Source organism: Orcinus orca, chromosome 5, assembly GCF_937001465.1.
Source record: "Orcinus orca chromosome 5, mOrcOrc1.1, whole genome shotgun sequence".
NCBI classification, from domain to species: Eukaryota; Metazoa; Chordata; class Mammalia; order Artiodactyla; family Delphinidae; genus Orcinus; species Orcinus orca.
The window spans coordinates 27,822,943-27,948,184 of NC_064563.1; the positions used below are offsets into that span (position 1 = coordinate 27,822,943).

The 125,242-nt window shown below is 47.9% G+C and overlaps 1 protein-coding gene across 10 annotated transcripts; it reads right to left on the bottom strand.

Moving 5' to 3' along the window:
• Window positions 1-7,640: 7,640 nt before the first annotated feature.
• Window positions 7,641-75,459, bottom strand: PXYLP1 (2-phosphoxylose phosphatase 1). 10 transcript variants are annotated; one of them, XM_049709886.1, is made up of 9 exons: window positions 75,319-75,459; window positions 74,599-74,747; window positions 63,435-66,354; window positions 62,951-63,016; window positions 39,375-39,506; window positions 24,113-24,271; window positions 22,636-22,762; window positions 14,676-14,815; window positions 7,641-10,011 (listed from the first exon to the last, which is right to left on the bottom strand). In XM_049709886.1, the coding sequence occupies exons 5-9, from the start codon at window positions 39,451-39,453 to the stop codon at window positions 9,074-9,076; spliced, it is 1,443 nt and encodes a 480-aa protein (XP_049565843.1). In that variant the 5' UTR covers window positions 39,454-39,506; window positions 62,951-63,016; window positions 63,435-66,354; window positions 74,599-74,747; window positions 75,319-75,459; the 3' UTR covers window positions 7,641-9,073. The 10 variants fall into 10 exon arrangements, with proteins under 10 accessions (XP_049565843.1, XP_049565842.1, XP_033258698.1 ...); XM_049709885.1 differs by having other exon boundaries at window positions 74,497-74,747; XM_033402807.2 differs by lacking the exons at window positions 62,951-63,016; window positions 63,435-66,354.
• Between the last annotated feature and the right edge of the window lie 49,783 nt (window positions 75,460-125,242).

Here is a 125,242-nt window from a genome sequence, read left to right on the forward strand (position 1 = left end):
CACACTGTCCCACATACTCCCTACCCCAGACAAAGGCCCTAGTAAATGTATCCTTTGTCTCAGCTCAAAGAGTCTCTGCCCAGAGCGAAGGGTGCCCAGCATCACAGCTCAGCCTTTATTCTTCCACCCTACTACATCCATGTCCACTATGACTCTCCCAGTCTTCCTAGTTACGTTCTTGCCACCCTGACCCGATGTGAGAGAGAAATGGGGCTTGAATTTAGGTAAGGGCTTTGCCTATCTGAATGTGTTTGCTGAGGATCTTCCCTGAGCAGTAGTTCTGAAGATATCTGTGTATGCTGGATTCTTTTGAGAATCCTGTGAAAGCTGTGAACCTCTTCCAAGATAGCACACATCTTTATAGCCATGCTATTTGGAAAACAGAATTGAAACCCATCTGTGGAGCCCTGGTTAAGAACCTCACTAGAGGTAGATCAGAAGGTCAGTTTCCTGGTTGCCCCCTCTGCAGTCTTCAGGTGGCTCTGGAAGGGAGAAGAGTAGGCCCCCAAGCCCGAAGAGGAATCAAGGTATGAGGAAGGGGCAGCCTCTCCTCCCAACCAAGTGTTAGCCCTAGTTAGAGCCAGGCTGTCAGTCTTGCCAGTCCTCTGCTGGTTAGTGGGTGAGTCATCCAGGCAGGCAGTTCAAGCTTATCAGGTGTAGGGAATTCTCTGGTGGTCCAGTGGTTAGGACTCTGTGCTTCCACTGCAGGGGGCCCGGGTTTGATCCCTGGTCCGGGAACTAAGATCCCACAAGCTGTGTGACCTAAAAAAAAAAAAAGCTTATCAGGTGGTGTTGAGTTATTTAGGCTTAGTAGGTCAGTTAGACTGTAGGTGATTTAGAAACTTAATCAGCCAACCAGCCAGTCAGGATTAATTTTTTAGATGGACAGTTGTCCATCAGGGAGCCAGTTATGAGACTGCTAAACAGCTGGTTCATCAGTTAGACAAAAGGGCAGTTGGGGTGAGACCATATGGAGACAGTGTGTCTCTACTTACATCTTGAAGACTGTGGACACAGGTGGAGAGAAGAGTTGACTCCTAGGCCACCAGAGGGAGCTTCAGTTTGCTGGGAAAGAGGGAAAACTGCAGAACAGGGCCAGACGGAGTTGCCACTAGAGGGCGTTGTGGCGCCCCTTCACGGGCACAGGGTGCCCCTGACCATTTGTGGAAAACCCCGTCTCTGGCCAGCTTCTGAAGAAAGGCTCCTGAACATGTGGGGAGTGCCTAGCCAAGACACACTTGGCTCTATGCTGGGAGGAAGCAGCCAGCTGCCCACCAGGAAAAGGACTTGCCGTTCCTGAGCACTGGGGAGGAGGGAGGATGGAGAAGGAGTGCCTCACAGGTGGGCCCCAGGAGCAGGGACGGGTGCAGCTTCCTACAGCGGAGCCACCCAGGGCAGGATCTGTCTTCTGTCGAGGTGCACGTCACTTCCCGGGCTGCTTCGCCTTCAGTGCCTCGAGGGGCCATGGAGGGGCCAGACCAATGGCCTAAAGCCTCCAGACTGCCATTCCTTTGCTGAACGCTGTGCTCAGCTGCTGCTTCTGCAATGGACGGCCACTCTAACTAAAGCAGGAGGCTGGAGGTTAGACATAGATGATGACAGAAACATGAGGAAAGGACGAGCAGTGAGCTTCCTTTCCCTTGAGAAATAATGGAGATGTTTGTATAAGGTGCCAAGTACGACACTGTCACAAAGGCAGGACTCAGAAGATTCAGGTTCTTTCCTCTCCCAAAGAGAAGCGCATGAGCTCAGGGAGTTGTTGTCTCCCAGTTATGCGTAGAGCGTGATGCTGTGCCTCCAGGCGGGCTTCCTGGCTTTAAAAAATGGGCAGGGACAATATTCTGGTTCTAGCTGGTTTCGGTGACTCTGCACAGTTAAAAGGAAGCGTAAGTGGGGGCAGTAATGGAGGCTCCATTGTGGAGGTGACCCACATGTGCGGGGCTTTACCTGCACTCTCTCGTGGGAGATGCCATCCTGGTTTACAGGTGAGGCGCCTGAGGCCTAGAGAGACTAGATACCTTGCCTGAGCCCTCATAGCTGGGAAGTGATACAGAGCTGGGTTTGAACTCCGTCTGTGTGGTTCCAAAGTGCTTTCCTTTTCTGGGATCTGGGGAAGGGGACACAGGCGGGGAAGGGGAGGACGGTGAAGGACTGGGGGTTGCTAGGTCCTGAGGGAGAGTTGCTGGGGGTGGCTCTGGACAGGACTGTGCCTTTCAGAGACTCTGCAAACCTGACATCCCACATGGTGATACAAAGACCCTTTTTCTCTCTCCCAGGTGTGCAAAAAAACACATCACAACTACCCTCTGTGGACGAGCCCTTCAGTCACGTACTATTGCAAGTAATAAAGCTGAAGTGCTAAGTGGGAGGCAGACCATGAAGGGCCTGGTGAGTCACCCTAGGGAGCTTGGATTTTCTCTACAAGGCAGTGGAGGGTTTTTAACAAGGAGTGGCATGATTTGATTTGCACTGACACAAAGGTACAATCCATATATGGCAGAAATACTGAGTAGGTATTTAGTTCATATTAGTAAGCGCTCACACATACTTCACGTGGGGCTCCAGGAGGCATGTTTAATATAATGGTACAGTGATCCTGAGCGAGGGCTCAGGGGTCAGGCTGGTTTGACTCCCGGTTCTGTCACTTCCTGCCTATGAGGCTTTGGCAAATGACCTCTTCTCTGTTCCTTTCCTCCTCTTACAAATGAGAGATGAGCACGATGATTTCTAAGCCACAGGGTTGCTGTGAGGATAAAACAAGGTTATGCTTGTGAAACACAGCACAGCGCCTCGCACGTTAAAGCGCTCAACGGATGTTGGCTTGTCTCACCCTGTGCATCGCCTGCTCCAGTTCCAATCCTCTCGGCCTCGTGTCTTTTCCCAGCCACTGTGTGACCACCAGGCCCTGCAGGCTTTGATCTGCAGCACTCCTTCTCTTGCTTCCTGCCCGAGGGCTTCTCAGATGCTCAGGTGGACCCACTCATGCATGTTCCACCCAGAAGCGAGGGGGAGACAGCTGTGGACAGAGCTGAGGGATAAATGTACCCCCCTCTCCCCAGGTGACCAGTGAGGAGGTGCATTTCACAGGGCTTCTGGGAGGTCCCTCGGCTGGATGGCCTATCACCACGGTCAGCTCAGTGTGCATCCTCGCGCTGGCTTTCCCCTCCCTTTTCCCCCTCTCTGTCCTTCACCTTTGCTCCTGGGGACCACATTTCCTATTGAATACCTACACTTAAGGTTTTTTTCTCAGACTCTGCTTTTCAAAGGAACCCAGGCTAAGATAACCAGTATAAGATGATCCTAATTTCTTTGAAATGCTGCATTAGAAACTGCTAGAAACATGAACATCTGGAACAGCGATCATTCCCTGGGGTTGGGTAAACTCTTGCCTACACCCCAAGTTCCCAGTTTTACTTATTCACTTGTGTGAGGGTAGAGGAAGGGGTGAGCTAAGGAAGCTGGGAGAGCTCTGTAGTCCAGCCCAGTCCTGAATCTGCTACTCACTAGTGGCTACGCCATCCTAGGCAGGTGTCTGCCTCTGAGCCTCTGTTCGTTTCCTGTAAAACGGAGATCATAGATGCCTACTCATACTCTGAGACAGAGACTCTGTCAGTTGAGTGCTTGGCCCAGTGTCCAGCCCCTAATATGTGCTCAATAAACGGTGAGTTTTCCTGTAACAGCCCTCTGTGTCTCCTGTCGCTTCACGTGTGCTTACTTAGCTTCCGCAATGACATGATAAGCCTCTCATAGGCAGCGATAGAAGAAATTTGTGATCACTAGCTACATTGTCTCTTTCAGATAAATGACTCCAGCTTTACTGCCCAGACTAGCAGAGGCCTTAGTCCCTAGGATTTGCTTACCTTCCACTGCAGCTCTGTTCCCAGGAAGCAGACTCTGAGACAGATGTAGATGTAGGAAGTTTACTGGGGAGTGTTCTTGGGGTCGACACTGTGAAGGAGGGCAAGGAAGCAGGACGGGGCAGAAGAAATGGGCTGCAGTGCAGTCCCAAGGCCTCAACAAACCCCGTGGGGAGCACCAAAGCTGGGATGGCCCTTCAGGGTTGTCCCCAGGTCTTTCAATCCCTGCCCTGCCCAGTCAGTGGGTGTGGCTGCCTGGGAAAGAGGCACTGCCAGCCTGCACACTCCCAGCCACTGGGGAAAGAAGTCCTGAAGTGGGGAATCTGGGTAGGGTATAGCATCCGCCACACTTCAGTTCTAAGGGGTGGCTTTGGAGAATGTGACAGTCACTGCTGGTTCTCTAACCAGTATCCACTTTCCCCCTTCTTCCTTATTAAGAAGGCCTGATTTGCTTGAGACAGCAATGTGCCCAATAAAAATACTCCCTTTCCTAGACTTTTCTGCAGTGGCAGTGGCTTACAGGACCCCATTCTGGCCAGTAAGATGTAGATAGCAGCCTGGGTTCCTGATGACATGGTGGAGCCACTGGAGAAATAAAGCCACTGAAGGCTTTATTTGCTTAATCACTGTAGACAGTTTTCTGTTGCATGTGACCAAACAGTCCTGGATGGTTCAGAGATGCGTAATCATATTCTGCTTAAGAACATGGGCCTTTGGGTTAATGGACGACAACTTTGAGCCTCAGCTCTGCTGCATACAGCTAGCTGTGTGAAACTTCAGAGAATTCACTCCATCACACCTCCCTTTTTCTATAAAAGTGGAAATGACAGTACCACCTAATGCGTGTCTCATGTTAACACTAGGGTAGCCAACTTGTCCCTGTTTGCCTGGAACTTGCCCACTTTTAGCACTGAAACTCCCACATCCTGGGAAACTCCTCAGTCCCAGGCAAACCAGGACAGCTGGTCACCCTATTAAAACATTTCCCGAAATACCTACCTCCTTTACAAATGGAAGACTGGGTCACGAAGTCTAACAATTATATTTGATGCTGCCCCCTAGTGGCTGAGTATAATATAACATCACTGCAAAAATGCGTTTGTAAAATTATTCATGTAAGTAGTTTTTTCTTAACAAAAACTGTAACCAGTTTTTGGTCAGAAGCAGAGTTGGAATATTCTCCTAACCATTTAGATTTAAATTTATAGCTGTTGTAATCCCACTATATTTTAGTACTCACTGATACTCGCCAGCAAATATGGTATATTATAGGGTTATTGGGAGGATTAAATGAGTGTAGGAGAGCCTCTGACACGGTGTGTCACAGTCCATGTGCTGTAAGTTTCACTGATGTCATGTAAACTTGGGTTAGAATCTGCACTTTGACTCTTCCTTCGAAAAGTGACTTCACCCTGATGAGACTGTTTCCTCATTGAATTAGGAGTAATAGGACCTCCCTCGGAGGGTTAGATTGATAGAGAGATGCTTGTGGGGTGGCCCTCCCCGAGGGAAGCAGGACCCCCAAAATATTGCCTTTACTACTGAGTTCTCCAGAAGCCAGGCCTAAGGCCACCCCTCCGTGAGGGGCTCTGCAGCCCTGGGAGGAGCTGTCCCGGGGATACCTTCTCATCAACGCCACTCTCAGCTGGCTGTAGGGCTTCACAGGCCCGGAAGGCCTGGCCGGACGCTCTGATGAAGTGTCAAGCCTGAGCTGGCCACTGGGCAGGCACTGGTCTCCAGGGTGCAACCCAGCGCTCAGTTCAGGGGCCTCGAGCAATGGGAGCTAACTGGTGCCCGGGCCAGAGCTCTGAGCGAGCCCCGATCAACGCGGCCTGCAGCGTGAACCCCAGCTGTCTTCCGCTTTCTACTTATGTTGTGTTTAAACAGGCTTAGACTGCTCCACCTGTCCAGAAGGCATTCTAAAGATTCAGAGAAACGGAAGCATCCCTGCCTATCCCGTGTCAGTCTCTGTGAGTTCTAGAAAAAAGGAATCACTCAAATCTTTCAAACATCTAATTCTGCTATAGCTACAAAGACTCTCAAATAGGCTTAACAGCAATTAAGGATTGCTGTTCTTCAGTTCTTCATTTCAGTTCTTCATTTCTATTTCTAAGTGAATTTAGAGAAAGAATATGTACTCTACTCATATTAATCAACACATACAATTGCTGGTCTCTCTACTTTGTTCCGTGTACCTCAAAAGCCTTGTAGTCCTATGTTAGTACCTTGGTGTTACATTTTAATTTCATGCATTTTTAATGAAAATTTAAAAATATGTCTCATCTATATCATGAAATCATGAATTATGCCTATAGCTATAAAAGAGCTGCCCAGAGCTGCCCACCTTTCTTTCTCCTTCCTTTTCTTCCTTCCTTTCCTTCTTTCTTTTCTCTTTCTTTCTTTTTCTTTCTTTTCCTTTTTCTTTCCCTTTCTTTCTTTCTTCCTTCCTTCTTTCTCTAACTCTCTCCTCTCTTTCTCTCTCCCCACTCCTCTCTTTCTCCCTCTCTCTCCCTCTCGCTCTTTCTCTCTCTCCTGTCTCCCTCTCTCTCTCTCCCTCTCTCTCTCCCCCCCTCCCCCCTCTCCCCCCTCCCCCCCTTTCTCTCCCTCTCTCTCTCTTCCCCCCCCCCCACCGTCTCTCTCTCTCCCTCTCCCTTTCTCTCTCTCTCTCTCTCCTCTGCCCCACCACCCTCTCTCAATGTGGAACTCTCCAAGATACACTGTTATGGGAAGCAGCTTAATGAGAAATATATCTAAAAGACATATTGTTAAAGGAAACCTCAGCTGGGTGCTCAGTGTTTGTTTATGGAAATGAAATGTCTCAGAAGTTGATATTGAGGAGGATACTTTAATGCCATGCATACCCAATGTCTTGGGAGGCAAAACCTCTATCTACACTTTTAATGTTGGCTCTTATGCAAAATATCCACCTTTACCAACAGATGTTGCGAACTGACTTTTAAAACATCTTCTGATTCACCTTTATTTTTAAATCTCAAGCTGTGTGTAGCAGTTCTGATTCAGATAGACTGTGAGTGGGAACAACAACAACAAAAACCTGCTTAGGCTTCAAATACTCGAGAGAGAACACACAATTTTCAGCAATAAAAGCAGCTCTGGGGGGCTTCCCTGGTGGTGCAGTGGTTGGGAGTCCGCCTGCCGATGCAGGGGACACGGGTTCGTGCCCCGGTCCGGGAAGATCCCACATGCCAAGGAGCGGCTAGGCCTGCAGCTCTGGGAATAAATTTTCACCCAGTCCAAGGCCACAGCTGTGACACATCCTCTTGGCCACCGAGCCCTGATGCTGCTGTCAGAGAAGGAAGCTGCAGCCCCTCTGTGGTCCAGTGCAGGACTGCTGTCCCTTCCCATCACCCCTGAGGGCCCAGCTTGGCCTGTGGCTGGCCACACTAGGCTGAGGCCTGGCACTCCCTACCCACATGTACTGTAGAGCAGCGGTCCCCAACCTTTTTAGCACCAGGGACTGGTTTCGTGGAAGACAGTTTTTCCACGGACAGGGTGGGGGGATGGGGGATGGTGCAGGCGGTCATGTGAGCGATGGGGAGCCATGGGGAGTGGCAGGCGAAGCTTCCCTCGCCTTCCCGCAGCTCACCTCCTGCTGTGCGGCCAGTTCCTAACAGGCTGTGGTCCGTGGCCTGGGGGTTGGGGACCCCTGCTGTAGAGCTTTCTAATTTAAAATGCTTTTGTTTATTAAAAAAAAGATAAATTAAAAAAACATATGAACTCACTTGAAAGGAAATAGAGTGACTTACAGGTACAAACCATGAGTTGTGTGTACGAGTAATCTTCAAAAATTTATTAATAGAAACGGATGTATTCAAATGCAACACTGGACAAAAAACAAACAGAAAAGGCTGGAATACCAGCGACATCGGGGAATCTCACTTTATATTTCTTCGCACAGAACTAGCACCGTTTTAGTCAGAAATCACAGATTTAATTATAATTGCTTCTAATATATAAAATACCTTATAAAGATTATTTAACTATCTAGTAACAAACTTCTTCCAAAAACTTATTTAAAACTCAATTCAATGTACCATTTGAAACATGAAAATGGTTTAAAAATCGATCCAATTCTACTGCTCGTCGAAGGCAATGAGCCATAATTAGTTTTACTGGAAGAAAGTGCCTGAATTCAGCTTCTGGCTCCCTTCTAACCCTCAAGCAGATACAGTAAACTGAATATTTCAGAGGAATCAGAACACATCTAAAACTCGTCTTAGAAAATATTTCCCTAGACTATAAAAATACTAAATGGAATACAAAAATTTCAGCATGTACAGCAAATAGACTACAGCAGACAAATATTTAAGACAGAACTATCTTATACCATAATCATCATGAACATCAAGGAATATTCTAATAATTTTTCTATGATTCATTTTGACTCAATGTTTATTTCCCCTCAAGTTGTGTTATAATGTCGGATACAGACCAGATTCTGTGTTTCTAGCAGAAGTTACTGGAGGCACCACTGAATAATTCTGGGTATGCAACTGGTTCTCTCGCAAAGTGCTGCAAGTGCAATTGTAGTAGAGCCTAGCTGTTAGAACAGGGATCAGCAAACTACAGCCCTCGGGCCACACCTGGCCCAGTGCCTGTTCTGTGCGGCCTATGAACACAGCCACGCTTATTCATTCACATGCTGTCTGTCGCTGCTTTCAAGTTACAAGAGCAGAATCGAGTAGCTGTGACAGATGCTATATGTGGCCTTTGGGTCCACAAGGTCTACAATATTTACTATTTGGCCCTTTACAGAAAAAGTTTGCCTACCCCTATTTTAGATAAATCACTTCAGGAAATTGTTCACTGAACAAGGACAAGGTAAGACTGTCCCAGATGAAGAAGCTTCTGGCTGAGGTTTGCTGGTTCCATCATACAGTACCAAGGCAGATCAGAAGAACACGTATGTGGACTGGCAGCTTTGGGTACTGACGCATTGTTCTGGCATCCTAAGCAAACTGGCTATGATAAAGTACCTTCCTTTCTCTGTGAACTGGCCATTGTGTACCAAGTAACTCAAGTACCCAATTACAGCAACATAGTCACTGTTCAACCCTAAATCTGTGTGGCCCCCAAGCATGATTTCCGGCCTTTGAAAATCACCTTGTACCCTTAGCAACCAAAAGAACTAGAAGTGGACCTTTCCCATCCCTCTGTATTGGCATAGATTCTGTTAGCGCCGCACCACGTACCTTTTAGGATCCTTCCCTGTGACACGCATCAAAATAATTAGTGCTACCACTACCCAGGGCCACGAACATGTCCCTTTTGACAAAGCGGACGAAGTTTTCGAGGGGGCACATGGGCTTGGGAGACCGCTTGTGGTGATCCTGGCAGAACGAGGTGTGGAACGTGACATCGACACCGTCGTAGAGAATCCGGACGGAGTGCTCGCCGGGCTTCTCTCTGTCTTGCCAGAGCTCAAAGATCAACCTGGCCGCGAACCTCGGGAACCTGGCTTCTGTAAGGCCCAAGGCACTGAGAATCGGGGCCAGAGTGACGTCATGAGCAGAGGAGAGAGCAAAGAGCTCTTCCTTACGGCCCTCTGCCGCGCGCCGCATGCGGCCCACGGTCTGGTTCAGGATGGGGTGGGCGCCCAGGAGCGCGTACCCCAGATACAGTTTCTTCTCCCGCCTCTCGCTCTCATCCTCTATCTGATGCCTCTTGATCACCTTGAAGTGCTCCATGTTAACACAGCCATTCCTGGTGCAGGGGAAGCTGACGTTGTGGCAGAAGAGGCAGAGCATGGCGTCAATGGGGTTGGCGGCCCGGAGCTGCTTGGTGGAGGTGTCCACGATCCTGGCCATCTCCTCGTAGGTCCTCTCCAGCTGCCTGTTTTTCAAACGCAACAGGTACTGCCGACGCTGCTCCTTTTCTAGGTACTGGTTCCTCAGCGGGCAGTAGCAGTTCCCGGAGCAGAACAGAGCACTGGGCTGGTGCCGGAAATAAATCTTCTTCCAGTCAAAATCTGGGAGAAAGCCATAAAGCAGAGCCAGCCCACTCTGCAGCGTCCGGCTTTTGCCAGTGGTCTCTAAGCGAAGCTGCTCTGTGGACCAGTCACTGGGCAGGAGTCTGTGTTTCTTCAGGTAGACGTCCCTCAGCAGCTGGCCATTCTGCAGATGCTGCACAACCCCTGAAACACAAGAGTGCCACACGCTTGCCTTGCTACCAGCTTAGCAGAAGGAACAGCACGCGGAGTCGAGGCCCGTCCAACTCTGGAATGCTTTAGACGGCGAACGATTACGTCCTCGAGCCTGGCCCCCAGTGCGTGGAAGCCCCGAGAACGGGCTCACGTCAGCGTGCCAAGGGAGCCCCTCAGGGTTATCCACAAAGGGACGAGCAGAGCGGGGCCCGGTCCTCTGGACCCACGCCTTTCCGGGAAGCACAAGGACCCTTTATCTGCCTTGATTCCTCCCTTCTGACTGGTCCCTCCCCTGGAGGAGGGATGTGACTGGCGGGGCTCAGAGGGTAGGAACCATCGCACTGGTGGACGTCTAGGAGGTAACTGGCAGGGGCCTAAGGAGAGCTTTCTCCCTCCTGCGCTGGACAAATCATTCCTCAGTGTGCCTGGGGAGTTCATGGAAATCTGTCAGGCAAGGAGAACAAGTCACTTGCTGGCTGCCTAGTCCCCTCACCCTGGGGACGTTCCCTCCTTCACACCATCCTCCCTACTGTCCCAGCTGAAGGCTCTCTGCTCACCTTCTGGGTACATTCTGCCCAATCCTGCTAGGGCTTTACCTGCTCATCAGCAAGGATACTATCTCTGTATGGATCTGGAATGATCTCCCAGATACTCAGAATATTTGGGGGAAAAAAAAAAAGCAAACTGCAGAACAGTATGTTTATTATGCTGCTTTTAAATAAAAATGAGGGGAAAATAAGAACGTGTATTGGCAGCTGTCTGTGTTTTGCATAGAAAAATTTTGCGAGGATGCACAATGGTTACCTGGGGATGATGGGGGCACAGAAATGGGGGGGGGGAGGTGGAACATGGGTAGGAGCGTGAATTTTAAGTTTACCCTTTAGTTGTCATAGTTTCGAACTACACACAGGAACTATACCACAGTATAGTATCTTGAAAAAAAAAAGGAAAAAACTGCAAAAGTCTTATCTTCGAGCAGGAGAAGGTGGTCCAAGATGAAAGCAAGCTCGCCCTGCAGCCAACAGGATGTTGGGATGGAATTTCAGTGCAAGGTCTGCATTCTCCGAGAGTGTCAATCACAGGCAGGCCCTATGACCAGTAATGCCACTTATTCAGATGCCCCACCACAAAGATGAGAAGACTTCAGGCTGAAATGCGTGAGACAGAGGGAACGGTGTTGGCCCAGGAAGGGGAATAGCTCAGGAAAAAAAAAAAAAGAAGGATGTGTAGGTCCGACTTTGAATGAAGAGTATTGACAGCAGAATCCCCTGAGAGATCTGGGCTGGGGTAGGTCTTCGCATTTCCAAATGACCCGCATAAAGGGACCAGCCATGAGTGACAAACATCCAGAATGTGTGTCTGTCCCCGTTCCCCTCTGGGCCTACCCTGTATTCTGAGGCTATGTACGTTAAGGCTGGCGCGCTTACTGTGTGCCAACCTTTCTCCTTTAATCCTCACGAAAACCCAGCAAAGAAGGTATATTATCATTATCCCCCTTTTCCTTATTTTACAGATGAGGAAACTGAGGCCCAAGCCATTCACAGTTAAGACGTGGCCGAGCAGAACTCCAGCCCCTGCCCCGGCCCAACCTTGTGCTCACGTCCCCTCCTCCCTACATGTTCCTGCAGAAACACTACCCATTCAGGGCTTCTCCTTCTCTCCAAACACGGCCAGCATCTTCATGCCTCTGTTCACGCCCTTCCCTTTCTCTTCCCAGTGAAATCCTCATCCTGGCTCCAATACTACCTTCTCTTCTCCCTCCTCCTCCCCCGCTCCCCAGAGGTCCAATTAATCATTCCCTCCTGTTTGCACAGGCCGCTGGACCGCTAAGGCAACAGCTGCATACATTGAGCCTAGCATATGCTAGCACTGTGCTGGGCACTTTACACATGCTGTCTACTGCAGCTTGCCACCAGCGCTGTCGGGAAGATGTTATGAGCTCCGTTTCACAGGTCTGTCTACTCCAAAACCCGTGTTTACTCTGTAAGAGCCTGCGACTTGCAGCAACACCCTCAGGGGTCTCCATGCGCTGTACCACCGCAGCTGCAGGTTCCTTTAGGACAGCACCTCAGTCATCCAGCCACCGCCCCTCCCCTACATGCGGCAGCTGCCAAAGCATCTGGGACAGAGTAGGCACTTATGATCAGTCGCATCTTACACAGCTCCTGTGCGGTGCCCAAAGTGTGCCACTTACATGATGATTCTAACAGCGATGTGAAATTTCAAATAGCAGATAAAAGTGACCACTAAAAGAGAACGCGGGAATAGGAGCAAACAACCGCAAAAATGATTTCTAGGGTAACACTAATTTAGAAAACGATGATGATCACAGGTCAATGGGGAAGAAAGGTTAGCATGAATAGCTGCTCGATGCAGTTACCCTGACTTCCTAGCCAGCTGACGGACACAGACCCTCAAGGACCCCGTCAGGTTCCCTCAGGAACTTGAACGTGTAAATTCATCTCTACACGTGGCTAGGACTGTGTTGACAGACACACAGCAAAACCACAGAGGTAGGGACAGACAGCTTCTTTATTGCTGGTACCAGTCTCTGGAGGTCTGGTCATATTCTTGCCCTTAAGAGTCTGTGAGTCACCCTGAATCTTTATAATAAATGTCCTTTTTCCGCTTGAGTTGGTTTCTATTACTCGCAATCAGTGGTTCTAGACAAGCACGGTTCTGCCCTCAGGGAGGGTTTGGGTTGTCATGATAATATGCGGAAGTACGTTCCCCGATCCCTCGTGGGTGGGGTCCAAGGGCCAGACAGTCTTCACAAGGAACTGTTTTCTGTTCCACGTAACTTTTGAATGTATAAGACATTCCCTCATGTGAAAACCCTGTTTAAATACTTCAATCTCAAATCTGGTTGTTTGTGTCTATAAACACAAAACCATTTTGCATAACATTAACGTCCACTGAATTTTCCAGAAATGCAATATAAATTAAGGGACACGTGTCTTTTGTTCTGATCACAACTTGTCAAAAAAATCATGTCCTGACACGTAGTAGCAGAGTCACCAATACACATCCCTTGATCAGTCTGCATTTGTAGCTGTGACACACTTCAATCTACACTGAAGTGCAAGCAATTGATTATTTCATCCTATTTTCTAACAAAGGTGCGCTCAGGCGTTTATACTGAGATATACAGAATTATATAATAAATTAGTTTCCTGTTGTTTCTACTTCGTATTACAATTAGGGTGCCTGATATAACTGTTTTTTAAAATTATGTATATAGAAAAGTAATACTCGAATTTCACTTCAGGATAGTTCAGGGAGCACCACAAAACACTTGTTAATAAAAGGGGGTGCTGGATCTGGTAGGAGGAGAACTCCTGTTTTAAACTAATGCAGAGCTTGTGCACGTGAACTAATTAGCAAAAGCTTTTGACAAAACTCCTTATTCAAGGCTAGTCCTCCAGAGACTTAAGCTCGCCCCACTCTGTCACTCTGTATCCCCAATAATAATGGCTTTCAAAACATGGCGAAACCAACAGGGCCAAGTACAGGACAGAGACCTTCCTTCCATCAAAGCTGAGGTCCTAAGATGCTGGTGGATCAAGAAACAGAACGTGGCCAATCGGTCGCCTTGATTCCTCCAGAAAGGCTGGTGGCCACACAAAAGTCCTTTAAGGTCCCAGACTGAGGAAGTAGGAAGCTGGAACCTCTTAGGGGACCACCAGTTCCTTCTCGTACCGACAAAGGTGACCCCACTGTTAATCACCAACCTGTGCTGACAGTGAACTGGCAGCACAACCGTATGAACAGGGCTGCGGAGGGAGAGATGGGTTTCTGTGAGGCACACACAAGCCAGACAAACGCCATGCTCAGTGGGGCTCTGCCATTTGCGTGTCTCCCTGAGATCTGCTGCATTGAAACCTTTCAGCTGTTCTGTCTGAAGTAGCTAAGAACATGGGACTGGTTACATGAGTCATGGCCCATTCATAGTGGAATAATATGAAGCTGTCAGAAATGACGTTGTTGATGAACATTTATTGATAGGGAAAGATGATCTCAACATATTGTTAAGTGAAAAAGTAGGTTACAAAACAGTGTTTAGGAAGATACCACCTGTGAGAATGAGTGTGTGTGTGTGTGTGTGCACGCCCACGAGTGCATGCAGATATAAACACAGGAAGAAAGATTATTCATTTCTTTGGTGGGATTATGAGTGCTTTAAATTTTCTTCCTTTTGCTTAATTGTCTTTCCTGCTTTCTCTTCCATGAACATATATAGCTTTTGTAATAAGAAAAAAGGTTGTTTTTTTTTTTGCGGTACGTGGGCCTCTCACTGTTGTGGCCAGAGCGTTGCGGAGCACAGGCTCTGGACACGCAGGCTCAGCGGCCATAGCTCACGGGCCCAGCCGCTCCGCGGCATGTGGGATCTTCCCGGACCGGGGCACGAACCCGTGTTCCCTGCATCGGCAGGCGGACTTTTAACCACTGCACCACCAGGGAAGCCCAAGAGGTTATTTTTAATATTTAGAAATCACATGTTGAATCAGATACCTTGGTGGGCACACAGTTGCTTGAGGTGCTGGCCCTACTCACCCCTGCACCCACAGCGTCTTTCCCAGGAGGCCCCGATACACGAGTCCGCCAAATACAAGAGCGGGTGGGAGACTGAGTCGGGGAGGGGCAGCCCCACATACCTGTCTGTGTGAGCTCTCCCATCTCACACAGCTGGTGGCTGGGATAAAGAGGCAGGGAGTGCAGGGGGCTTTCGAAAGAGGCTCCAGATCCTTTGGACATGTGACTCACGAAAGCCTCCAGTTTAGGGTGATACGGTTTCCTAAAGAGGCAACACAGAGAGAGTTGGTGGTTAGCGTGCTCCAAAGCCGTCCGTGACGATTTCAGCCTCAGCAAGCAGGACCCCAAGTGAGCCAAGACCTTTTTCACCCACGATAATAGTACAGTCCAGTTTCAAGATTACCTGCCCGCTGCCACCTACACATAAAATCCCCACTCCGAAAGGCCAGCCCGAGACCCCGCCCTCCAGCGAAGGGCCCATCATCCTCAGCACCGTGGGAGTCAGCATTGACCTCACCCACCCGGTTCCCCAGGCCGCCCCACTCCTGTCTCCCCCTCCAGGAGGCCACCAACCCCCGGACCCGAGGCAGCCAAGCGGAGGCTGCGGGTCCTCCTCAATTTCTCCCTCCCCTGCGCCCTGCACATGTGTCCTCCTGGGCTTCTCTGCCCCCCTCTCCTGTATCCCTGCATCCCTGAGCAGGGTCTGCCTCAGTCAGCCTCTGTCTGGATGGCATGGGCCCCTCCTTGGCCTGCCTGCAGTCACATCTTGCCTCCTCCACAGCCAGTGAGGTCGACGTAGAAGGCAACCCCGACTGTCACTGCTCTTCCACGGTGCCACCTTCCCAAGAAGCCACGCACAGCCATCAGTCTACTCGGGCCCTGCCTCACGTTGAGGCCCAGGGCTCCCTAATGCCGTGCTCTGGCCACGCACAGCATCTGCCTTCTGTGGGCCCTGCACACCTGTTCTTTCATGCTTCCAAAACTTTCCACATGCTGCCTCTTCCTCCTAGAAAATGCATCCCGACCTTCACTGGGGTAACCCTTAATCCTTAACTTATGTGACCTCTGGAAAATCTCCTGTGAAGAAAATTAACTGATTAAGATAACCCAGATCTCCACAGCTCACTACGCAATTTGCACATATCGTATCTCATTGCATGTGGGGTGGGGACGAATAGTGAAAAAAGAAGACAACACACCAGGTTATTCATGAGATCTGACATTACTTACATTTCTGCCATGAAGTACACATGGTAAATCAAGATTTATTGTTCTAGTCACTCAGACACAATTTCCCTGAATAATGAAATGACCCATGAGTATATACACATTTTCTCTGAATAATGAGATGACCTATGAGTACACACACCTTTTCTTTAAATAATGAAATGGCCTGTGAACGTTTATACATTTCCAGCTGAACAGAGGTGGACAGATAGAGTAGTTCCCGACTAAACTAAATCAGCACGAAAAGAAGCAAAGATAAATTGTTTAACGGCAGACCCCCGCTGTCTGAAAGCCTAATTAACTCTGGCAGTGTTTTACAATGGCTGCCAAAATGGGTTTATCTTTCAAAAACATAAAGCTAAAAAAAAAAATCCATTCCAGAAGTATGTTTTAAAATTAGAGGATGCTAATTCTGACATACAGTATATAGTCTAATAAATCACCCTGGATTGCTATAGGGCATTATGGCTTTCCATAAAAACAGAGAATGTGTTATTCTCCCTGAGGCTAAAACACATAAATATTGGCAAACTGTGAAATAAAACGTCCAGACTGATGATGAGGCCACATAAACAAAGGCTATCCATCAACAGGAGTCAAATGTTCTGCTCCAGGCCATTATTTCAGGTTGGTGATGTTTGAGGAGCTAAGAAAAGCTTTGCTACCAGTTTTAGAAATGAAATTTCACTACTGAAAGTTTTCAGGGAATCTGACTCCTTAATGGTGCATTAGTATCTAACTGTATCCATGGAAACTCGTTTTTGATATGGAAAAATGACGATTCGTGGAAGAAAAACTTCACTTACGGAAGAGAATAACAAAAGACTTTTAATCAGGAAGAGGACCAGGTAACCTGAGTCCCTCGGCCTGTCCTGGATCTGAATGACCAGACCCTGAGGCAGGAGACAGACGGGCCCCAGGCTGAGCAGCTGAAGTCTATCCCCTGTGGACAGATACTCCAAGATAAAGACAATGGCGGGAGCCAGGAGGAGCTGAGTCCTGCCGAGATCAAAGATAAAGAGACCACATATTTCTCATTCTGGAGGTCAAGGAGACCCCCAAGCTACGCATGTGCAGAAAGGATCCTCAGGGGAGGGGGTGCTAGACCATAATGTGTTCTGTCAACTTCTCAGGGAACCTAGCGCCCGAGTCCATCTTGGCTAAAAGATGCACGTGCACCCAGGGTAGGGCCCTGAGCCCGACGAGATATGGACTCAAAGCCAGACAAAGCAAGATGATTGGAAATGCAGAACTGCCTCCATATAAGTGATTTAACCCACCCCAAAAGCCCACGGTTCTCTTTCTCTCTCTCTGAGCCCGCCCGTGCTTTCTCCGCGCGTATCTTCTCTCCTAATAAACACTTTACTTGCCTCACTACTTTTTGTCTCTTTGCTGAATTCTTTCTTCAAAGCAGGCCAGGGCAGCACTGTGGCCTGGGTTCGATCCCCGGTCAGGCAACTGAGATTCCCACTTCAAGCTGACACAGCCAAAACCACCCGAGATTAGTCCCGCCTACTGCATCTACTGCTCCATCCCTGCAGTGGAGAGGGTACCCAGCGCGTGGTAAATACCTCAGAAGCACACGGAAATGATTTCAGCTGGGAAGTGCCCCAACCTTCGATGCTTCAAGAGAAGTCCAAGCCTTCTTAATCTGTAGCAACGAATATGGCAAGTTCCCATAGTGTTTATTAAAGTATCCAGATTTTGATGGAAATATTAAAAATAAAGGCTGTTGTGAGTGAGACTGTTACTGGTAACAGACTCTCTTTGACCAAATTTTCGTCTCCTCTGAACCCTCTTCCCATCCAAGCCTTGACCTCTGGGCTTGCATTTTCTTTGGATTTATATCTGTCTTTGCATTGCCCATTTTCAGCAAAAATCCTGCTAAGTCTGTTTAGCCAGACTCTCCCACTTTTGATATCTGATCACCCTTGATACGTGATCAAACTCCTCACCCCCGGTGGTATCTGATCACCCTGGTCTGCCTTCAGCAAGAGTCCCGTGGAGTGAGTTTAGCCAGAACCCCCTGACCCCTGATGTCTCCTCATAGTAATTCCCCATCCACTGACCCACACCCTGCTCCTGGGCTATAAAACCCCACTTGTCCATGCTGTATTTGGAACTGAGTCCAGTTCTACCCTTCTGCATTAACTCCTGAATGAGATCTGTTTTTACCACTTTATCTGTTCTCTGGCTCTGTTTTTTCTTTAACAGCTATATACTAAAATCTATCCTCCTCTTCTTGGGAACTTGGTTAGAGCCCATTTCTGAAGTCCTAGTGGTCAGGCAGAGCCACGTGACTAAGTATTCTCCAGTGGAATGGAAGGATGTATGCCAGTCTGTGTTTAGGCTTTCAGATCACGGGCGTGCCCCCTTCACACTCTCTCCCTTCCTTCTGGCCACTATTCAGGCACTGCAGCAACCCAGGTTCAGTCACGTAGACATGCCTAGGGCACGGTGGGAGCAATATCCTGGAAGGAACCTGGGGCCCTGAATGACCAGGCAAAGCCAAGTTATACAACCTGGAACACTCATCTCAGACCTTCCTGCAAGAGATAAACTTCTATTATCTAAGGCAATGCATTCTTGGTTCTCTTTTTTATTTTTTGGGCGCACCACGCAGCTTATGGTTCACGGACCAGGGATTGAATCCAGGCCCACAGCAGTGAAAATGCCGAGTCCTAACCACTGGACCACCAGGGAATTCCTCCTTGGTTGTCTTTATTATAACAGCATGCAGCCTAGCCTTACCCTGACCAACACAGAAATGATTATATCTGTGATGATGAATTTTTCTTCAGGAAAAACCCACGTTACTGTATTCTCATTGGAAATCTATTTTCATATTGAAAATGGAAAGAACCAGCAGTGCTACCATCTTAAGCCTTCAAACCATTCACTTCAGAGGTCTTGTTTACATTTTTATATGCATTTTTCACACCTATTTATGCCACAAAGCATACGTGGAACCCCAAGGCTCATCTACACACCTGTAAGAAAACTTATTGTGCTTTAGCCATAATCTGAGCAACTACTGAGTTCTGTACAGATCATTAAGACAAGCAGAGAAGAGGTATAAGACCAGTGACACTGTTACCAGGAAACACAATTCAAAAAAGCTTATATGGCTAGAAACCATAACAAGTTCATAGCATGGATTTTTACAATTTATGCTAATTAAAGAATTTACTATTTTATATTATTAATAAAACGAAATTCTAAAAAGATAAACTTAGTATACCTTTCTCAGTCTTTAGCTTTCTGGACCTTTTCGCTCTGTTTGAGGTGATTACCCACCCCCTCCCCCTTCCTGAAACTCTGTTTCCTCAGCTCTCATAACATCACTCTCCTGCCTCCTTCCTGTTGCAACTTCTCCATCTCCTCCTGGGACCCTCCTTTCTCTCTGTGCTGTCATTGGCTGGTGCTCGTATAGGGCTCTGTTTTTGGCCCTTACCTCACTCCAGAGGCTCTGTATGTGATACCGTTCAAGTCCACAGCTCCGGCTGCCATCTACATGCTAAACTCTCAAGTCAACCTCTACCTCCCGGCCAGACAACGTTCCTGAGCCCCACGACTACTCACGAGGAGGCAGCTTCCACTACAAAGACTCTGAGAGTCGTGGAAGGTGTCCTTAGGAAGGGAAACACTGGGGTGTCCGGCTCCTGCTGGTTCAGCTCACTGCACGCCCGCCGCCAGCCCAGACAGTGTCCTTCACCAGACGGGAGTAATGGGCACAATTCAGGACGCTCCGCCTTTGAGGAGGCCATAAAAATTAATAATTCGTGAAGCCGAACTGGCACCTGGGAAGGCAGCAGGCACAGCTGGTGACCCAGATCCCACAGTCCCAGGGGGTTCAGAGGCCCAGAGTGGGTCCCCTTAGCTGGGGGTCCTGCTCACTCTTACACTAAATGTGCGTTTATAATGACAAGTCAACTTCTATTGTTATAAAAGATGGAATTCATTAAATGCCATTAATTAATTAAACATGCATACTCCACCCACTTTCTATAAACGATTCAAAGTAGCTCCTAAAAATACAGAATGTATTTGTATGAAATAGAACTAGACCAAAAGACCAAGGCCAGGGGGAAATGAGGCAGAGGCAGCGGGGGCAGCTGGTCCCCAGGAACTGCACCTCTCAGCCGGGAGCTCCAGAAGTGGCCCCGTCAGGGCTGTGGCAGAACGAGGGACCCCGGGACCCGACCTGGCCCTGTGACCACGACCACTCAGAGAGGAAAAGAGGCCGGGCCTGGGAGATTCCAGGCTGCTTTGGTAAATGAAACACCATTTCTCAAGCTCTCAGTGGGAACCAGGCTCTCAGCGCTTTACTCCATCACCTTAGTAGACTTCACGAGGATGTTTTAGGGGAGGTACGGTAAGTCCCCTACAGACGAACCTCCGAAGTTTTCAAAGATGCGAACGTACGTTCGCATGTCCGATCACGTAAGTTAGTTCACGTGTCTGGTGTCATCTGTAAAACTTGGGTACCTCGGCTAACTCTGTTGGACTTACGAACAAACTGGACTTACAAACGCGTTCTCAGAATGGAACTTGTTTGTATGCAGGGGACTTACCGTATTACTAGCCACATGCTCTCAGACAGAATTCTGAGGCTCAGAGAGGTGAAGGGATTTGCCCTACATCAAACCGGTGACAACGGCCTCAGAGGATTTCATGGTCAAGACTCAAATCTCCTATGATAGATACACGATAGGCAGTGATGACCTGTGATTCTCACTGGGCTCCTGAATTCATTCTGCAACCAACCCAGTCCAACAACTATTACATGCCAGGCTCGGGCTGGGCACCAGTGATATGGAAGGTATAAGACTCAGTGCCCTGAGGGGCCGGTGGTGCAGGCAGAGCACAGACAACGATGCTGAGAGGACAAGTCATAGAGCACCAAGCAGGCCCACTGGAGGCCTGCACGCCGCCCGGCGGCCCTGCCCACTGGGCCCTTCCCTGGGAAGAGCCAGGTGGCCCTCGAGGCCTCGCGGGGCTCAGGGACCTCTCCAGCAACAGCAGACTGGCCTCGGGGGGCAGACCCATTCTCACGCCTGGGTACCTGAAGCGCAGCCAGAGAAAGGGGAGTAGAAGCTGCGAGCTGCCGGCTGAAGCGTGGTACCTCCCACAAAGCCCTTGAGGCTGCCCTGGGTCCGGCCAGCTCAGCGGCCTAGTGGCCCGCCTGTCCCCGGGCTGTTCAAAGTCCTGTACAACGGCAGGACTGTGCCAGTTGTTAACACGCTGACACTCTGCTGCGCCCGAAGGAGCAAAGCCACTCCCCCCAGCTGCCCTCCCTGTGTCCTCCCGCCACCCTGGATGCTCCAGCCCAGAAACTAAAGGGCTAATACCCAGCACAGCAAGTGGCCTCCACCCTTGCCTAGTCCTAAGCCAGTTAAGGTCTGGTCGTTACGTATTCTGTTCTGAGATTCTTCCCTACGTCCCCCTTTCTCAGGTTGACTGAGGCAGTGGCGGTGCCTGATACAAGCAGAGAATCCCTGCTGACGCACTGGGAGAGGTCTCCTAGAAGGCGTACCATCTCAGGGGGCCTCGAAGGAGCTTTGGAAGGGGGCCAGCAAGCCAAACGGCAGGTGCAAAGGCCTGAAGGGTGAGGGGCTGGCAGGCAGTGGTCGGCAGGGGCCGAGGGTCCCAGCAGAAAGGCCAGCACAGAGGGCTAGAGACGAGGAAGAAAGCCAGGGACTGCCCGGTGCTCTGACACGGGCTGGACTCCATCCAGGGTGTTTCCCAGCCCATGGGACACAAGGACATGCATCCGTATTTGCTGAACACAGAAAAGAAGACGTAAATCCCCAGGCTGCGAGGCTCGTGGCCTCCAGCAGGAAATGAAAGCCTAGAGTCACATGGTATTTCGTGATGTTTTTACATAAAGTGGTTCACTTCATCTTCCCCTTGATATTAGACAGTAAGAAGGCTGAGATGCAAAGGGTTAACCTGGAATTCCCGGGTCCACAGTGCAGTCCACTGTGAAGGGACAGCCTGGCTGCAGGGAGGCAATCCATGGTTCCCCCAGGCTGGCGCTGCCCGGGGCGGGCTGGCACCCAAGGCATTCCATCAAAAGAACGTCATCCCCACAGAGCACTTCCTCCGCCTCCGCTCCTCATTCAGTAAACTCTGCTTGGGAGGTTATGCGTCCCCTGACACATTTGCTGAGGCCTGGCCCATCACTTTATTGCTAACTGTGCCTCTCATTGTAGAGCCATGCCATGTCCACATGTACAATTTCTACTCTCTTTTCAAGTATTTTTCATCGTAAGGGCTCTCAACCAGGGGCAGGCTGTCTCTACTCCTGTGAAGAATGAAAAGGTTGAAATAAATGTCTTCCGGTTGTGGCTTTGCAACTGGTAATGTGCATCTCCTTATCAACCCACTTATTCCTCACCCCATCCCTGTGCGGTCAGCAGCGTCATCCCCATTTTAGAGACACAAGGCTGAGGCTCAGAGAGCCTAAGGGACATACCTGCTCCCCTCAATGGAACGGCCACGCCAGGGTCCGAGGACTCCTAACCCAGTGCTCACTGCACCCCGTCCCAGTTGTTTCTCAAACTGAAGAATAGCAGGGTGGGAGACTGCAGATAGCAGGCTGGCCTGGGCTGAAATCTCAGTTTATCTGCTGTGTGGCCTTAGGCAGGTGTTCTCACCTCTCTGGGCCTCTATCCTCTCAACTGTGAAATGGGATTCCCCTGCAGGAGTGTTCTGACGATCAGACTCCTGGCAAGCAGTACTCACTGGACAAGTGTAGGCCACTCCCCGATTCTGTAATTCTCCGGTCAGCCTTTTAATTTCAACAGAGGCAACAGATTCTTGAAAATGCCTTTTAGGAAAACTGCAATTTACCTGTTAGCCACCAGAGTGCAGTCAATTTCTGGGCGCTTCGTTTTGGGAATGACATACAGTGGGTACCTGTCCCCGTGTCGAATGAACACATGCACTGAGACCAGCTTAAAATGATGCGGAGCGTGACCTGCGAGAGAGAAGCACACTGTCTGGTTATCACCCAGGAGATGTCCATCCCTTTGACCTCGCAGAGGAGGGGAGGGGTGACCGTGGTGGAAGGGTGCTGTGCTGGGTGGGAGGCCTCTGACCAGCCTCACAGGGCAGGGCACAGGAACGTGAGAGGGCTGCTTATGCCCCAGCCCCCTGGAAGTCATGGGGAGGCTCTGGGGTGTGGTGGGGGTCACCTGACCTCCAGTGAAACGTGGGCAAGACTATTCATGTAATCGATAAAGAAGATGTGGCACATATATACAATGGAATACTACTCAGCCATAAAAAGGAACGAAATTGAGCTATTTGTAGTGAGGTGGATGAACCTGGAGTCTGTCATATAGAGTGAAGTAAGTCAGAAAGAGAAAAACAAATACCGTATGCTAACACATATATATGGAATCTAAAAAAAGGTCATGAAGAATGTAGGGGCAGGACAGGAATAAAGATGCAGACATAGAGAATGGACTTGAGGACACGGGGACGGGAAAGGGTAAGCTGGGACGAAGTGAGAGAGTGGCATGGACATATATACACTACCAAATGTAAAATAGATAGCTAGTGGGAAGCAGCCGCATAGCACAGGGAGACCAGCTCGGTGCTTTGTGTCCACCTAGAGGGGTGGGATAGGGAGGGTGGGAGGGAGACACAAGAGGGAGGGGATATGGGGATATATGTATACGTATAGCTGATTCACTTTGTTATGCAGCAGAAACTAACACAACATTGTAAAGCAAAAAAAAGACTATTCATGTAGTCTCACACACATCCACAGACTAGGGGAGGCCCACAGAAGTACTGGAAACAATGACTTCTGCTTTAAATCTCCCTCTCGTGAAACACAGCAGGGCACAAACAGATAAATATTCACCATCATTCTTTGATACACTTTCAACAAAGCAAAACTCAACATAGAAATCATATTTTCCTACACCTTCACTTCAAGACACCAGCAGGGCATGCTGTGGAGGTCCTAAGCCTAGAGAGAGCCCGCCCGGGAAAGGAGTTAGCTGAGGATGACACCCTAGGGCCAGCCAAGGCCACCTTTCCATCCCACTGCTGTCTCACTGATAATCAGGATGATGGCAAACATTTGTGGAGGGCTCATCATGAGCCTCGTGCTGCTCAAAGAGGTCACTTAATCCTCCCAGCAGCCCTGTGAGGAGGGACGGCAAGTTATGCCCATTTTACAGACAAGGAAACTAAGACCTGGAAACTCATTCAAGGACACAGCCTGGTGGCAACTGCAAGCTTTGGGCCCTAGCCGTCTAGCTCCTTAGATGCTGGTTGAAGATGGTACCACGCTGGGCAGCGCAGCCAGGCCTACCTTCCATGCTGCGCTCGGCCACACGTGGAATGTTGCAGTACAAAAGGGCTTCGTAAACGGGGTCCGTCACGGGGGGCTCCGTCACCGGGTCAGGCATGATCCTCTTTCGATTCTTGCTAGTGACTCCATTCTTAGCTGCCGACACTGGGATCAGGTGGACTGCAGAGAAAGCAAAGCAGGTCACGACACACATGGTCCTGGGCGGGGGGCGGGGATAGGGTGCACAGGCCAGCTAGACAGGCCCAGAGGGCAGCTGGATTTTCACCGTAACTATCGACTCCCTCAGAATTAGGCTGGACTTCAATGTAGCAAAAAGTCAGCTTCAACTGTTTCTTGAGCCCCCTCCAAGCTCTGCCTCTTTCTCTCAATGCCATTATCCTTTCCTTATCAGTAATTATCTACGCAACACCAGGTGGGCCCCCCAGAGAGAGGGGGCCTCACCCATGGTGGTAAAGGAAGAACTTACACACTAACTTCATGCAACCCGATTACTTCGTTCTGAACAGCCTCTGAATTTTGGTAAATACTAAGGAGGAAAACCATCACCTATTGAGTGCCTACAAAGTGCTGGACAGGTGTCTGACGTATCTCATTTAATATCATCTGCTTTGCACTTTGTGGGCCCCTGAGCCCAAGCACAGGCATCCGCTCATTAATCCTCAAGAGACCACTTTACAGAGCAGAGAGCCAGGGATCCAAGGGGAGGCTGAGACAGCTGCCCAAGGTGTACACGGTGGATGGAAAGCCATCTCAAGCTCACCCCTCTGCCTCCAGACCAGGTTCTCCCCCACCGTCTGCTGGACCTGCAGTCTGTTCTGTTTGTCCATCTACTGCTCTTTCTGTTGGTGAACCACTCCTTCCCTCGCATGTGGTTCGGGTGAACTGTCAATCACATCGTCCTGCCTCCTTGAGAGAGGTACACTACAGACACGGGGAAAGGGGCTCCTTTTCTCCCGGACGCTGATCTCTAAGAATGGAAACCTGGGGCTGCCCCAGCCATCTGTCGCTCATGGGCAGCCTCTGCAGTGGAAGAAAATGAGGCTAAGTAGAGATAAGCCAGACCAACAAATGAAGAGAGTTATCAGAAAGAGGAAGGAAGACCTGAGGACATCCACCCTTCGAGCCCCTGGGTCCAGAGGTGGTCAAAGTGTCCATTAGATGTTCCAGTTCTGTAAGTCGAGAAAGTTGTCTCATTTCAGCTAGTTTGAGTTGGGTTTCTGTTACTTTCAACGAAATGAGTCCTGGTTCATACACTTTATCAATTATTTATAAGCAGATGTAAGTCCATCTTCTGGGTCAGTGGTCCCCAGTCTTTCTAAGAGTTCCCAATTTGGAACTCCCTACAAAATAACAGTTGGACTTTTAGCATCGCCAACTGAGGAAATACACAGAAATAGGTGTGCCCATGAATCATTTAACTTCTAAAAGGCTTATTAATCATCATATAATATATATGCATACATTTGAATGACAGCTAAAAGAGGGCCCAATCCCCAGTCTAAGTCCACTTAAATTCCTTAGCTACTCCTACAAATTCTTATGTAAATATTTAAAACTTCCCTTTGGCAAACAGATGTCATAAACAAAAGTAAAAGATAAGCAATCCACTGAGAGGGAAATGTTTGCAACATATATTACAAGTTATTAGTATCCAAAGTGCACAGATCTACGACTGAAAAATCAATGAAGGATATAAGCAGGCTAATTAAAGAAAAATAAATACCAATGGCGATAAACACATGAAAAACTGTTCAACATTATACCTACTTAAAGAAATACAAAATAAAACAATAGGATATGATTCACCCCCACCTCACCAGACTAAAAATTCACATTTTAACAATAATGTCAGTACTGGCAAGGGTGTGAAACCTACATTTCCATATACTGCAAGTGAGAGAGGAAACTGGAAGGACTTTTCGGAAGAAGTATCTGGCAGTCGCCACTAAAATGTTACACGTGCTTTATCCATGACCCCATTATTCTACCTCTTGGAATCTATTCGACAAAGATATCAATTCCCATCACCAAGACGTATGGCCAGAGAGATTCACTGCGGCGCTGTTTATAACAACAACAAAAAAAGGGAAATGACCTAAATATCTTTCATCAGCAGAATAGAATGTTACATCCACAGTGGAATATTCTGCCACAGTTAAAAAGAATGGAAAAGCATCAAAGATAAATGCAGTGAATAAGCCAAGTCACTGGATATCTATACAAGCCTTTTTGTGGAAAGAAAAAATTAACCATAAACGTATGAATATACAGGCACTCTTATTATGTAAATGAACAGAAAAATGTCTACAAGGACATCTATCACAATGCCTTTGGGGAATGGGTAGAATGGGGTGTGAAGAAGTATTTTCACTTGTTTTTCTATAACTGTCTATATTGTTTTACAAATCCACGCACGTACATATGTAGATATGGGTTAACAATAAGCATATGTTACATATATTCTATAGGTATAGAAATATATGCATATTTCTATAATGTCTCAATATACTTTTTTTTTCAATAAGCATATTTTCGTTCATTACTTATGATAAAACAACAACCACAGAGCTAGAGTTGGCCCCTCAACAACTCAAATTAGCCCTTTGACTGGTCCTAGAGGCACTTTCTTCCTAACAGCTAGAAGGCCCCAGAACTGCTAATACTAGCTCTGGTGTCCAGAGGTCATTTACCATGGGAGGATTTGTGCCAGATCAAGAGAATGATGAGAAGTAGATGTCCTAAGGCAGTATGTCAATGACCCAGCCCTTCCGGCTGTGCGGCACCCCTCAATCCTTTACTCTGCTCTGTTATAAAGTGGTACCAGGTTCTGACCCCTTGGCCATGCCTGTGGGCAGACTCCCTTTGAGTCTGGGCCAGGGAAAAGCGAAGCTAAGGAGACATGATAATAATATGAGTGACACAGGGACAGAGGGGCATGGGTCCCTGCACATCCCAGAGTCCCCACAGTTTGCTGGCTTATCTGAGAGCACATGGGGTTAGGCTTGTTGGGGCTGCCGCCTGGGAACTGCTATAAGCTGAATGTTTATGTCCCCCCAGATTCACATGTTGAATCCTAACTACCAAGGTGATGGTATTTGGAGGTGAGGCCTTTGGGAGTGATATGGTCAAGAGGGTGGAGCCCTCATGAATGGGATTAGTGCCCTTATAAAAGAGACCCCAAAGATCTCCCCCACCCCCATTTCTGCCATGTGAGGTTACAGCAAAAAGATGCCTTCTAGGAAGTGGGTTCTCACTAGACACCAAATCTGCCAGTGCTTTGATCTTAGACTACCCAGCATCGAGAACTGTGAGAAATAAACTTCTGTTGTTTATAAGCCAGCCAGTTTACGGTATTTTTATTTAGCAGCCCAACAGACTAAGATAGGAACCACCCGCAACTCAAGGAAGCAATGGTTTGAAAGCCACAGGTAAAGAAACCTTCCATCCAGAAAGTTTTTATCTGCTGCTTCCTCTGGCATCTGGGCCTGTCAACCTCGCCCACTAGCTGTTGAAATTACCTTCCACTGTTTCGCACCTTCCTGAGTCACCAGGACACAGCGTCAGTCCATGTGGGGTCCTCTGAAGGGTCCTCGAGATGCCAGACAATCAGGGGAAGTTCTGATGCATAGAGGCCATGGGGTGAGACGTCTCCCCAGTTCCATCTCCCTACGTCCCCTCCCCTACCTTGGTTCTCATTGTCCTGAACTGCTCAGAGCTGCCCCCATTCCCACAGGATGCTTTTCAGGATGTTTCCCTCCTCTTGCTTATGCCTCTAACCTCACCCCAACCTCTGTTTCCCAGATCTGGCCAACTCCATAACTCATCCCAGGGGTCACCTCCTCCAGGAAGCCCACCCCGAATCCCCAAGTAGTTTGGACATCCCCCTTCTATGAGCCCACCTGGTTCTTGCTGCCCTCCTAGCTCACACTATAGTACATGTAAGCAGAGGTGTCCACAGTTTATCAACTCACCAACCCAAATGTCCAGAGGGCCAGAACTATGCCTCTTTCAAGTTTATACTCCCCCAGCAACCAGCACAGGGAAGGCCCTCCATAAGTACTTGTTGAATTAAAGGTCTGCCCTGAGCCAGGCACTGTGCTCCATGCTTCTGGTGAAATACCTTCTTGAATCCTCATGTGGGAACACTAAGGGAAAGCAGTCACCTGACCAGCCCGGGGGCTGGGGATCATCCAAGCAGGTTTCCTCGAGAAGACACCCAAGCTGGGACTGAAAGGCCGAAATGAAGCTGGCAACACGGGGAAGAGGAGAGGAGGAGGAGGGAGAACAAACACAGCAGATAAGAGGCAGCAGGCAGGATCGAGATACCTCTGAAGCCCGGTCCAGTTGGTCCCACTGGGGCTGACGCGCAGGGATCCGGGGAGAGGTCGGCTGCAAAGGAGCAGACCTGGGCTGGAGGCACCTCTGCCCCAGCTGCTGCCTGACTTGCCCATTAGGAGTCCTGGGCTTGCCTTGTTCATCTCAGAGCGGGCTGTGGGGCAGACTCGGGGGCTGGGGAGCAGATTCCACGCCTGGGGCCTGGCGCTGCAGGATACTGCTTCTCCTGGCAGGCCTCCCCAGCTCCTCCGATGCCCTCAGGACAATTAGGAGCTCTGCTGATCCCACGCAGATGACAGCAGCTCAGAAGGAAAAAGGACTGTGGGAGCGTCAGAAGAACAGCGGGCAGGCAAACAGACGGAAGGATAACAAGTTTCATCATGTAGGTGTAAAAAACCCCATGAACCTAGATGAGTGCCCTGGGACCCCAGTATCACTGTGGCCAACATGAATTACAGAATAGGAGACGCCTTTAATTGATAATTAACTCAGCACCAATGGGCACGCAATTGCTTTGTGGTGCGATTTCCCAGCAGAAGAGAACACTTCATAAGCTACCCCGTGGATACGAGTCTCTCCCATTTACGTCTGCTTTACCTGCTCATCTCACCTACTGTCATTTTCATCCTGTCCTCACATCCATAAACCTTCTTGTATACGAAGATGCCAGCGAGGTCTCGATGTCAAATAATGGCCGAGAACATGACCTCTAAAGCGGTTCCCTGGGCCCCCTCACTCGTAAAGGCAACTAGCAAACTTCTTAGGAGCACAGAGTAAAACCATCAGGTGCTGTTTCACGCAGGCCCTCCCCGTCTCACCCACACCCTCCCCAACGTGCAGAGGACGGGTCCATGTGCCTCATTAGCAGACATCCCTGTAGCTGTGACTAGAATTCGAGCCAACTGGCCCACGCTGCTTTTTCCAGCCTTGGACTTCATCAAGGAAGAGCAACCATCCACCAGGCAATGGACCTCAGGCAGAGGCAGGTCAAGGGACTGGCCTGGGGTTCCACAGCCTGTAAGCCAGGCCTGCTGACCTGCCAGGCCGGGCGTTTATGCATCTCCCATCCAGCATCCAGCATTTATGGAGCACCTGCTGGGACGTCTTCAGAGAATAAAAGGCTACAGTCTCTGCGCTTCTGCAGGAGCTTACAGTCCAGTTGGGGAGGGTGTTAAGAGTGCTCGAGAAGAGCGTCAGGTGAAATACGGCCTACCAGCAAGTCTCTGCCCAGCAGCCAATGCTATGAACGTGTCTGGAGAGAGATGTTTCATCCAATGATGATTTGCTTCTTTTAATTTTTATTTATTCTATTGACGGCCCCACGGAAGAGAGGAAAGGAGAGAAACAAAGAGTTCAGGGTCAGGGTCAGATCATGACTTAATTAGCACAGGCCGCTAGGCAGAGGGCTCCTTCCTGTCTGGCCTCGGGCCTCGGGCCCCCTTAGTTACTTCCAGATGCCCAGCGATGCACACAGTCAGCGGGTCATGTTACAGCCAGGTGTGTGCAGCCAGTTCATTCCCTGGGACTCACTCTGACTTGCACGAAGACAGGCCAGTGCCTCTCCTCCAGGGCACTAAGCCGGTGCCCACGGCCTCCAGCTCTTCACTCCATATGGGGGCTCTGGCCCAGGGCAGAGGACAAGAATCCACCTGCTTCCTGGCCTTCTCCCAGCAGCTCTAGCCTGAATAACCCGCTGTATGCAGGCCTTTACAGGAAGATTTTGACGGAGCACCGTGGGCCCACGCCTGGATCAGGGCACCACCCCTCCTTCCCTTCAGTGGGTGGCTCCTCTCCCATGCCAATCCTGTGCTGTGGTGGGCGTGGTCATGCCCCTCCTCCAGGACCCTCCCCTTGCTATCCTGATGGCCCCAGGGATGGGACCTGGCAACTAGCCCACTGTGCCAATAAAGGCCCTTTCCAGGAGAGAGAACTTCCCCATGTGGAAGAGTCAGTTTTACAGGGAGTCAGGTGACCTCGGAACCCGCACCTCCTGCCATCCCTGCCTTAGTTGTTTAGTTATCCTGCTGTTGTTTAGTTGTCATCTCTTCCTCTGATTACACAGACACCCTGGCAGGTTGCAGACAGGTGTCAGGGATCCACAGGTGTCCCAGGGCAGGTGGGCAAGTGTTGGCTGACTTCTGTCTCCACGGCTGTGCGCTCAGCTGCCCCAGAGGTCTCACCACTGACTGCGCCGGCAAAGAACCTTGTGGGGCCGACGTGTGGCCCCAGCACCTGCTTTTCACCTTCCTAGCTCCACAGCTTGCCTCATGCCTGCTGGGACCTCAGCCCCGGGCTGGTCACCTGCCTAGGTGACTAGAGTCACCTCTTCCTTGTGCCATTCAAGTCTGTCCTCAGTCAGCCCTGGGGCCACAACTCCCTTAAATAATTCTGCTTATCCAAGATGGTGCCTTCTCATAAGTTAAACACCCCTAGTCCTGTCACCTGATGTCTCTGATTTCTTCCTCCCAATAGTCCAAAAGGCTCTTGAATTCTCTCCTTCACTGGCCTGCCAAAGAAGAATGATTTGCTCTGACAGGTAATTCCCACAATTCCCTTTGTGTTCCTCAATCCACTAAGGCGTCTTTAATGCCCTTTCTGTCTCCAGCCTGCACTGAATATAAAAATGTGTGTAATTCTCAAATAAAAACCAGAACTACACCACCAGAGCCCACAACAGGGTGGGGCCTCATGCGGCTGAGGACTCAGTTCCTGTCCTAGGCTGTTTGCAAGCTCTCATCTCCTCCCTGCCTGACCTCCTTCTGACAACTGAGACCCAAGTCCACAGGACGGCCAGACTGCAGGGGCAGGAGACCCACTGCGACCTCAGCCTGAGCCCAGCTGCGGACTCCTGGAGGAGCCAGGAAACCTCACACTCCTATGGGACCACTGGTAACTGGCCTTGACCTAACCGGGTCCCCTGGGGTAGATGCTGTGAGCACCAAGGACAAATCATGACAGAGACTAGAAATCAGAGAGATTGTTCAAGACAGGTCCCCAAACAGAGCTACGAAAAGAACCTCAGACATGCTTACCCAACTCAGGGCCTGGATCCCCTCTACCTTACCTTTGAGAATCTGATAAGAGCTACCGATGATCTTCACCCTTGAAAAAGGACTGCATACACTTACTTTTAAATTTGATTTCTGGGGGTTCACAGCACCCCTGAAGCCATGTGAGACAATGCAGATATCCATGAACTCAGGCTAAGAACTCAGTGTACCTGGAAGTAGGTTTCCAACGTCAACGCCCTCGAGAAGAGATTTTTCTCTTTTTACAAAATGAAAAGGGATCTTTACAATTCATATAAACCCGTGTTCATCCTAAAATAGCCATCGATACTAAGGTATAAAAAGAAGTGAGTCACATATATTCTTCCCACCCAGAGAACCCACAGTGAATGGTGCAGTGTGCGTGTGGCTGGATGTCCTGCCAGAGGTGAAACTGTGCTCCTGTCCCTGCTCCGGTGGGAATGGTGACAGGGTCACTATGGCCCAAGGACACTGTTCCCCCTTCCCCAAGAGCAAAAAGTTTTCTGTGTCTCAAAGGTCTGCATCCCACTGAGGCCACCAAACCACCTGCTCAGAAAGGTGGGTCAAGGCTGGTCATTTGCTTCTGTGAAAAGGGTCAAAGGGAAGAGCCATCAGGTGGGTGGGAGAGCCTTGGGGAGGCCACCTCAGTGAGAGACCACGCACTGCGGGGGGCAAGGGGGCCTCAGGTATCTGGACGCTGTGGAGACTGGCCATCTCACTCTCTGCTAAATACCTGAGACCGGGGAGAAGCAGAGCGGGGTTCCAGGTTCCCCAAGAGGCAAAACCCCTGGCCAGTGGGGTCCAGCCCCTCAGATGATACAGAAAAAAGAGGGAGGGAGACAGGGAGGGCAAGAGGTGATGCCGGAGCCCAAAACAGTTAATTCAGAGAGGGCCCTGCATTGTGGCGAACTCCCTGTCCCTCCCACTCTGGGCGGCCTGGCTCTGCCGGGCCCCAGTGAGGCGTCGTGTGCCGGGGCCACGCTGGCAGGAAGGATGGTGAGACTGTTCCAGAGCTCTCTCTGTGTGCATTCCTGACTTCACCTTCTTATTTGGGGTTCAGATTCTGTCCCCCAAGACCTCACTGCTGATCAGTCTCAAAAATCTCCCCCTCCAACCCCTTCCCCCTGGTGGGATGCTACCAAGACCACAAGGCTCTGCCTCTGATTACCACTTACCTCACTTCAAGTTTCTTTTTGTTTAATGTCATCAGCTTGGAGCCCTGTTGCCAAGACAACAGGAGTGGGGCCCAAGCTGATCAGTGCAAACTCTACCTGGGCAGACTCCCACTGCATCCCTGGCTCAGCTCCACTCAGTGGGTACTCCAGTGTCAACATCCTGCAGCTTCCTTTCCTACTTTGTCTCTCTCCTCATACAGTCTTGGCGATTGGCACATGTTCTCCTGAATTCACTGACTCATTTTACTAACACTTTCTAGTTTTACTAACTAGCCTGGATAGTTTCCTCTCCTCTAAAATGGGAGATTCCCCTTCTTATCAATATTGCTGACTACACACACACACACACACACACACACACACACAAATACCACATGTCCTTTTAGTAGATATATTATGGACAACCTTCCAAGTCAATATATACAGGTCTATGTAAACATGGTATAATGGATGCAGCAGTATTTCCTGTTGGACACTTTGGTTGTCTACCCCTTTTTCCTATTATAAGCAGTGATGCAATAAACATCTTTGAGCATACATCTCTGTCCTCTGTCTATTCTTAGGAGAAATTCTCTAAGATGAGAAACAAGGAAGGAGGGAAGGAAAGAAGGAAGAAAGGAAGGGAGGGAGAGAGGGGGAAGCAGTAGGGGAGAAAGAAAAAGAGAGAGAGAGAGACAGAGACAGAAACAATGTTCCCACCCCAGAAGAAAACTAGAAAGAACCCACGGACATAAATGTGTCCCATTTTTAGTTCGTGGAAGGGCCTGCGTGGTACATGATACTCTCACCTCCTCCAGTAATAACCATGACATGAGCTTAAGATGTTATGATAAAAGCTGATTTGTCAGACTTAATTTTGTCATTTACCTACAGAATTTTTCCTACCCAAAGATATTTAACTCTATGTGGTAGCTGGGCATGAAACATTCAAAGAAAAAGCAACATTAAAACTCTCAGAAATCAAAGAAAATAAATCTCCAAGAAAAGGATCAAGATTAATTAAAAAATACTAAATAAAGAATTTATTTAGATCCTATGAACCCTTAGGTTAAAAATGCAAGCCCTCATTTTAAATTTCTCGTTTTTTGGACTTCGACTCACCAAAATAAAAACCCAGCAGGACCCTTCTTGTGTTTTTTAAATACACAGTACATTAGAGCCTTGGCATCCTAAGGGCTGCATCCCCAAACCTTTGCCACCAAAACATATCAAGATCTTCATGGATCCCCCAATTTACACACATCACCCGGACACACGCTTTCCTCCATAAAATGTACACGGGACAGAGAAGAGAGAATGACAAGGCCCCGCAGCTCTGCAGGGTGGGACACAGCCCAAGGTGCCCACTCACAGCTGTGATCATGTGCATTTGTGCCTCAGCAAAATCCCCGCCACCACACGCCACGGACCTTCGGGGGGGCCCACGAAGAGCTGGAGCCGCAAATGCCAGCAGCCGAGCTCGAAGGGCAGCAGGCGGAGGCCCCAGCTCTGCGCCCTGCTCCGCTCCCACCCGGCTGCCTGGGCTTGCCCTGCTTCTCCGCTTGCTCAGACTGCTCTCCCCGGGCCTCCTCACCCACCGCCAACAGCTCCCCACGGGCGACCTCCCAGAATGTGCGCTGGGCACCGCCTTCGGCCTTCGGCACACTTAAGCCAGGTGGAGGGGCCGTCTGTGTGAGCGGCTGCGTGGATGCGCGAATGAAGGCAGCGCCCGCTGCACCACCTGAGCCCTACACGGCGTGGCAGAGCCCTCCCTTCTCTTTCTTCACCCTGGGGCTGCTGCACCGCCCGACCGTCTAGCTCGAAGTCCACAGAATCACCTGATGCTCTCAGCTTTGCTCCTTCCTTTCGGGGCCAACACCTTCCTCGGAGCCACTCCCAGCCTTTAACTGGAGGAGGAAAGTGGCCCCGAGTTGTCTCTCAGTATCAGCCTCCCACCGGCCTCTGAACGGGCAGCACCCAAATTCTGTGTACATTAGAAGCCCCAGGGAGTTCTCCTCCCACAGTTCTGATTCTCTGGGGAGGGACACAGATGTGCTCTCTTTCTGGTTTTGGAACACGCGTTTTAACAGACGCCCGGGGCTACTGTAATCAAGGGGCCCAGGAGACGGCTCTTCTGCAAACACTGTACCAGACTGTGGTCTTTCCCAGACAAATCTAATGATATGCTGTCTCCCCTGCTTCAGTGGCTCCCCATACGTTCAGGATATAACACGGTGATGGAGGTGGCCTAGGCCTTTGTCCACCTTCACAGCTACCCACCGGTGACTAACCTGGTCCTGCTCTCTCCTGCCCTGCCTTTGCACACCCACCTCCATCTGCCAGGAATGCCCTTCCCAGCTTCCTTTTTGGACGACTCCAACTCATCCCTCAAGGCTGAAGCTCGGATGTCACCTCCTCCGGGAATGAGTCTTCCCTGACCTCCTACGCTGGATCGGCTTCTTGTCCCTCCTCCGCCCGTGTCACCCTGTCACGAGTCATCTCTCCTTCATGTTATCTAACAAACGTGCATAGAGGGATTATTATGTGCCAGGAACTGTTCTAGGTGTGTTATAAATATCCTTTACCAACCCAATGCAATAGGAACTCTCATTATCCCCATTTTACAGATGAGGAAACCGAGGCACGGAGAGGGTAGGTAACGTGCCTGACCTCACATAACTGGTAGGTGGCAGGACAGGGACTCGACCCAGGCAGTCTGGCTCTGGAGTCCACGTTCTTTCCCACTTCCTCGTGGGGCCGCCTCTTTCCTGTCCTAGCATATTGTACACTGTGTTCCAAGTATCTGCTCAGGATTCTCCTCCACCAGACAGAGAGCTCCTGTGGCTCCCAGGAGATGAAACGCCCAGCCCTGGCCCAGCACACAGTGGAATGTTTGCTGAAGGACAAAGCTATGCAAACTCGTGGCACTGGATCAACAAGGAAAGATAAAATTCCCAAAACCTCAGAGTCTGAAGAGGTTTTCAATGGGATCAGGTCCAGTGACCTGCCTACTGTCCTATTCTTCATAGAGCGATGCTCCAGGGTATGCACACAGCCCGCTCCACCTCCGCCGGGATGACATTCAGGAAGCTTCGCTTGATGCTTAACTAAAATGTGTCTCCCTGGCCACCAGGCCACACAGAGCTGGTCTCACTCCTCTTGCAGATACTAGATAGAGATAGGGCTCTTCAGATACTGAAGACAGCCTTCACTCTGGCTTTCACTTTGGCAGGTTAACCCTCCCCTCTTCTACCTGGGGATCTGCGTTTCCAGTCCACCTTGGACATCTCCCTTAGAAACGTGCTCTGGTCAACCAGGGCCCTGCCCAAGATACACGTGCCCAGTGTAGACTGACTCCTATCACGGCCAACGAACTCTGATCAAAAAGAAAGAAATGCATGATACTGTTTCAAAAGCTCTCTCCACAAGTGGCTGAAGCAGTCTTTGGGACACCAAGAGCCCTGGATTCTGGTGATGATAGATATATCATGACAGGACTCTACTGTTTACACTGACTGTGCTTCCCCGAGCCAAGGGTTTTCCCACAAAATCTCCGTTCTCACGCCAAGGTTTCAAAGTAGCAACAATGAACTCCATTTTACAGAAGAAGGAACAGAGGCTCCAGGAGGCCACACCTGCCGAGGGCACACAGCTGCTAAGTGGCAGAGCAGCATTCAAACCCAAGGCTGTGGTTCCAGGGTCTGCGAGCTGAGCTCCTGCCACGCTGCCATTTGGGGAATGGTGGTTGGAACGTGGTGAAATGAGCACAGGATAAGCATGAAGGAAAGGGTGGGTCGCGGCAGGAAAATGGACGATTACAGACGAGCAGAAAAAGCAGCAAAATAACGAATCATCCACAGGTTTTCATAACCCAGTGGTCTTTTCCTGTCGCACTGAAGGAGTCCCTCAATTTGAGAAGACATTTTTCCACTTGCACACATTTTAACTAGAATAACTAATGATGTATATACCTTACTTGTTCCCTTCTTCGATTTGAATATCAGGAATTTCAGAATCCCTCTATTTCCAAAGTCAAAAACATCAAGGACTTGAAAACACAAAATGAATGATTTTCATTAGTGTCTACTACCATACAAGGAGTCATCACTACCATTTAAAATAAACGTAGTTTGAGAAACTATGAACTGTATTTTAATCTTTTTTGTATCCTTTCCCTACCACCTCTACCCCGACAGTGTAGAAAAATATCTAACACACATAAGCACTTAATAAATATATGTGGGTTCACATACACACTTTCTGTACCGAGAGGAAGAAATGCTTTTTTTTAAACAACCTGATTTTTTTCATTGTAACCTGGGTCATAACTTTCTCATATTCAAAACATCAGAAAAAGAAAACTATCAACAAGACAAAATAAAATATACAATCATTTCAGAAAACAAATAAAACAATATTGTTCATTTAAAACATGAGAAAACCAAGTTCTATTTGATTGTCTCAAATATATCACCTAAGACAATTATATGAGCTAATCCGGTATTCAAAAATAAGTCAAAAGAAACGGTAAAGAAAAAAGTCCATATATTTCAGGGTAAGGATGAAAATATAAGTGTTACTTAAGCAGACACCTTTGTATTACGAATTAGTCCAGTTTCTTACACCATAATAATTAGCAACCAATAAAGCAACTAAAAAATAAAGCAATGTAACTCAATTTTCACATGGAAATAAATTCCAAAGTTACAGTTTACCTAGAAGCAGAAGAGCAGAAAGAATGTTCATATCTTAACGTCTTCCCGAACTCCAATGTATTCAAGAATAAAGACCTCAGACCCAGGCAGGCCAATTTACCCTGCAAAATTTTCCCGAAAAACAGTACAGCTGAAAAGCGGCTCTCCTAAAACAGAAGGTACTTTCAGAAGAGTTATATAAGCGAAACACACAGGCCAATTGAGTGATGCGGAAACCACCTCATGCAAGAGAAAGCCAGCAAACACAAGTAACCCACGTTCACGTCTCAGAACCTGTCAGGGTCTCAGAATAACAATCAAGGTTGATGGTAACATCCTACCTCTCCAGTGACAGGATGGAAAGTTTTTAATGAAAAGTTATAAACAACTAAATGAATGACAGTCCTAACTTTCTGGAAAAGATTCTTTTTTTTTAAAAAAAAACAGTTTATTAACCATCTGGAGAACCTTTAAACTTTACACAAGTATCTTCTCTTGACCTCTTTCCCTATTCTGGAAGGACAAAGTGAGTATTTTTAATTCTCTTTACTGTTAGAAGTGCCTGTCATATGCACTAGATGTGTGCATGGAATATGTCACAGATTGGAGGTGAAACGGAGAAACTTGCTCAAAGCCTCTTGCCTTCAAACCACTTATTCCAAATGCCAAGTCTTTCCCACGTACCCCAGCACACTCAGAACATCCTGCTCTCGCAGCCACCTGCCCTTCCTTCCATCAGGCAGACAGTGACGGCAACGCCACCTCCTCACAGAGATGCCCCAGGCGGTGATGGAGGCCAAGCCCTTGTTTCCCACCCATCGGGGTGAGGGGGGAAGTGGAGGGCAGGTAGGTGGCAGCAAAAACACAATTGCCAGCATTGCCCAGGTATTTTCTCGGCTTCAAGTACACAGCACCAGAAGGACAGGGAATTAGGGTCAGCCTGCTTTCCAGAGCAGGTGTAGGTTCATTCATTCACGTAAACATTCCTGAGACACCTCCTGTGTGGTTGGCAATGCTGGTTCCCGTGATAAAGAGGGAAACAGACGTGAGTCCTGCTCTCAAAGAGCAGACAGTCTTGTAGATGGAAAAGACACAAGAACTGAAAAGTATGATGCCGCAAGGCTAGTGCAGGAGGGGAGCAGGTTCGGGGCACCCCAGAAGTAGAGCCAAGAAGCCCAGACCCAGTTAGGGAGTCACGGGACGTTCCTGAAAAAGAAAGGGCTGAGTGAACCATGTGGAGGAGAAGATGGAAGGGAGGTGAGGAGGACAGTCCAGGCGGAGGGGCCGGCAGGATCTGGGCACAGAGCACAACCTGGATGTGCAGAGAATGCCAAGCCACTCGACAAGCCTATGGCGTAAAGTTCAAGGTGAGAGAGGGGCCCCAGGTAGGCAAGTGGCCTCCCGGGGACCCACCACTGAAGGGTTACAACCAACAAGGTACCAGACCAGATCTGTTATTTGAGGACAAATTCCCTCAGGGAGCAGTGGGGCACATAGATTTGGGGCCCAGCCTGAGCACAGGCTCCCAGTGAAGAGCAGAGTGCAGGCGGTGAGGCCCATGGCCTGGCTTCCTCAGCTGTGCTTGCCATGTGGGGTTTCCCATGCACGGTCCCTGCTGCCCAGGGGCTGCATTTGGTACTGGGACCTAATCCCCCTACCCTCCCTAATAATGGACACCCAACCCCCAAAGAACCAACTGGTGGGCCAGGCACCTCTGCTGTGCGACCTGGCACGAGGACACGAGCTGACCACTCACTGTCTTCACCTTGGGAACCTGAACTAAAGATCCAGGAATAACCAGGAAGTTTAGGAATCCAGGGAGAAGCCAAAAACGCGTCACGAGGCTTAGCGATTGCTCTTGTTCCTCACAGGCACAGAATCACAGCCTCCCACCACTAGGGCCAACGATAAAAAGACTGGGTTGTTTGAAACCTCACTGTTCACTGAAAGAACAAAGGCTTTGGGACCTACGTGCTTCCTCCCCATGGGGCCTTCTATTTCAGAGAGAAGCACTCCCCCAGCCGGGACCCGCCAGCCCAGCCACACTCACAGAACTGAAGGCTGAGGCTCACGAAGGCCAGCAGCGCAGCCAGGGCCAGCAGCAGCACGAAGCGATTGCGGAAAAGCATTATTATTTGTTTTATCTTCTCTTCATGGTTTCACCTCGAATCAGGAACACATCCTGTGAAGAGAGGAGAGGCAAGAAACATGTGTTCCAAGGTGGAAAACCAAGTTTGTCAACCGGAAATAATCTAATTAGCCCCATCCTCCGGCAGGGAAGCGTGAATCCCCTTCGGAGAACATTCCTGCGCTGTTGCTGATGTCTTCGCCCCCAAACTAGCCCAGCTGAGAAGGTGCCCTTCAAATTAACAAGTGGGAACAGTCTGTGAATGCTTCGTTTATCTGACCTCAAGAGAGAAGGAGATTTTACAGCATGGCCTTTCCAAAGAAAAACCGGACAGGATGTTTATTGAGCACTTACAGTGTGCCAGACTCAGGAAGTCTTTACAAGGACCAGCAAATGCTCGCCCCATTCTGACCCCCGACTTCTAAATCTTCAACCGTTTCTGATGAACACTTCGCTACAATGACCCTGCTTCTTTAACTTCGATCGTTACCCTGAATGTCAATCACTGCCTCATGCCCCACTTTAATGCCTTTAGGGACAGCTGGGCTGTGTCGAGGATCTGTTCCTACGCCAAGCAGGAACATCTGCTAATTAGAGACCTCCCCCGATCCTGGACCACTGGGCCTATTTCAGCTGCATCCATGGGTCTTCCTGCAGCCCCACTCACCATTCTAATTTTCTCTGACCATGTTAGAACTGTGCAAAAGGACTTAAAAAAACGCTGAACGAGGCTCTAAATGTCCCTCCTGTGAAAAACGTGAATGGTTGCTATGGGTTTCACCCCATCAGTCTTAGATACCAAATTTATTTCCTGATTCTCATTGGGGTTTAAAATAGAACTTGAAAAGCACAGCCTCTTCACAAAAGGTTCTTAACCACAGCAAGATTATAACAGTTATTTCAAACCTGATTTTAGTGGCAGAATCTTTTTCTCCTTCAAATACAATAGAAAAGCAATCAGATAAAAGCTCACCTGCTAATGCGGTGAGGGCTGCACAACTCTATGAATATATTAAAAGCTACTGAATTATACCCTTCAGGTGAGTTGTTTGGTATGTGAATTATACCTCAACAAAGCTGTTAAAAAAAAAAAGAGCACATGTGCAGGGAACGACACAGGAGCCAGAGCCCTGGGGTCTCTTGCTTCCCAGCTGCCCTCCCCCAACTCACCCACCTCCACACCCAGAGCCCTACAAGGGAGTCTGAGAAACCACTCCTTTAAAAGACCTGTCAGACTTTCCATCACAAGAGAACAGTGGCTAAAAGACTGACGAAAATACACTTGCACCTCACAGTTGAGCCTGTACGTCCAGCGTCCGGCAACTCTGTTAACAAATGGATCCCAATTTATACCTTCAGATGAGCACTGCTTCTGTCCCTTTAGTCACCGCTCCTATCCAGGGGCCAGTACTTCATGTCCCAAGGTGATCTATCCTCCTGGGGACACTCACCTCCCTGCCCTGGTGGGGACTCACCAGCCTCACAAGCTCTCTGGTGTTTCTGGCTAAAACCACACACAACCCTGGTTGATCCCACCCAGGATTTAATATATTTAGGACCCCAAATAAATGTTTTCTGTTTCCAAAACTCAAACTCCCCATGGCCTCCCCCTGGGGGTGTTTGCAAGGACACCCACAGACCCTGAAAGCAGCTCACCAGAATCTACACTTGGTGAGAGGCCAAGGCCAGGACTTCTGCACTGAACCCCCAAGGTGGCTGAGGTCACAGTGAGAGACAGGATGTGGGTCCATCTGACTGTGGCCCTGTAGCTGTTCCCTCTTGAGGCAACAAAGACGGTGAAGCCTTCATGTGGACAAACCCCAATCCCAGACGTAAAGCATCAAGGCTGGGTGGCTCTGGGCCGCTGATCCAGGCTGGCGAGTTCCTTGCCTGGGGTGTCTGGGAGGCGTCACAGTCTACTCTCTCATATTCTCGACCTTGGGGGTGTCCTTGGCAATGCTCATCTGATGGTTCAACAGCAACCGTCCCCCTCCCCGACCAAAGGAAAACAACCTAAGTCAAATCAAAGTCACAGTCTCTCTACCCCTCACCCTGGACAGGTTCTGCTGCCTGGCCAAGCTCCGCAGGGATGAGCATGGAAGGCACCGACATTCAGCTGCAAACACTGGCCAGTATTTCCAAAATATACCCCACCCGGGTGGAATGTCAGCGTTCCCCCGGAGCAGCCTCCGCTGGGCAGCTTCCAACCTTTGCTCCACTCCTCCGGGAACCAGGAACTTCTAACTTCTCAAAACCATCCATTCCCTTAGGATTCCCGTGACATGCCCTGAGGACAGGCTTGGTAATTTCTAACAGGCAAGCAGAAAATCGAAGCTCAAGGGCACGAGGTTATTAAGTGGTGATGACGAGATACGAAATGAGATCCGTGCCTCTAAAGCTCTTTCTTATGCCTTACAGTGTCATCCCCACGTGTCCACATACTGATTCTAGTTGCAACCCGTGTATCTACGCAGAACAAGTTAACTCTTGGCGTGCGCCAGCTTCTTTGCTACCTGAGGACGGCTGGCTGCTTCTGGCTCACCAGCCTGTGGATTTCAGAACCCTCTCACTGACGCAGTCGTTCCCGATTGGATTTATTCTACTTGACCTTCTTATGAGGGGATCCTTTTAATTTGGGGAAGGTGAGTGGGGTGTGTGGGTGGAGATGAGATCACAGAATGTGGAGAAGGTTCAGAGCAATGTCTCCTTTTGGGTGTCCCTGTTCCCCCCAAAATAAATATCCTGGGGCTTTCCTTCATGCCTTCCTGTCCCTTCTGTTATGCTACCACCTTCTTTTGAGGCTAATACCACCTTTGGAAGGGCTCCATTTCCTTTACACGAACATCTTCAAGTGCTCCTGCCCGGCAGGTGGCCTTTGGGGCCTTTCAGAGTTCTGTTAGGAGGGTTCTGCTTTTCTTGCTGCCTGAAGATGCTTCTCTGTGGGACCACATCGGCAGCACGTGCAGAGAAAGGGCACACGGCACTCTGGAGGCAGACAGAGCCGGGTCAGAACCTCGAGCTCGGCGACCATGGGCCAAGGTACTTAATCTCTCTGAGACTCAGTTTCCTCATCTGTAAACTGGGACTAATTACCCGGGGATGTTGTGAGGCTAAGTACAATCCTCAGCGTATGGTAGATGCTCAAAAGAAAATGATGGTCAGGAACTTCCCTGGTGGTCCAGTGGTAGAGAATCCTCCTTGCAATGCAGGGGTTGCGGGTTCGATCCCTGGTTGGGGAACTAGGATCCCACATGCCGCAGGGCAACTAAGCCTGTGCACCGCAACCACTGAGCTCGCGCACCTCAACGAAAGAGCCCGCGTGCCACCAACTACAGAGCCCATGCGCTCTGGAGCCCGTGGCCATGACTAGAGAGAGAAAAACACGCACGACACAGCTAGAGAGAAACCTGAGCAGACCGCGCACCGTAACGAAAAGATCCCTCCTGCCTCAACAAAGATCCCGTGTGCCACAACTAAGACCCAACGCAGCCAAAAAACATAAGGAAAATAAATAAATAAATAAAATAAATATTAAAAGAAAATGTGGGCTTCCCTGGTGGGACAGTGGTTAGGAATCTGCCTGCCAATGCAGGGGACATGGGTTCGAGCCCTGGTCTGGGAAGATCCCACATGCCACAGAGCAACTAAGCCCATGCGCCACAACTACTGAGGCTGCGAGCCACAACTACTGAAGCCCGCGCGCCTAGAGCCTGTGCTCTGCAACAAGAGAAGCCACCGCAATGAGAAGCCTGCGCACCGCAAGGAAGAGTAGCCCCCGCTCGCCACAACTAGAGAAAGCCTGCGTGCAGCAACAAAGCAGCCAAAAATAAATAAATAAAATAAATAAATTTTTTAAAAAATGAAAATGGCTTCATTACCTACTCATCTTCTGTCAGTTCACTCTGCTGCTTCCTCCCTCCTCCTGGGAAAGAGGAAGAGTTTCTCAACCTGTTTGCTGGTTCCTCCAGCTATGTGAGTGCTAAAATGGTCACCTGTTCTCATCCCCACCCGTCCCTCTGTCACTCTGGCTCAGATGCCATCTTCAGCCTCTCACTGTGGGCCTGGGATGCAGCCTTGCTGCCCGGGGGAAACCACCCACCACTGATTTCTGAGGCTGGTGGTGTCTCTTGCTTTAGCAGCTCGGAAACCAGACTTGCCTCTTGGTTGTCCTGCATTTGGGTGTGGGTGGTGAGAACTTTCTTCTGGTGCTGGGCTGGGTCTGACCTTTAAGCACTTCCTGCCTCCAGGCTCTCGAGAGATTTTCCACCGCACTTACTGACAGATGAGGCCACTAGAACTGCCTCTTTCCACGAGGGTGAGTCACAGCCTGGTTCAGAGTCGTCTTCAGGTGGGCATCAGGTGGAAACAACTGTTTTTGCTAAGTTAAATCTCAGGCTCATAGACAGGTTTGATTTGTTGCGGTGACGGCCCCCAGTCTGTTCATGCCTTTCTGTGTCCACGGCCTTGTGTAGATGCCTCCCAAACCGACTCTAAGCTTGGACAAGGTATATATGCTTTGGCCAATGGGACGACAGCAAATGAGCTGCAGACAGAGGCATGAAAAGTACTTATGCATTAGGGCTCGTCCTCCTTGGCTGCTTTTAGAACACCAAGACCACCGTGTGAAGACGCCCAGGCGAGCTGTTGGACGATGAGAGACCACATGGGGCCAAGGCAAGCAGTCCTGGCTGAGGCTCTCTTCAGACCACCAGCCTGCCAATCACCCCACACGTGAGCAAGGCCATCCGAGACCATCCAGCCCAGCCTTACCACCTGTAGATGCAGATCGGGAGAGTCAGCCCAGACTAAAAGAACTGCACAGCCAACCCCCAGATCACAGCAAATATGTAAAGGTTTTAAGCCACTAAGTTTGGGGAGCTTGAGATCTGTAAAGCAAAAGCTAACTGATCCAATAAAGAGAAAATACCTTGGGTTTTTACCAGGAAACTCTAAGCCAGGGTCCAGATCCCTATATCCTCATCTTATACAAAAGCTTCATCTCATCTACAGTCTTCAATATGCTGAGGGCTTTTGGGGAAAGGAGCTATATTTAGTTCCAGATTTAAAATACCGAGGATATGCTGGGTTAACCAGATGGCTGGGATCATATGACTGCCGTAGTGCTTTTAGTTTTTGGGCTACTGACGTCTCCACGTTATCTGTGGCTTTTCATTTGATGACACAGGCCTCCATCAGAGGACACGCACCGTTCCCCCTTGATATGTTCTGGGTTTCTGGTGCCCCTACCTTCTGACTCTCCCTTGGCAGACTGCAAATGGCAAATAATGGTCAGAATCTCATTACTGCCACTGTGCTAGGACCAGCCTGGTGGCACAAAGCCTAGGGGCCGGGGGGAGGGGGAAGGGGGCAGCACATTAACACCGAACCTGGGATAAACCCATACATGCCTTCTCCTGGAGCTAATTTTCCTAGAATACTTGGAAAGGAAGGTCACGCTCTGTTCTTTTTTTTTTTAAACGTCTAAAGAATAACGCTATAATTACATGGCTTTGAAGTTTGCATTTGCAGCTGGAGCCAGGACCCCAATGTGAGAACCTGGTGCATGGCTCCGCCCTGGGGTGTTTCTTTACTTCTTCAGTGGAAGAGATCCGGGGAGCCCTGATATAGTGGAAAACATGAGGCTTCAGAGACCAGCATATCTGTGTCAATTCCCTGCTCTGCCGCTATTTTCTTCTGTGTCCTCCTGACAACTTCACTTTGCCAAGTTTCAGGATCCTGATCTTTAAATAAGATTAGGGATAAGAGCGTAAAAGAGCAGGAGTAGGACTTCCCTGGTGGCGCAGTGGTTGAGAATCCATCTGCCAACGCAGGAGACACGGGTTTGAGCCCTGGTCTGGGAAGATCCCACATGACGCAGAGCAACTAAGCCCATGCACCACAACTACCGAGCCTGCGCTCTAGAGCCCGCGAGCCACAACTACTGAGCCCGTGAGCCACAACTACTGAGCCCGTGAGCCACAACTACTGAAGCCCGTGCGCCTAGAGCCCGTGCTCCACAATAAGAGAAGCCACCGCCATGAGAAGCCCGCGCACCGCAACGAAGAGTAGCTCCCACTCGCCACAACTAGAGAAAGCCCAGGTGCAGCAACGAAGACCCAATGCAGCCAAAAATAAATAAATAAATAAATTTATTAAAAAAATAAAATAAAATAAAGAGCAGGAGTAAATATCCTACGCAGAGCACCTGGCACACAGCAGGGATGTGCTGTGTGTGACCCCCAGCTCTGGAGGAGTCACACAGACCTCTGCCCACCAACCAAACACAAAGAGTCAACCTTTCCCGGAGCTGCTGTTCTGCCCCAGGCTGCGGCTCCCCTTCCAAACCCTGGCCACGGGCCACTGCCTTATTCACGAGCCCAGCCCCATCCGTCAGGGCGGGCGGCCACGTTTGCAGCCCGTTCCTGGCCCGCCCCACCATGCCGGCCTTCCTTGGGGCTGACTCAGCTGTGGTGTCCCGCCCTGCCACAGGTTTTCCAGCCTGGAACATCTGTCTCAGCTTCTGTTGGGCCCCATCCTAAGAAGACAGGATTACCAGCCAACGGGCTCTCTCCGTCTCTCTGGCCCAAGCTCCAGCCCCATTCTCCAGAGACCCCTTCTCCTTTCCCATCCCTAGCGAGGAGGCTCTCAGCCATTCAAGACATCAAGCATTCCTTGGGTCTCCTTCCGGTCATATTCCTGCATTTTCCCTCCACAGGAGTTCGGAGCGCGCACACCCCTGGGATCTACTGCAGCTCCTCCAGATAACCCATTGAACTTGTCCAAGTCATGCCAAGAGACAGCCAGGACCGGGCCCACAGCAGAAACCCCACAGCCTGCTCACAGCCCAGAAAGCCAAGTCCACAGGAAGAGTCACTGCCACATCGGCAGGGTGAGATGCTGCGGGATGGCGACCTACTTCAGTACAGCTCCCACCTCTCCTAACCGTCAAACATCTCTCAGGTCCCATCACCTTCCATGCAAGATGCTCTTGACTCAATATGACATCATGAGCAAATCCAATCCCTGTAAATACTTCCGTGGAAACCACTGTTTCATGTTGCAGGCTGAACACATTAACAGTTACCAATCATCAAATGTCTACGGGGCCCAGCCTTAGTTCCCACTGCTAAACCCACATGGTGAAAATATCTGATATCCAGAAATAGAATTATTACTCTGAATCCCTGATGAAGCAGTGAGAAAGAAAACAAGTAAGCAAACAGAAAACTCAGTTAACTTAATTCAACTTTACAACAGATTTGAATAGTGAAAGGAGATATTTTAGAATGTAATTCTGAAAAAAAAGCACCAGTAAATAGGCAGTTCCCATTATTGTATTACGGGAAATACCATTTCTGAATTAAGAGGAAAAAGGAATATATCAAAGGAATTTTTACAAGCTACCATTCTACCACCAGAGACTGCCAAAGCCCAAGCCCTGGCCTGATTTTCACCTTGTAAAAGCTGGAAATGCCACGTCTGGTGACTCCGGTCTCAGAGTCCCCTTCAAAGTGTACAGAATTCGGGGTTTGAAACGTGACCATGACCATTTGAAAGAAAAATATGCATTCAATTATCTCATATGTGTGGTTAAAATACCATTACCAGGAATAGAAAGACGGTATGAAAGAAAACGCTTTAGATGTATTCTATACTTTGGTATATTCTTTTTCGGTCTTAATCATTTTGGCCTAAGTAAATCCAGCATTATAATGAACAAAAAAGCCCTCGAGTCTATAATTGTGAACTAAATATGAACCAAGCAAAGGTAAAAGCTACATCTTCGTAATCCTCCCTCTCCAAGGTCCCCTCAAAGTGGAGTCTAATTGCAAAATCAAAGACGCTTGGCTAAGAATAAACCAACCTTAAAGTCTGATGAGTGAGAGCCTGATAGATTCCAGACCTCCTGGACAGCACCAAGGGGGCTGTGAGCTCCCAGCAGCCATTCACATTCCAGTTATTCAAATTCCAGCTAACCTGCAGGCTGGGTTCTAAAGGCCGAAACCGATTCACTCATCCAGTCAATCCGTTGATTCAAAACAACATATTTCCCCAAAGCCAATATGTGTTGAGCACCATCGAAAGTGCTGAGGACACAGGATACAGGACACAGTTTCTGCCATCTTGAAGCGCACAGCTGAAATGTACTTATGAGAGAAAGGATATGAGATCTAGGAATTGCTTTAAAATATTCTGGAAGGGGGAGCGGCGGGGGAAAGTCAAGGAGGAATTACTGAAACAAGATTGGCAAACTGCTGACAATTGCTGAAGCTGGGTGATGAATCCTAAGGGCACATCATATGATCCTCCGTGCTTTTATGTATGTTTGAGGTTAAAAAAATTTTAAGTGTTAAGAAAAAAAAAAGGAAGCTCACAGTCTGGTCAGTGGAGCAATGAGTAAATAGAACATCTGGCCTGTGAAACCAGTACCATGATGGGGGAGTAGAGTGGGGGAGGGGAGGGGACCCACCTAGGCCCAGAGCGGGTGGTACTGTTTCCTGTGGAGAAAGCTGGGCCCGAGCTGAGCTCAGTCTTCAAGAGTGGATTGGAGTTGACGTGTTCACAATTGCATTTTAGGAAAACATGTGCGTTTTAGGAACGAACCAAAGAAACTGCACTAAGGAAGACTGTCCTGACTCTAGGAGGGTTTGTATCTCTGTGTGTGAGAGGAGCCAGAGCGGGGAGGCGGATTAGTCCGGGCACCACCCCACAGCTGCACCTGCAGTGAGTCTGCCGCACCCTGGGACAGCCGGCTGCCCAGAGGCCCCATCAGGGCTGGGCCAGGGAGCCCTCACCTCACCTGGGTCTGCTCCTCCACGGGGAGCTTGCCTGTGACCCGGCGCCGACAGGCAGGTGGCTACAAGGGCCTCACTCCCCCCACCTAGGCCAACCTATCAATGGACCCCAAGGAATCCCACCACCAAGGGACTGGACTGCTCACCCACTGATGCCCACTCCCTTCCCGGAGTCCCCTCAGGGCCCAAAGCCACTGACCTCCAGGTTGGAGCAAGGGGAGGGGTCTGATCTCAGGAGCCAGGCCACCAAGCAGTGCCAGCTTGAGGGACAGGCGTACTTCGTGGACTGACCCTCATTTTCTAGGGCTGGGATTCTCTATCTCTTCCCAGCACCAGCCTCTGCTGGGAATACAGGACAGGAGCAGGCCCTGAGGCCTCCCTGCCCCTCTCAGCAGGGGTGACACTTGAAAGGATGCCTGAGAGCCACGCAACGTGCCGCCCCTGGAACATTCTGCGCTGTGCCTCACACCAACCCTCCCGGACGCCTCTCTCACCCACATTACTCTCCTCCTGAAGGACAGCCTGTCTTCTACCTTGGGCTGGGGAGGGATGGTGTAACCCAAGACAGCATCATGCCCAGATGCGACACGGAGTGGCAACACCCACCTCCTTGGCTACGGGGTCACCAGTCGGGGGCGGGGAGCAATCAACGCTGCAGATCACGCCCGAAGCTGGCCCTGGATAAGGGCAGCAGCAGGCCCAGCGCTCTCTGGCCCTGCTTTCCGGGCTCACTATGACCTGGCCACACCCCACAAGTCCCACTGCAGGCCCCAGTCCTCCTTCCCACGACGTGGAGTTAAGTATGTGGGCTCCGGGGTCAGTTGGTCAGGTCTAGAGCCCTGCTCTGACACTTCCTGAGCCACAGCTGCCCCATCTATGAAATGGGAACAATCCATCTCACAGGGTGTGTAAGGCTCACGGGGTTAATCCTTGTAAGGGACACAGCCCAGTTTCGGGCTCCTAATAAGCTCTCAGTAAGTGTCAGCAGTGACTTCTCTTATGGCTTTAATACCCACCACCCACACGTGGGGTCCTCACCCTGCTGCCACCTTGTCTCCGTGCCCACCCTAGAGATAAATGCCTGCACTGCAGCAAACAGACCAAGTCAGTTTGAAGAGGTTTTAAACACCACCTGGTTCAAGTCCCCTGTTTGACCGGAAGACAGGCCAAGGGCAGGTCACGACCAGCACAAGGCTCCAGGCTGCTCAGGGAGCCTGGCCTTCCTGGCATGCACTCCTGCTTCACAACCAGAGAGTGGCCGCCAGCACTCTGCCTTGGTCACTTCCTTCCTCTTCACCGTAGAGGGCACGTATGTGGCAGACACTCCTAACTGTCGCCCAGTGTCTATTCTCGCCTTCTTACTGGCAGAATCCTCTAGGTTTTAGCTGGACACGTGGCCACCCAGCTAGAGACAGCTATTTCCCAGACTCCCTTGCAATTAGCTGTCATCATGTGACCAGGTTCTGGTCAATGAGTTGTGACTGGAGGTAATATGTGCAAGGCTGGGTCAAAAGGAGGCTGCCTGCACTACCCGACTCTGCCCTTCCTCCTTCCCCCCACCCCCCACCCTGGCATGGTGGTGAGCCAGCTTTCTCGATGCCCATGGAGACAACATCCTTGTAGATGACAGAGAAGAACCCTGGATGACCCCACGGGTCATCCATCTCCTTAACTGCCTACCAGGTCAAACTGTTTTGGGAGAGAAAAATCAATCTCACAGTCTTTTAAAGTCATTGTTATTTCTGTAATAACCTATATGGGAAAAGAATGTGGAAAAGAATGGATATGTATAACTGAACCAGGCTGCTGTACACCCAAGACAAACACAACATTGTAAATCAACTATACTCCAATATAAAATAAAAATTAAAAAGAAAAAGAAAGTCATTGTCATTTCTGCTAAAGCAGCCAGAGCAATCCCCTAACTAGAACTCACCACTAGCTCTAAAGAACATGGGTCCTCCCCATGCGGGCTCCCTCTGGGGGGTGTGATGAACAAGCACACACACTCCTGATTAATTGCATTAGGCTCATCACTGACCAGGCTGAACATCACTCTTAGACGTGATATAAATGAGACATGGCTGGGGTAACCTTTGTTCCTTTTTTTTTTTTTTTTTGCGGTACACGGGCCTCTCACTGTTGAGGCCTCTCCTGTTGCGGAGCACAGGCTCCGGACGCGCAGGCTCAGCGGCCATGGCTCACGGGCCCAGCCGCTCCGCGGCATGTGGGATCTTCCCGGACCGGGGCACAAACCCTTGTCCCCTGCATCGGCAGGCGGACTCTCAACCACTGCGCCACCAGGGAAGCCCCCCTTTGTTCTTTTTGAGTTATATTTTTTGTTTTATCTCAAACAATTCATATATCTATGAAGATGGCTTGGCTGCAGGTAATAGAAAACCCTGCTAACGCAAAGGGACCCATCGACATTCTCACATGAGTCACAGCGCTAGGAACTGCTGCAGCAGGGTTGCTTAATTCAGCAACTCAAAGGCATCATCAGGAAGTCAGGATCTTTCCATCTCCGGGCTCTCTGCCATCCTCTGTGTTTGTCGTGTCCCTAGGATGGCTCCACCCAAGGATCACAGATGGTGACCACTCTCCAGGCATCACCCTTGGCAACATGCAGAGGCAGAAGGGATGATCCTGCACATTTCTACTGGACGCCAGGATGCCTTTCCCAGAAACCCTCCAGCGGACTCCCCCAAACGTCTAACAGCCAGACCTGTGTCACATGCCCATGCCCCAAACTGATCACCAGCACCACGAATGGACCGCCGAGACTGGGTGAAACCAATCAGGATTCCCCTCCTGGTGGAGGCCCATGCAGGGAGGGAGATGGTGAACAGAATCGGAGTTCTGTTAGGACTGAGGGAGGGAGGGGATGCCTGTAACAGCCAACAGCTGGAGAAGATTTGACAACACACACACACACACACACACACACAATGACTCTAAAATATTATTCTCAAACCCAGTCATCTGATGACAGTACCAGCCCTTTTCAGATCTAGCAATCAAAGCACATGTCGTTATAATTATATGTTTAACGAGCATCAGTTTGCTTGGGTACAACCAGCACAGCAGCATCCCTCAGACTACTGACTACATGTTCTACTGACGAGACTTTTTTTCCGTATTTCACACGTGCTGAAATATGCAGCATGAAGTATTTAACTATCGTTTCTTTCCAAAAAGGATTCTGAGGCAGATAAATCTGCAGACTTAGTATTTTTAAATCCCTGAAATAATGAAGGGTTTTTTTTGCCCTGCATTTGTGAGCTACACATGCCCATCACTCTTCCCTTTGAGGTTTTTTCCAGCTCGACAAAGGATAAACTTGTCAGGGCTACTGATCGTTTCTCAGGACCAGAAGAGACTGAAATAAATAATTCAGCAAGCCAGGATTTGCACTTTTATGTACTCTTCAGTGATTTTTTTCTTGACATTTGGCGAGAAGTCTGGGTGCCAGCCAACTTGGCTGCTTTGCTCTTTCTTAAGTTTTAGAAGCGTCACATCTGAAACCGGCATTCTTATTTTAGAATGTCAAGAGCAACGATAAGTACCTCAACAAAAAAGGGAGAACACGCAGTTGGCATGCCTTACGCACCACAAAGCCACTTAAAAAAATACAGCTGATTCTTTTTATTTTGCAAGCAAACTGTGTCAATTAAAAGTTTCTTAAAATGTCAAGGAAAGCACAAAAGGATTAAATAGGCAGGGCTGTAAAACTGGAACGATAAGTGATGTACAATTGAAGATTTCAGTGAGGAAGTCAAAATTTTAAAGGAAAAAAAAAAAAAACCAAAAAGCTCACACTGTCCTGAGAATCTCAGCTGTCCAAAGTGAACCAGGCACGCCTGAAAGTGCAGGTTGCCAAGGCCACTTATGCTTTCTGAAAGCTGCCTTTTTTCTATGTTAACAGTGCTACGTGGAAATAGAATTTTTCTCTGGGTGGATACATGAATGGAGCGCTCATCCATGCAACGGATGAAGGCTTTTCTCCCAGGGAGGCCTTGTTCAGGCTGGGAGCACGCTCACCTACAGAGCTTAGACAAAACCTGTGCTCACTGCTGGCCCATCCCGTGACTCGGTCACGATGAGGCGTGGGGCCCCAGGTCCTCTGCGTGTCAACATCACTGCCAGCGCTGGTGGGCAGGAACTCCATGCCTCTAAAAAAACTTTCAGAAAACTGCTGGGTGAGTCAGTGAGAGGTTGGCAGCATCAGTGTCAATACAGAATGAGCCCTCCTGCCCAAGGAGGTGGTCAAATGGGCAGTTACCTGCTGGAGCTGCTGTGGAGGGACTGGCATGGGTGACCTGTAGGAGCATCCATGTGCTGAGATCCAAGGAGTCTCTGATTCAGATGTTTTGAGAAACTCTCAAAACTGTTTTTTTTTTGTTTGTTTCCTTTTTTTGGTTTCTTTGCATGTATAAAGAGACAGGTAGAGCAAAAACAGAGCTAAGAACACGGTCACATAGAATCACAGACACTTATCTTGGAAGGAATTTGAACTGTTATTAGTCCCAGCTCCCTTCCCATAAAGTAGGGAATAACACTGTAATAAGCTCCATTTAGATTGATTCAGCTTAAAGTTGTAATGAAACACAAGCCTCAAGGTCAATGATACTCATATATATAATGGTGAAAAGCTAAAAACTTTTCCTCTAAGATCAGAAACAAGATGAGGATGTCCATTCTTGCCACTTTTATTCGACACAGTACTAGAAGTCCTAGCCAGAGCAATTAGGCAAGAAAAAGAATTAAAAGGCATCCAAATCAGAATGGAAGAAGTAAAACTGTCTCTATTTGCAGATGATGTGATATTATATACAAAAAACCCTAAAGACTCCACCCAAAAACTTGGAACTAATAAACAATTTCAGTAAAGTTACAGGCTACAAAATCAATATGCAAAAATCAGTTGCCTTTCTATACACTAAAAATGAACTACCAGAAAAAGAAATGAGGGAAATAATCCCATTTACAATTGCATCAAAAAGAATAAAATACCAGGAATAAATTTAGCTAAGGAGGTGAAAGATCTGTACACTGAAAACTATAAGACATTGATGAAAGAAACGGAAGGGAAAATAAATGGAAAGATATTCCATGTTCATGGATTAGAAGAACTTAAAGTGTCCACCCTAACCAAAGCAATCTACACATTCTATCCAAATTCCAATGGCATTTTTCACAGAAATAGAAAAACAACCCTAAAATTTGTAAGGAACCACAAAAGACCCCAATTAGCCAAAGCAATCTTGAGAAAGAACAAAGCTGGAGGCATCACACTTCCTGATTTCAAGCTGTATTATAAAACTATAGTAATCAAAACAGTATACTACTGGCATAAAAAGATACATAGATCAATAGAACAGAGAGCCCAGAAATAAACCCATGCATATATGATTTATTAATTTACAACAAAGGAGCCAAGAACATACAATGGGTAAAGGATAGCCTCTTCGATAAATGGTATTGGAAAACTGTACAGCCACATGTGAAAGAATGAAACTGAATCCCTGTCTCATACCACACACAAAAATTGACTCAAAATGGATCAGACTTGAACATAAGACCTGAAACCAGGGCCTTCCCAGGTGGCGCAGTGGTTGAGAGTCCGCCTGCCGATGCAGGGGACACGGGTTCGTGCCCCAGTCCGGGAGGATCCCACATGCCGCGGAGCGGCTGGGCCCGTGAGCCATGGCCGCTGAGCCTGCGCTTCCGGAGCCTGTGCTCCGCAGCGGGAGAGGCCACAACAGTGAGAGGCCCGCGTACCACAAAAAAAAAAAAAAAAAAAAAAAAGGTAAATAAAATAAGGGATTAATATCTAAACTATATATAAAGAACTCATACAACTCAGCTGCAAAAAAAAAAAAATCTGATTTAAAAAAGGGAGAGGAACTGAATAGACATTTTTCCAAAGAAGACATACAGGTACCTGAAAAGATGTTCAATACCACCAATAATCAGGGAAATGCAAATCAAAACCATAATGAGACATCACCTCACACCTATTAGAATGGCTATTATCAAAAAGACAAGAGATGACAAGTGTTGGCAAGGGTGTGGAGAAAAGGGAACCCATATGCACTACTGGTAGGAATGTAAATTGGTGCAGCCACTATAGAAAATAGCATGGAGGATCTGCAAAAAATTAAAAATAGAACTACTATAACTATACGATCCAGTAATTCCACTTCTGGGTGTATGTTTGAAGGAAACAAAATCACCACCTCAAAGAGAGATCTACATCTCATGTTCACTGCGGCATTACTTATAATAACCAAGATATATATCTATATCTACATCTATATACATATATTACATTTTCTTTATCCATTCATCTGTTGATGGACACTTAGGTTCTTTATATATACACACACACATACACAATGGGATGTCATTCAGCCATGAAAAAGAAGGAAATTCTACCATTTGTGACAACATGCATGGATCTTGGGGGCCTTAAGCTTAGTGAAATCAGTCAGACAGAAAAAGACAAATACGGTATGACCTCACTTATATGTGGAATCTTAAAAAACCAAACAACTGAATGCACAGAAACAGAGAACAGATTGGTGGTTGCCAGAGGTGGAGGGTGGGCATTAGACGAAATGGGTGAAGGTGGTAAAAAGGTACACACTTCCAGCTATAAGATAAGTAAGTTATTGGGATGTTATGTACAGCATGGTGACTATGGCTAACAATACTCCACTGTATATTTGAAAGTTTCTAAGAGAGTAGATCTTCAGAGTTTTCATCACAAGAAAAACATTTTTTATAACTAACTCTGTGAGGTGATGGATATTAACTAGACTTACTGTGGTGACTATTTAGCAATAGACACACGTATCAAACCATTATGTTGTACACCTTAAACTAACACAACGTTGTAGGTCAATTATAGCAATAAAACTGGAGGAAAAAAGAAGATAGAATATAAATGGATGTTGAGTAAATATGAATGTACAGTGTTAAAAAATAATAAAATAACCAGAAGAAAAGAGAAAAAGGCAAACTTGAAAGTCACATGCTACAGAAGCAGAGCTTCCACAAGCTTGGGGCCCCAAATCTGTGTGCAACAGAGCTCCCACCACTTTCACACACCACCAACCTTGATACCATTGTCCTGGAACCAAACTGGACCATTTTTGTAAGGGAAAAATAATCTATTGTGTTAAGCCACAGAAATTTAGGGGTTTATTTGTTATAGCAGCTTAACACTAATCCTAACAGTTACTTGTCCATATACATAGGCTTTTTTAAAAAATATTTATTTATTTATTTATTTGGTCTTAGTTGCCGGGTCTTAGTTGCGACATGCGGGCTCCTTACTTGTGGCATGCGAACTCTTAGTTGCAGCACGCACGTGGGACCTAGTTCCCTGACCAGGGATCGAACCCAGGCCGCCCGCATTGGGAGTTTGTAGTCTTACCCACTGTGCCACCAGGGAACTCCCATACACATAGGCTTTTGATAAAGATTAAGCAAAATATTCACGAAACACCTGAGTCACAGTAACTCAGTAACGGTTAATTCCTTTCTGCTCATGGGTCTGCTACCCACTGGAAAATATACCAATAAATTTTTTTTTTTTTTTTGCTTTGGAGCAAGCATTTTCTAGGAATATTTAAATGTACAGATTAGGGCTAACCCCCTAAGCTTATTATGAGGCAACATTTTCTGGCGGGTTCTGACTATTTACATCTTTAAGTCACTCTGTCATCTGGAATATGACGTTTGCCTTGAACCCTAACTTGGAGCTGAGAGAGGGAGAGACCTCGGAACAAAGACAGCCACCTCACTCAGTGGATGGCAGGTCCTTTCAAGTTTTCCAAAGTAAGTCATACTTACTTGTACTTTACTAGGGGTTCTAAAAAGAAAAGCCAGCGATGCTTAATGAGAAACATGAAGGAAGAAGCTGTCGATGCAAGAGCTTTTGAGAATGCCGAGCACAGGGACAGTCACGAACCCTGTTTACTCACCAGTTTCCACAAACTCAGGCTACATGAGCAAATACCTATTCTGTATTCTCACCATAAAATTGAGTTTCTAAATTGAGTTTCTAAGTATGTCTACTAAACAGGGCAAAGAGCCATCCTGTAATATTTAGAGCCTTAATAGTCATCTTCCAAAATCTGTGGCGTTATTCGTGGGGCCCTATTGTGTGTATCACAGGACATGACGGTGGTGGGAGTGTTTGCTGTGGATCGTGTTCAGTAACAGTGCTGTGAACTGTTGGTTATGGAAGACTGGCTTTGCCCACCAACCTTGTGATAACTAACCGCAGACTGCCATATCACTAGTCTTGTTATGACTGATCCAATCAGGATGGAGATCCGTTCCTTTTTCTCAAGTTAGGAACATACCTGATGTCTTCCTTTGTAAGAAAAACGAACCATTCTAACAGATTCATTTAAAACCATGTTCAACCAAAATCCTGTTGTCCCCAGAAGGACAGTCTTCTCTCATGTTCCCAGCAGGCGGTCATTAGAACTCTGGCGCTTTAGTGGCTTCCCATAATGCTCTTGGGATGATGACCAAACCCTGCCCGTGGCCTGCAGGCCCAGCCTCACCTCAAGCCCATACACGAGAGCCCTCCAGCCATCCTGGCCATGTCTCAGCCCCACAGAAGAGCCCTGCTCCTTGGAGATTTGGGACCTGTGTCCATGCCTGTCCTCTGACAACCCATTAGGAGGTGGGGCAGCTGGGCAGATGCCTGGGGTGCTAGTCCCACAAGGGGCACAACCCCTCACAGGAAACAACCTGAGGTGGAGAAAACTGTACCTTTCTGAAGCTGCTCGGGCAGAGGAGGGAGGTGGAACCCCCAGGGGCCATTAGGCTGCCTTCTTTCGGGAAGACTCTGGTGAGTGAGCCATGGCAGGTAGGTAAGCTTGAAGCCAAGGCTGAAACGCTCGGGAGAGCAGAGCACGAGAGCGTGGTGGTTTTAATGCACGTCCACAAATTCTCTGTTACATCTCCCACCAGGAGGAGGTTCTAGGTCTTGGCGACAGGCGTTGGACTGCCTTGAGGAGTAGAAAGGCATAGAAATGATGTGAGCTGTGTGAGCTCCAACACCAGGTCAGAAAAGTCTATGCAGATTCTATCTAGCTCTCTCTCTCCTGGGTCACTTGCTTCAGAGCTCTGAGGCCACGACGCAGGAGAGACCCCATGAGAGGGCCCCCAGGGGTGGGGATGCCTAACAGCAGACATGTGAGTGGGGGAACGTTCAGATGATTCCAGACCAGCCATTGCCTGAATGACTGTGTGAGAGATCTGAGTGAGAATCACTGTCTGGGCCTGGTTCACCTCCAAACCATGAGAATGAGAGTAAAAGGAGGGTTGTTTTAAGCATCCAGTTTGAGGATGATTTGCTTTGCAGCAACAGTGAGCGGCATGAGGCTAGGAACTTTAGCCTTGCTCCCTGCTCTTGTATCCCCAGTGCTAGGAACGATGCCTGGTCCAGAGCAGGTCCTCAGTCAATATTTGTCAGATTCATGAACGAATGAATGAACAGAGAATAGGCTCACTCCAGCCACCAGCAATCTATCCTCCCTGCCTTCCTCCGGCCGGCACGCTGCCTCTCCTGTCCCTCCCTCTTTCCTACCTTGCTGACTCCCAATCAGCCCTTGGATCACTTTCTCAGGGCAGCTGCCCTTGAACTCCCCTATCTAGATCAGCATCCTGTCTGATACTGTCAAGTCACCCTGTGCTTCTCCTTCATGACACTTCTCAGCACTGTCATTACATAACCAAGCACGTTGAAATCCCTGGCTGGCCCGCTGTCACCTGCGATTGACCGTAAGCCACCCGACAGCAGGGACGGGGTCTGTCTGTTCACAAGTGTGTCTCCGGAACTGGACAAAGCCTGGCACAGAGCCGGCTGAAGGCACGTCAGAACATTTCTGGAGAAGGACGATATTCAGCTCAGCTGTTTTTACTCACAATAGTTGCGACACCAAACATGTGGGGCTTTTTTCTCACACCAACCAATTTTCCAGTTCTCCGGACACCAGCTCTGGGTGTCCCACAATTCAATTTGCTTCTGACACTGACCGCCCAGAGTTAGCTTCAGACTCCACTGGTTGAAGGGCTCAGTCCCAAAGACTGCCCCACTTCAGAGGCCAGTCACAAGTCGTGGTCCCCAGGCTGCCCGCTTCTGTCCTGCTATGGCTACAAAGCCAGGGGGGTTCCTACAACCCCCTACTTCAGGTTTGATCATTTGTTAGGACAGCTCACAAATCTGGAAACAGAATAAGTGACTCTGTTACTTACTATTGATTTATTATGGAGGATACAACTCAGGAGCGGCCAAAGAGAAGAACTGCAAAGGGCAAGGTATGGGGCAAGGGCACAGGACCTCCACGCTCTCTCCAGGCTTGCCACCCTCCCCGCACCTTTCTGTTTGTCAACCTGGAAGTTCTCTGAACCCCGCTGTTTAGAGTTTTCTATCGAGGCTTCATGTAGGCAAGAGTGATTAAATCACTGGCCCCTGAATGACTGAATTCAACCTCCAGCTCTCTTCTCTCCCCTACCGGGAAATCCGGGGTGGGGCTGAGCATCACAACCCTTTAGTCATTTCTTGGTCTTTTAGACACAGGCCCTCAGCCTGAAGCTATGTAGCCTCCCCACCACAACCTGTCATCTCATTAGCATAGAGACACTCCAGATTCCAAGGGTTTTAGGAGCTGTGTGCCAGGAACCTGGGACGAAGACCAACTATTAAGTTTTTTATGATACCACAACAGCCAATCCCATTATTAGAAGCTGAGAATTCTTATTAATACTGAGTTAGAATTGGCCTATAACTACTAGCCTATCCACCACCAGGCTTTCCAAATCTACTCACACCCTGGTCATCCTCACCACACAGATCCCGGGAGACCCAAGAGGTTGAGTGTCTTCTGCAGGTCTACACAGTAGTCAGGGGAAGAGCTGGAATCTGGAACCAGCTCTCTGCCTCACCAGTTCAATGCTATTCCCATTACACTACACTGCCTCCTGGATATTTTCACGGATGTTAAACGCTCTGTAACAACAAACAAAGCTGGGCGCTTTTTATAATGGAACATATGAAACCGGTGAGGCTTCTTACCACTGGACACATGGTATTCGATACCTACATGAAACAAGAGCCCATGTTGATTCTTTAGGCACCTCCCTGCCAAACGCCTACAGGGTGAGCCCCTGAGCAAACATCGAATACAGATTTCAATTTGGCTCCAGTTTACTGGACAGACCCTGTGTCAATTCTCTACAGAGGGTTTCTTTTCCCTTCCTTGTCATTCCCAGGGTCTTTGGAGATCGAGGACAGAAATAAACTCCAGGTGATCTGCAATAGTTCAGTTAAGACACCACCCCCGAACAACTGAGCTTTTGAGGACAACGCAATGACTGGGAAAAGAAAATATGAAAATTTTAATGTGACTTAATGTGAAAAAGAAAAAAAGCACACAGAACCATGTACTGCATGACGCTAATATATATGTATATGCTTGGAAAACTAGGATGGAAAGATATACAAACTTTAAAATGACACAGCGGGCTTCCCTGGTGGCGCAGCGGTTGAGAATCTGCCTGCCGATGCAGGGGACACAGGTTTGAGCCCTGGTCTGGGAAGATCCCACATGCCACGGAGCGGCTAGGCCCATGAGCCATGGCCACTGAGCCTGCGCGTCCAGAGCCTGTGCTCCGCAACACGAGAGGCCACGATAGTGAGTGAGAGGCCCGTGCACCGCGATGAAGAGTGGCCCCCGCTCGCTGCACCTAGAGAAAAGCCCTCGCACAGAAACGAAGACCCAACACAGCCAAAAATAAATAAATAAATAATATTAAAAAAAAAATTACATGGCATTTCTCACCCTTCGGATAGGCAAAAAAATAAAAGATTGTTCATCTCCAGTGAATGCTAGTCTCGAAAGGGATGAGTTCTTTCACATACTGTTGGTGAGAGGGTTAACTGGAATGGAATCTGTAGAGAACCAGTGGTCTTATTAAAACAATAAACACACATGCCCTTTGCCCTAAGAATTCGTATTCTGGGTATCTAGTTCCCAAAATTGCTCACTTGTGTGTACAAAGCAGCAATAGGAATAACTACAAAAATCTGAAAACAACTGAAATGTTCACGTGTACAGAAATGGCTGGAAAGTTAGTTTGTCCATACAATGGAACATGATTCATCCTTAAAAGGAAGAGGTAGATGTATGTGTGGAGGTGGACAAACCTCCAGGAGACACTGCCCAGAGAAAGATAGATGAGCCGGTGCTGGCAGCAGCATAACAGATACAGGAGCATCTCATGTAGGTAAAATGTACATTTGCATATCTCAACAGACATATGGAAATTTTAAGACAACATGTAAACTTCTAGAAAAAGGTCTGGAAGGAGACAGCCCCCTAAATTAACAGGGGTGGACTTTTAACCTCTACTGTGTATTTTTCGATATCTACTTACATATTTAATGCTTTCTTTTTACAACATGTTGTGTATAAATTTTATAAGATTAGTAATGATAGAAGAAAATATTATACTGCTAAATGAAAAAAGCAAGGTCTAATACAATTATGTTTGAACTCAATTATGTTATAAAGAAGATATGTTACCAAACTGGACTGAGTGGTTTGAAACAGGGACAGGAGTGGGACTTTTTATTGTTTCCTCTTCAGAACTTCGAACCTATTACTATTTTAAAAAAATAACACAAGTAACAATTAAAAAAAAAATGGAAAGAGGAAAAAAATGCCCTTAATGTTACGAGTGCTTATAGCTGGGATTACAAGTAATCTTAATTTTCTTTAGAACAAACAAATCTTGGGATTTCCCTGGTGGTCCAGTGGTAAAGAATCCACCTTCCATTGCAGGGGATCCGGGTTTGATCCCTGGTTGGGGAACTAAGATCCCACGCACCGCGGGGCAACTAAGCCTGTGCGCCGCAACTACTGAGCTCACGCGCCTCAACGAGAGAACTCGCATGCCACAAACTACAGAGCCCACACGCTCTGGAGCCCGTGTGCCACAACTAGAGAGAGAAAACCCACAGATCACAACTAGACAGAAGCCGGCGCACCACAATGAAGAGCCCGTGCCCCAATGAAAGATCCCACATCCTGCAAATAAGACCTGATGCAGCCAAAATAAATAAATTAATTAATTAAAACAAACAAATGTCAAGACAGAAGACTGGCTTACATTTCTTTAAGCAGGTGGTGGGATCTTAGAAGATTTCTTTTCTCCTTGGTAATTTTCTGCATTTTCCAAATTTTCTTAAGTAGACATGTCTTACTTTTAAAATCAGAAAAGAAAGCAAGCTGTAAAATTTATTTACCGTGCAGTTAAGCAAGAAGTCACAAGGTGGGTACAGGATAAATTATAAAGAGACCAGTGGTTTTGAAAGAGTACCCCCTTTGAAAACACAATGCAACATGGAACTTGATGTGTTAGAAAGATAAAGGCAGAGTATGCTAGGAGGGGCCTCATGCCCTACTCAGCAGAAGCCCCATCACACTGCAGAATTCAGGATTCCGGGAACACCATTAGGAAATGCACTGTACAAACAGACTGGGGCTGCAGGGGGATGGTGGTGGCTTGTGCTAGAATGGCCAGAGAAGGCCTCAGGGAAGCGGCAGAAACTGTGTTAAAACTAAAAGGGCAAGGAGGACATCAGCGGGCGCTCCTGATGTGAGCAGGCATTTGGAGGAGGGCGAAGGTTGTGGGCGGTGGTACAGAGCCGGCGGCGGGGCAGCCAAGTCCTCCCTGAACCGTCGACTGATGACAGGCTTTACGCAGCGACTCATCGGTGAACAGGTGGAGAACGGTTGGGACCAGACTAGGTTCCCGTAGGAGAAGAGAGCCACGGGAGGTTCCCGAACGCATCCATCTGCTGATGGGTACACTCCTGCATATTCAGCCTACCCTCGAGTTACAAAGCACTGGCAGAAGGAAGACAGACCACCTTCTGGGCCACTCAGCTCAAGGTTTTGTCACGGTTGTGCTGCACTTGGGCAGCGCTATCCTAGATGTAATCCGTATTCCCAGGGCAACAGGGCTGGGAACCCCAAGCCGCAGCTCATGATACCTCCCCTGGGATTGAGATCCAGGCTGTGGTACCTCAGGCAAGTTGCCTTACCTCTCTGAGCTGCAGATTCCTCACCTGTAAATGGTGATTCAATTATTTATCCAACAAACAGCTACTGAGCATCTGCTGTACGCCAAGTACAGTCATAGAAACTGGGGATGAGTAGTGACCAAATCAGTCCAAACTCCTACCCGCGCGGAGCTTACATTCTAGGGGAATGTAAAATTCCCCATTCCTGGGTTTGTGGAAGGGATTAGATATTTCCTGGAAAGCACTTAGGGTATTAATGATTCTTCATCTAATTCCAGTGTGTGTGGGGTTTTCTTCCCTACAGCACCAAGCGTTTCTCCAACACCAGCTGGTTGTTCACCCCACCCCCCAAGGTGCACCCTGAGGAGACTAGGATGAGAGAGCACAAGATACTGGCCCTAGAGAGCTGAGGTGCATATCAAAGGAATGATTTCAACGAGCCCTGACCTTTGCATCTTCCCATACGTAGAAAAGCGCTAAATTCTTTAACTTGAGATGTCTGGTTTTCTTTAATTAACAGTAATCTTTTGATGTTCTGACTGCGTGATCTTTGTAGCAAAACTTCCTACATATCCCGCCTCCTCCCTTACCTCTGCAGAAGCAGTCTCTCAGAGCATCTGAGATGCTGTGTCCTGGACTTAAGTCCTCAGCTTCGTCTGCCAAATAAAACATAATTCTCAAATTTTAGGTTATGCATTTTTTTCAGTCGAGAAACTCAACTCTGACACCGTCTACCTGGAAATAGCGTCAGATCTCTCAAGTTATGGGCTTAATCCCACAAGACTGTCCCCTTACCACTTCAGATGCCAACCGCAAATCCAGGTTGTCACCTGTGCTTCCTGGCTACAGACTGAAGGTTCCAACGACCCCCCTCCCTTTGGGTTCAATTAATTTGCTAGAGGGGCTCACAGAACTCAGAGAAACAATTTACTTACTAGATTACCAGTGTATTACAAAAGGATCTGACTCAGGAGCGGCCAGATGGAAGAGATGCACATGGCAAGGTATGTGGGAAAGGTGTCACAGCTTTCCCACTCTCTCCCACTCTCCCTACAACTCCATGCGTTCACCAACCTGGAGGCTCTCCAATCTGTGTCCTTTGGGTTTTTATGGAGGCATCAGTGAGGGAGGAGATAGATGGGCCCCAGCTGAGCAGCTGGAATTTGTCTCTTGAGGACAGATACTTCAAGATAAAGATAATTCTCTGCAGGAGCTGATCCCTGCTTGGGTGAAAAAGGAAGCCACGTATTTCTCATTCCTGGGGTCAAGGAGACCTCCCAAACTACATGTGCACTGAAAGGTTGCCCAGGGGTCAGGGAAGGGAGGAGGTGCCAGCTCATAATATGTCCTGCCAGCCTCCCAGAAACCCTCACACTGGAATCCATCTTGGCTAAAAGATGCGCGCACACATTGGGCAGGGCCCTAAAATCAGATCAGATACGGACAACTAGCAAGATGATTGGCCTGGGGAAACCTGGAAAAATGCCCCATATGAGCAATTGAAGTCACCCGAAAAGGGCAACTCTCCCTCTGCGTCCACCCGTGTGTCCTTTCACACGTACTCTGCTTCTAACAAACACTTTACCTGCTTTACAACCTACATCTCTTTCCAAATGTTTTTTTCAAAGAAGACAAGAACCAAGGTCATCATTACATAGGCATAACTGATTAAATCATTGACCAATGGCAACGGATTCAACTTCCAGCCCCCCACCCCTGCCCAGAGGTCAGGGGTGGGACTGAAAGTTCCAATCCTCTAATCACAAGGTTGGTTCTCCGGGCAACCAGCCCCCATCCTTAGGTTCCCTGGGGTCTTTCCAAAAGTCACCTCATTAACATAATAAAAGACACCTTTCCGGTCTCCTCTAGGAAATATCAAGAGTTGTAGGAGCTCCGTGCCACAAACAGTGACGAAGAACAAATATATATTTCTTTTTATAAATCACAACATCACAGGTTGTAATGTGATGTCCTTCTCCTCATTTTATTATTATGCACGTTCCCTATAGCACTTGGCTCCAAAAAGGTACCCAATGAACACCACAGGACTGGCCTACAGATTGAGATCCCTCTATCTGGAAACAAAGTGTCCTTCATTCAGCCCTGAGCTCAGACTAGCATGAAGCTTCCTCTCTCTGCACTCCGCCCCCGGCCCCCAGCACTGTCAATTCCACCTTAATAAACAGGGCTGGGAAGGGAGAAAGAAAGAAACCACGCTTGCCCCCATGCGTCACAGAAAAGGCAGCTGACAGCTCTTCCAAACCCTGGCTCAGCCCTCATTTCCTTGGGGAGATGAGCAAAACCTTTCAGGCTGGTGAGAGCTGGTCCCTTCTCAGGTAGTGCTGACCAGAGTCTTCACCTGGACACGAACCCTGGATGGACTGCCCTGTGGAGATGACTCAGCCCCTCCGATCAGGCTGGTCCAGGGCAAGGCCAGTCCTCACTTGGTGGATCTCAGCATTAAACGTTCATTTCAATGAGCTCATAGGTGGGGAATCGGCACAACCAGTACATATTCATTCTCAGCCAAGTGGCCAGAAGTGTTGGTATGAGTTGAAAGGAGAAAAAAAAAATTGTAAGCAAACTTTAAGACGTTATCCTTGGGGCTCCAAGAACGAGTGCCACCAAAAATCTAGCTGGCGCGTATCTTGATACATAGTGACAGTTTCCAGCTTTCCTCACCAACTACATGCTGGTGTTCTGATGTCAGCATCTATTTTTACAGCCTGTGTCATGCAAAGGACCAGACGGGAGTTGGAGACAGAGGGACAGGGCACAAGAGGCGAGGGCACAGGCAACGGGGCCCACATCCTACTCGGACTCCAACAGGAAACCCTTCCGAGCAGAGTCTAGGACAGCAGCCAAGCCCACCCTCCTCTGCAGCTTCATCCCCCATTACAGCCCAGACCTCGAGCTCCCTTGGGGCTGGGACTTTATCTGCCTCGTCCACTGCTCTAACCCCAGGACCTGGAGCACAGGAGTGTGTAATGAGTGAACGACGCACGTCCCGGTGCATCAGCTCCAGCGCACTGCACTCACCGGTCCCCCCAACCCCAAGAGCCCCTTCCGCTGACTCAGCGTCTGTGCCATCTCACTCTCTCGGCCCAGACGCCTTCTTGACCTTGTTCACTCGCTCATCCTTAAACTCGGCTCAGATCCCACCTCCCCCCAGAAGCCTTCTCTGAACCCAAGGCTGGGTGAGGTCCTCCCACACGGGGCAACCACAGCCCTCCCACAATAGTCCTCAACGCCACAGGCTTGTGTCAGCTTCCTCGCCTACCTCCCCCCAGGGCTCGGTGGATGCGGAGCTGAGAAAGCAGCAGGTAGTCATTAGATGTGTGTGGGAAGAAGGAAGGGACGGAGGGAAGAAAGGACACCAAGAAGGATGCTGTGGATGGAGAAGCACCTGTCACTGAAACCTACGGCAAACTGAACAAGAACAAAGCACTGAAACCCAATAGATCAATGAACCATTGACCAAAAAGGTAACCGGGAAAAGACAGCAGGAAGTGGTAGCAAAATACTTCTCAGGGGGTTTAAGTGGGAAGCTGAGGTCCCTCTGCTGTGGCCTCTCCTCCTCTCTGGAGGGGGGCTGGGTGGTGGATGGAGAGGAGGAGAAACGTTGGGAGGATGGGTGAGTGGGGGCACTTGGAAGGCTCATGAGCAAGCAGTTCTCACGGGCTCCAGTTCTCAGAGGCTCCTCTGTCTTGAGGAGGCTGAAGGCCATTTCTTCTGGGGTAACCTCCAACTGCTGAAGGGAATCCACTAGGACTCACTCCCTCAAAGCTGTTAAGAACATGGCCTGAGGGCTTCCCGGGTGGCGCAGTGGGTGAGCGTCCGCCTGCCGATGCAGGGGACACGGGTTCGTGCCCCGGTCCGGGAAGATCCCACATGCCGCAGAGCGGCTGGGCCCGTGAGCCATGGCCGCTGAGCCTGCGCGTCCGGAGCCTGTACTCCGCAACAGGAGAGGCCACAACAGTGAGAGGCCCGCGTACTGCAAAAAAAAAAAAAAAAAAAAGAACATGGCCTGAGTCAAGAAAGAGGGATAATGAGGACTTTCCATTGTCCTGTTAGTCCGGGTCCCAAAGACGGGAACAGAGGCCAGGATTTAAGACACATGATCTGGGAATAGAGACTATTTTTGGCTGGAGCTTTCTTAGCACAGCATTTCTTTCCAGGACAGACACCTCCAGTTGCCCCTCAATATTCATTCCTTCCTTGCCAACAGAATCTTGATTTGGTGGGGGGCGGGGGAGGGAAAGCGTGGCAGAGATGGCCAGCTCACCGTGAGACCCATCTCCTCTTCCTCCTAGGCACAGGGCTGGACCACATTTCCCAGCCTCCCTTGCAGGAAGTGTGGTCATCTGACTGAGCCCTGGCCAATGGAATGTCAGTGGAAGTAATTCTCCATCTTCAAGTCTGGCCCATAAAATCTTCCCATACTCCATCCTCCATGTCCCTTCCTCTTCCACTGATTGATGCAAATGAGCATGGCAGCCTTAAGAGCCTGGGTCCCTGAATGGCCTTTTGGAAAAGAGGCCCTACCTCCCTAATCAGGAACAGCCATTTTGGACTTTGTGTGAGCAAAATGTAAATGTCCGCCATATTTGAGTCATTAAATGTACCGCTGACCCTTGAACAACATGGGTCCACTTATAGGCAAATCTTTTTCAATAGTAAATACAGTACTACCTGATCTGAGGCTGGCTGAACTCACAGATGCGGAACTGTGGCTATGGAGGGCCAACTATAAAGTTACATGCAGATTTTTTACTTGGGGGTTGGGGGAGGTCAGGGCCCCAAACCCACGTGTTGTTGAAGGGTCAACTGTATTCGGTTTGTTTGTTTCAGCGGGGAGCCTCCCTAACTGTTCTAAGCAGCAATGTGCCCTGCTAAATGCTCACATGGCCATTTTAACTGGGAGTGACCGTGTGACACAGTTCTGGCCATGGCACGTCAGAGGAGGTCTGCTGGATGTTTGGGGGAAGATGTCTGCTTTCCTAATAAAAGGTACCCACGTGGCTGGTGTCTCCTTCCTGCAGCAGCCATTTTGCCATCATGAAGAAAAGGCCAAGAAAATAACAGAGTGTCAGTCCAGACAGACATCAGCTGTTGAGACCAATGCCAGCAACCACTACCTTCAAACATCTTGTTACATGAGAAAAATAAACCACTATCAACTTAAGCCACTAAGGTAGGGTTTTCTGTTACTTTGCAGCCAAACACAATCCTAACCGCTTTGCAACCATTCATTCATTCATTCACCCAACCTTTATTGAGGCCTATTTCGTGCCAGTTCTTGGGCTAAGGATGAAGATTCAGGGGTGAGCTGGGTGTAGCCCCTGCCCTCCAGAAGCTCCCAGTCAAGCTGGGGAGAAGGCCTCTGAGCAGACAATCTGCGTGCAGTGGGAACGGATGCTGCAGTGACACGCTATGTCCTGGGGGTGGGGCAGGGGGGCAAGGTGGGTGGGTGTGCACTGAGGCAAGGAGTTCCCCACTCCCTTTCTGGCACTGGGCACACACAGCAAACACCCCTCAAGCTATAAAAAAGCGAGTAGCGAGAACGTGCTATGCTCGGCCGAGCCAGACAACTGCAACTACTTGCCGCGTGTTGAGTCCCTAAACACCATCAACTGATGCAACTGTTTCAAGATAGTCAGCAGTCATTAGAGCAAGAGGCACAAGAGGAGAACATAAAAACGCATACGCCGCTGACTCAGAAACGCTGGAAATTACGTGAACCGAGGATGAGGCGGGCTGGCTTAGATCGTCCTGCCTGTTGATATTCGGATCTCCTAAAATATACTCTCTTTCTCAAAGACAGAGGAATGTTTCACCTTGAAGACAGAGCCCAAAGAATCAAACGTCTAAGCCATGACCTTCAACCATAAATGTCCAAGCTCCGACTCTCAGGTCTGTGCTTCCGTTAAGAACCGTGAGGGAGACAAACTGGTGACAGAAGTCAACCCCATCTGGGAAATCAAGAGGCAACCAAACCAGAGAAGTCAGAGCAGCTAGGGAACAAACCGGAAACTAGAGAAAAGGTTTTCCTCCTTTTAACTCAATGCTGCCTACACACAAATTTTTTTTTTTTTTTAATGAATGGCATTACTTGCCATTTCTTTACTTTCCAAGAATGGGGAAAGTGTTTTAAGAAAAAAAGACAAAGCCTCATTGACTTCAGACTCCAGAAGTTTAAAAATGAATAAAATAAGCAGGCTCTCCAATAAGAGAAGTGATTATCAGGCTTCCAGTCTGACTGCTGTTTCATGAGCACAAAGAACTCCAGTGCAGAGCAGCGGGTGTGCTAATCATGCAAGGCAGAGGAGCACTCGAGTTCTGAGGCAGCAATCACAGGTTTCTCTAGTCCTCAGCCCGCCGCTGGGGGCCACCGCGGGATGGCAAGGGCTTGGCTGGGCAGGCTGCCACACTGGAGTTTCTTTGTAGGACACGTGGAGCAAGGAAGGGTGAGGTCTGAGGTGGAAGGACCTCCCTTTCCAGGACCTGTTATTAAACCCAAGGCTATCAACAGTTTCCCAGAGACCTTCAGATGAAGAAGATTCCAGCTATGGCAGACACAGGACACATGATAGTGTTAAAGAGAAAACCACAGGCCCCAAATGGCATCACTTGTGTTAAAACCCATGATACCAAACCTAGTTTTATTACCTAACCTAATTGCAGCTTCAGCCTTCCCCAGAAATGTAATCTTAATTGGCCAGTCTGGAATTTTCTGGCCAGCACCAATGAAATAATCTGTCACATGGGTCCTCTCTATCCCCCCGCATCCCCCAAAGGAAGTAGAGGTAAACGACATGATAGACCCTTGCCCCTCACCCAGAAGAAGGTGACCTGGCCTGAAGCAACCCTTGACTTGCTTTTACTAATAGCCTCCGTGCCCCTCCCTCCTTCTACTTAGTGCAGCCCCTCAGAGGGGGCTCCTATTTACAAGATGGGATGCTGCCCAATTCATGACTCGTTGAATAAAGCCAATTAGATCTTCACATTTACTCGGTTGGATTTTGTGTGCGAGCGGTAGTCTGGCCTCTGCCTCAGGTTAGTCCCCTACCCGCCCTCGGGAGCAGCTGTGCCATTCCTCACTCAGAGAACTGGGTCTCTGATAGAATCGTGGGCTTCCAGGGCTGCTAGAGAGCCAGCCCAGAACAGTGGTCAGGGCATCTGGTGCTGTCGACCAGGACCAAGAATAGCGCTGGCAAACCAGGTGAGTAAACACTGGGTTTACAGTCTCGTATCACGCTTCCCACTAACAACCTGAGGCCAAGAGTGATAGTTAAAACGTGAACAACCAGCATGTGTCAGACACAGACCAGTCAAATGAGTGCCTGTCTTCAACAGCTGGCAAGGCCACGTCACCACTGTGTACCCGCTGAAGACCATCTGCTAGCCCCCGCCACCACCCCCAGTCATGGTGAACCCTTCATAGGCTACACCCTAGCCTCTCATGGCGATAAAAGGTTGCCTGGAGCCAGGTGAGTGCCTGGGAAATGCCTGCGCTATTATTCCTGTCCTTCGCTGTGAACTTAAGTGTGATATCCTCCGTTCCATGAGGACAGAGGCTATGTGTATCTTACCCGTCATCCTACACCCACCATCTCAGTGCTGTTGGTTGGTACCAAAAATGTTTTTTGGATGAATATGTTAAGGAATGAATGAATAGTAAAAAAACAAAAACAAACAAACAAAAAACAGCTAACATTTAAGCATGCACTATGTGTTCTAAGTCCTTGTCATGCACTATCTCATTTCAGCTTCACAACAATACCATGAAGTAACTTTTATCATCACCTCCATTTCACAAGAGAAGAAACCAAGGCATAGAGAGGTTAAGTAACTTGTCCAAGGGTACAAGTTTAATCATGATAAATCCAGGATTTAAAGCCAACCTGGCTTCAGAGCCTACACACTGAACCACTACACTGTGCTGAGGACACAATCGCAGGAACTTTTGTATTAGGAAGTCATCAAAAGAGAACCTCTATACAACATTGTAAATCAATTATACTTCGATTAAAAAAAATTAAATTAAAATCAAAAGAGAGAACCTCTGACATCCACAAACCCTGAAAAATCCTTCCAGACAGTTTCTGACAGCGCTAAGCATACACTGTTTTTGTTTGTTCAGCTTACAGAACATTGTAAAGATGTTCTGTAATTTTCAAATAACTATGTAACCACATTGAGTTATCAAGCAACTGTAGCAGGAAATCCACGTACATAGTATTTCTCCACTCAAGAGACCTGAATTCTAGGGGAGCTCTTATAAAGACTCTGTGGTCCCATGTCCCCATCTCTAAGAAGATCCCAGACTTGCTAGAAGGACTGAACAAGATCATGGACACAGTTGCCTATTTAAATGGTAAGCTACTACATAAGCATAATATTTGACCATAAAATTAATATAGTTCAATAGAATGACAGACCAGAATTTCTATTACCTATCAATCTATACTTGTCAGAATTCTGTATTTGCATATACTTCTACCGTAGTTCCTATTTATATCTCTCCACATTTCAGTAACAATGTTTACAGCTTAATTTATTTCTGTAAGACTGTGTCCCTCTGTTATCACTTCTGAGTTTCCAGACATTTCTACATCCCCTACCTTAATCCAACTGCTCCTTTCATTTTAGAAGCATAGTTAACAAGGCAGTAAATGTCTTATTCTAACTTCAAATTCTCCTATATTAGCAGCCAACACAACTAGCAAACAGAGCTTCATCTGAGCTTTATAGTTAAAAAGCTCAAAACGATACTGCTCTATCTCTGAAGGCCTGAAGTTTGGTGTTAGGTCCAAGAATGAGGTGGGTCTAGGAAAGTAAGCTGTGGTTTCTGTTAGCTGGCAAGACACATGTCTCCATGTAATTGAGGGGTAGTTCAAATAGTATTCCAACTATTTGTAAATTGGGTGTAAATGATGAGTCTGACCACAAACAGGAGAGGAGAGGACAGGAGGGGGCAGGCGGTATCAGAACCCGGTGCAATAATTTTCATCTTAGTCTGTTCTTTAAAGCTCTGGTTTCTATGCTGTTGATTGTGGCTCTAAGGAAGTTGGTTATACACAGAGACAGAGAGAGTGGTAAGCAGATGACAAAAGGATGCCTCATAATACAGAAACATGAACACATACGTTGGGGAAGTGACTACGCAAATACACACAGAATTTACAAGTTCCTAAGTTGCTACCACTAGATATTTGAGTTGCCCAACCTCTCCTCCACCCTAGTACCAGTACAGAGGTGGCTCGATCAATGTGTGCAGTGCAGGAGGGTGGGGAAGAGGGACCAGGAAGGAGGGAGGGAGGGCCCGGAATGCAGGGATGAATCCCAGATACTCCTTGCGGAGTAGAGGATATGGGTGAAGGCTGCCTCCTGGCTGCAGGAACCACATAACTAGGCTCCTCCAAGTCCTCTCTCAATGCCTTTATTTTTTCCTTAATAAATTTTATTTATTTTTCGCTGTGTCAGGTCTTCACTGCTGCGCGCGGGCTTTCTCTAGTTGCGGTGAGCGGGGACTACTCTTCATTGCGGTGCGTGGGCTTCTCATTGCGGTGGCTTCTCTTGTGGAGCACAGGCTCTAGGGCACGTGGGCTTCAGTAGTTGTGGCACGAGGGCTCAGTAGTTGTAGCTTGTGGGCTCTAGAGCGCAGGCTCAGTAGTTGTGGCGCACGGGCTCAGTAGTTGTGGCTCGCAAGCTCTAGAGCACAGGCTCAGTAGTTGTGGTGCACAGGATCAGTTGCTCCGCGGCATGTGGGATCTTCCCGGAACAGGGCTCAAACTCGTGTCCCCTGCATTGGCAGGAGGATTCTTAACTACTGCGCCAGCAGGGAAGCCCTCAATGCCTTTTTAATCATTAACATCCTCCATGCTCCTGCAATGTCTCCTCTCTTCATTACTGATAGCCCTGTTTCTTTTCCAAAGCCAGTGGCCTCCCTAACCAAGGCCCAAGAAGATTCAGAGCAGCCTCCTGGTTCTAGGGATGAAGGCTACTTACTATCCTGGAGTCTGCGGCTCAGGCCACCCTGGCCCTCCTGCCTTTTGGATTCAGAGCAGACCTACAGGTCATTCCCGGTTCACGGGTGCCTCCTCGTGGCTGCCTTGCAGGATCTCCAGGTTGAGGGGCCTTAGCAGGCCCTACACCATCCGCAAGGCTGCCCGGCAGGCTCAAGAAGAGTGTGCGGGAGGCTGCTTCTGCCAACAGGCCCACCATCCTACCAGAAGGCAGCTGTTACCTCTTCTCCACCCCCTAAGTGCAGGGGCACAGACCCTTCCAGCCGCATCTCTTTTGGCCACCGGCCTGAACGCTCCCCTCAGCATCTCAGGTGTGAGCTGCCTCCCCCAGGCCAGATCCCAGACCCATGGCATCACTCAAGCCACCTTTTCCAAAGGGGCACAACCCTCATCCAAACCTTCAAATGGCTCAGTGCTCTCCCAGCCCTCACCTGGCTTTCAAGGCTTTCTAGGAAGCAGAACAGTGGGCCCAGCACACCTTATTCCAGGTAACTGTGGGGCCGTTTTTCCAATCACAGTGACTTTGCTCCGAATGGCAACCCCTCCACCTGAATGTGGGCCCACGTCCTCATCCACCAGCCCAGAGCCTCGTCCCGGGGCTGAAGTCTACCTCCGTGAGTTTTCGGGACCTTGGCTATTCTGCCAACCTTTTTCCTACCCCCTCCATAGAGGAAGTTCTCTCTCTCTCTTCCTCTCTCGCTCCCCCCCTTTCTTTCTCACTCACAAACTGCAGGCATTAATTAAATGTCTTCTAGAAAACAGATTTTCACCAGCTGCAGTTATCCTGGGTATGAGCCAGACCTGGAGACACAGACAGTCCAGGTGAGGAAGATAAGCCCATGACAGCTGTGAACCTGTGGGCAGTGCAGGTTCCCACATCAAAGGGACATTCTGAATTCCAGCCCTTTCCATACTCCTGAGAAAAGGGGACACAGGTTGCTCCCACCCCTTTAGCCTCTGGCCGTTCTCTCCAGAGCTGGCCTTTGACAGAGGCCGAAGAGCTAGACTTTGATCTACCTGCCAGTGGGTCACGGCCACTTCCCACGGACAGAAACATCTTGCCCAAACACCAGCCTCCCTCCCCCGCAACAGCACAGCAAATCAGATTGCCCAAAAAGTGCAAGAAGAGGTGCTCCCAGCTCTCCCTGGTGTGGGCAGCAGCCACTGGAGTGAAGATGCTGTGGTCTGAAGCAGCCAGCAGGGCTCCGCAAGTGGCTTCCCCCACCATGCGCAGGGATGAGGGACGCTGAAGGGGGCCGCGGCCACAGCTCAGGGCCCTAGAGGCTAAGCTGTGGAGGACGCACCCCTCAGCAGGAAGCCTTAGCTGCCCACAGTGCCCCTCACCTCACGCTAGCTGTGGCATGAGGACAACTGCTTTGCTTCATGGAAATTCTGGAGTGCCCTCTGAGGTCAGAGACCCAGCTGTCAAAGCCTGACCCATAAATTGAGCTCTCTGCCCCCAATATACACAGAAATGAATGTCTCTGTTGAGATAAGGTATTTCTTTAAAATCTGATAAATCAAAGGATGATGTTTTGGAAACAGTGCAGCACAATGCAGAACCATGGGTAATGGACTCAGCCCGGATTCAGGAAAGACACCCACTTCTTTACTAGACAAACACCGAGTACCTGTCACTTAGAGGGTGCCAGGCTGGGTCTGGGGCCACAAAGATGGTTCCACCCCACAGCTGAAGGTCATCCTGGGCAGTGGGGCATCTGACATTCAACAACTCATCACACAGCAACCTGGCGGGGGTTGAGGGGATACCCACAGGAGTGTGTAGGCACTCAGAGGGAGCCTACCCAGCCCCAGTGTGACCTTGGGCTAATTACTTACTAATTCACTACTCAACAGTGAACGAATATTGAGCTAATTACTCTTCGAGCCAATCACTAAAAAGAAAGAGTTGCAGATATCGCAGTTCCACAAATGCTCCAAATGCAGTGCTCCAAAGGTCAGGTGGCCCATCTAGGCCCTGGTGCCCAAAAGTAGCATCCCAAGCATCATCAGTGAGGGTGGGCTGGCCAGGAGCTAATCTGTAGAAGAGACACAACTCCTACAAGCCCTTTCTCTAAAATAGGCAATTAACTTAATCCAAGACTTACTGAAAGCCAGGAGAAGGGATGGGTCAGGTTCATGCACTGGCTTTCTGGCTGTCACCCTGCATCTCCACCTCTCTCCAGGGAACACGAGGCTTTTCAAACCACCTGCTTTAGATCCTCTTCGCACAGATGTCCTGACGGGGCACCAACACCTCCAAGGAGGAGTTGTTGCCAAGCTCCGTCCGCAGTCACGTCACGTCTGTGAGGCTGGCTGGGCACTGCCTGCTCCACACTCGGGTTCACCCGCGGGCCTTCTGCAAACAGCAACAGATGTTCCCAAGTTGTGGAGCCTTCTTGAGGCTCCCTTGGCCGTCCACCCCACACTTGCCCATTCGCACGCGATCTGATTCCACATCTCTCCTGATTTTACTTTTCGAATGCTTACAAAGCATCCTTGTGTTCCCACGAAGGCACTGGCCACCCAGGCGGGGATGTCCTCCCTCCCCTCGAAACGCCCCGCCGAAGCGGGAATATATGGCTCCACATCCTCCGGCACTGCTAATCCTTTAACCACCCACACTTAACACCTTGAAAGACGGCTGCAGCCGCCAAGAAGGCCACCAGCTCGAAGCACAACCAATTTCGTGTGTGTAACAAAGCCGGCTTCTTTAAAAGACTGCGACCTAAGCAATTTCACGAGCAAAAACAACGCCGGGGGTGTAAACCACGCAGTCCTAACCTGAGCATCCTGGAATGTTAACCTGCGCACGCAGCGGCCCCCTCCGCTGGGCCCCGGGACTACCGGGCGCAGGTAGCTGCCGGCAGTAGCCAGCCCCACCCCCGAGGAAGACGGCAGAGAACTTGCCGTCACCGCAGCCTCCTTACCTGGAGACCAGCTGGCTCGCCACGGCCGTGGAAGGGGGATCCTGCGAGCTCCAGTTCCGGCAGGAATCAGGCGGCAGGCGTGCGGGGGCCGGGCAGGAGCGGGCTGGAGGGGCGGGACCGCGGATGGAGGCAGGCGAGGTGCGGGGCTGGAGGTGGAGAAGCAGGACGCAGCGCGGGTAAAGGGAGGCACCCACCGGAGGCTGCGGGGCAAAGGCCTGGGGAAAGGGCGGCGGAATCGTAGGCCGGGTTAGGGGGCGCTGGGGCTAGGAGAGGGGGTGGTGGATGAGAAGGCGGGGACTGGGATCCGGGCGCGTGGGCGTGGGGGAGTGGAAGCGAGTCGGGGGCTGGGGTTTGGAGAAGGGGCGGGGATGGAGGAGGGAGCTCAGTAACGGGGGTTCAGACCCGGAGCTCACAAGCGCGCCCCCGACCCCCCACCCCTCTCCCACCGGAGTCACTGCCCGGTCGTCCCGGCCTTGGCGCGTCCAGAGGACCCCTTCGGCCTCCGAGACCGGCACCCCGGGACACCCGCCCGCCTCGAGCCTCCGCGGGAGGCTCCGCTCAGCCTCAAAGGTAACCACCCCGACCGCGGCCCGCGCCGCGCTCACCGCCCATGGTCCCGGCCCGGCCCCGGCTCCGCCACAGCGCGCCCGGCTCCGCGCTCGCCGCCCGCTCCGCCCGGCGCAGGGGGAGGCGAGGGCGGCGCGCAACGACTTCGGGGCAGCGCGACGGTGCGCAGCGTCCCCTAGTGGCCTCGCCGCCCTCGAGCTCCGCCCCGGAGGCGGCGATGCGGTGCGGCCCGGCCGGCCGGAAGGGAGCAGAGGGACTGCGGAGAGGACACTTGATGGGAGGAGGTCAAACACAGGCCCCAGAGACGGGCCAGTCTTCAGAGATCCCAGCGTGCGAAAGTCACGGTCACGGGCACCCTGAGTGCGCGGGGACCGCGGCCACCTGAGCGCAGGGCCTCTGCGCGCGTAACAACGCGGGACTCGGGATCAGGGATGCATGGACGCACGCCTAGGCCGGGTACACAGTAACGGCCCGGAGCCCTAGTGTGGGTGCCTGTGGACCGTGTGCCTGACCCGGCGCCACCCGGGGGCCGGTGCTGAGCTGGACGCGAGTGTTTGGGGTCCACCATTGCCGGTGACTGATCCAAACTGTCACGATTCTCGCCACCTTGCCCCCCCCCCCCCCCGCAGGCTACTCCACGTTTCCCTTCCGGCTCCCACCACATCCGGCCCTGTGTGTCAACTCTAGACCGTCACCCTGCTGTCTCTGGATGGCCTGCAGGCGCCCTGGCGAGGTCGCGGCCCGGGCAACGTCTCTCCCCACCCCTTCCCCGTCCCGTGGTTCTCAGCGTTCTCGGAGCTACTGGAGAGCCACAGAGCACTTGACTGATTTCTGTAACTCCCTGTTAAGACACCCGAGAGACGTGCAGTTGAACTTGATATGATACCGTATTGGGGGTCATTTCTTTCAAATGTTGGGTCCTAGCTGGTGGTGATTCCTACCTGATTTCTCTGCGTGAGATGATCTGACCAACTGCGACTGTCAGACAGGACTTTGGTGTCAGTTCAGGAACTGCAGTGACCCCTACGTGCCCTAGAGCAACTGGTCTTGCGGAAAACAGGCTCCTAAGTATATTTACTATTGACCTCCCGGGCGCACTTTCTGGAGGAGTTTCTCACTTGGCCTCTGCTTTCACTCCTGTATTGATGGCTCCCTAATCCACACTCGACACGGAGACACGTTACCCATATTTCTACCTACTCTCTGGTTTTCTGCTTAGAACTTTCCATCTCAGTTCAGCACTCCCAGCACCAAATTCTATCTCTTGCCAGCTCCCAATTGCATCTGCTCTATGGTCTCACCATTTACGCAGCCCCCTGGTTTGCCTTCCTCAGCTGAAGGCTCAATGTCCAGGGAGGCTTTGCTTCTAAATCCTGATAACCTGCTTTTCTCTCCCCATTTCTGGAATGCCACACTGTGCTCAGCTCCTTCCTGCCCTGACCGCTGACACAACCCCTTCCCAGTCATGAACCGCACCTCCCAGCACAAAATCCTTTCACTGTCCACCTCAGCATCGCCCCAGACTCTCCCACCTGTTTCTCAGTCCACCGCACCCCACCCCCACCCAACACCTCTCCTCCTTCCCTCCACGATCCCGCTGGCTGTCCTCTCACTAATTCCAGGCTCTACCCCTTCCCCGGTGCTGCCTCCCTCTTCCCTACATGAGTTAGGGCACTTCCTGCTCTAAATGACAGGCAACCCAATTCACACTCGCTTAAACAGAAAGGAATTGATTGACTTACGTAAATTAAAAGCTCAGGGCACTGTCTGCTTCAGGCCCTGGAAACCAAAGCCTTTAAGGACTCTCCATCTCCCAGCTTTGCTTCCTTCCATGTGAGCTATACTCTCAGGCTCCATGCGAGACCCCAGCAGATCCAGGCTCACAACCTCGCAGCAGCAAGGCCAGCAGAAAAACGGCTTCTCTTTGCCCACCCTTCCCGCAAGCCTGTGTCCCGACTCTGCTTGGCACGACTGGGTCACCTGTCCATCCTGTTCTCCCAGCCACTGTGAGCCCCCCCTCTCTGCTACCTTCTCATCCTCCACAGGGAACCAGTGCCTGCTCCTGGATCCCTTCTCTGTCACAGTGGGACTGAAGGTGACACGGGACACCATGGCTAACCATTTCCCCACAAAGTATACTACAATACGCTTCACCTAGCTGCAGCCCTCCTGTGTTGGCACGGGGTGTTTTGTTCCAAACAAGAAGTGGGGCACAGGCCCTCTCTCTTTACAGCTTCCTCCTCAGCCTATCTGGGATTTCTGTCTTTGTATCATACCCCCTCCGTAAGTCAAGACTTGGTACGGAGATGGCCTCAGGCCCCTCAGGGAACCAGACGTCATATTCTTCCTAGACTCACTCTCTCAATCTCTTTCCTCACTTTCCCTATTCTCTGATGGCTTAATCCCCCCTTCCGTTATGACGGAGGTGTCCTCTCCCTCCTCCCTGTGGATTTTGGGTTCGGAGCGGTACCCACCCTTCCCTGCCCCTGGGGCAGTAACACTTCTTGGGTGAAACTTAAAGGAGGAAGGGGCTACAGGAAAGAAAAAGATTTCCACAGGGAAAATATATATTGGGCAGCATCTCAAAACCATTCCCCCCATTAAACCTCTTTCCTCTGTTGTTGTTGAGGTAAGATGGGGCCTGAAGCAGCTGGTGGCCTTCTGACCAGCACCAGGGGATGCCATGCCAGAGCCGACACAGGAAAACAGAGTCCAGAGACAGGCAGCTTTCTGTTGCTCCTAAAACCAGGACCTGGATTTTTCAAGTACATGTATCCCTGCTTTTCCCCAAGCAAACTGGAATTGGTTCTACTATCACTTGCACCCAAGAGTCCTGAGTAGCACAAACCCATAGCACAGCTCCTGGCACATTGGTCCCTGCAAAAGAGTAACCATCAGCATCTTTGTTCATCGGATACAAGAGCAAGCTATGCCCATCGATGACGATAAAACAGAGTAGAAAGGAAAAGGCGCAGTGCCGTTGGTTCCAAACCTTAGTCTCCCCTTCTATTCCCAGCATTTGCCCTTCCCACACACACATTTTGGCCCCCCAGGGAAACTCAAACTTTGTTCAAAGTCGAACCCTCCCATCTTATAAAAATAGTCCCAGGGGCTTCCCTGGTGGCGCAGTGGTTGAGAGTCCGCCTGCCGATGCAGGGGACACGGGTTCGTGCCCCAGTCTGGGAAGATCCCACATGCCGCGGAGCGGCTGGGCCCGTGAGCCATGGCCACTGAGCCTGCGCGTCTGGAGCCTGTGCTCCGCAACGGGAGAGGCCACAGCAGTGAGAGGCCCGTGTACCGCAAAAAAAAAAAAAAAAAAAAAGTCCCAGACTCAGCCAAGTCATGAATATTCTGGCCGGCAGCACTTGCTGTCGTTTGATGCAAGCAGTCCTGCCTGAGCTGCTGGGAGCAGATGCCATCTTCAATTCAGTTTCAACCCGTTGAGCAAAAAAAAGCTGAACAAATATTTGTACAGCCTCCTTTGTCCTGCACTGTAGACTTAGAGGAACAATGGGCTGCTGCTCCCACCCTGAAAGGGTTGACTGGGGGAAGACAGTTAGTCTCGGACAGAGTCTGAGGTCACTTAACAATACCAGGGAGGCCCCTAGGGGCCCAGGTGAAGTGGTTTATTAGCACCAGGTTCTAAGTTCCAAAGGTCTGTGCTGCCCACAGCCCTGCCTTCCGACAGAGTTATACATCTGTACAAAACATTTCTTTTGTGACCACCACAATATCTAGATGACAAATGTTATTCTTAAGTTCCAGGTACCATGGGTTTTGTTTCTCTATTATAAAAGTTCCCATTCATTGTGAAAACTTGGGAAAAGACTAAGTACACATAAAGATGAAAATTTTAATTATCTGCAATAAATTGGTGTCAAATAATAGAGTAAACATCAAACTAAGATTTAAAGTGAGAAGACTAATCCATACATGTTTCCATTTCACCACTGGCGACCCCAGGGCCTCAGGGATATAAATATCCTGCAAAAGGTTAGGGGTCATTTCTTAGGTTCTTTCAAAAATCCTGCACTCTCCCTACCACACGGATACTTTTCAAAACTGCAATCCTGGCCTCCCAGCTCCGGGGTGGTCTGTGCTGTATTATTTATGTGTGCATGATTCATTGTACTTGCTACCAGCTGCAACCTCTTTCCCCTACCCCAGCAGGCTTATTATACAAGCCCCTGCCCCTCCTAAGAGCAGCCAGGGAGCGCAAACTCCTTTTACCATCTATCTGGGTGAAATCTAATTAGAAAGGCAAATCTGGAAGAACAGAACACAAAATAACCACGTTAAATAAAAATAAGAGATGGCTTCAAACCTGACCTTGAGCCAAAAAATTCACAAAGAGGGGCTTCCCTGGTGGCGCAGTGGTTGAGAATCTGCCTGCTAATGCAGGGGACACGGGTTCGAGCCCTGGTCTGGGAGGATCCCACATGCCGCGGAGCAACTAGGCCCGTGAGCCACAACTACTGAGCCTGCGCGTCTGGAGCCTGTGCTCCGCAACAGGAGAGGCCGCGATAGTGAGAGGCCCGTGCACCGCGATGAAGAGTGGCCCCCACTTGCCACAACTAGAGAAAGCCCTCGCACAGAAACGGAGACCCAACACAGCAAAAATAAAAAAATAAAATAAAATTTAAAAATCACAAAGAACTGAAGTCATCTGCTGATTCATAGGTCTAAATATTCATTTTTGTCCTCTCACCTCTGAGCCCAACCAAAAGATGTTTCTAAGGAGAAAAGAAACAAACAAGCACTAGATGAACTCACACAGATCTTATTTAGAAATCATAAAAGGACAACAAGGATTTCTGCCATCTATTTCATCTACAACAGTGCCCAAAGTGCCAAAAACTCGCGTATAAAAATTGGATGCATGGATGAATGGGCCAGGAGCCCATCCCTCTCATTTTACAATTAGAAGCCAAGCAGAAAGGAGACAGGAGGAGAGTGGGAATCTGGTGGAGCTTTATGCGATCTCATGGCCGCTTGGGAGACCAAAAACGGGAGGTCAGTGTCCATGAGAGAAGTGAGGCCCAGCTGACACCCCAGACTTCCTGTTAGGACCCAAAACAGAAAAGATGGAAGCTAGGAAACAGCCTTAGAATGCTGAAAGGAAGTCATTGCCAATGTCGAATTCTATGTTCAGAGAAAATGAGAGACAGAGGGTAATCAGTTTGCCCCAAATCAATCACAGTAATGGAAAAGGATGTACATTCTGCTATTATTGGGTGGAATGTCATACAAAGGCAAATTAATTCAGTAGTGTTTTTCAACTCTTCCAGATCCTCACTAATTTTTTTTTCTATCAGTTATTGAGTGAGAGACTTCCCTGGTGGTACAGTGGTTAACAATCCGCCTGCCAACGCAGGGGACACGGGTTCGAGCTCTGGTCCGGGAAGATCCCACATGCTGCGGAGCGACTGAGCCCGTGCACCACAACTACTGAGCCTGCGCTCTAGAGCCCGCGAGCCACAGCTACTGGAGCCCACGTGCCTAGAGCCCGTGCTCCGCAACAAGAGAAGCCACTGCAATGAGAAACCTGTGCACTGCAACGAAGAGTAGCCCCCGCTCTCTGCAACTAGAGGAAGCCCACGTGCAGCAACGAAGACCCAATGCAGCCAAAAGTAAAATTAATTAATTAATTTTTAAAAATTATTGAGTGAGTAGTTGATGTCTACTATAATTACTATAACTGATTTATTTCTCCTTTCAGACCTATTAAGTTTTGCTTCATGTGTTTTTAAGCTTTTATTAGGTGCAGAAATGTTTTGGATTTTTATGTACACTTGATGAATTGCCCCTTTATCTCTTTATCCCTTTTAATATTCTTTGATGTGAAATCTACTTCATCTGATGTTAACGTAGCCACTCTAATTTTGTTTTGGTTAGTATGGTACATCCTTTTCCTTCCCTCTTCCCTTTAATCTATTTGTGTCTTTATATTTAAAGTAGTTTTTTGGTAAGCATCAAAAAGTTGTACATTGCTTTTTTATTCAATCCGACAATCTCTGCCTTTTATTTGAGGTGTTTAAACTATTTTTATTTAATGAGATTAATAATTTGGTTGGGTTTAATGGCATCACTTTACTATTTGTTTTCTGTTTGTCCCATTCTATATTTTTTTTGCTTCTTTTTTGTTGAGTATTTTTTATTATTTCTTTTTACCTTCTCTGCTTATTTGTTGTATCTCTTTGGTTTTTTATTTCCAATGGTTGTATTAGGGTTATAGTATACATTTTTAGCTTATCACAGTCATGCTAGTTTTGTTTTACCACTTGATGGTCAGTATCAGAAACCTATTAAAATATGCTTCGGTTTCCCCCTCCTGCTCTTTGCAATATTGTTTTCATACATTTTACATCTACATTTGTTACAAACTCCATAATACATTGTTATCATTCTTGCTTTAAAACATCAACAATCTTTTAAGGTGGTTTTTAAAATAAGAAAGAGGCATTTTATGCTTACATACGTATTCACCATTTCCGGCGCTCTCCATTTCTTTGTGTAGACTAATATCATTTTCCTTTTGCCTAAAGGACTCTCTTTAACATTTCTTGTACTATACGTCTTATGGTGATAAATTCTTCCAGCTTTTCTATGTTTGAATAATATCTTGACTTCACCTTTGTTTCTGAAAGATATTTTCTCTGGGTATAGAATCCTAGGTTGACCGTCTGTTTCTTTCAGTCCTTTAAAGATGTTGCACCACTGTCTCCTGATCTGTATTGTTTCCGACAAGAATCTACTGTCATTCTTCTCTCTCCTCCTCTTTATGTAATGTGTCTTTTTTGCTCCTGCTTGCTTTTATAATTTTCACTCTATCACTGCTTTTAAGCAATTAGGTGATGATTTGCTTTGATGTAGTTTTCCTTTCATTTCTCCTGCTTGGGGCTTAGTGAAAAACCTCTCCACCTGACTTTGATGAGGGCTCAAAAGAGTCCTTCCACTCTTTAGTTTCCCAAGAAACTAAAGCTCCTAATTAGATCTAGCTCCCTCAATACCAGAGCACCCAGTATATTCTCATACATCTTACAGGGAGCAAGGAGCTACACAGCCCTCATCCTCCCTCCTCTGCCCCTTCTCTCTATCCATCCTGCCTGCCTCCAACACCCTATCCCACGCCCTTGGAGCCTCCCTGGGTTGCAAAATGGTCCAAAGCAGAGAAGCTGAGTTGAACCATATCTGGGGTGGAGTGGAAAGCAGGCCTGGGACAACTGGGGTGCTCCCTGCTGTTCTGGGGAACCAAAGGGGGGATGGACCCAAGTCCCTTTGGAAGAGTGAGAGGCCAGCATAAGGGCAGTGTGGAGGAGTGGGCAAAGAATGGAGAGGTTGCAAGAAGCCGCCACTCCCCGTTCATTCATTTATTGAGTGCCTAGGACATGCCCAGTACTGTGCTGGGGGCCTCGAAGACAACAGTGAATCGTCACTGCCAGAACAGCCTCCAAGGCTTGTCTGGGGAGACATCTGGCCAAACAAACAACAGATCGCAATGTGATCACTGTGGGTTCAGCAGGAAAAAATGTAATCCCACTTTATGTAAGGGATAAAAGTAATGGCTAGAGAAGTTAAAGGGCATGCCTGGGTGACCCAGCAATCTGGTGGTTGAGTTTGTATAACATCAAGGCCCAGGGTAGGTTTCCCCAACCCTCGCATCACTGCAGCCCTCCCCCACAGATCAAGATGCGCCTCGCAGGACAGAACTGTCCAGCGTGCATGTCATGACATCATGGTTCTTCACCAGGGTCCTTTGTGCAGGTCCCAGGTCCTTCAGCAGGGTCTGTACAACCCAGAGGCAGGCCCCATGCAGCTCCTGCTGCCTCGCGTGGCTGTGCCTCGTCACTGCAGTAGGCCTGTAAGCTTCTCAGATGGTCATGGCGCTGAATCCCCCAGAGCTTCTCGCGATCAATAAACGTCTGCTGATCAAGTTCCTGTTCCTGTTCCTGTTCCTGTTCATGAATGGCAACCACTTCATCAGTAAATATTGATGGATTTGAGGCTCCTGCTCACTCTGGACAACAAGCCAGGGCTTTGGCCAAAGGAGGTAGAAAAGAATTTCCAATAAGCTGGATGTGTTCCAGTCTCTTACATGGACAAATCTGTAATTGATTCAAAGGGGTGTAGAAGGGGGGGGTGTCTCTCTGTTGTCATGGTGACTCTGAAAAATTTTTTTTCTTTAACGGCATCCCAGACATCAAGACTCTGAAGCAATGGCCCTTTTAAAATTGAATCATATTAATAAGATCTACCCAACTGAACGATGTTTCTTTCTTTCTTTTTTTTATTAGATGCATTATTAACTTGGCTAGCAACAAGACCTCATAAATGCAAAGTGTCCATTCAAGAACACCGCTTCCAGCACAGAATAAATAAGATACAACTCATTAATTCCAGAGATCCTGGCGTATAAAGAACAAGCTCTGTGAATGTGATCTTCGGGTTGTAGATTCTTGAAGGGCCTGGGTTGTGTGTGGGTCACTTCCCTTGAGTGAATCCTCAAAACCTGGGGCAGCCCACACAGGCTAGTAGACCAGGCCAGTGACAAAGTATCAGAAGGAAGTTGGGGGGAGAAAAACAAGTAGATTTCACAGAAGTTCTACATTGTGCAAGAGAGGAACTGCAAGAATATTGACTCTTACAGCTCTCCTGCCCAGTGCCATCGTTTAACATTGGATTTAGTAATATTTGGCATTTATTGTGCAAGTAATGTGGCAGATAGACCCTAAAATGTCCCCCAGTGATGCCCACCTCCTGAGATTCACACCCTTGTGTCACCCCCTCACCTTGAGTGATGGCAGGACCTGTGACTTGCTTCTAAACAATAGAATAGGGCAAAGGGGATGAGATGACACTTCTGCGATGATGTTACCTAAGACGTAACTTCTGTCTTGTTAGCTGACTCTCTCCCTCACTGGCTTTGATGAAGCAAGATGCCATATAGTGAACTACACTATGGAGAGACCCCCCTCTGGCAAGCAACTGAGGGCAGACTCTGACCAACATCCAGAAAGGAACTGAGGCCCTCATTCCAACAGCCCGGAAGGAACTGAATCCAGCCAACAACCACGTGAGCTTGGAAGTAGATTCTTTCCCAGTCATGCCTTCAAATGAGACTCCAGCCCTGGCCAACCCCTTGACTGCAGCCTCATGAGATATCCTGGAGCAGAAGACTCAGCTAAGCCATGCCTGGATTCTTGACCCACACAAACACAGAGATAATAAATACGTGTTGTTTTAAGCCACTAGCTTTGTGACGAGTTGTTGCACTGTAGTAGATAACTAATACAAGCCCCTACCGATGTCCTAAGTGACATGGACACACTGGTAGACAAGGCAGAGAGTTTGCTGTCTTCATGGACATTCCCTTCTAGTTGTAAATAAGTAAAGTAATAAATTATTAATAAGTAAATCAGTAAATTATTGCCATGAAGAAAAGGAAAGGTCCGAGTAGAGGTGACCTCAGGGTGGCAGATACTGACTGAGAAAGGGCACAGAAAAACCTTCTGGAGGCTGGACATATACTTTATCATGATGTGGCTGGTGGCGACATGAATGTATTCACATGTGAAAATTCATTGGCTGTACATTGAAAAATAGTGCACTCTTGGCAATTTACTTCAAGTCACCCTTTTTCAACGTCACAAAAGAAAACAAGCTAGGGAAAAATAGGGAAAATGTTAAAGAATGCAGTTAGTCCTGAGCAGGGTATTCCTCGAATCCAGGAAGAACAAGTGTATTTAATATCTCATTCAGGCTGTAATCAAGCTACATTTTTCTTAAGAGGCAAATAGTAAATATTTTCGGCTTTCTGGGCTATACCAGCTCTGTCACAATGACTCACCCTTGCCCTTGCCCCAGGAAAGCAGTCACAGACAATAAATAAATGAGCTGGTGTGGTTGTGTGCCAATAAAACTTTATTTACAGAAACAGGCAGTGGGTCAGATTTGTCTGCAGACTGTAGTTTGCTGACCCTTGATCCAATCCATTGGTGGTGACTTTCTGGGAATAGGTTGAGACCCCTTCAGGATTCACCAGAGAAGAGTGCAATGATCCATTAGTCATGTCTGTCAAAAGAATGAAGATATATATATATATATATATATATATATATATATATATATATATGTATAACTGAATCACTTTGCTGTATGCCTGAAACTTAACAAACATTGTAAATCAACTATACTCCAACAAAATTAAAATTTAAAAAATAAATTAAAGGGCTTCCCTGGTGGTGCAGTGGTTGAGGGTCCGCCTGCCGATGCAGGGGACACGGGTTCGTGCCCCGGTCCGGGAAGATCCCACATGCCGCGGAGCGGCTGGGCCCGTGAGCCATGGCCGCTGAGCCTGCGCGTCCGGAGCCTGTGCTCCGCAACGGGAGAGGCCACAGCAGTGAGAGGCCCGTGTACCGCAAATAAATAAATAAGTTAAAAAACCCCAAAACGACAGAGCAGTCAGGCAATCACGTGGCAGTGGGGACCAGCCAGTTCCTCAAACTGAGCCCCCGGGAACCCTTGCTTCACAGAAAACAACCCCTCTTCGTCCTTCCCCTCTAACCCAAGTCCTCCTCCAGCATCTGCCTTCACTGTCTAGCCCCTGGGCCACTGCTCCCATGCAGGTTTCCTCGCTGCAGGTAACTCACCTCCTTCGTGCCTCATAACCCCAGTCTTCCTACTCCTCCTGGCACTCCCAAACCAGCTGGCATGAAATCCCCTCTCCTTGGGGTTCTGCCATACAACCACATCGCCCTCTACCCCTGCTTAGGGCTGACTTGTGTTACCCTCCGGGCTGCCTTCTTCCAGGTACTGTCACTAGCCCGGGGGCTCCAGTGCCTACAGGGCTGACCCTCCCAATATCTTAGCCTCTCAGGTCCTAGAAGGCTATGTTTCCCAGGACCTTCACCTTCTCCTACCTGAGCCACCCATTCCCATAGCCACACTGCAGACCTCCCGTCACGTAGCCTTAGCTGCTCTCCACGATGAGCACCCTGAATCCCCGTTACACGTTCTAAACCCAGCCCATCTTCAGCTCTCCCTCCCTCCTCCCCCCTACCTGCCCCTCACCTCCGCGAGATCTGCAAGCATTTAGTAGACTCCCGCCAGGCTTCACAGCTCTTCACGCAAGCTTTCCTCCCTCTCACGGTATCCTCCACATCCTTGCCCCTCTGTAATCTTATGCAACCCCCCAAATCCCCAGTTCTGAAGGAATCCAAGTGTCTTCTCCACTGTGCCCACCTCCCCGTGGCTGAGAGTTTCTGGGGGAATGTCCCACAATCTCTGGCTGGCAGCATATAACCCCATGGGTGCAACTCAGCTGGGTCCTCAATGCCACAGGAATTCTGCCCCCAAAGTGCCGCAGCAGGTCTTTGTAAACCTCTCCAAGCTCCAACCCTGCCCCTCCCCTCACACTCTCAGCAGGTGACTTTGCCCCCACTTCTAAGGAGGGGTGGTCTTTCAGCATCCTGCCGACACACCATCAAATGTTAACCCCCTTCCCACATTCACCCAAAAATTGTCTGCGTATACCTGGGGGCTCATATCCCCCCATCCCTTCTGGTCCTGAGTGCCTGCCTCAGTGGACCCCTCAGCCTTACTCCCATCCCTCCGGCTGACTGCCCCCTCCTCCCTACTCCATACCTCCCCTTTTTTAATGCCCACATAAAACCACTGTTGGGAAGAAGACTTTTCCTCTTCCAACTTGTGTCCGATGATTGGGGGCCTGCAAATTAACTGAGAAAAGCCAGACCAACAGGAGAAAAGACAAGGTTTATTTTCACACGTGAAAGCAGGAGATCCTAGTAAAGGAAAAACTCACAAAATAGTTCAAACTAAAATATATATATACTTAACAAAAGTGGGAGTTAGTGCTTCAGTGGGAAAGTATGGTGGGAAATTCTACTGGGCTTTTTTTTTTTTTTTTTTTGCCGTGCCGGGCAGCATGCAGGATCTTAATTCCCTGACCAGGGATCGAAACTGTGCCCCTTGCAGTGGAAGCACAGAGTCTTAACCATTGGACCTCCAGGGAAGTCCCTCTACTGGGCTTTTTGATGCTATGGGGAATGGGCAGTTGGTCTTCTAGGCAGCTGTATATTCGCAAGAAACTCCCTGGGGGGGGATTCAGCAGCTGTGTTTTGGGGAGGCTCTACTGTAGTCAGATAAGGTTTCTTTCCACATCTTCTGTTGCTCTAATGCTTTCAATTTAAAATAATCTTTATACCAACTCTGGGGATCTGAGAGGGAAGTCATACCGCTCATACAAAGCATCATGGGTATGGTAGATTTTACTGATCATTTTGGCCACCAATGGAGTTTAGATCATAGAAGTACAAACAACCTAAAATTGAACGTTAGAATTTCCTGTTTGTAAAATACCCTCAGTCTAGCTGACTTGTGCCAATTCGAGTATGTCTTCAGGGCGCCACTCTCCCTTGCCCTCTGCTTCGCTTTTGTTCACAGCCCAGCAATGGCAACACTCCTCCCCCAGTTCTTTTTCAGAGCACTGTCGCCCTCCCCAGCCTCTACACTTAAATCACCCCAGACCTCCTTTTACGTGGCCAAAGACCACATATTCAACCAAGCAATGGGCACCTCCTGTGAGTCTCTGCAGTACCCCAGTCTCTGCCAGGCTCAGGAGAAGGAGAGAAATTCCTTCCCCCTCTGACCCTCTGGTATAAGAGAGTGGTGGTGGGGAAGAAGCCACAGCCAGTTTTGACTTTATTTATTATTTATTTATTTATTTATTAACATCTTTATTGGAGTATAATTGCTTTACAATGGTGTGTTAGTTGCTGCTGTATAACGAAGTGAATCAGCTATACATAAACATATATCCCCATTTCCCCTCCCTCTTGCATCTCCCTCCCACTCTCCCTATTCCACCCCTCTAGGTGGTCACAAAGCACCGAGCTGATCTCCCTGTGCTATGCAGCTGCTTCCCACTAGCTATCTATTTTACATTTGGTGGTGTATATATGTCAGTGCCACTCTCTCACTTCGTCCCAGCTTACCCTTCCCCCTCTCTGCGTCCTCAGGTCCACTCTCTACAACTGCGTTTTTATTCCTGTCCTGCTCCTAGGTTCATCAGGACCATTTCTTTTTTTTATTTGTATATGTGTTATTTGCATACAGTATTTGGTTTTCTCTTTCTGACTCACTTCACTCTGTATGACAGACTCTAGGTCCATCCACCTCACTACAAATAACTCAATTTCGTTTCTTTTTATGGCTGAGTAATATTCCATTGTATATATGTACTATATCTTCTTTATCCATTAGTCTGTTGATGGACACTTAGGTTGCTTCCATGTCCTGGCTATTGTAAATAGTGTTGCAGTGAACATTGTGGTACATGTCTCTTTTTGAATTATGGTTTTCTCAGGGTATATGCCCAGTAGTGGGATCGCTGGGTCATATGGTAGTTCTATTTTTAGTTTTTTAAGGAACCTCCATAGTGTTCTCCATAGTGGCTGTATCAATTTACATTCCCGCCAACAGTGCAAGAGGGTTCCCTTTTCTCCCCACCCTCTCCAGCATTTATTGTTTCTAGATTTTTTGATGGTGGCCATTCTGACCAGTATGAGGTGATACCTTATTGTAGTTTTGATTTGCATTTCTCTGATGATTAGTGATGTTGTGCATCCTTTCATTAGTTTGTTAGCAATCTGTATATCTTCTTTGGAGAAATGTCTATTTAGGTCTTCTGCTTATTTTTGGATTGGGTTGTTTGTTTTTTTGATATTGAGCTGCATGAGCTGCTTGTATATTTTGGAGATTAATCCCTTACCAGTTGCTTTGTTTACAAATATTTTCTCTTATTCTGTGGGCTGTTTCTTCATCTGCTTATGGCGTCCTTTGCTGTGCAAAAGCTTTTAAGTTTCATTAGGTCCCATTTGTTTATTTTTGTTTTTATTTCCATTTCTCTAGGAGGTGGGTCAAAAAGGATCTTGCTGTGATGTATGTCATAGAGTGTTCTGCCTATGTTTTCCTCTAAGAGTTTTATAGTGTCTGGGCTTACATTTAGGTCTTTAATCCATTTTGAGTTTATTTTTGTGTATGGTGTTAGGGAGTATTCTAGTTTCATCCTTTTACATGTAGTTGTCGAGTTTTCCCAGCACAACTTACCGAAGAGGCTGTCGTTTCTTCATTGTATATTCTTGCCTCCTTTACCAAAGATAAGGTGACCATATGTGTGTGGGTTTATATCTGGGATTTCTATCCTGTTCCATTGAGCTATATTTCTGTTTTTATGCCAGTACCATACTGTCTTGATTACTGTAGCTTTGTAGTATAGTCTGAAGTCAGGGAGCCTGATTCCTCCAGCTCCGTTTTTCTTTCTCAAGATTGCTTTGGCTATTCGGGGTCTTTTGTGTTTCCATACAGATTGTGAATTTTTTTGTTCTAGTTCTGTGAAAAATGCCACTGGTAGTTTGATAGGGATTGCATTGAATCTGTAGATTGGTTTGGGTAGTATAGTCATTTTCACAATGTTGACTCTTCCAATCCAAGAACATGGTATATCTCTCCATCTGTTTGTATTGTTTTTAATTTCTTTCATCAGTGTCTTTTAGTTTTCTGCATACAGGTCTTTTGTCCCCTTAAGTAGGTTTATTCCTAGGTATTTTATTCTTTATGTTGCAGTGGTAAATGTGAGTGTTTCCTTTATTTCTCTTTCAGCTTTTTCATCATTAGTGTATAGGAGTGCAAGAGATTTCTGTGCATTAATTTTGTATCCTGCTACTTTACCAAATTCATTGATTAGCTCTAGTAGTTTTCTGGTAGCATCTTTAGGATTCTCTATGTATAGTATCCTGTCATCTGCAAACAGTGACAGTTTTACTTCTTCTTTTCCTATTTAGATTCCCTTTATTTCTTTTTCTTCTCTGATTGCCATGGCTAAAGCTTCCAAAACTATGTTGAATAATAGCGGTGAGAATAGGCAACCTTGTCTTGTTCCTGATCTTAGAGGAAATGGTTTCAGTTTTTCACCATTGAGAATGATGCTGGCTGTGGGTTTGTCATATATGACCTTTATTATGTTGAGGTAAGTTCCTTCTATACCTACCTTCTGGAGAGTTTTTATCATAAATGGGTGTTGAATTTTGTCAAAAGCTTTTTCTGCATCTATTGAGATGATCATATGGTTTTTATCCTTCAATTTGTTAATATGGTTTATCACATTGATTGATTAGCATATATTGAAGAATCCTTACATTCCTGGGATAAATGCCACTTGAACATGATGTTTGATCCTTTTAATGGGCTGTTGGATTCTGTTTGCTAGTATTTTGTTGAGGATTTTTGCATCTATGTTCATCAGTGATATTGGCCTGTAGTTTTCTTTTTTTGTGACATCTTTGTCTGGTTTTGGTATCAGGGTGATGGTGGCCTTGTAGAATGAGTTTAGGAGTTTTCCTCTCTCTGCTATATTTTGCAAGAGTTTGAGAAGGATAGGTGTTAGCTCTTCTCTAAATGTTTGATAGAATTCACCCGTGAAGCCATCTGGTCCTGAGCTTTTGTTTCTTGGCAGATTTTTTTTTTTTTTTTTTTTTTTTTGTGGTACACGGGCCTCTCACTGTTGTGGCCTTTCCCATTGTGGAGCACAGGCTCCGGACTCACAGGCTCAGTGGCCACGGCTCACGGGCCCAGCCACTCTGCGGCATGTGGGATCTTCCTGGACTGGGGCATGAACCCGTGTCCCCTGCATCGGCAGGCGGACTCTCAACCACTACACCACCAGGGAAGCCTAGTTTCATGGAAGATTTTTCATCACAGTTTCAATTTCAGTGCTTGTGATTAGTCTGTTTTTATTTTCTATTTCTTCCTGGTTCAGTCTCAGAAGGTTGTGCTTTTCTAAGAATTTGTCCATTTCTTCCAGGTTGTCCATTTTATTGGCATATAGTTGTCTGTAGTAATCCCTCATGATCCTTTGTATTTCTGCAGTGTCACTTGTTCCTTCTCCATTTTCATTTCTAATTCTGTTGATTTGAATCTTCTCCTTTTTTTCTTGATGAATCTGGCTAATGGTTTATCAATTTTGTTTATCTTCTCAAAGAACCAGCTTTTACTTTTATTGATCTTTGCTATTGTTTCCTTCATTTCTTTTTCACTGATTTCTGATCTGATCTTTATGATTTCTTTCCTTCTGCTAACTTTTAGGGGTTTTTTGTTCTTCTTTTTCTAATTGCTTTAGGTATAAAGTTAGGTTGTTTATTTGAGATGTTTCTTGTTTCTTGAGGTAGGATTGTATTGCTATCAACTTCCCTCTTAGAACTACTTTTGCTGCATCCCATAGGTTTTGGGTCGTCATGTTTTCATTGTCATTTGTTTCTAAGTATTTTTTGATTTCCTCTTTGATTTCTTCAGTGATCTCTTGGTTATTTAGTAGTGTATTGTTTAGCCTTAATGTGTTTGTATTTTTTACAGGTTTTTTTTTTAGTTTCCTAGTGTTGTTGTCGGGAAAGATACTTGATATGATTTCAATTTTCTTAAATTTACCAAGGCTTGATTTTTGACCCAAGATACGATCTATCCTGGAGAATGTTCCATGAGAGCTTGAGAAGAAAGTGTATTCTGTTGTTTTTGGTTGGAATGTCATATAAATATCAATTAAGTCCATCTTGTTTAATGTGTCATTTAAAGCTTGTGTTTCCTTATTTATTTTCATCCTGGATGATCTGTCCATTGGTGAAAGTGGGGTGTTGAAGTCCCCTACTATGAATGTGTTACTGTCAACTTCCCCTTTTATGGCTGTTAGCATTTGCCTTATGTATCAAGGTGTTCCTATGTTGGGTGCATAAATATTTACAATTGTTATATCTTCTTCTTGGATCGATCCCTTGATCATTATGTAGTGTCCTTCTTTGTCTCTTGAAATAGTCTATTTTAAAGTCTATTTTGTCTGATATGAGAATTGCTACTCCAACTTTCTTTTGCTTTCCATTTGCATGGAATATCTTTTTCCAACCCCTCACTTTCAGTCTGTATGTGTCCCTAGGTCTGAAGTGTGTCTCTTGTAGACAGCATGTATTCGGGTCTTGTTTTCGTAACCATTCAGCCAGTCTATGTCTTTTGGTTGGAGCATTTAATCCATTTACATTTAAGGTAGTTATCGATATGTATGTTCCTCTTACCATTTTCTTAATTGTTTTGGGTTTGTTATTGCAGGTCTTATCCTTTGCTTGTGTTTCCTGCCTAGAGAAATTCCTTTAGCATTTGTTGTAAAGCTGGTTTGGTGGTGCTGAATTCTCTTAACTTTTGCTTGTCTGTAAAGGTTTTAATTTCTCCATCAAATCTGAATGAGATCCTTGCTAGGTAGAGTAATCTTGGTTGTAGGTTTTTCCATTTCATCACTTTAAATATGTCCTGCCACTCCCTTCTGGCTTGCAGAGTTTCTGCTGAAAGATCAGCTGTTAACCTTATGGGGATTCCCTTGTATGTTATTTGTTGTTTTTCCCTTGCTGCTTTTAATATTTTTTCTTTGTATTTAATTTTTGATAGTTTGATTAATATGTGCCTTGGAGTGTTTCTCCTTGGGTTTATCCTGTATGGGACTCTCTGTGCTTCCTGGAATTGATTGACTATTTCCTTTCCCATGTTAGGGAAGTTTTCAACTATAATCTCTTCAAATATTTTCTCAGACCCTTTCTTTTTCTCTTCTTCTTCTGGTACTCCTATAATTTGAATGTTGGTGCATTTAATGTTGTCCCAGAGGTCTCTGAGACTGTCCTTAATTCTTTTCATTCTTTTTTCTTTATTCTGCTCTGTGGTAGTTATTTCCACTATTTTATCTTCCAGGTCACTTACCCGTTATTCTGCCTCAGTTATTCTGCTATTGATTCCTTCTAGAGAATTTTAAATTCCATTTATTGTGTTGTTTATCATTGCTTGTTTGCTCTTTAGTTCTTCTAGGTCCTTATTAAATGTTTCTTATATTTTCTCCATTCTATTTCCAAGATTTTGGATCAAAATATTTACGATCATTACTCTGAATTCTTTTTCAGGTAGACTGCCTATTTCCTCTTCACTTGTTTGGTCCGGTGGGTTTTTACCTTGCTCCTTCATCTGCTGCGTATTTCTATATCTTCTCATTTTGCTTAACTTACTGTGTTTGTGGTCTCCTTTTTGCAGGCTGCAGGTTTGTAGTTCCCGTTGTTTTTGGTGTCTGCCCCCAGTGGGTGAGATTGGTTCAGTGGGTTGTATAGGCTTCCTGGTGGAGGGGACTAGTGCCTGTGTTCTGGTGGATGAGGCTGGATCTTGTCTTTCTGGTGGGCAGGACCGCGTCCGGTGGTTTGTTTTGGGGTGTCTGTGAACTTAGTATGATTTTAGGCAGCCTCTCTGCTCATGGGTGGGGTTGTTCCTGTCTTGCTAGTTGATTGGCATGGGGCATCCAGCACTGGAGCTTGCCAGCCACTGGGTGGAGCTGGGTCTTACCGTTGAGACAGCGATCTCTGGGAGAGCTCTCGCTGATTGATGTTACATGGGCCGGGAGGTCTCTGGTGGTCCAATGTCCTGAACTTGGCTCTCCCTGTGAGGTCATATTATTTGAGGACCAGCTTATTCTACAGCTTCCAGGAGCCACTGACACCACCTGGAGATAGTCAGAGAATTGCACTTGCAGAAGAATTTTCATTAGCAAAAAATAAATGCTAGGAAGAACTGACATGACATCTTCAAAGAGCTGAAGGAATTCTATACTAGTTCAACCATCCTCCAAGACTAAGTGTGAGGGTTCTCCATCTGGCAGTGTGGCAGTCTCCAGTTTTGATTTTAGAAAACCACTCTTTTCCCTGGGACACAGGTCTCCCATGTCCCACTTCCCCAACACGCCCGCCCCTTCCCCCAGTCAGTCCCCCTTAATGGAAGAGATGCTCATCTCCCTAGAATCAAACCTCCTGAGTCTTCTGTTCTCACCCCTCCTGGCTGCTCCCTCCTCCCTCATCTATTTTCTCCTCTTTGTCTGCGTTTGAACTACTATCTCCATTGGCTTCTTTCCATGTGGATTTAAAGACTCTCAATTCTCTTTCAGTCTTTGGGGGAGGAAAAAAAAAGAAAAAACCCAAACCCTTTTTCTCCTTTTTTTTTTTTTTTTTTTTTGCGGTACGCGAGCCTCTCACTGTTGTGGCCTCTCCCATTGCAGAGCACAGGCTCCGGACGCGCAGGCTCAGCGGCCATGGCTCACAGGCCCAGCCGCTCTGCAGCATGTGGGATCTTCCCGGACCGGGGCACGAACCCGTGTCCCCTGCATCGGCAGGCGGACTCTCAACCACTGCGCCACCAGGTAAGCCCCAAGCCCACCCGAACCCTCTTTAAATCTCGTCTTCCATCTCTAGCTGCTGCCCTAGTTCTCAGCCAAGATCTGGAAAAGTCGTCTCTGCTCACGGTCCAGGCATCCCCAGTCCCAGGTCTCCCATCGGGGTGCCGCTCTCTCCATTCCACAGAAACCTGCTCCGTTTACACCACGGGCGACTTCTCTGCTGCGAAATCCAGTGCCCACCCCGCAGCTCCGCTCCTCTCTCTCCGCTGCGTTCCATGCTGGGAACATGCCCTGCGCTCCAGACCCGGGTCCTCGGGCTCTGGGACCTTACCCTCGCCCCGGGGGCTTCCCTCCTGCGTCTCAGCTCCGGCTGCCCCTCCACGTGGTCCTTCCCCCACCTCCCCCCGCCCGCCCCTGAAAGGGTAGTTCTGCCCAGCTTCGTCTTCAGGCACCTTCCCACTCTGGGTGCTCTCGCTGAGCAAGGCTGATGTCATAACCATCATTTGTCACACCACGCCTCTCCCTGGAAAGTGCTGGCATCTTGGGGATGATGACTATAGCAGGACTGCGGGTTGCATCTATTCTCCCCTTTTTACCTAGTAATGGATCCCCGATATTTACCTGGGTACGTGGTGGTCCGCAATAAAGACAGCATTTCCCAGCCTCCCCTGCCTGAGGTTGTGGCCATGTGACTCGGTCCAGCTGATGCGAACGTGTTATGCGGGATTTCTAAGAAGACTACTTCAGAAAAGCTCACTTCACGCGGGGTCACCTCCCGCCTACCTTTCCCACTTCCTCCTTTTCACAGACTGGAAGGAGATGTCATGCCTGACTCCACTGCCATCTTGGATCATGAGGCGATTTTAAGGATGGCAGCCCCAAGTGGTAGACTAAAAAGACGGGAGCAGTCTGGATAACTTGGTAGAGCCTCAACACCTGCCCTGCATGCCCACCAGGACTTCTTTTATGGGAGAGGAAAACAAACACAGACAACAGAACACTTGTGCAGTGTGTTTAAGTCCCTGTTGAATCTGTGGAGATAGGGAGTCAGCAGGCATCCTGATACATCTCTCTTCCTCTTGCCCATTAAGTTGATGACCTTCTCCCTTCCCAAACTTGCTGCTCGTCTTGTGTGCCATACCACCCCTCCCTCCCAGCTCCCTTCCTGGCTCACCCTTTGTCCAGACTAGAAACCGTGGTGTCACGTTCAATTCCCTCCTATCTCCTTAGACCCAGCCAGTGATCAAATCCTATCATACCTGCCTTGCCACTGCATCTCAGGATGCACACTGCTTCTAGGTCCTGTTTCAGGCCACCCTAAACCACTGCTCCATGACCACCTACAGCTCTCGGGGTCCTGGGATGCTGGGAAACTGCTGGACGCAGGCAGCGATCCTGGGAGCTAAGCCTGAGACGAAAGGGGAGACGGGGAGGTGAGAGTGCCTGCGAGCTACGACGGTAGAATATATTAAAAATTACAAAAATGTGTATAGGCAAACCACTTCCTTAAGTTGATGGCCAAATGTGAAAATGTTATTTTTCATATCATTTATAATCCTGTCACAGTCCACTTAACGAAGTTTGGTTAGATTTCAGTGAAAATTATCTTCCAGAGTAGTTTTCCCCTCCCCGGGAAGCGGGGTGGTAACTTTACTATGATTAGCATACGTGGTGCAGAATTTCATGCAAATGAGATGTGGCAGCAGTGTGATAATTTAAATGTATTTAAACAAAAACAAAAAAAAGGACGAATGCACAAACTTGCATGGGTGAAGGTGCCTGGGAGCTAGGCCTGGACTGCCTGAGACAAAAGGGAGGAGGAACCCCTGAAGGGATGTGAGGCCCCAGGGACAAGCCCCATCTGCCCCACCATTTCTTCCGGCGCCAGCCAGCTGGGATGGTGTCACAGGCAAAGGAAGAGCCAGGCCAAATCTCAGCGTTGGCATTTTAGCTCGGCTGCAGCAGGCCCTTCCTGGGGACTTCCCTCTTTCACCCCAAAGTCACTTCCAGCCAGTTCTTCTTCGGGAGGCTTATTGTCAACTCACAGGCTGTGTGTGTGGAGTAGGTAATGGCAATCAAGGCCCCCGGCATTCTCAGGTTTAATCTTCCATCTGCTAAGCACCTGCTGTGAGCCTGGTACCATGCTGACAACCTCCGCCATCCTCTGGGAGAGTTTTTCATGCCTATTTTGTAGGTGGGACCCTGGGACTCAGAGTGATGAAGTGACTTGCCCAGGGCAGCCAGGGCAGCACAGCTCGAAAAGAATGGGCCTGAGATTGGCCCCTGGGTCTGACTCCAAACCACTCCTTTTCTCCTGTTCACCAATTATCCTAAGCCGGGATAAGGATCTCCATCACCTGCAGAGCTATTAAGAATTCGGATTCTGGAGTCAAACCCCAGAGATTCGGCTTCAGCTGTTTTAGGCTAGAGCGGGGGAGTCTGTGTTTCCTCAAGGGCACCATGTCTCCCAGGTGATCCTGACACTCAGCAGGCCCAGGACTGGCCCTGCATCAGGTCCCGCTGCCTCTAGGTGGTAGAAGCTGCTGCTTCCCCAGTGCAGCAGGGAGGGAAAGCCACTTGGTTGGCCTTGACGAGGCAGCTGCTGCCCTGCACAGGGGTCCAGCCAAGTAGGAAAGAAGTGTACTCAGCAGTAGGCCCAGAAGAGCCTGCTGAAAAGGGCAGGTGCCAGGAGACAGCTATGTCCCTTTGTTATTCCTCCCCAGTACCAGGCTCACGGATTGTTGCTTTGAATTCTTTGTGCACTTGACCAAATCTGTCTCTCTTCTTTCTATCCGCCCTACACAGAGGTGTCAAGCTAAGCTGCTGGGCATAGCACTGCCCGTGTCAGCCCATTTGAACATTTTCATGGGCTCCTCTGCAACCAGAGGGTCCAGGTGAAGCTCCTGGCCCCCAGGTGGTCTGACCTGACCTCCTGCTCCTGCCTTCTCTCTGGCTGGTCTCCTTCAGGAAGATGCTGGACCCTTTGCTCTGCTTCCCCCTTCTCCCCTTCCCTGGCCTGGAATACCCCCCTAGAGCCCTTCTTCACTCCCCAGATCCCCCTCCAGCTTGAATAACCCCTCCTCCAGGGAGCCCTTCATGACTGCCCTGGCCCATATTCCTTCCTGGAAGACTTGCTGTCATTTATGCCTCGGATTCTGCTGTGTCCTGTGATCTCTACATGTTTGTGTCCTAACAACACAAGCAGAGGTCACTTATCAAGGTCACTGGCTGGGTCTTGAATGTCTTCTTGACTCTGTACCTGCACTCCCCAGCTGTGCCCCAAGCCTTGGATTTTCCTAACAATCTCCTTTTCCCTCCTTCCCCTGTCCTCAAAACTGACCTTCCCTGTGGCCCTTTACTCTGTCGTAAAATCAATAAGCCAGTTTGTGATAACTCAATCATATATTTAATTTTTTCATTTTATTAGAAGAGCTGAATTTTACAGCACATCTGCCTTTTTCTAGGTTTTTGGCCTCAGTTATTTATTCATCACAAAAACTCCCTGAGGTAGGTGTAGTACCCATTTTATTGATGCGGAAACTAACGTTCGGGAAAGCTAAGCGATGTGCCCAAGGTCTCACAGCGAGTGAGAGATGGAGCCCGGGAGTGAGGTCCAGGCAAGGCCTGTTCAATCATTTCCGTAACAGCACAAACTCCTTTACCGCTCTTCAGTGTTAACAAAAGCCGCTAGGTGGCGTCAGAAGGCAGTCTCGAGTTTGGCTGGCCGGCATGGCACGTTGGTGGCATGCCGAATCTGTGGTGCCCACATTTACCACTAGGGGGAAGGAGGGGGAAAGAAATGGCACATAGGGCCACACAAGGGGCTGCTCAGCCCCTAGACTATAGAACCCCCTTATCAAATGACTAGTGAACCCCATTACCTTAGGACTGGGGAAGGCCACGGAAGCTCATTGATTATTTTAGCTTTTACAAACATTACAAGTTTAAAAATGTGTTAACTGAAATCTTCCTTACGTATAATTGAAGCACCATAGCCTAAGCAGAACTGTAATCTTTTTTGTTGACTTAAAGGCATCAGCATGGTTGGTAGAAAGAACAGAATTCCATCTCTGCAACTTACTGGCTTGGCCAACAAAGAGAACCACCATTAATTGTCTCCTGTGTGCCGGGCGCTTTACATGCTTTATCTCATTTCATCTTTACATCTTTGAGGGGTTCTGAGAGGTGAGGTAACTTGCCCAAGTTTACACAGCAGAGCCAGAATTTCAACTTCAGTGGATCCAAGTTCAAAGTTTCTTAACCTCTCTGAGCCTCAGTCACCTCATCTGTTAAAGGGGCATAATTATAATACCTAGCCCAGTGTTGAATAAGGTAATGTACGTGAAGTGCTTCAGACAGGACAAAGATGTGGAGTGCTAACATGGGTGAAGTAAAAGATGCTGATACCTGAGTGAGGTCTGTCACATAGTGAATTCTAAAATAGGTACCCAAGCACAGTTTCCCTTCTCTAGCACCAATAGCATTAGAAATTCCAGTGGCAGGTGTTTTCATATCTGATTTACATAAGAAACTGAGGCCAAAAGGGGGATGAGATCTGGCTGAACCCTGTGAACTGGCTGGTGTTCATTCATTCTCATTGATTCACGTACTTGACAAACATTTATTGAATATTTAACACGTATCAGGCCTGTGCTAGGCATTAAGATATTGCCCCAAACTTCAGGTATTCACATTCTAGGGAAATCGGGACTGTGCTCTCATCCCCACTGCATTCTGTGAAGTCACCTCACCCATACATTCACTCATAGACCCACCCACCAATTCACGCATTCAGTCACTCAGCCATCCACCAAACTAGCCATCCATCCATCCACCTATCTGCCCACATATTCATCCACCGATCTATCCACCCACCTATCTATCAATTCATCCACTCACCTATCAGTTCATCCACTCACCCATCCAAACATCCAACCATGAATGTACCCATTTATCTGTACATCCATCTAAACAACTGTTTAGATGTTCCTTCCTCTGGGTGAAGGAACACCCACTTTAGTGCTCCTACAGTCATTTGTGTTCCCTTTATCACATCACTGATCACTCTGTTGTAATGGTCTATTCTCTAGCCTGTATTCCCTTCTAAACAGTGAGTTCCCTGAGAACAGGAAACTGGAGAAGGGAAACTGTAAGACATTCAGTAAATGCTTGTTAATAAAGCAGTGATGCCCAAAGCAGGAGCAGGGCACTCAAGATTTGTCTAAGATGATCCACTGGAATGCAGGAAGACCATTTTAAAACTTCTGTTTGCATTTTAATTTTTAATTAAATAGCAAGAACATAATTAATCCTCTCCTGATATTTGATATCCAGATTGACAGTGGTGTCACTGATGTACTGGGTGGTCCTGCCTCACTCCTAGTAGGTGAAGCATCCTGAGAGGAGGATGGGAGTTTCCACCTGTGGGTGGACTACTGGGAAGCCCTCTCTCTCGTTCGCTAGTTTTCAGGCAATTGCAAATACAGTCATTCTTCAACTGTGGTGTCACTGATGTTCATCTATATAAGCGAGATCTTCAAGTATCAAAATCTTTGTGTGACTTTGTACAAGATATTGAGTGACTAAAATTTTTGAATTAGTTGGTGGTTAAATATGTTTAATATCACCCCATGAATTGGATATCAAATGGCAAAACTGGACTTTATGTTTAGCAAAACAAGGGGGTCAACCAAGAAAGGAGACATGGGATTTGGGACACGGGGGATCCCCCATAGCACAGCAGGGCAGGGGATGTCAGAATAGCTGCTGGGCATCAGGCCCAGAAAGTAGCCAGCTCAGATGGAGCTGATGGCGGGAGGACTCTTGGGAAAACGACTTGCTGGCAGGCCTTGTGTTTAGCCAGGATGTGCTCGTTTAAGTACTTCTGAACTGGTTGTTAAATAGTAGCTAACATGAGCCACCCTTCTTCCACCGCCCAGCCTCTTTCCAGCAGCTGGACCTCACCACGATCCAGACCCAGACCCCAGGAGTATGCCTGGCACAACAGGGGGCTTCTAGCGTCTGCCCCAGGCTTTGGTGGCTAGCGCTTTGTCCACTCTGGTTGCTACCTGCTACGAATGATCCCCATATACTGAATTAAATTGGCTTCGCTGGAGACTGAATCTTTTCAGCATAATTCTCTGCTCGTTAGAATATCTGATATGAAGGAAAGTTTGGAAACAAAAGTGAGGATATGATATAGACAAACAGTACAAAGAAAAGAAAGGCAAGTAGAAACTCCAGGACAAACAAAAGGCTTACCAGGAAGATAGTTTGCTCGTAGTATATTACAGTAGCTGGCTGAGCCGCCGTCAATATTTGCCTTATCATAATCACGTAAACATTGCTTCCCGATTTTCAGTTTTTAGACTCGGCCTGTAAACAAAGAACAGAACCCTTATTTGTAGTTGTGGAACAGAACAGTAATCATGAAGAAATAAAGTAAAGCTTACCAGCGCAGGGAGGAAGGAATAGAGAGGGAAATTGATATTTTCATCTCAGCAAGGGAAAGTCAAAAGACACTGGGGAAGGATGGTGGTGGGCTTAGCAGTAGAAATATAAAGGTAGTATTTATACTGACAAAGTCATCCAAACAAGGAATGCATATGAGTATCTGAACTCAGATTAATCAGGAAGCTAATAGATAATACCTAAAATTAATAATTCTAGAAAGCATGTTAAAATCACGTTATCTTGAGACGCGGAGTGAACCACCAGCAAAGCAGCTGGAAGAATTCAGGGTGGCCCCACTGGGAGCCCAGGAGGGTGACTGAGGCCATTCCTTACAAGCTCCTCTGTGCTTCTTGACTTTTTAATCAACCCTGTGCACGTGCTAAAAACTCCAAGGCAGTAAGTGGAGGTTTTTTGTGATTAAAATGTACGAGGTGAGGACTGTTTGACAATACTGCATTCCATGGCAGGTCATGAGATCTAAAATTTATTGACAGACAGCTTTGATGAGACATCTGTTGCCATTCAGGCTCTCCCCAAAGAAACTGGGCTTCTCTCCTCTGTTGGACCTCATTGAAGGAGGCCCGAGAGAGGTGACCAGGTGGGGTCCCAGGGCTGGAAGGCTGCCGATGGGGTCAGAAGGGGACTGAGGGCTCTTCAGGTGGGGATCCCAGGTGGGGTGTGGCAGGGAAGGAACCAGACCAGATCCCAGACAGCAGGAGCTTGGCCATCCAGGGCCCCCATGCCTCCTGCACATCCCTGACTGGGATGGAGGACAAAGGGATGGTGGGGGAGGGGTCATTCCTGCCCGATGAACTGGGTCTCAGGGCCACTCACCTGCTGGGCCAGCTGCCCCCAGCCCCTGGGCCATTCTGCATTCCTCCCCGAGGACAGATGGAGGCAGTGTTGGCCACCAGACACATGCACAGGTGGGAGGGCGGGTCCCAGGAAGGGTGGCCTGTCCTTCTCATTCCCCTCCTCCCCCTCTGCCCCAATCTGAAGAGCTGAGAATACCGGTCGTCAGGGTACCCTCCTGTCCCTCCTACCACTCCGCTTTCTGCCCACCCCAGACCCCGCCTGGACCCCCAGATTCCTCCCACCTTGCACGGGGCCCTTGATTCCATAACAATGCACCACTCCTCTCCATCAGCCCCCGACTCTCAAGGTCCTGCTCCTCACTGACCCGGATCCTTGCTGCTCAAAGCGAGGTTCTTGGACCAGCAGCACGGCATCACCCGGAAGCTTATTGGAAATGCAGAGTCTTGGGGCTCCACTTCAGACCTCCTGCTTCGGGAGGCGCATTTTAAGAAAACTCTCAAGGAATTCACATGTGCTTTAAAGTCTGAGAGGCAGTGAGTAGATTACACCATCTGACAAATCAATTTATCCAATACTACTAGTTGACAATAAAAAAAAAAATCCTTCCTATGATCCAGGCTGTGTGCTAAGACTTTGCATGTCTTGTCTTTCTTTTTTTTTTTGCGGTACGCGGGCCTCTCACTGCTGTGGCCTCTCCCGTTGCGGAGCACAGGCTCCAGACGCACAGGCTCAGCGGCCACGCCTCACGGGCCCAGCCGCTCCGCGGCATGTGGGATCTTCCCGGACCGGGGCACGAACCCGCGTCCCCTGCATCGGCAGGCGGACTCTCAACCACTGCGTCACCAGGGAAGCCTGCATATCTTGTCTTATTTAACTTTCACACAACTTTACAAAGTACGGACTCTGCTGAATCCATTTTCCAGATGAAGAAGCTAAAGTTTGGAGAGATCAAGCTGTTTGCTTACGGTCACACAGCAAAGAGCCGAACTGGGATTTGAAGCCAGGCAATCTGCCTCCAAAAAACTCTGAGGTCTCAAGACAGAGGTCAGCAACTCTGTTATCCATCTTGGGAGGCTTTGTGTTTATTTTAAAAAAGAAAAGCAGGGGAGGGTGTCCAGGAGCGGGGAGGAGCTAGGGACAAAGTGGGAGGGGACTTGGGTTCAAGAACCACTTTTGAAGAGGGTGACTTTGGGCCAGTCACTTAGCCTCCTCTTTGGAGTGAGAATGATAATGACAGTTTCTGCTCCAAGGCGGCTGGCTGGAGGGTGGGGGGTGAGGGGGTGGTATTTGATTATTCAGTGAGAAGGTATGCAAATCCCTTTATAAACAATCTTCCGGGCCAGTGCCAGATGCGGGGGATGTAGAGATGGGCGATGACACCCTGCCCTCTGAGAGTTCAGAGCCCGGGGATGGGAGGGGTCGGGGGACTGATGGATCCGCCCATATTCAATTTCCAACAACGCGGGGAGTGTTTGTTACTACATAGACGCGGGGGACTGTGGGGACCAGGGGAGAGATGTGGGATCTGCTATGAGCAAGAGGAAATGCTGCCCTCCTTGAGGTGCCCCCAGGATTGAGTTCGGAAGCAGTCAGGCTAGTGGAGGGAGGGGCACAGGGCCAGGGCTGGGATTCGCGCAGGGCACTGCCCAGCAGCTAGAGGGCAGGAGGGTCTGGGGAAGGCAGTGTCCGCAGCACAGAGCAGGGCGTGAGAGGGCCGGGGATGGGTCTGAGAGCCAATGGGCAGTTTCCCTGCCCGACCCGGACAGATTGCCCCAAGCCCCTCCCCCGCTGCCAGCCTCATCTGACTTCATGTCTCTTGGCTTCCAGGCTCTTTCTGGCTTCTGACGAAGGCTTCTGATCTTTTCACTGGCAGGAAATTGCTCTCCCCTCTCCCTGCTGCTGGGTTTGGAGACTGTGTTTTGGGCTAGCACCTCAGACCCCCACTGTTCTGCTGCCCAGCTTCCTCCTCAGCTCTCACTCAGGTCTTGGGAAAACGGTCCCATGAGTGTTGCCACTAGCCCACAGTGTGGTTTTGTGCCTCTTCCTCCAGGCAGACACAACCCTGAGCCAGCGTTCACAGTAAAGCAAAAGGAGTGCTGACTGGACTTCAGTCCCACTCGCCTTTCATTTGGGCCCTTTGTGCAGTGCTCAACCGGCACAACCGTACATGGTGATCCTGATGCTTAAGAAACTGCCCAGCTTTCTGCTCAGACTGGTTTTGGCGGGGGCGGCGGGGGCGCACCGTGGGAACAAAGACACTGTTGTACTCATCTCTGACAGCCCAGTGTCCAGGTACAGGGCCTGGTGGGATGAGTGGGTGGCCTCACACCCATGTCCTCCAGCTCAACTGTCAAAGTAAGGGCAAGGGAAGCCAGGAGCCACACTGCACAGCTGCATTGCACAGCCTGCCTGATGGGGCCAGGGCTGCACCTTCTGTCTCTACTTCTCCTCAGCTTGGACTCAGGGCACCCTATTTCTGCCCTCCAGTGGGACTCAGTCTAGGCAAAGTATCTGAGGCTAGAGGTGGGAGTAGTCTCTGAAATTTTTACCCAAAGGAAGATCTGCTCCCCAAGGAGGGATAAGGGACAGGCCCTGCCATGAGGGAGTTATAACCAGGATGGGGAGATATCACATTTATCACGAGAACAAATAATGAATAATTCAAAGCCACGTTTCAGGGCCACACTCTGTGGTTCAGGCTTCCCAGACTCCACTAGAGACCGGATCCACTGAGCTCCTGCTGGGGCCCCTGGGAGTCTGGGGTGAGCCTGTACTGCCTGCTACAAGCTCGAGGGCTCTTTGAAAATTACCTGTTTCATCTTAAAAATTCATGAGGATTTTGCACTCAACTTCTGGACTTGTTTTAACGTTAACGTTGTGTGCTAAACTGCTTTCCAGGAGTAAAACAGAAACTGCAGAAAGATGCCCGCGTTTCCCTGTGACTTCACATCCTGCCAGCACAGTCTCGGAGTGGAGACAGCTGTTGTTTATCCTGCCCTGTCTCCGTCCCTTTCTGGTACTGATGGCTCAGTTTCCCTTAGGGAGAACCATCCCTCTGCACTCTCTGTCCACAGTCAGACTCTGCCCTCTGTCCCTGGGGTTGGACCCCTAAATCAGGTTACATTACTCTGAGCCCAGTGTTTGCTCGGGGGTGAACACGTGGCCCAAGTTGAACCAATAAGAATTAGCCTTAGGACTTCAGCTGCTACTACTGGGATGAGAAGGCTTATTCCTGCTAGGATGGCTAAACTGCTGCGAGATAGCCTGGAAGTTTTGGGGCTGCCTAGTAGAAAAAGCTGCATGGAAATGAATCAATCCAAAGGATAGCAGAGCTGAAACATGGAAAGAGGCAAAGTCCCAATGGGTCATGTAAATCTCTGGATCTAGCTATACCTGAAGCCACTTAATTTGGGGGTTAAACTGGTTTGTATTAGGTTTCTTTCACTTGTAACCAACAGAGTTCTGACTAATTCAACCAGTGGACACATGCCCCAGTTTAGCGGCCCAGTCTTACTGGAAAGAATTTCAGAGCTTTGGCATGGGAACCAGAAGACTGGATTTGGGTCCCAGCTTTCCCACAAACTTGCTGTGATTTTAAGGGTTGGATTATGTCATCTCCAGGGTTGCTTCCAACTCTAAGATCTTCTGCCTAAAAATCTTGTACAAATTTAATGAAAGGCAAATTTACCCTGGACTTGGGGTGGGATTCCTGGACTGCAAATCTGGAGATCCTCACTGTGTCTGGGTGGGGCTTAGAAATCTGTATTTGTAACGCAATGTCCAGGTGGTTTTGATATGTAACCAGGTTTGGAAACCACTCAGACTCTTAAATTCTTCTTCCTAAAGCAGCAGTTTAAAGGTGCATCGGATAGGAATTTACTGAGCACCTACTATATGTCAGGGGCACCTTTTTCTGGCAATGGTCTTCTTGCTGGGCGGGGAGGGTACCCTCCATCCTCATGCTGGACTTGGTATAAAATCCTAAAGCTGGCTCTGAGAACGAACAATACATCACTGGTGACACACTTCCTCAGTCATTCAATTGCTTCATAAATGGCATTTAAAACTTTTATTGATGAATAAGCTATTCACTCTCCACTTGGTTCGTTTATAAACAGCAAGAGGTGAACGCATGTATTTATGTCGCTGTTGCTGTTGACGTCTTGTGTAAAACCTTAACAAGACCCGGCCGTGACAACCGTTAACTCCCACACTACTTGAATTCAAATGGCTTATTAACAAGATAAACATTTATTCTATGAAGGTATGCAATATGAATGTCATATTTTATACATGGTTACTTGTAACATAGTTCAACTTGGGGCCAACACCATATTGAATTATTTAAAACCATTTCTCCATGCGTTATTAAAAAGTTCAGTAAAATATATATTAGTGTATAAAATTTTAATGCATAGTTCTCATTGCAGTATTTGCAAACTCTTGGTCTTTAGAAGAGGAAAGCCAGGGAAGGCGCACTCCACACAGACTGTGTCTTTGAGAAGTTGCTTGACCAAACACAGCCTGTGCTTTGTCTCAGCAGAGACTTTCAGCCCCATCAGGCTCTTATACACGTTACGAGTGAGGAGTCCACAATAAGTGGACAGCCATCAACAGTGGCCCCGAGAGGACTTTGGGTCCCCAATTTCAGTGACTTTGACCCTTGCTGACTTGGCTACAGAGAAGTGTCCAGCAATTCTGTTACGTGTGACCCCTATAGCCCCTGAGTCACTTAGGTGGGCAATGAATCGGGTGTTCCCCGCACTATTGTTGACCTGTTTCGTGAGTGGTCATTTTATCTTTTATCTAGAAGGGTTAGGTGGGCCTGGAGGACATGATTTTAAAACGTTCAACCAAGTCAGAGAAGCTGGCCTCAGTCATGTCAAATGTGGGACCTGCTATGGCCAACGTCCCTTCCTTGTGGCCCAGAGCCCCCATATCAGGGCAGTAGACTCTGCTGGCCAATGTCTGGTCACATCAAGGTGGGACAGGGTTACCTTCAGCTTGAGAAAGTCACTGCATTCCTCCGAGCCCCAATTTCTCTAATAAATACCAGGGGCGGTGAGTGTAACACACAAGGCGCTCCCCAAGTGTTCATTCCCACCCACAAATGTTAATATTCTTCTCCTGATGTCTGCGTCATCCATGCCTTCTCACTTTTCTTCTTTTTATAAAATTAAAAAAAATTATTAGAGTATAATTGCTTTACAACGTTGTGTTAGCTTCTGCTAGACAACAAAATGAATCAACTATATGTACACATATATACCCCTTCCCTCTCATTTTTTTTCTTTATCCCCCCATGGATGGCCATGGATCAGGCTGGACGTGAACTAGATGTTCAGTAATTGTTCTATGGCAAGAAAATGTGTTGGTTGTTCATTTCTTATATCCTTTTTGCAGCAGGTGACTCTGCAAAGGCGGAGAAAGTAATTTTCCTCTCTTCTCTTGCCTCTCTGAACAGATAAGGGCAGAGTGGGTCTGGACTTGTTTACCTCTGGAGATGTTGATGCTTTGGGGTTTCAGAGCCCAGAACAGAAACTGTCAGGAGTCTTAGGTCAGGGTCCCCAGAAGCAGATCCCAAAACAAGGATTTGGGACAATATGGGAAGCGATCCCTGGAGTCACAGGTAAGGGAGTGAAACGAGAGCAGGAAGGAAACCACTTGCCACCCCTGTTCCTCACTGGCCGCCTGGGGGATCGTGGGAAACACAGCTCTGTTTTGTCCGCCCCAGGGACCAGGGGCTGGCGGACTTATCCCCCAAGTGCTATTCATCATTGTTTGAAGTTGCTCCCGGGGCATTGGCATCTGGGCACTTCTGGCCTGCACCCTGGGCCCTGCACACTTCTGCAGCTGGAGAAATCCTCAGGCAGAGTGTCAGGGGCTTTGTAGGAAGATGCCGTCAGCTTCCCCAGAAAGGTGAGTTCTAGGGTGACGAGTAGAGCACCTCCTGTGACCCGGCACCCAGAAGACAGTGCCACATGGAGGGGGTTAAGCTCGGCTCTCTCTGAGGCGGACAAGTAGAGGCTGGAGCCTGGGGTGTGACGTTAGGGGGTGAAGGGGAAGCTGGCGGCAGTGAGTGCGTGCAAGGTGAGGATGATGCTTCACTTTCATGGCAGGTCCTCTGAGGGAAGGCACAGATGCTGGGGACGGGACTCTAGGGTTTGTGACATTGGGGACCAGCAGTGAACAAATGCTGCCCAAGCTAGGCAGGAGGAGGTGACATCACCCATTTTAAATGGACCACATGGACGATGAGAATCTCAGTGGTGGTTGTGATGACCTGAAGACCAGAGATATTTCCTCAAGTTTTCAGGACTGTGCAAATCCCACTGGCTTCTTGGGTGACCCTGGGGAAGAGAGGGTATCCCCAATCATGAGTTATGTTGGGCGTCTCACTGTCCTGCTAAGTCGGGGCTGAGAGCCAGATTGAACTTGAATTAAGAGAAAAGAAATCACAGTTGTCCCTCAGTATCTGAGGTGAGTGGGGGGGGGTTATTTCCAGGGCCCTCTGCAGATACCAAGATCTGGGGATTCTCAAGTCTCTTATACAAAATGGTGTAGCATTTGCATATACCCTACTGCACATCCTCCTGTGTACTTGAAATCATCTCTAGATTACTTATACTACCTAATACAATGTAAATGCTATGTAAATAGTTGCTAGCATGTGGCAAATTCAAGTGTTGCTTTTTGGAACTTTCTGGATTTTTTTTTTTTATCTGAATGTTTGCTATCCGTGGTTAGTTGAATCTTCGGATCCGTGGATACCAAGGGCCGACTGTCACGTGGGCTTTGTTGCCCTTGAGTGTTGTGGAGCAAATGCAAACCTATTTCAGTGGTTGGAGTGAATAAAGTTTTGAAATCAGACAGGAGAGACGCCTGAAAGGTGAGCCCTTGTACTGAAATCCTGTGTGTCCAGCACAAACACAGGGAGAAGCGTCTTTTCTACAGCAAGTGAAAATAGCGTCAAGAATCTGGAACACAGAGCAGAGAATGATTTTTAAGAGACTGAGACCCCCCAAAATGCCTCTTCATCTTTAAAGACTCACAGAGTGTGTTGAGTCACGGAGAAGATGAAGACTAGGACTTGGGTCTTGACAAAGTCTAGACATTCAGGACTTTAAAACAGAGCAGGGGACTTCCCTGGTGGCGCAGTGGTTAAGAATCCTCCTGCCAACGCAGGGGACACGGGTTCGAGCCCTGGTCCGGGAAGATCCCACATGCCGCGGAGCAACTAAGCCCATGCGCCACAACTACAGAGCCTGAGCTCTAGAGCCCGCGAGCCACAACTACTGAAGCCCGCGCACCTAGAGCCCGTGCTCCGCAACAAGAGAAGCCACCGCAATGAGAAGCCTGTGCACCGCAACGAAGAGCAGCCCCTGCTCGCTGCAACTAGAGAAAGTCTGCGCGCAGCAACGAAGACCCAACACAGCCAAAAATAAATAAATAAAATAAATTTATAAAAATAAAAAAAAAGAGCAGGACATCCTGTTCCCCAAAGGCAGCCTGTCACTTTGAGAGATGGCACAGGTGGCAAGTGGAGACGGGTTCAAGAAAGGCTTGGAGGGAGTCACACCTGACTCAGGCAGGTGTGTTACTTGGGGAATTCAAAGACTGGGGCAACTGTGCCTGATGAAAGGACTCTCCTGACCTTCCCAAAACCACCATAGCCAGCGAAGCCATAGGGATGGGCAGGCCAGAGTGTGTGGGGTAGCAAACCATTGAGATATCATTCTACATCCACGACGAAGATATCAGTGAATACATTGAAAACAAGGTACCAGTAACTCAGACGTCCTCACCTGACAGAATGTACTGTGGTCCCACTTCTGTGGAAGCACACGGCACACTGGAGGGGAAATTAAAAACACCCAGAGTACATCCACCTAATACACATGGGACAAACATTGTTAAACTATCGAAGGGACGCCACATTTATTTATAGCCTGTGTGAGACACTCACGTGCCTCAGGCCAGCCCTAAGGTAATAATTCTAACCTTTGAATGATGGAGGAGGTGTCTTTATGAAATCAGGGTCTGAAAGGCATCCATGATTCCACCAGAAGCACAGGGGCCTCAGCTGCAGGGGGAGGTGAGAAGCAGTAGAGTCGGCAGGGGAGGCCGGGGAACACAGGCAGTTCTGTGTGGCAGGAGGTGCAAGTTGGAAGTTTCAGGACAGGAGTTGGAGACATAAACAAATATCAGATCATGGTGGTTCCCTATAATTATAATGACCATATATTATTCTTCAAATTGGGACACTTTAAAAAAATTAAACATTTTGTTTTGAGATAATTATAGATTCACATGCAGTTGTAAGAAATAATACAGAGAGGTCCTGAGTACCCTTTACCCAGTTTCCCCCAATGGTCATGTTTTGCAAAACTATAGTACAATGTCACAGACAGGAGATTGACATTGATACAGTGAAGATACAGAACCTCACCACCAGGATCTCTGCAGCTGCGCCTTTTAGCAACACCCAATTCTCTCCCACCTACTGCCTCTTTAACCCCTGGTAACCATTTTTCTATGTCTATAATTTTGTCATTTCAAGAGTGCTATATAAATGAAATCATACAGTATGTAACCTTTGGAATGGTTTTTTTCACTCAGCATCATCCTCTGGGATTCATCCAGGTTGTCACACCTATCAATAGTTCATCCCTTTTTATTGCTGAGTAGTATTCCATGGTGTGGATGTGACACAGATTGTTTAACCACTCACCTGTTGAAGGACATTTGGATTGTTTCCAGGTTTTAATTTTTTGAGGACCCTCCATACTGTTCTCCACAGTGGCTGTACCAATTTACATTCCACTAACGGTGCACAAGCGTTCCCTTTTCTCCACATCCTTGCCAGGGGCGTTGTCCCTAATTTTTATTATATCCATTCTGATAGGTGTACAGTGATACTTTATTTTGGTTTCAATTTGTAATTCCCTAATGGCTAATGATGCTGAACACCTTTTCATGTGCTTGTTTGCCATTTGTATATCAGTAAAGCATCTGTTCATGTCTTATGCCCATTTTCTAACTGCATTGTGGTTTTTTCTTTTAACTTTTGAGTTTGAGTGTTCTTTATATATTCTAAATACTACCAGTCTTGCTGAATATGTGGTTTGCACATATCTCTCTCACCCTGTAGCTTGTCCTTCTATCTTCCTTACCGAGTCTTTCATGGAGCAAAAGTTTTCAATTTTACTTAAATCCAATTTATCATTTTCCCCTTTTATGGATCGTGCTTTTGGTGTCAGGTCTAAGCACTTTTTGCCTAGCCTTGGATCCGAATGAGACACATTGGGAGCAGATAGAAATAACAGGAATAAACCACAACTGCACAGGGCAAATCAGGGTGTCTGGTTACACTGTGTACATGTCGTGATAACTAGCTGTACTTCATCTTGTAGGTAAAGGAAAGTAACAAGATGAGATTTAGGTAGAAATGGATTGGCAGGGCTGAAACTGGAGGAGTGAACCCCTTAAGGAGGGGCTTTTAAAATTCAAAGAACCCAGAACGTCAGGATGGGAAGAAGCCTCAGAAATCAATCCAACCTTCTCAATACATGGATGAAGACCCTGGGGCACCAGTGACGTGTACCCTCATCAGCAGATTCTTAATCACAAATCATGGAAACCTTCAGTGGAGGAGTTGAGAATTCAGGCCGCTGGGGATCTTGTTAAAATGCACATTTTGATTCAGTAGGTCTGGGGTGGGGCCTGAGAGTCTGTATTTCTAATGCTTTCTCAGGTGATGCCTGTCCTGCTGGTCCACGTAGAAAAGTTTAGAGAACATTAAATAGCTCTCAGAATTACCGGGTGAGCCAGAAAACCAGGGAAAGTGGCTTCAGGTCAGGAATACTGCTCGGATCACACGGGGAAGTAGGAACGGGCACTGCGGGGCCCTGCTGGCACTGAGACCCACACTGCTGCCACCCTTGCTGAGTGGATCCCATGGGTACCTGTTTCTTCACATCATGAACTTCAGAATCACAGGCTGGCATGGGGCATCTGACTGGCAGAGTGGGGTTCAGGCTGGTCTCTTCCTGCAAGGGAAGCTGGGAAAGGGAGCTCCCCTAGTCCAGCTGGCCTAACCCATACAGTGGGGTATCCTCAAGCTCAGTTCAAAGGGGATAGACAGCCAGAAAGAATGACAGTTGTCCACTACATCCCTCTCTTGGAGACAAAGTCTACAGTCTCCTAACAACCAATAAGGTTTAAAGTGATGAAATCTGGGAGGGAGAACACATTCACTCAAGTGTGTGAGGACCAATAATAACTTTTTATTCCTCTACCTATTAAAGAAATGAGTGGGTATTTGTTGTCTGCTATGAGCAAAGCACTGAGGGGAAAATATCCTGTGTTCATATTTCCATCTCGTCAGGAACTAGGTTCCAGATATCTCTGCAAATTTCTTCAGGCTTATGACTTTACTCTGACCTGCAGAAATCACGGAACGGCTTCTCCTCAGGAAAGAGAAGTTTCCCTGGCATCCATGATGCCTTCGAACCTCCGTTCAGATTTCAATTCATTTGCACTAAATTGTTAAACTCCATTTACTTATTTTACCAGCAGGCTCACGGCACATTCTTCTTCATACAGAGGGGAGAATGGGCTGTCTTTCTGGAACATTCCAAGGCATAGTTGAATGATGATGATCTTATAACAATCAGAGCGAGATATGACACACCACAGATGGAAAAAGCGTCAAGATGTTCAAAGCTCGCAAAGGAACAAACAACGGAAAGGAAGGAAGATAGAAGTTGTATTTGCTAACAGATGGTCAGTATGAAAATCTGCAACCCTAATTCAAATATGCAGATACGTACATTTGTGAAGAAAACTGGAAATGGTAACTGAAAGGGTAAGCCTGTAAGATTTTTTCTTCTTATTTAAATCTCATTGAAAAGATAATTGTCTGAACAACAAAAACAAACCACAATGGCTTTGGGGGGTTATAATATATATATATATAAATAAAATATATGACAAAATCAAGAAGGCTAGGATGGGTGAAATGAAAGCATAGATTGTAAGGTTCTTATACAATATGAGTAGTGAATAAAACATCTCTTGAAAGTATAACATGATAAGTTAAAGAGGTATAAACCTTAAAGCAAACTACTAACATAACAAAACAAAGAGCTATAGCTTATAAGTCAACAAAGGCAATAAAATGAAGCATAAACAATACTCAGTTCATCCAAAAGAAGGCAGAAAAGGAATCAAAAGGAACACAGAACAGATGGGACATGAACTCCCGTTTTTTAAAAAATGTATTTCTTTTAGGCAGTATAAAGTTAGGTCCTGCTTTTTTATCCATGTAGAAAAATCCAGGCACAGATGACTTCATTGATGAATTCTATGAAAAATTTAAGGAAGAAATAATATCATTTCTACACGAACTTTTCTAGAAAATTGAAACGGAGGGAATCCTTTCCAACTCATTCTATGAGGTCAGTATTACTCTGACACCAAAACCAGACAAAAGACATTACAAGAAAAGAAAACCACAGACTATATCCATCACTAGATTGATGCAAAAATTCAAAGCAAAATGTTAGCTAATCAAATCCAACAATGTGTAAAAAGGGATTATACATCACTGGTGAGTTTATTCCAGGAGCAGGGTTGGTTTAACATGTGTCAGCTGATCAATACAATTTATCATATTAATGAACTAAAAAAGAAAAACCCTACAACCATCTCAAATATGGAGAAAAACACTTGACAAAATCCAACATCCACTCCAGATAAAAACTCACAGCAAATAGCAGCTCTTCTAAAGGAAACTTCTTCAAATTGTTGAACCGCATTTATGAAAAACCTAGAGGTAACATCTTAGTTAAAGGAGAAAGACTGACTACTTAAGGTCAGGAGCAAAACAAGAATGTCTGCTCTCACTACTTCTCTTCAACATTGTACTGGTGGGTCTAGCCAATGAAAATAAGGCAAGGAAAAGAAGTAAAAGACATTCAGGGCTTCCCTGGTGGCGCAGTGGTTGAGAGTCCGCCTGCCGATGCAGGGGACACGGGTTCGTGCCCCGGTCCGTGAAGATCCCACATGCCGCGGAGCGGCTGGGCCCGTGAGCCATGGCCGCTGAGCCTGCGCGTCCGGAGCCTGTGCTCTGCAACGTGAGAGGCCACAACAGTGAGAGGCCCGTGTACCGCAAAAAAAAAAAAAAAAAAAAGAAAGAAAGAAAGACATTCAGATTGCTAATAAAGAAGAAGAGCCATCCTTATTTGCAGGCAGCATGATCTCTTATGTAAAAAATCTGATGAAATCTACAAAACAGACACTGGAACTAATAAATGAGTGTAGCAATATTGCAGGATACAAGAACACACACACACACAAATCAACTGTATTTCTATATACTAGCAAACAATGGTCCAAAGTAGGAAATATTGTTTAAAATGTACAACTGCAACAACAAATACTACTTAGAGGTGAATCTCACAAAATTTGTGCAAGACTTATCCACCAAAACTGCTAATCACTTTTGAGAGAATTTAAAGAAGACCTAAGTAAATAGAGAAATATATGTTTTTCACGAATTGGAAGACTCAATATTGTTGATATCAATTCTTCCCAAATTGATCTATAGATTCAATGCAATCCCTATTGAAATCCAAGCAAATTTTCTTTTGGAGAGAAATTGACAAGCTGATTCTAAAAGGTATGTGGAAGTACAGAAGACTGAGAATAGCCAAAATGAATTTCACGAAGGACAAAGTTGGATGACTAATGCTAACTGATTTCATGACTTATTATAAAGCTGCAGTAGTCAAGAGTATGTATTATTGGCAAATAGATCAATAGAACAGAGTAAAGAGTCCAGAAAAAGTCCACACATATATAGACAACTGAGTTTTTACAAACATGCAAAAGCAATTAGGTGGAGAAATGCTAGCCTTTTCAATAAACGGTGCTGGGACATTTGGGTATCTCTATGCAATAGCATGACTTTCATCAATGTCTTACAGAAAACACAAAAATTAACTCAAAGTGGATCAAAATCTCAAAGTAAAACCTAAAACTATAAAACTTCTAGAAGAAAACATAGGAGAAAATCTTTGTGAGCTTGGGTAAAGCAAAGATTTCTTGAATAAGACCCCAAAACACGGTCTATAACAGAACAAATGAATGATTTGGACTTCACTGAAATTAAAGATACCTGCTCTTAAAGGACCCTGCTAAGAGAATGAAAAGACAAGCTACACACTGGGAGAAAATAAAGCCTACATCCGAAAAAGGATATCAGATGCAGAATATGTAAAGAAGTCTCAAAATAAAATAAAACAAACATGCCACTTAAAAATGGACAAAAGATTTAACAGATATTTTAGCAAAGAAGATATATCGGTGGTAAATAAGCATATGAAAATATACTTAACAGCATTAGTCATTAGGATCTGGAAATTAAAACCTCAGTGAAATACCACTTCACACCTAAACTTATAAAAAAGCTGATCCTATCAAATGTTGGCAAGGATGTGAAGGAACTAGAACTCTTACATACTGGGAAAGTAAAATGACACAACTTTGGAAACAATACGGAAATTTCTTAAAAAGTTAAACATACACCTACCATATGATCCAGCATTCTACTCCTAGGTATTTACCCAAGAGAAAAGAAAGCACATGGCCACACATGAATATTCATAGCAGCTCTATTTGTAGTAACCCCAATCTAGAAGCGACTCAAATGTCCATCAGTGGTGAATGGATAAACAAATTGTGGTGTATCTATCCCATGGAATGCTACTCAGCAGTCAAAAGGAATGAACTATGGCAGCACATAAAGATATGGATGTTTCGTAAAATAATTATCCTAAATGAAAGAATCTAGATGAAAAAAAAGAGCACATAAAAATCAAATATGTTCATTAGTGATCAAAAAATGAAAATAACAAGCTATTAAACTCCAAGTTTGGACTCCAGTCAGTGAAGAAAACACTGATGATAGGAAATGATTAGTGACCTGGAGATCAAATGAGGGGATTTTATTTTCATTTTCAAATGTTGATGAGAAATGGCAGGTTGATTTCAACAATCAGAATCCTCTGATTATTAACTCATGTGATCAGATGTAAATGTCCATCCTTCCAAATCAGTTCACCTGCAGAGAATCCGTTCTTTTTATTATTATGGGCAATTTTAAACAATGAATAGAATGAACAGTATAATAAAGTCTCATGTTCCCATTACTCGGCTTCAAAAATTTTCAACTCATCACCTATCTTGTTTCATCTGTATGTCCCCACCCACTCCCTGTGCCTGCAGCCCCCAACATCATGCTCTTTCATCTGGAAATATTTGTTTGTGTTCCTACAAGAAGAGGATTATTTTCAGTCTCTGTTTCAGATTTCTAGTAATTCAGAACAAGTGCTGGCAACTTCATCTGAAAATCTTGGAGGGGTTGGGGAGGAATAGTAATCACATTGATTAACCTGCCAAGAGATTTTTCTTTTCTTTTTTTAAAAAATAAATTTATTTATGTATTTATTTATTTATGGCTGCGTTGGGTCTTCGTTGCTGCGTGCAGGCTTTCTTTAGTTGCGTCGAGCAGGGGTTACTCTTCGTTGCGGTGTGCGGGCTTCTCATTGCGGTGCACCTCTTGTTGCAGAGCATGGGCTCTAGGCATGTGGGCCCTGTAGTTGTGGCTCGCGGGCTCTAGAGCGCAGGCTCTGTAGTTGTGGCACACGGGCTTAGTTGCTCCGCGGCATGTGGGATCATCCCGGACCAGGGGTCGAACCCCTGTCCCTTGCATTGGCAGGCGGATTCTTAACCACTGCGCTTCCAGGGGAGCCCAAGATTTTTCTTACGAAAATTAAAAAATAAAAGATTTATCTTCTCTGTTTACAAAAAAAAGTTGCCTTTTCTGTAGCTAGCAGGCAGTGATGTCCTATTAGACTCTATGTGAAAATCCTAGGAGCTGTTGTGTAATGTGACCATTATCCAGGAAAGGAGTGTGCATTTTTAGATGGAAATGTGAAATTCTAGAATATATTCCCTGTGGTCAATGAGGCTTCTAAGGGCATCCACACTTGCTTTACAGGAGGCTACTTGATATGGGAAATCACCGAACAGATGTTGTGCTCCTGTGAGTTCTTCTGAGACATCAGCTCCCTGGAGATGATTTCAAAAGATAGTGAGATTCTTTGTTCTTCAAAACCTTCAAATCTCTCAGCCCCCTTTTCTTTTTTCTTTTTCTTTTTTTTTTTCTGCTGTGGAACCATCTCCCTTCTCAGATGCAATAGCTCTACAGTTGCTGCCAAGGGAAATACTGCATTGAATCCAAAGTATTTCTAGTGGAAAGGAAATAACTTTGAAAACAGAAATATTAGGGATACAGCTTCTTCCCTTTTTTTTTTTTTTTTTTTGCATTTAGGTATGTTATTCATAAAAGAAGTGCACGAATCCTTAGCACATAGCTTGACGGGTTTTTACATATGTATGTATTCATGTAACCATCACCTGGATACAAATGTGGAACTTTTCTAGGACCCCAGCAAGCTTCCTCATGTATATTACCAAGATCAATAACACACCCCCTGCCCCCTCCAAAGTAACACTCTTCTGACTTTTACAATCAGAGCTCGGTTTTGTCTGTTCTTGAACTCACCTAAATGGAGTTATGTATTCTCTTATGTCTAGCTTGTTATGGTCAACATTGTCATGAGATTCATCCGTACTGTGTGTAGCAGTAGTTCATTCCTCTTCAAAGAAGATTATTATGCACTATTCCATTGTATGACTATTGCCCCAATGTACTTATCTATTCTTCTGTTGATGGGTATTTGGGTTGTTTCCAGTTTGGGCCTGTTAGGAATAGTAATGCACACCCTGGTCAGTTATGTGTATGGTAACCATCTTCCCCCAGACTATGCCCTTGCCTTTTCACTTTCTAATATGTCTTTTGATGAAGAAGTTATTAATTTTAATGAAGTTCAATATATTTAGCTTTTTCTTTATGGTTACTGCATTGTGTGTGCTGCTAAAGAAGCCTTGCTTACCCTAAGGACATGAAGATTTTTTCCTATGTTTCCTTCTAGAAGATTTTTGTTATTTTTGTTGTTTTACATTTCGTGTTTAGGTCTATAATCACTTTCAATTTAATTTTTGTCGGTAACATGAGATGGGGGAAGATTTGTATTTTTCCACCTGGATATACAATTGACACAGCAATACTCGTTGAAAAGACCATCTTTCTCCCACTGAATTCCAGTAACACAATTCATCGACAATGTAAGCGTGGTCTATTCTATTCTATTAGTCTAGTCTAGTCTAGTCTGTTTGTTCATCTATTTGTTTATTCATACGCAAATCAAACTATCTTAATTATTATATCTTTATAGTAAGTCTCAGTAACTGGTAATAATAATTTCTCCTACTTTACTTTTCTTTTTTTAGATTGTTTATAATTATTTTAAGTCCTTTATGTTTCCAAATGAATTTAGAATCAACTTGTCAATTTCCACAACACAACTCAGAAAAATTTTATTGTTATTGTATTGACTCTATAGATATTTGGGGGAGAAGTGACATCTTAACAATATTGAACCTTTCAATGGACATGGTATATCTCTCCATTTATTTAGACCTTCTTCAGTGTCTCTTGACAATGTTTTGTAGTTTTCAGTGTAGAGGTCCTGCACATCCTTCATTAGATTTTCTTATTTTTGTTACTATACATGGCACTGTTTTATACTTCATTTTCTAATTGTTGCTAGCACGTAGGCATACAATTTTTAAAAATTGACCTTGCATCCAGTGACCTTTCTAAATTCTTTATTAATTCTCAAATCTTCTGTAGATTCATTTCTATGTATACAATGATGTCATCTGCAAATAATGTTGGTTTCATTTCTTCTCTTCCAATTTCTAATACCTTGTAATTTCTTGTTCTTGTCTTATTGAACTGCCTAGATTTCCAATATAATGTTGTATAGAAATAGTGAGAGTGGGCAATCTTTCTTGTTTGTCAGCTAAGAGGAAAGCATTCAATAATTTATCATTAAATGTGATATTAGCTACAGGTGTTTTGTAGATTTCCTTTACTAGATTAAGAATGTTCCCCTCTTCCTAGTTTTCTGAAAGTTTTTTTAAAAATCATAAACAAGTGTTGCATTTTAGCAAATGCTTTTACCACATCTGAGATGATAATGTTTTTTCTCTTTTACTTGGTCACTATGATGAATTGCATCACTTTTTGATTTTTAAATCAACTCATGAAACAAACTGACTTTGATCATGATAAACCTCTCTACATACCCCTGGATTTGCTTTGCATTTTCTTTAAGATCTTGCATTTCCACTTTGAGTAGTACCTGGAAACGTTACGTGCATCGTGGGTGCTCAGGAGTGGCATACACTTCTGATTGTGCCTGGGTCAGACCCTGGGTCATTGCTGGGAGAGCTTCATCCAGGCGTGGTTGCCTAACTCCTGTCTACTCTAAACCTCACTCCTGTATACTCAAACCTCATCACTCTGCAAGGGGCACTTCAGGAAAAAGACCATTTTAATCTTAGGCCAGTCAAAATGTGCTCACTTTTGGTGGATCAGAATGGCACTGGGGTAATGCCAATCCCAGCAGTCTGGTGGCGTCCTGGAGCTGGCTTGCAACAGCTGATGGTTAAAATTTCAGGAATTTTGAAAACTTGCTATTGATTACAACAATGATTAAAAATAAATTATATAAACTTGCAATTAAGTAAGTCATATTTTGAAAAGGTAAGAAATACCCTAAACTCATCACTTTTAATTATATTGCTATCATCTTTGTCTTATGGGTAATTTACATTTATTGTATACATATGGTGGAAATACTACAAAGGATTGGCCACTGATCATCTTTTCCCAGCTCTGTATTTAGTGCCATCACCTGGGAGCTTGAAATCAGCCGTGGTGCAAGTATCTACACTATGGAAAACAGCAAACACTACAAATCAGGGTTTTTACTTTTTCCCCAGAGAGCTGGTTGTTAAATTTTTGCAAGCCCACCACTGTAGCAACTTCCCCATCTGCTCCCTACGTCTTTTCCCTGTTTGGCAACGTCCAGCGTACTCTATACTTACCAGCTTACTTGGTTGTGTACTTTTCCTACTAGAAGATAAATTCCATGAGGGTGGAGAGTTTTGTTTGTTTTCTTCACTATAGTATCCTTAGCACCACCCACAGTGCCCGGCACATGGCAGGCCTCGATACACAGCTGTTGAATGAATGAACGAATGGATGAGTGAATGAATGGATGGCGAGTGTCCTCCCATCTACCCCTGCCTAACTCCTGCAGGCGCCCAGTCATCAAGCCCCAAGGATGTGGGCCTTCTGCACTGGCTCTCTCTTCCCCAGCCCCTACTCCCAAGGGCCCCTGGGACCCACAGCCTTGCCCTTGATTTCCCCACCTCTACTTTCACCTGTGTGCTAAGTCCCCTTCCACAGACCCTCCAGGAAGGCTGTACAAAGACACAAACTAAGCCTCAGCATTCCTGCCTCAAGGCTGCTGGGATTCCTGCCACAGCATTTAAGAAGTCTAGTCCAGGCCCTGCACCTGCTGCTTCTTGTTACTCAGAAGGATCTCATTTTGACGGTAGCCTAAGGCTCCTTGGGGATGCTTCAGCTGTTTGTCCTCTGATGTTCAAGTGGGAGAGGCAGAGGGGTGGGCTTCAAAAGCACCCCCAACGCACACATCTGGAACACATTGGCTTTTATCTATGTCACTAAAGTTTCGGATCTTTGCAACTGGGTTTGAAAAAAGAATTTCGCAGATCTCTAGGATAAAGTCTATGGGCTGTTCTCTTGACACCCATAGATCCACATTCTTCCTTCTCTGCCCTGCTCTGTAGGACTTCTAAGGACAACGCCAATCAGGTTCCCTTGCCTGCTGTGCTCCCTGGGGTTTCAACCAATGGGGAGGCATGGATGGAGGTGGGAGGAGGGACAAGAGATGGGTCAGAGTATTTATGCCCTGGCTCCCTCCTTGCCAGACTGTGGTTGGCACAGGCTGTGTCCCTCCATTTAAGGCCATAGCTCTCTTACAGCTGCAGGTCCCCTTTTTCCAGTTACTGTTCCCCTCTTTTAGCCCTCTGAACCTAGTGACGTAACAACTTTCCCCTCCCACTGATGCAGGGTGCTGATTCACAATGGTAGGATTCCCCGAGCCCTGCCCACACCTGTGTATGCAGCCCTTTTATTAACTCTCCTCAGCCTCCCTTTTGAGTGTGCTGGCTGTGTCCTGGAACCCCGACCCCTTCCAAGCCCTTATCCCTGAGTGTGCCTTACAAGCCCTCATTCTGCATCTCTGTGCCCTGCCTCCACACAGCTCGTCTTCCATCACCTGGGTGTTCCCTACCACACTCTGAGCCCTTTCCCACCTCCACGCGTTGCTTCTGCTGGGCCTTCTCTCCTCTGGGCCCCTTGTTCACACCGTCAGCAGGCACTGGGCTTTGCGCCCACCAGTTTGTGTGTCAGTCCCTCTGCTGGGGTGTGGGGTACCCCTGGCAGCAGGAGCAAGACACCCCTTGGGGCTGGCACAAAGCCTGGCACACAGCCAGTTGTTGACTCAAAGTGATGACTGAATGGCAACTTTTTCCTTCAAATGCCAACCCTGTGCAGCAAATTATTAGCATATTATCTCTGCTGGATGGAAAAATCTCCAGGCACGGGGCCAGTATAACTGAGGCCTCTGTGCCAGTTGGAAGAAACGGCACTCACCCTGATTCTCCCACACAGACTGGTGGGCTGGGCACTCAACCAACGCCAGGCCTCCTCAGGAAAAGAGTCTTATTTGTTGCATAGACAAAGCAGGTAAGGACACGGTCGCCACGCCAGAGTTGGCTTGTCACTGGCTTATTTACACCCAAAACCCATCAAGAAAGTGGAGGGGGCATCATTATTATTGGCCAAATGTATCATCTTCAGTCTGTCCCATACCTTTTATTCTACAGTTATTCTGATGGATCATGGCAATGCTCTCTGAGAAATTCTCCACACACCTCCAGCCCCACAGGACAGGAGCGGGTGGGGCTAGAATCAGTCTATCATGAATTGTGCAGCATCAGGGCAGAAGTGGCTGGTCCTTCCTCCCCGGTTCTGGAGAGCAAACAGGTCAACGTCACTAAAGGAAGGAAGAGGATTGGTAAGGACTCCCTGCCTTTGGACTTAATCACGTTGGTGACAAGCACCATTCAAAATCTTCTCCTCTTGGAGAATTCTGGGTGGGCTGGGGCAGCTTCCTCTAGTCTATGATATACAGTTGGCCCTTCGTATTCACTACCTCCGCATCCTCCGATTCAACCAACCAGATCGATCTGCGGTTGGTTGAATCAGCGGATGTGGAACCTGTGGATACCGAGGGAACTTGAGCATCTGAGGATTTTGGTATCCCTGGGGCATCCTGGAACCAATCCCTCGTGAATACCGAGGGGCGGCTGTACATTCTAACATCAACCATGTCTTCACTGAGATGACGTAATTCAGCACCTTATCTAGGGGAGCTCAACCCTGGCTGCACATTGGACTGACCTGGAGAGCTTTAAAAACTATCAAAGCAGGGACCCCAACCCCAGAGGTCTTGGTTTAATTGGTCTGGGGAAGGACCTGGGCCCTGGGACGTTTTACGAAGTTCCTCAAAGGGATTCTAATGTGTAGCCAGGCTTGCCTAATCATATCATCCAGCTCGTTAACGGGAGGACCCAAGAATTCTTGTCTTCGTGCTCGAGTTCACCGTCTAACCACAGGTCATCTTTGGTGTCTGGGCAGAGATCCTGGGTGTCTGTGAGCTCCTTGGACATCAGTGGCTCAGCATGTGAGATATTTCAAAGTCAAGTCCGGAATTAGCAGACTCCCCTCCTGAAGCCTCCCTTGGTGGGGTATGCGTGTGTGTGTGTGCGTGTGTGTGTGTGTGTGTGTGTGTGCGCGCGCATGTGTGTGTGCACGTGTGCGTGTGTGTGTGTGTGTGCGTGTGTGCATGTGTGCGTGTGCGTGTGTGTGTGTGTGTGTGTTTACCAGCTGATGTATGTCCTGGTAATAGTCCAGAGAGGCGAATGCAGAAGTCATGATCCAGACCCAGACAGTTAACGCCAGGAGGGAGACAGTTAACGCCCAGAGAGTTAATGCCTGATGTGACTTGAGAGGGGTGGACCCAAGGGTGGGTTACAGAACAGAGGCCCCTTCTCAAGGGGCTGACACTGCTCAGCCTCTGCCAGCGTCACCATCAAGGAATGTGTGCTTGGTCTTACTACACCTCCCTAATTTTCAAGAGGAGTCAGAAATCTGGATTTTCTGTTCGATTACTTGACTTTTCTGCGCTCAATTTCATTAAACCACACACACACACACACACACACACACACACACACACACACACACTCTCTAAGTAGGACAACAAAACACATCTGCAGACTGGGATGGGACCCAGGCCCCCAGAACTAGAGGGAACAGCAGACCAGCTCCTCGTGTTTTGGATTAAAAGTGGAGCTTTCCACTCCTTGTCGAGGACCTGAAGAGCAACGCCGCAGAGTCTCCTGTCCGTTTGCCGAGGCACACATGTGCCTTCTGTTGCAGCCAGGTCCCGGGGAGCGGGCACAGCTGTCCTGGCACAGATCAGTCGCCACGTAACTGTGCTACTTGCCACCTGCTGCCCTCTTGGCTGTAACATCGTGAGGTGATGCAATCTGCTTCTTGGTGAAAGACAGCCCCCTAAAGTAGCCAGCGGCACGGCATGAGTGATGGGGAGAAAGCCAGGGAAAGAGGGGTGGCTTTGATCCGGAAGGTGGGAATGTGACATTGGGGTAGAGTGTGAACGGGGGGACTCAGCAGGGCTCAGATCTGTGGGGAACCGAGCTCACCATATGCTCTTCTGCAGACCATTAAAAAGCGATTAGCAGGACTGTTTCAGCTGGTGCCAGTGTCAGCAACCTCAGAGAACATGCCAGGGATGGGAGGGTCTGGGGCTGGGTGACGATGGGCACTGGCCCTGGAGGGTCATGAGGTGTCCAGGATGTCCACCAGGCAAAGGCCATCAGTGTGTGTGTGTGTGTGTGTGTGTGTGTGTGTGTGTGTGTGTGTGTGTGTACTGATACACAAGGAACCCTGGACATACGTTGCACACACACAGGCAAACTGAACAGGAGCCTGGGCAGAGTGCAGCGCAGGGCTTCTGACCTCAGCTCAGCTCATCGGGGCACAGAGCTCCCCGATTTGAGCAGGATGGGGCAGCCGGAAGTTCCCCCTACTGAGAGAGCCCCCCCCACCACTGCCTCTCATGTGTTTCGCTCCCTCTTGTTTTTTCAGAACTCGGCATCTCCCCAGAGGCCTTCCTCGATCACCCTCAGTAATGGGGTCCCTCTGCTCCCTGCTCTTAGCCCCTGGCCCAGCTCATCTCTTCCCTCTGACGTCATCTCACAGTTGCATTTTTTTTTTTTTTTTTGCGGTACGCGGGCCTCTCACTGTTGTGGCCTCTCCCCTTGCAGAGCACAGGCTCCGGACGCGCACGCTCAGCAGCCGTGGCTCACGGGCCCAGCCACTCCGTGGCATGGGGGATCTTCCCGGACCGGGGCACGAACCCGCGTCCCCTGCATCGGCAGGCAGACTCTCAACCACTGCGCCACCAGGGAAGCCCCTCACAGTTGCTTTTCTTCTGCGTCATCGTCTCCTCCTCAGAACGTGAGCTCCAGAAGGGCAGGGCCACATCTCCCTCTTGTCCCCAGGCAGCGCTGGGTGCATGTAAATGCCCAACAATACCCGTGGAATGGCCAGGGAGTCAGAGGCGTGGTGTCCCGGAGGATCCAGCAGGAATTCCTCTCTGCACCCAGGATTTTCCT

Coding starts and splice junctions, on each gene's coding strand:
- PXYLP1 (XM_033402807.2), bottom strand. CDS start 39,453: ATGCTTTTCCGCAATCGCTTCGTGCTGCTGCTGGCCCTGGCTGCGCTG. Junction 22,763..24,112: donor GGCCGAGCGCAGCATGGAAG/GTAGGCCTGGCT, acceptor TCTCTCTCGCAG/GTCACGCTCCGCATCATTTT. Junction 10,012..14,675: donor GGGAGAGCTCACACAGACAG/GTATGTGGGGCT, acceptor CTTGTGTTTCAG/GGGTTGTGCAGCATCTGCAG.